Below are 144,179 nucleotides of genomic sequence, written 5' to 3'. Positions count from 1 at the left end.
TTTTTACTGTTGAATGCATAAAAATCAAAATGGGTAACGAAGCTCCCCGGGTTCAGCCTGTAAAAAATATAAACTTGAATTTAGGTTGTGTATGTTACATGCCTTTTAATTTAAAGATTTAAAGGTCCCCTAATGTGGCAATATTGATGCCTTACAATTAAAAAAAAAATTAAAATAAAAATTGATGTCAACATGCCCAACTCCATAAATGTTAAATATACTCCTGTAAGTCTTATATATCATATATGTCCGTACAAATATTATATTTTCCCAAAAATGCGATGAAGAGAGGAAGTGGATACCAAAAATATTTATTGCCCCTCCTCTTTCGTAAACACAATACTACCCACAACAAATATAACAATTTCCAATACTCGAGCATCATTTGCTGGCACACAATCGCATTATTTTTGTTTTTAATTTGAAGAAAAATAATCATTGAATGTTGAAATTTTTGGTACTCCTCAGCATCGTTTTATTCATTCACAAGAAAATCATTGGTCTTCGTGTTGTTGTTGATGTTGTTTTTTTTTTCTCATTTGTTTACCAAAATAAAAAATAAAAATTAAAACGTTTATATTCGGTTTTCATTTTGTGTTAATTAAATGCTTGCGTTGATAACACTGGTGGACAAAAATATGGGATAAAATAATGATTTAAAAAAAATTTCAAGGCTGCAATTTTAAGACCAACATATTTGACAAGAACTCTTGCAAATGTATGCAACCTGAAATCATTTTGGAAACAACCGGAATGTAATATGAAGCTCACAAATCAACCATCTGCAGACTAGTGTACAATGCTATTATTTGGCGTTACGTCCAGCCATTTCAGAGCAATTCGCTAAAGCTCCAATGAAAAGTGCAGATACATAAAAAGCATAAAAAAGCCAAAAGCCATAGACACAAACAATGTGGGTGGTCCGAGCGAGCTGTTGGGTGGTGATGATATCGGTGAAGATTTCAGACATTCCGAGGTAGTAAAACTCAGTTTGTTGTTTTTGTTGCTATTGTTGTGTTTCCTTCTATTATTCTTCATTGTGAGGGAAACCACCACCTCAAATGGATGAATGATGTGGATGTGTCTTTAAAAACAGATACTTGCACAACAAATAAAAACAGGCTACACCACAGCGAGTATCATTATTCTAATAAACACAGGCACACATGGTCATCAGACGTGTAATGGCTTTAATTATAATGATAACGTTAAGGAGGGGGGAGGTATGGAAGGGGTGGGGACAACATGTACATCAATGGATAAATGATGTATTTCTCAAAATGGAACAAATAGAATTTCCTTGAATGTAGTTCTTTTTCTATATTTTTTTTGTTGTTTTTATCCTTTCCCTGTATCCGACCCTCGTTTCTCTATTTGATTAATCCATAAACTAACAACAAAAACAATAGCATGCACTAAATATTCGTTTCATCGATCCATTGGCATAGTCGAGTTATAAAAACTTGTCTTAAACAAATAAATATTACCGAAAATCTCCGGGCAAACATTTCAAAATTTTTTAGTACCGAAGATTTGTTGTTTTAAGTCCACAATAACCACACCTCATTACGGGAAATTGAACAAAACAGACTGTCGAACATACAGACAGACGTATACAGACGGACGGACGAACCGCCGGACATTGGAATGAGGCAAATTCATTCAAAGTTGTTCAATTGACATTTTGTGTGGTCTTCGTTTGTTACCAAATTCAGTGGCGACAATTAGGTCATTTTGAAGGACCTGCTGCCCTATGTCCCCTGGCCACAATTGCTTTCAAAACAAACATACCACTTAATGGACTGTGTCGTACGCATGTCAAGTGGATCTGTGGCCAGGACCACCAATACGAAGTGTCTAGACCACTGTCCACTTGTGGGCGTTGGCAAGGTGCCAATGTTTTCATAATTACAAAACACAACAGATTTCGGTGTTAGATTTCAGTCGACAATAATTGGATGGAGTGGGGGGAAATCTCATCGACCTTATATTTTACTTCAAATTCATTCATAACCGTTATTGTGATTTGTCGATGATTTTTGATAAATGGTTGCAAATTTTACAGTAACTAACATTAAGTTCATCAAATTGGCATTCGCTGTATTGTCGTATTTTTCAATGGTGAAACATGTAAAAGAGTAAACTTTCAAAATCGCTTTGTGATAAGTACGCTATGGGGATGCAATAGTTTAAATACCAACATTCGGTGACAATTTTTTTAAATCTACGAAAAAAAAAGCGAAGTCATAGTGTATATATCTTCTGGACCACTATGAAATTCCAAATTGATTTATGGATTTATGTCTAAATCGAGATAGAGTCCACATTTTTGGCATTGGTCCATATTTTCATCAGTACATATCACATATAATTGTATATCCGGATTTTTGGAAGTTTACAGTCTGAGTTTTCAACCAAGTCAGCTGCAATTTGACATTTTGGTCTCTAGACTAGGTAGACTTTATTCCCTAAGAAAATTGTTTTTTTGCTATGTCCTTATAAAATGGTACCTCTTGCTTTTTGGTATTTTTAAGGTATATAATATATACCTATAATATAATTTTAAAAATTTTAAAATATTAGGTAATGGTCCACCAACAGTATCAGCAGTAATATCATGCTCCCTTATATAGAGTTTTAGTTCTGCCGAGGACAAGTATTTCTTATACAGGGTTGCCCATATTCGACGGACCTTTGGGCCCTTTGGGCCCATTCCAATCGACGAGGCTTGTCCGCAGGCAACATTCTTTGCGTCAATTGAATTTTGTACGGGAACAAATGCAAATCAATGCGAATAATCCGTTGTAAAGTGGACCGAGCCATATCCAACTGCTGAGAACGGCGTTTTTGGGATGTTCTTGGGGACCTCTCAACACTGGCTCGTACGGCAGCGATATTCTCGGCCGATCGCCTTGGTCGACTTTTATATGGTCTCGTCGGATTAGAAAGAGCCTTAACAGTCGAAAAATTTTCGTATAAACGCTTAATGGTGTTCTTAGAAGGCGCACTTCTCACATTTTTTAATGTTCTAAAAGCACGTTGAGTTTTCACAATTGACTTCTTCTGTTGAATGTCAATTTCAACTATTTCGCGTGGCGTGTATTGGTTCATGGTAAAAATCTGCTTGGACTGACGCTTCAAACGCGGTATGTCATTAAGCGATGTGACATCTCTGTCAAAAGTTATGGCGTTGCCAGATGGGTCCGTCCAATATGGACAACCCTGTAGTACCATATAATGATGACTGGTGGTACCTTAAACTTTTGTGCCTTAAATGGGTTCCTTAAATATCACAAATTGTATGAATTTTGAGAAAACTTGTTCCACAATAATTTTGGCTTTGGAGGGCACAAAAAGGTGCGTCGGAAAATTGTTAATTTTTTATGAATTTCTTAGGATATTATAAACACGCGTTGATATCCTCTGGAATTTCGATTTTTTTAGTTGTGGCGAATATCGTTTGTTTGCATTTTATGAGTTTGCCTCTCATGTAAAGCTTCATGATGTTAAATTTACAACCCAATCGACTCGTCTGATCAAAGGTTTCGATCAAGTCATTTCTTTACTTTTCGAACCATTTCTGCTGATGTTGCTGTTTTCTTCCACCCAATTCTTTGACGTCGGGCAACGCTACCAGTATCACGGTAACGAGGTACAAGACACAAAAGATTTATTCACATTTAAATGCTGGAGTGCTCTAGCGATAGCCACTTGTGGTTTTCCAGCCAAATATAAAGAAATCACACTATCACGCTTAAATTCCATCACGAATAACTTTTTTTTTCTGGAAAATTCTTACCAAAATGCTTTTGTACGCTTGTAAACCATATAATGAGCTGTCACAATTTTAAAAGCCGTCGGACGAATGGCTTAGCAATAACAGCAGTCTGAAGTAGGTTGCAGTATTTTTCATCTCATCCTGTATTCGTGGTTTTGGAATGTTTTTACTCAAACATTGTGGTCAATCCTCTATCCTCTAAATATTATTCGATGACCATCTATGTTGGTTGGCCCCATTTTGTGTCTACCCAACAAGTGTAAAATATTGAGTAATAATGAACCTTCTTAAATCAGTGTCCCATGTTCTTAAAATGTAAAACTTTCTTATATTTTTGACTATATACGATAAGGGGACAATTTAATTAATCGTTCCACACATTCCAGCAAAGGCTAACACAAAAAATTGACTGCGAATAACTATCTCTCATAAAATGTGAAATCAGGGTCTGATTTTCTTTAAATATCGTACATCCCTTCCAGACAAAGTTAGATGAGCGCATGATCTTTCCGACAAAGGTTTATAATTTTTAATAAAAATAATGCTCATAAAATACGGAATTATTCATAAGTGTACTTCAAATTTGGCACATTGCAGGGCCAATTTTTATGGTACGTCCTCCAAAAACGTATGCCGAATAAATGTTCAGATGTTTTCTAACATGTTTTTATATCCTCCATTATATTCATATTAGTATTTGTACTGTTACCGACAGATTTAATGGTTTTGGTTGTTTGTCACAATTTTAATATTTTTTTGCTGTAAATTGGCTGTATGTGTTCCAATGATGTAAGAAACCTCGTTGCGGAGAACAGTCTAGGTCTAAGTTTTGGAAAAGCCCTTATATATTCGTTATTTTGATGACACTTTTCATCGACAATGTTACAAATTTGGAATTACATCCTATGACAGAAAGTTGCTCAAATAGATCCACGTCTTTTTATAGCCTCCATATAACGATACCTCCCGATATTCGATATTTTGATGATTTTGGAGACATTATCCACAGGAATTGTTTGAAATTTCGTATTTTAAGTTCGTAATTGGTGCTAAAGCCTGTGACCGAAAATTACCACTTCTTCCCCACTCACTATTCGGTTTTTTAGCCGATTTTATTTAGTTGCACACGGTTTTCGAGTCAAATATTGTAATTTGTTGTAAATTTCGGTATGTGACATTGCAATTAAAACAGTATGACATCCATACTGGCCACCCAAAATCAAACAACCACAACATACATGTTAAATTTCGTTTGGTGGAAGTTGAAACTGCGTTGTCTGCAACACAACCAACCAGACCATGCAACACATACCGCAACAATCACTTCAACGCACTATGTGGTGACGACATTGTCGAGTGGCCACGTCTCTGTCTGTCTGTCGGTCTGTACGAAGTTGAATGTTTAGAAATCAATTTACGGAAAAGGACATTAATGGCAAGGATGGTGACAATTTTAACACACCGTCCTTGCAGGGCTAAAGATAGTGCAGCCAGGGGCATTTGTTTGTTTATAAAATAAACAGACACATCCACATAAACAAACTGCCCCCTTTCGAAACGGTAGTTTGGAATTACATGCAAATTGTCAACTAGGAGCCATTGGCAGTAGTCGGACAGGACAATTACAAGAGCAGCGAGTTATTTCAAGTTGTCTGCTTGGAGAGTTTTTCTTCAGGTTACAGTGGCAAAACGGTGGACCTCCCAAATGTAAACAAACTCGCGGGGTAGAAATGTAAGAATTTTGTTGGGTTACAATTACATCCCCATTCAGTGGCTGTAATTGGATCACTTGGAGATGAAACTGTTTTTATTTTTATTTCGCTTAAGCTGCCCGATGGCAGAATAAGATGACGACGAAGAAGAAACCAAAGGAATTTGTTTTTCGGCTGCAAATGTCAATCGTCAAAGAATCGGTTTATTTTTTCAAAGTGTCAATGGGTTATAGAGTAAACATTTTTGTCCGCTACACATCTGAATAAATAATATTTATGTGGAATGGTACAGGTAGTACTCGGAGGACTATATTTAAAATTTGAAATCTGAAGTGTTATTCTATGTTTTTACTGGGTATTTCAAATTATTTTCGATTTTTCCATTTGGTGAATATATCCCGCTATCATGGAGACTTACCTGTAGATACTGATTATTGGTAGAAGTTCTTGTTTTTTTGCGCCAGACAAATAGATAAACAGCTACAATTGCCATTTATGTTTAGCACGACGCGTGTTTGGCACGCCAGCAGACGAAGGCAACATTTTCACTTAGAACCAGCATCTGTTTACATGTAAACGTTCTGTAGTGTTTGTTTTATTAGTGTATCTGCGCTCCGCGGGCTATGGAAATTAGAAAATTGTTCGAATTTTTTGTGGCGCTTGCTACAAAAATCTTTGGAATTTGACAAATTTGGGGCGCTTAGAAAACAATTGACATTTAAAATGATTTAAATAAACACACCCCCGGTCTAAAAACACTCCCATCCAAATTTTCCATTGTTTTTGAATACTTTTGTTTTTCAAATGGCTTTTACTTGGATTTTAGGTGGTTTTACTAAAAGAAAACAAAACACAGACAACATTTAAAATCGATTTTAGCTAAGTAAACAATGTTCTAATTATTTTCTTTGATGGCTGGCTGGATGGATGGTTCTCGTGTCACAAAATCTTCCAGCTCCTCATGCCAAGGGTTAAATTTGGAAGAGTGAAAATAGAAAACGCACTCCCCGGTGATTCCAGGCTCATTTACTGCCGTGACTTCTTAAATAGAGTCGTAAAATTGCCATAAACTAAAACATAACAAAAGCAGGACGACACATGTGTGAAGCCCTTGTTGGTAGCGTAGCGGTGCATCAAATCCTTTTTTCCTCTTCTTCTCTCCTGAATGTTTATCTCTGATTTGCATTTTCATTGTTTATCCACACAGACAAGTAAGTCTTGGAGAAGGGGTAGGGATGTGTTTGTTGGGCTAATGAGCGGAGGACTTTTTTATTTGTTTTCGATTACACTTTGATGCGGCAATGTTGGGCGGCACTTTTGGTGTTGCCAGCTCGCTCCCCTTTGCCTGTGGGAGATGCTCTAGAATTTGTTTTTATAATTTTAAAATTAGTTGGCAGACCTTTTGTCCAACCCATGTGTTCGCTTAGTATCGAATTACAACGAAGATTTGGGATCATCAGTTTTTTGGTTTTTTTTTTTTAGGAAAAGAGTTAAGCATATTAATAACACAAATCAAATTGGGTGGCCTAGATGTAAGGTATTTTGGGAAACATCTGTATAGAAGTTATGACTTTCTTTATGGTGACATAATATTGCAGAGGAATCTTTGACTCCTCATTACTTAATGCCTCTAATTATTTCAACATAATTAGTCTAAATTTGAAAACCTAATTGAGTATAAATGGATTCCAATGAAATAGTTGAAATATATGTTTTCATACCCTTCACCATCATCGAAATATAAATATTAGACCCCCATCGATTTTGTGATGGCTTTCCATCCGTCTGTCCGTCTGTCTAAATCACTCTAGCTTCCGGACGAAATGAAGTAGGTTGATAATATTTTAATCAGAAGTGTTTTAGGTCTGCGGGACTTTTGGTATTGAAAATAGTCCATATAGGTCCACGTTTGGTATAGCCCCCATATTACAGTATCGAAGGTTTTAATGTTTTTTAGGTGTTTTAGTCTCAATTTTTACCGGAATTTGCTGTATATTGACCGCATGTGTTCCCATTATGTAAGAAACATTCTAGCATAGAACTGTTAATATAAGTCTAAATTTTGGTATAGTCCCCATATAACTGTACCTCAGGATACTCGTTATTTTGATGATTTGTGTCACACTTTTCATCGGAAATGTTTCAAATTTGGAATTTGAAGTTCCTACTGTTTACTACTTCCTATGACAGAAAGTTACATATGCAGGTCCACGTTTTCGTATAAGCCCCTTTGTGTTTAGCGGCATTATTCACCGGAATTGTATTAAATTTCGTATTTGAATATAGTAATGGCTTTTGACAATACATTGCATATACATGTCCACACCCTCGTATAGGCCCTAATACAACGTTACCTCCCTATATTCCTTCCAATTGGGGAAGGGTATTGAAAGTTCGACCGACCGAACTTAATTTTTTTTTTAACATCTTCGGATACTCTATAGATATGCATATTAAGCAGTTATATTACGTGATAAATATACTTTTACATTAGGACCTATATCAGAAATTGAAAATGCAATAATCACACTCGGAGACCTTTCGGTCGATTGTGATCATTCAGCTTGAACAAGAAAAAGAGGAAGGAATATCGTTGGGAAAGATGAAAGGTGATAGATCTTTGTAGAGAAAAATAAGGATGGAGAAAACGCCACGGCGCAAAAGCTAACAAAGCCTTTTTGCGAAATTATGAATGACAGGGATCCATGTCTGAATGCTTACCGAGATCATGAGTCGAATTTTCCTCCATAGCTCGTAGTCTTTCCACTTCCGCCTCAGCCAGCCCGCAGTATTCGAGGTTAGAGTTATTCCCTTTTTGACGTTCTGCATCGGATGTTGTAGTGGCCTGTTTATTTATATATGTTTGTTAATATTCGTAACATTGCCTTCACACGAGAAGACATTCAGCCAGATTTGTTTCGATACCTTGTACCACCACACTTTTGCTTTCTTCCTCCGTTAAAACTTCTTTGCTATGTAAAAATGAAAAAGGTCTTAAAGGACTTAAATGTCTATTGACTTTGCCAATTCACCAACCTGGACAGGTACCCGAAAAACCCGGATAGTACTGTGCAGATTTCTCAGAGTGGTTCTACACCTCAGTACTGCATCGGAATTAATCGTAGAAGATTCAATGGTTTAAAGTGACACTTGACTATCTAAATAAATAGCCACCGGTTAAGTTATTTCATTCTTCGTTGTTTTAATCAATTCTGCCGTTTTTACGATCGCAAAGATCTCCACTTGAAAAACACTGAACTTTATATCCAACTTGTAGAAACAGGCCATTCGTAGTAGCTCACAGAAGACTACGACCCCTTGCCTTCTTCCATCATTGATCCGTTCCCTGTCGTGTAGTACGCAGCACATTCTGCGCAGATAGAGTTATCGCACTTAATGCAGGCTGATTATACCCTCAGCCATGTGGCTACAGAGGTTATATATCATTTGATACGGCCAAAACACGTCTGCTTCATCAAATTAATGGTACTAGGTCTCGTTGGACGAAATCCATTTCACGACATTTGGAGTCGACCTAGGGGTGTCCGTCAAAATTTTCAATGAAAATAATAGAGAGAGAGCAACATTTGATTTTGCGCAAATTTAGCAAATTCCAATATTTTTGTCATTGCTAGGTAAGGTGCCAAAATGGACAATATCGGCCCACTCCTCCCGGTACCTTCCCACAACTTTCGGCAACGTTTTAATTCCATCTAAGTTCATAATTGTGTCAGATATGTAAAAAAATATGCCAGATATGTTCAAAATTGTGCAAGATATTTGGCTCTGAAACGAGCTATATAAGCTCCGATACAATGGAGAGTATTTTCACCGTGATTAACCAGTGTTCCTATGGTTACTGATTTAATAATGGATACCCTACTAATGCTTGAATTAATGATTCCGCTATTAAGCATGGCATCAATCCAGCTTATTAGCGTGTCAGAACATTTAGGCTGGCTAAGGCATTATGTATGGGTTTGAGTCCGGCGTAGTTGAAAAACTCCCTCTATGTCAAGAAAAGACGCCAGTGTACATTTCTTCTCCTCCATGGTTTTTTAATATATCGGGCCAACTGATGAAGCCTGGTTTCAACTGAATTTCCTTTTATATAGGAGTGTTGTTATTTGCTCCATATTCAGGTCTATCAGTCTTTCAAGGGTTTTTAAAAGAAAGGATGATGGGCTAATGAGTCGAAAGTCTTTGATTTATAAGGCTGAAAGATACCAATCACCCACTTGAGTTTGTTTCTGTTAATTAGCCTATCTCTAAGATTGCCACCATGAAGAAGATTATCTAATAGAACCCTTTGGTTACACAGTTGAGGGTTAAGTTTTTCCCAATAATATTTCTAAAGACACTCACAACTCAACTCGAATATTTTCTAAAAATTAAAAATGACCAGAACTTCCACGCCCTGTAATTTTGTCATAAATTGAATTATGTCGCATAGTGAAATTATCGATATCCTCGAAACCTGTCACATTATAATAATTCTAGCAAGCCTAGATCAGCAGCCTGTATACTCTATCTGGCCAAAGAAGGTTAAGATATTGTAAAAAAATAAAAAATGAGTTAAGAGGGATCAATCGGCTTTTCCGACGGATATTTTGACTTGCGTTATGATTACTCAAAATGTTGATATTGTGCATTGACCCATTACATAGAGGCAGATTTTAAATATTACAAAAAAGCAGATTCGATCGATTGACTACTTCCTTCGCTTTATAGAGATGTGTGTTAAAATTAAAAAAAAATGTTGATATGTGCGTGAGATTTATGATATAGTGGACCGAAGTATTCCACCTCATCTAATACTGAGAAAAATATTGGAATGTGCAAATTTAAGCATTGAAAATTGTGACCTTTATTTTCCGTGAAAATTCTGACCTTTTGTGGCGAGGTGCCAATACGGTATTGCTCATCTCCCACTCGATATTAGTTTAATAATAATGGAGTTATCCTGGTGCACATAAGCCAGACAGGCAAACGGACGGACAACTCTAGATCGACTCTAAATTTCCTGAGTTCGTTTAAAGGGGCTTAGGGTCTAAAGCTGTCATAAAAACTAAGGTTAAATCATGTGTTGAGGTTGGGTATCGGTCGGCAAAAAAACTGATACTTGATAAATTATTTAATCTTGTCTTGTCTTAATCGATCGATCTGAGGCCAAGTGTTTACCAAGATTGCTAGCCAAGAGACTAAAGTATTTACAATTTTCAGTTGTTAAGAATATACATAAATACAGGACATGTCTTTTATATAACCGGTATACACATACACTCATATGGGAGCTTATGTACGTTATAATCTGACAATGAGTTCCCATATTTAAATTAGAATTGGAATTTTGACACGAAACTCATTTTTATGTCACAGAAATATAGAAATGCTTCGCCAATTGTCAGATCAAATAGCATAGCTCTGTTACCTATCTTTTGAATTAAATTGTCATTGTTGTTTTATTAAAGTTTTAAACATTTTCGATCTATTTTTCTACAGGACTTTCTACACATTATATATTAATATTCATAGAAGCTCATTAATTCATTCTATTTTCTTCGCATCTATTAGAATTTCAAATGATGATCGAAAAACACCATAAATATATTAAATCCCATTAGTAGTATAATTAGAGCAAATATATTCTTCATTCTCCTCTCATAAGTCACTCAGCACACCACTCAGGGGAACAACCACCATTTCTCAAATAAAAAACACACTCATATGAGTTACTTGAGTTTCTACTCATGCCTAATGAGTGAGAGAGCATTTTTGCCACATGTGTCCTTAAACGGGCGGCATTCATTCACGACATAACAAGGAGTAAACATGGGCCACAAATAATTGGTTTAGTAAACAATTCTGTCAATGAAATATCTCTGTGTGTACGAAAATGTGTACGACCATGGATAAATGTATGTCGTATGTCTTGTTGTTGTTGTTGGTTTCTTTGGAACTTAATTATGCTGCGCAATATTTGATGTTTAATTTGTTGTCGATGCTATGCTTTTTTTACGATCGAATCCCGTCAATGCTAAAGTCATTGAAAATACGGAACACCAAGTAGACGCAGATTCCATCAGGTGTCTGTGGTTTGCCATTATTTATGGATGTACGGTGAGGCGAGTACGTCTGCGATTAATTTATGTTCTTGCCATGATGACTGCCCCCCGACATATGGGGCTTATGGGTGATGAACTTTGTTTTTCTTTTCTGTGTCATGTGGGTGGTCCTCACATCATCCGTGTGTAATAATCCCATCCGCAACCCCAATATTTGTTTAATTTGATGTCTTCTTCTTTTATTGTTCTTCAAACATCGTCACACATACAGACATGCCTGCATACATGTATGAAGAGTGTATGTGTGTGTCTGAAACTGGGAACTGTGGCAAAGTAAATGAATTTAAATGGGATTCCATTGTGGAAATGTCGGAGGGCAGAAAAAAAAGAACTTTATTGCTGTTTTGTGGTTTGTTTGAATGTAAGCGATTATTGCAGAAGCAGAAGCAGCAGCAACAACAAAAACAAATAAAAGTTCGAAAGATTTAGAGTTGTTAGCAAAGATTATGTTGTGCAGCTGTCATACGCTGTAATTTGTAAAGCTAATTGGTAGCTGTTCTTTGTCATTCAAGTGTCAATAATTCATTGACAATAAAATGGAGGCTAAGTTGCTGGAAATGAAAAGTTTTGCACATATCACGTGTTCGTCACATAGGCATTTCAAAATAAATTATTCGGAAAAAAACATAAATTAAGCTTCATTTTAATTGTCAAATGTTAGACTGTCCACCATAGTATGGAGGGTATATTAAGTTTCTCATTCCGTTTGTAACACCTCGAAATATACATATATTCGTGATCAGCATTATGATCGTCTGCCTGTTTGTCCCTCTTTGTAAATCACTCTAGTTTCCGAACGAAATTAAGTAGGTTGATAAAATTTTCTCAGATGTATGTTTGTTCTGCAGGACATTTGGTATTGAAATGGGCTTATATCACGTTTTGGTATATCCGCCATATAACAGTACCTCCCTATTTTCGGTATTTTGATGATTTTAGCGACATTATTCCACGGATTTTTTTTCCATGTCTCATATATCTATTTTGTAGTTTTATTATATATGAATCTTCCTATATCGGAGCACAATTTTGCGTGAAGTTAGAGTTTCAGATAGGGAAGTAGCCTATAGGGTGGAGGGTGAAATGGGCTATAATTTGCATTCAACCGCAAATGTTTTCAATACTGAAAGACCCTCCACTACGAAATACCTAGTACATAAATGTGGCACGTTTGACCTTCAATTTTAATACCGGATTTTATGTGAATGATTGTTAATCAAAATGTTAACTTTCATTGGGGAAGGTACCAAAAGAAGTGAGACGACAAATTTCATGTTCATATTAGGCCTCTGGTTTGAGAAAAATATTTTAGAGGTTCGTACTAGATGGGTACTAGAAGGGGTTTGTCGATATGTATCATACCCACATCAGATCAGATTGTAAAAATATTGGGATATCTGATGTTTAAAGAGAGTCGGATGTTTATTTTGATTTTTTTGCGTTTAGCTAATACAAATTTTGACCCTTTGTGGGGGAGGTACCAGAAGAAGTAAAGCTATATATCTCATTTTCACACCTGATATTGTCTTAGTAAAAATATATAGAAATGTGAGAAATTTGATGATCATCTAATGTTTATTTTGTGTTTTATGAGAGCTAAAATTTTTCATAATTCATTTGCCTGTTGTGGGAGATTTACCAGAAGGAGTGGACCGATATATTCCGCCTTCTTACAGTATCTTGCGTTGTGATGTACCGAGTTTGAAAGGAATCGGTTGCTCATTTTGCGTTTTACGAGCTTCATGGCTATTCAAAATTTGTGGTGTCAGAAGAAGTGGACCGATGTTGCCAATTTCTGGACTCGATCTGAGTTTGACAATAATATTACGATGCACAAAGATAGAGACAGACGGACGGACTACCTTAGATCGACTCCAAATGTCATGGAACTGATTAGGTTCAAAGAGACCTAGGGTTATCCGTCCGTTAACCGTTATTTTAAGGAGGCGCGATTTGGCCGTATAAAATGACACATATCCTCTCTAGTCATATGGCTGAGTTTAGAATAAGCTATTTTGATATTTTTTTTAGGTAAAACTAAGTTGCATTTTATGTTGGGAACTATGAACCTAATATCAATGCGTATTAGTAGTCACAATTTGGGAAAAATATCCAACTCTGTACCGATTTTCAACAAATTTGACCGAGACTTTTGTACCTTTAGTACCAAATGACATTGTTGTACAGGGTGAGATAAAAAAACTTCAACAAAGTCAAACACCATAATTTTTACATTTTTTTTATGTTATTTAATGAAAGCAAAATGTCGGAAATAGCATCATTTTAGAATAAGTTTATATTTGTTCGAATTAGTCATCTTTGGCACTAATTATGGCCTTCACACGCTGCTCGAATGTTGCTCTATGGTTTTTTGGTGCATTCGCGGCGAAGCGCTTGCTTGAGGTGATCGACACTTTGGTATTTCTTTAGTGCCAACCTTGCTTTCCAAAACACGCACTCATTGTGCGCTAGAAATAAAGCGAGGAACCTCATTTTGTAACCATTTTTGGGTGGCGCGTGCTGAGTGACATGGTGCTGAGTCCTGTTGGAAGGTCCAAGGTCTGCGTCCAAAATGTTTGCGTGCCCAAGGCCTTAATACATCCTCCTGAAAAATTTCGCGATAATATTCGGCATTTATTCCGATACCAAGGTCGAAGAGCGACCCTCAATATCACCATAACCGACGTTTGAGTTCTGGTGGCCAACTGAAGGTGCACTTTTTCAGCTGACCTCTTTGGCAAGTTAACACGATTACTCTATTTGTTTACAAACTGCTGGACAACGAATATTTTCTCATCGGAGAAAACCAAATTCGGCAGCTCACCACTTTCGGCCAAGCGAAGCTACTCTTTAGATCTTTTGAGTCTATTTTCCTTCTCATTTTTCATTATTTGCCGAATGGAATATTGCGATATGTTCAGCTCACGAGCCATTTTTCGGCCACAAATATAATCACGCTTGACTTCCATCATGTATAACTTTTTTTCTAGATAATTCTCACCAATACGTTTTTGTCCGCTTGTGCACAATATAATGAGCTACCATTGGGATAATTTGAATACCCTCCACCATTTGGAACGAATTTGGCAATTCTCATTTCTCAATAAAATCCGTTAAAATAAATAATAAACAATAAAATCTGTTAAAATCTTTAAAATACCGAATGTAGCTTTTATTTTAGGGTCTATGCGACGACATGGACCTGCATAGGTAACTATTGCCACAAGCCATTACAATATTCAAATGCGAAACTTTAGAAAAAAAATCAGTGAATAATGTAGCTAAAATAATCCAAATACCGAATATCGGGAGGTACCGTTATAGGGGGGGCTATACGACGACAGGGACCTGCACAGACAACTTTCTGTCTTAGGCTGTTGTATCCATTTCTAACTTAAATACCAAATTTAAAACAATTCCGATGAATATTGTCGCTAAAATCATCAAAATAACGAATATTGGGAGGTACCGTTATAGGGGGCCTATACCAAAACATGGACCTACACGGCCCATTTTCAATACCCTGCATACATAAAATACATTTGAGTAAAATTTTATCAATCTACTTCAATTCGTTCGGAAGCTAGGGTCATTTCCACAGACGGACAGACGGACGGACATCTACGTAGAATTTTATGCTGATCAAGAATATATGTATACTTTGTGGGGTCTAAAATGTATATTTCGAGGTGTTACAAACGGAATGACACACTTAATATACCCTCCATACTATGGTGGAGGGTATAAAAATATTTATTAAAGCAATAGATATACCGGACCGAGTTTATCAAATGGAGAAAATTCGGCTGGATATGAAAAAATCTATTCGATTTTGGCTATCCAAGTTTGAGCATCTCCAAAATACATATGCCAAAGATTGAACTGTTTGTATTTACCTTTTATGAGTACATTTCTTTGTATTCGCATTTTTTTTTTAAATCTCTCACTCTGAGTTTAAAAAAATTTCCAATCCCATTTTCAACATTTTCTTTTGCTGTTTTTAATTTTGTTATGTCCTAAACCAGTATAAATACTATGCCTATAGTTTATGTATATTCCTATTTTTTTTCTTACTCCAAAAACCCAGACTGTCTAAGGAGTTCTCTGCAAGTGCACACAGCATTTAATATGTTAGAGCGTTCTCATTACATTCTATTTGATTTGGCAAATGCATTTGTATATTTTCTTAAGAAATATTTGAGCAAAACAAAACAATGATTATTTTCCCCAAAAACACAAACCCATCAACAGTTCATCATCGTCATCACCATCAACATCCCAATCATAACCACTGGCCATTGGAGAAATCATTTAACAGATTACCACGAATCGGAATAGACCAACGATTTATTTTCTTCGCTCGCAAAAGGAAACAAAGTTTTCGACATATTTACAAAATCAAAACAAATTCAAATCAAATCGAAACCAATCAAAATCATAACGAAACAATTATTTGTTCAAGTCAAATGTGTCGTTTTTTTGGAAAGAGAAGGGGGGAAATACGTGGTGATCAAGGAAACTGAAATGAACAATTTCTAATGAAATTCTAATCGAAATATCTGAAATTCTGGAAATATTCCCATGGCATGTGTGTGCGAGCGGGTAAATTTCATGTTAAAGGTCATTGTTCGCTCCACTTTGTGGCGCAGAATTGCCCTTGCCACACAACATTGGGAATAACCTCTGTTTCGTTCCCTTAAGACAATGCTTAAGTTGACGTTGAAAAGTGTTAATGGAGCTTCTTGAGTAACAATTCGCTGCCATTGCCACTTGACTTTTGGATCATTATCATGGTGTCAGTTCAAAAGATTTCGTCGGCTATGCCTTTCTCGAAATAATGACACAATTAAGAAGTAATTATGATTTAAAATTATCTGAAATGCATAATTTCCTGTAAAAAAAGGGAGGGAGGAGAATTGGGGAAACAAGTACTTTTTAATTGTTCCTAATAAATGAACGGATTTTTCTAAAATCTGTATAAATTATTTAAGTTCATATTTTGGTTTTCTCACGTAGTCACTTTTTCACCACCCCATTAATTATATAAATTGAAATTTTACCCACAAATAATTGGAATTGCATCTGTGTAGAATATGTTTGGAATAATAATGTTTTTTTTTACGTTTTATTTATTTTTTCTTTTTTTTTTGGAAAATTCTAAAGTTGAAACAGAAATAATGGCACGAAAAATAACGATATTTATATAGAATTTGATATAGTTCCCATATATATTTTCGGCCAATTTCGAGTATTTGCTTGACCAAACACGATGTGTATGTCCAATTCCAAAGAAATTCGGAATGAGAAATGGATTTTGGTACAAAAAAACAATTGCCAAGTTATATTGAAATCGGTTCAGATTTGGATATAGCTCCCATATTCATTTTTGATATATATTACGATATTTACATAGAATTTGATATATTTGACTGACCAAACACGATGTGTATGTCTGATTCCAAAGAAATTCGGAATGAGTAAAGGACAAAGGTACAAAAAAAAAAAAAAAAGAAAAGAAAAACAAATTATATTGAACTAGGTACAGATTTGGATATAGCTCCCATATACATTTTTGGCCGATTTCGTGTTTCCGGTGCACAATACGCACTATGAATCACCAATTTCAATAAAATTTGGAACATGTGAGGAAATTCGGTACACAAATACATTCGTAAATTTCTATTGCATTTTGTTGAGGTTTAGATATAGCTCCCTCATATATATTTTAGTCCGATTTCACATATCAGATGCCCCAAAAACACCATATACAGGGTGAGATGAAAAAACTGCAATCAACGTCAGACTGCTGTCATTTATAAGCCACTTGTCCGACAGCTGTTAAAATTATTCAATTGACAGCTCATTGCATTGTTGACAAGCGTACAAAAGCATTTTGGTGAGAATTGTCCGGAAAAAAAGTTATTCGTGATGTAATTCAAACGTGATAATGTGATTTATTTGCATTTGGCTGGAAAACCACAAGTGACTATCGTTAGAGCGCTCCAGCATTTAAATGTGAATAAATCTTTTGTGTATCTTACCATCGCTCGTTACCGTGATACTGGTAGCGTAGCCCGACGTCAAGAAAGTGGACGGAAGAAAACAGCAACATCAGCAGAAACTGTTCGAAAGATCAAATAAGAGCTGAACATATCGCATTCCATTCCATTCGGCAAGTATTGAAAAATGAGCTCGGGGTAAAGTCATTGAAATTCCAAAAAGTGCAACAACTTACACCGCAACTGAAAGAAAATAGACTCAAGAGAGCTAAAGAGTTGCTTCACTTGGCCGAAAGTGATGAACTGCCGAATTTGGTTTTCTCGTTGTCCAGCAGTTTGTAAACAAACAAAATGATCGTGTTTACTTGCCAAAGAGGTCAAAAGAATATGTGCACCTTCGGTTGGCCATCAGAACTCAAGCGCCGGCCATGGTGAGGGTGTGGGCCGCCAAAACAGCCGATGGTCGTTCTCCGCTCCGACCGTGGCACCAGAATAAATGCCAAATATTATCGCGAAAATATTGTGAAGGGTGTATTATAGCCTTGGGCACGGAAAAATTTTGGCCGCAGACCTTGGACATTCCAACAGGACTCAGCACCATCGCACTCAGCTCTACCCAAGAATGGTTACAAAATGAGGTTCCTCGCTTCATTTCCAGCGCCCGATGGCCACCGAAATCTCCGGATACCAATCCGTTGGACTATTGATTCTGGAGTATTTTGGTAAGCAATGTTGGCGCTAAAAAATACCAAAGTGCCGATCACCTCAAAGAAGCGCTTCGCCGGGATTGGGCCAAAAAACCGCAGAGCAACATTCGGGCAGCGTACGACGGTTTCATTGGCCGTTTGATTATAATAAAAATTCATGCCAATGGTGACCAATTCGAACAAATCTAAACTTACGTCAGGTTGCTTATGAAAATATGGGTCAAATTTTTTGGTACCCTCTTTTTTCTTGTCAAAATTTGTCACAGGAGTTGTTTTTAAATAATGCTAGTATCAAAAATATCGCCGGACAAAAACCAAGAGAACTGTCGAGGGTTGGTGTTTCTTTTCGAAACCAAGAACCTCCCTGCCTTGATCCTTGGTATAGTTTGCAAATTTTCATCACTGAAAAATAAACGTTGACAATTTGAAATTAACAGTCGATTTTCTGTTTATAAAATCTGAAATAAGCATCAGGTCCTTTTTATGTTTCACATATCCCATTATTTCCACTAACAAAAGATCTGTTGAAGAATATATCGGTCCATTAAAAAAGGGTCACAATTTTTAATACTTTCATCTGCCATAATGAAACAAATCAGCGATTCTTTACAAATTGAATTATCTAAATATATCTCTATTTGGCAAAAACTTGATATGAATATGGAATTTATGATTTTCCATAAATTGGATATAAATGTTCGATTTTCTTGGAATATTGCCCATACCAATGTTTTATATGTATTAGATGAAGCATTTAAATTGAATACTTAGTTCGACTATATCTGGCACCTCACTCACATTTAACATTTACTAAAAATTAGCACATATGTCATGTAAAGAGAAGGAAGTTTCCAATATTATTCAAACCTGGCACGTCGCAATATTTATATCATATTTATTTAGGTCCGATACAAAATGGCCAATAATATGGCCCATTTCTTCGGAACCTACCGTACATTGACTGAGGGTATACATCTGTCGACAAAACGGACAGATACTTTTTAACTTGTTTTTGTGTCAATCCAGCCACATCGTTGAATTTTCGTCTCTTTATCGTAGGGAGCTCGCGAAATGAATCATAATTTACATTGAAATGAATCATAATCATCATTACATTTGTGTGACCCACTGTCATGTGTAGACATGTGTTACAAGTTATGGAGCTCCATCTACTAAATTCATGGAAAAATAAAAGATTGTTAATTTTTCGGATAATGCACAATAACACCACAACCTTTGCCACAACTAAATGGAGTTGTGTGTCTTTGCTGTAGGATAGTACACGACTTTTGGAGAAATAGCTAATACATTAACCATTTGCATTTGTTATATGCATTTCTTAATAGATGTCGCCGTGTACCTGTAATAGTTTCAATTGTTTCCGCTTGGGATTCATATAGTCATGATTTGCTATAATTCAACGGTTACCCGCGTAGGATTTACATTTTGAATATTCTAAATTATATTCGGAAATAAAAAAACAAAAAGTACAAGTAAAAAATTAGAGCAACACATAAACCGTAATTAGGGCATGTATCTATAAATGTTTGACTTAAATCTTTTTCAGCTTAGAAATGGAATACATTTTCTATTATCAATGGAAATGTAATAGTAGAAGTTATGAAAGGTTCGATTGGGACAAAAATGTCAGACTTTAATCTTGATGGGATTTTATCTTATGATCCAAACTCAACCTTATCAGACAAAAATGTCATGTTGGTGTATCATTTTCAAAACAAATTGGGGGTAATATATATGCGAGTTATATATAAATCTGATCCGATATCGTCCAAATTCGTCAAAAGTATTTCTAAGCTGTATATGATACTTTGTACCAAATATCATGGTTATAGAGTACATATTACGACTCTGTGGGGCTTCAATCTCAAATCGGATAAAAATTATATGTGCGAGCTATATCTATATTCTTTCCGATTCGAAACAACTGATGGTGTTCTCCTCATAGCAAGCATCTCAAAACTAACTTTGAGAGGTCTACCTCGTCCCCGTGATTTTTTGCCTCAGAAACATGTCATTAGATCCATAGTGCACTGTATGTTAAACATTGAAACAGGTTTCTACAGTCAGATTATGGACCGACTTGGACTGAAAAAAATATTTTAATGTAGCATCTAATATGCCTGGTGAGCCGTTTAACCGATGGCGAAATTCTTCGCTTACTGGTTGGTGCGTGGGACTTCGCTAGATTCTAATTTGTAATTCCATCACCTAGAAAATTATCAAAAATGCGAGATGTGAAGATTTTTGCCAGGTTATATACAACGATGACATCTGTGTCTGAATGCACTCTTAGATCATGAGAAGAGCGTTCACCTATATTCTCCCCTTTTGATGAGGCAAGACAGTGACTTAACAGGTTTCTCTGTCATACTCATCCTTACACATTCTGCACAATTGGAAATTACTTGTTTATATTCTTAGGCTTCTCCCCGCTCTAGTTATGTGGCGTCAACGACCTCAAGGTCAAATGTCAGCGAGTCCTTTCTTGCCAATTCATCAGCTTTCTCATTTCATTCAATGTTACTATAACAAAGTCAGAACTACTGTACGGATCCAATCTACTGTTCAGGGCCTCAATTCTTGTTCTTTGAAAACCTTTATAAAGGAAATATTCCTCATTTCATATTTTCAGAGAAAAATAATCCAGTCCCAGAACTAAATTAGATTCGATTTATAAGCTTCAATAACATTAAAACCTAACTTGACTATCCACATAGAAAGTCACTGGTTTATAGCATATTCTTGAGTTTTATTCTAATCTGCTGCCTTCATGATATCTGCTCCCATTCAAAGATATCGTATAGCCCCCATACAACGGTACTCCCCGATATTCGGGGTTTTAAATGATTTTAGGGACATTATTTACCGGAATTGTTTCAAATTTCACATTTGAAGTTCGTTATGGGCACAACAATATATCACAGAAAATTGTCTATGTAGGTCCAGGTCTTCGTATAGCCCCCATATATCGGTCCCTCCTTATAATCGTCTTTTTGACGACTTTAGGTACAATATTCACCGGAATTTTTTTCAAATTTCGTATTTGTGTGACTGTGACATGAAATTGTCTATGCAGGTATAGGTCTTCGTATAGCCCCCATATAGCAGTACATCCCTATATTTCGTTTGATTTTAACTACATTATTCACCTGAATTTTTTCAAGTTTCGTATTTGAATATTGTAATGACCTTTGACAAAAGTTGTCTGTGCAAGCCTACGTCTTCGTATAGATCCCAATATGACGGCGACTTCTTATTCCTATTAAAATTCTCATATAAGGTCAAATCACTTACTTTTAAGGGATGGATACGCACAGTTGTTGAGCATAGGTCATTAACCTACCGATTCTGTGATTTCATTAGGTGCCTAATGTTTAATGCATTATTCGACTTAAACAAATCATACATATTTATTGAAAATTCATTGCTTCCAAGTCGAAGGTACTAAATCTTCAAACTGTGCTAAAAATAAAAACACGATTTTCATATATATTGAATATACATATAGTACATATATTTTATTATCAATTTTCGTTTTGTTAAATGTGATGTAATTTTAATAACTAATGATAAATAATCGATCACGGTTTGTATTAATTTTCAAGCTTTAGATTTTACAACATTTTGCGGTAGTTCATTGTAAATAAAATATTAATGTAGATTCATTACTTTTTATTAATCAACGTTTATTTGAAGACTATTATATTAATAAAATAATTAAACGAAGTTTTTATGATGAACTAAAATGTCATCAAAGAGTTAGGATGTCCATATTTTAATTTTAAAAAATATTTTCCTATAGAAAAGAAATAATTGTTCACCAAAGAATTGGTCTTTTAACAATTAACAAGGAATTTTGTGTTTTTCTTTTGAATAAAAAAAGTTGTTTAAATCGTTTAGCACGTGTTTGACAATATTAATTCCTTAATGAGTTCAGTACTACATACATATATTCATTACATTTTCATAAATCATTAAGCTTATATTTTACTGATAATGAAGAATAATAAAACGAAGAAATATTACATAATTTGAATAATACATGTCTTGGATAATATGTAATGCTATGGTAATTTGATTTGAACACAGTAATTTAATATAACTCATCATTAGGAACACAATTTATATTCATCAGACGTAATATCATAATACATATGTACATTAAAATATACTCATAAATGTAGAACATATATGGACACAAATATTGGCATGTGTTCATCATCGACATAAGCAATTAAGGATAATTAGGGAGTCAAGGTTAAGCAGTATTAGGGGAAGAAAAATTTAGTTTTTGTTTTGTATTTACATTGTGATGTGGGCAAAAGAAAAACAAATAATTAGAACTTCGTATAATACATCTAGGTCATTCCTTAAGAATTGAATTTCGAAGTTTTATTAAGTTTATTTTTATTTTCTCCAGACAACTTTTTTTGGTGTTTTTTAATCTATACAGGAGTAGGAGAATATATTTTTTAAGTCATTTCCGCTCACATGGACAATTGGAACCCTTCATAATAAGCCTCAATAAACCTGAGTTTCTTGATGTGCGCAAACATATTTATGTCGTCGGTACTCCTTTTTATGGCGATATTAAGGTGATAAGCGAAATGTGGGATGAAAATTATAAAATTCCTATTCCAAAACTATAACGTATTTTTTCGCAATCTGTCGGAACTATCCTAGTCGTACGCCCTTTTCATTCTTTTCGAATTCAAATTGTCCTTCTAGCTATAATTAATTCTCTCTCATAGTAGAATTAATAAATTGTCTTTTGAAATAAAAGTCTGTGGCATATCTGGCATGTCCTCGCCATACATATCTGGTAAAGAGAAGTATCGATTTATCGTCAGATGTATGTACTCCCGCTTATGACCATATTTTGTACAACTCTAAAATTGGTCAAAACACCATTAAATTAATTCTAAAATTCCAGATTTCAAACGATTTTTATTTTTCGAAATTCATAATTTTTACAACCTCCAGCTTTCTATGGAGGGTATACTAAATTTGTCATTCCATTACTAACTCCTTGAAATACTCATGTAAGGCCCTACAAAGTATATATATTCTGAATTTGCGTAAAATTCTAAGTCGATTTAGCTATGACTGTTTGTCTATCTGTTGCAAAATAAAGTTCGTAAATGGGTAATTTTGGTCCACGTTTTAGTATTGCCAACACATAGGGATACCTACTAATATTCGATATTTTGATAATTATAAATAGATTATACACCGAAATCGTTTCAAAATTCGAATTTCAAGTTCGAAAGTGATACTACAGCATATGATAAAAAATTGTGTATGCAGGTCCAGGTCTTCGTATAGTCCTCAAACTAGGATACGTCATGATATTTGGTATTTTGATGATTTTAGTGACATTTTGAAGTTCATAATGGGTACTTCATCTTATGACGAAAAATTGAGTATGCCGAATATGCTGAGGTCTTCGTATTGCTCCCATATAACGATACCTCCCAATATTCCGTATTTTGACGATTTTAGATACATTATTTACCGGAATTGTTTTTAAATTTCGTATTTGAAGATCTTAATGGGTACTACAGCCCATAACAAAAAAATGACATATGCAGGCAAACTTCTTCGTATAGCCCCCCACATAACGATGCCTCTCACTATTCGGTATTTTAATGATTCTAGAGACATTATACACCGGAATTGTCTAAAATTTTGTATTTGAAGATCTTAATAGGTGCTACAACCTGAGAAGCTTGATAACAAATTACATATGCAGGTCCATGTCTCCGTATAACAGTTTTCATTTAAGGGGTCTTCTATGGATAGGAAACCTTCAACATGTTTTCTATAGATATGAGACCTTCCACAGGTATTCTATGGATTTATGATCTTCCACAAGGCTTCTATGGATAGAAAAACTTGAAAATAATAATAAAATATAAATGAATTAAAAAAAAAACTTGAAAGAAAATAAGTTATCATATGAAAGTATAAAGGATATCTGATTTAATTGAAATTTCGAATATCTTTATATTGTAATCTGAATTAGCTTAAATAAGAAAGAACGAAATTGATTCACTCCTTTTGCTGGTTAACAGACTTAGGTCTGTAGGAAAAATAGTAGGACTCACGGTTTCTCATATCAATATTTTGACCCCTTTGTGGGGGAGGTACCAGAAGCAGTGGCCGATTTATTCCATCTTCACACCAAGTCTTGTCTTATTAGAAATAATGGGATGTGTGAAGATGAATATAATCGACAGCTTATTTAGCAAATTATTTAAAATGTTGAGCCGTTGTGGGGGAGGCAGTGTTTGACATATTTCATCTTCAAACCTGATTATGTGTGGATAGAAATATTGTGATGTGTGAAATTTGAAGGGAATTGGACGCTTATTTCGCGTTTATAGTCGTTTTGGTTATTCAAAATTTTGACTCTTTGTGGGGGAAGTACTAGAAGGAGTGGATCGATATGTTCCATCTTTGCACCTACTTATGTACTAGTAAAAATATTGGGTTGTGTGCAATTTGAAGAGAATCGGGTACTTATTTCGTATTATATAAGAGATTTAATTATTCAAAATTCTGACCCTTTGTGTGGAAGGTACACGATGGTGTGGGTCGATATTGTCCATTTTCATGATCTGTGGATGATCCGTTCTTATTGTATACGGAAAATTATTTTCTGTGAAAATGTCGACCTTATTGGGAGAGGTACTAGATCGGTACCTCTAACAATTTAAAAAAAAAAAATTACGATGCACTAAGTTTGAATCAAATCGGATGCTCCCTTCAAGAGTTATCGTGCGCACCAGTCAGACGTCCGTCTGTCTGGATACCCCTAGATCGACTCCAAATGTCCGGAAACGGATTTGGTTCAAAGAGTCCTGGGATTTAAAATCGTTATTTCTATGAGGCACGTTTTGGCCGTATCAAATGATATATACCCTCTCTAGCCATATGGCTGAGGGTATAATAATCATATATCTCATATAATATGGACGAAGTAGTAGTAGTTATATTAGACATGTGTTAAGTGCTAAGACGATTTAGCCCTGTCCGTCCGTCCGTCTGTCCGTCCGTCTGTTGTAATCACGCTACAGTCTAAACGAATTAAGATAGGAAGCTAAAATTTTGCACAGATCTCTCTTTTGTCTGCAGGCAGGTCAAGTTCGAAGATGGGCTATATCGGTCCACGATATCGTATAGCCTCCATATAACGATACCCCCCCGATATTCGGTATTTTGATGATGTTAGCCACATTTTTTAATAGAACACAAGTAGTTCCTTGTGAATACTTTACCCCCTGAGAGATAATTATCTATATAGGTCCACGATATCGTATACCCCCATATAACGGTACCCCCCGATATTCGGTATTTTAATGACTTTACCCACATTTTTCCAATGGAATTATCAGAATTATCCAACCAAGGAGTTCCTTGTGAGTACTTTACACCCAGACATAGATTTGTCTTTATGGGTCCACAATATCGTATATCCCTCCATATATCGACACCTTCCTATATTAGATATTTTAAAGATTTTATAAGAATTTTTAATGGATGTTATTTTCTTGAACATTTTCTAATTTGTTCTAAATGGTGGAGGGTATTTTGCTTTTTTACTTGTTTTAAATTATGATCGAAACGTCCAAAATAGCGAAAATCATGAAGTACAGTGAAACGATATGTATAATTTTCAATATCAATGTTAATTCATCTTTGGGTACTGACAGTATCTGAGCAAAATTACAAAAGGATAGAATGCTTCCCTGAATTAATGCCAATTTTGAGGATGCCACTCCAACTTTTCTTAAAATCTGTGCCAAAATAGTATTTGCCTTTTAATAACCTCTGCTAAATATTGTCATTCCGTTTGTAATTTTTCCTATAAGGGTGCAGTTTCTAGAATAAATAAGTTAAGGTTAATCCAAAAATCTACCGCAATTTAATATGTAACCACAACTGACAACACCGACTACATTTTATTTATTTCTCTCAAATTTATTTAACTAGGAATGACCTATATTTTTCACAAATATTTTACATATATGGATTTATGTAACTTTACACAATTATTTTCGATTTTAGAACTCATAATGATAATGAACGTACACATGTCTATGTAGAGATATGAGAAAGAGTTTCCATTACAAATCAAGCTAATTTCAAATTTAATACTTTTTTTTGGCAAATGAGAAATCTCCGTTTCTGTTCCATCTACACACCGGGATTCCTTTGCTTCTCCTGGTGGCGATAGTGTAGTAGGGTGCACAATTTCAAAAATTTGATATCCTTCTTAGCCTCGACTGTTGTTGATTTGACTGATGCTGCGTGTTGTTGTTGTTGTTGTTGGTGGTTGATGTGGTGATGATGATTGTCCTGCATTGGCATGACTGCTTTCTTCACTGGCATCGTTAATTGTTGCTGTAACGGGGGTTTGAGGTTCTCGAATTTCATTGCACGTGTTCCGGACTGGGATAATGTGGGGCTGGAGGTGTGGGTGAAGGAGTATTGGCATTGTACTGGGTGACTGTTGCACACTGATGGTAGGTCCTGTTGGCGGCATTGTTGCTGATGTTGCTCCTGTTGATGTACCAGGGTTGCCATGTGTAGCCGCTGCTGCTGTATGCCTGATTTCCGAATGCTGCTGAGAGTGGGGATGCGGCTGGTGATGTCGGCTGACTGGTCGGGTCTTTAAAATACTTAAATCATTAACATTTTCTAAAAAACTTTTATGAGCTGACAATTGTTTCACACTTTCAACATCCTTTTTGAGTTCCTCCATGTCCCGCTTCAGTTTGGCACGTCTATTTTGGAACCATGTAATGACCTGCAATGGCAGCATTGAAGAGCAACGAATACATCCACACGAACCGAAAAAGAAAAACAGAGAAAAACATTGTTACATTAGCGATTGTTTGCATTTCGGGAAGTTTGTCAATCAACTTTTTGGACTAACCTGAGCATTTGAGAGACCCAAACCTGCAGCAATTTCATCACGATCAGCTGGAGATAAATATTTTTGATAGAGAAATCGCTTTTCCAATTCAAATATTTGATGATTTGTAAAGGCTGTGCGACTTTTGCGTTTCTTCTTGGGATTGGGGCGTGTAGCAAAAATACTCAGCGTAGCAGGATCTGAAATGCAAGGAAAATAAATTGGAAAGAATTAGAGAGAAATATAAAAGTATCGGATGTATTTTTGGAATAAAACAATTTTTTTTCCAAAAAAGATATTTGAGTAGCCAGGAAATATGTCTATAGCTTATAAATTATACAAAAGGGGTAAAGAAGAGATTCGTTTTTTACTCACGACATTATTTATAAAAAGAGACCGATTTTATTTTATTTCTCTGCTTAAGGAAATATGAAGAAAGCGCTAATATGACCTTATCATTATTTTATTTTGTAAAAACGAAAAAAAAAATTACAAAAAATTTTTACTTCAATTTACAAAGACTTGTTTGTGAAATGATTGACTTGTACGACGAAATCGTGTCAGCCTGTCATAAATGTGTTGTAATTAATTAAGGTTGAGGTGTGATTTTTTAGCTTGAATTTCTTGTTTCCATTCTTCGTCTTCATCGTCTTTAGATTTTGATGCTTACGCTTGTCTTGTTTTGATCAGCCCACAGATCACCGCAATTAAATCGTGCCAAAGAGGCTGGCAAACAGTTCGTGTTTTTTTCTTCTATTTTTCCAGATTAATTAAATATTCATCGTTTTATTGATGGATTTAATACTGATTGACGTAAACAAATTGCTGATGAGGGCACTGTTTCGTTAGCATTTTGTTGAGCCAGATGTTGTTCGTTAAGTTATCGTGATTTGATTTCACAAGAAATTAAATCGATATCAAATCATGTGATGTAAATTATTGAAAGATGTTAAAAAAATATTGGCAGAAAAATAGGAAATGAGTAGTTAAATGATGTAGATCCATTTCGGCTTACAAATGTCTTGTTAAAGTTTAAGAAAAATATATCATGGTCAATAGATTCTTCTGAAAATTCTTCATCATCAATGGCAAAATGTATACTGGCCCATACTTTGTTATTCATGGTCAAGATCCTCGAAATATTTAAGATCAGGAGGCATCTTAATATGCACGCTATTTCGGAACATTGACCTACATTGAACATTTTATGTGAGAACATTTTTTACCTTCTTAGAAACCAAGATGACAAATAAGGGTCAAATGAAGAAGTAAAAAAACAAGTTGAAAAGTATCAGTCAGCTCACAGATGTGCACCTTCAGCCAATCTTCGATTATTTAAATATATATTTACTTCTGTTATGATTATTCAAATTGTTGACCCTGTATGGAGTAGGTTCCGAAGGAATGGGCCAATATTGTCCATTTCGTATGGGCCCTAAATAAATACAGGATGCGATAAAAAACTGGAACAAAGCCATAACTTTTACATTTTTTTTATTAAATGAAAGTAAAAAATGTCGGAAATAGCATAAAATCCTACAATAAGTTTAGATTTGTTCGAATTGGTCACCTTTGGACGAATTATGGCTTTCAAACGGCCAATGAAACCGTCACACGCTGCCCGAATGTTGCTCTGCGGTATTTTGGCCCATTCCCGGCGAAGCGCTTGCTTGAGGTGATCGATACTTTGGTATTTTGTAATGCCAACCTTCCTTTCCAAAATACTTCTGACACAATAGTCAAACGGATTGGTAACCGGAGATTTTGTTGGCCATTGTGCGCTGGAAATGAAGCGAGGAACCTAATTTTTTACCATTCCTGGGTGGCGCGTGCTGAGTGCGATAGTGCTGAGTGCTGTTGGAATTTCCAAGGTGTGCGGACAAAATGTTTGGGTATTTAATACACCCTCTTTAATATACCCTCCAAAATATTTTCGCGATAATATTCAGCATTTATTCTGATGTCACGGTCGACTAATACGAGCGGAGAGCGACCATCGGCTGTTATGGCGGCCCATACCATCACCATGGTGGCCAACCGGAGGTGCACATTTTCAACTGACCTCTTTGGCAAGTAAATACGATCATTTTCTTTGTTTACCCAAATTCGACAGTTCACCACTTTCGGCTAAGCGAAGCAACTTTTTAGCTCCTTTGAGTCTAGTTTTTCACTTTTTGTAATTTCAGTGGGTTTACCCCGAGCTCATTTTTCAATATTTGCCGAATGGAATATTGTCATATGTTCAGCTCACGAGCCATTTTTCGGCCACTGCGACGCGGGTTTCGATCAAGTCGCTTCTTTACTTTTTGAACCATTTCTGCTGATGTTGCTGTTTTCTTCCGTCCACTTCCTTGACGTCGGGCTACTCTACCAGTATCACGGTAACGAGCGATGGTAAGAGACACAAAAGATTTATTCACATTTAAATGCTGGAGTGCTCTAACGATAGCGACTTGTGGTTTTCCAACCGAATATAAAGAAATCACACTATCCCGCTTGAATCCCATCACGAATAACTTTTTTCTGGAAAATTCTCACCAAAATCCTTTTGTATGCTTGTAAACAATATAATGGCTGTCACTGGAATAATTTTAGCATCTGTCGGACGAGTGGCTTAGAAATGACAGCAGTCGGACGTAGGTTGCAGTTTTTTCATCTCACCATGTATATCCAATTTTATGCGAAATCATAAATTCCGATAAATTCCATATTCACATCAGGTTTCTGGTTGAGAGAAATATTTAGATATTGCAAGTTGTACAGAACCGCTACCATGTTTCGCAAGTTACGATACGATATATGTATCGAAAATTGAGACCCTTTGTGGGTGAGGTACTGGCAGGTGTTGGCAGGTATATATTATTTTCACAACAATTCTTGCGTTAGCTAAAATGTTTGGATGTGTGATAGTTGAAGAGAGTTGGATGCTTATTTCGCTTTCTTTGAGCTATGTGGGGGAGGTAGCAGAAGAAAGGGTCCGATCTCTACCATCTTTATAACAGATCTTGTATTAATGAAAATATTGAGATGTACCAAGTGTGAATGGAATCAGATGGTAATTTCGTGTTTTGTGATCTTCATGGATATTCAAAATGTTGAACCTTTGTGGGTGAGGTATCAGAAGGAGTGGACCGATATATCCCATCTTCACAACAGATCTTGTGTTAGTAGAAATAATGGGCTGTGTGAAATACGAAGAAAACCGGATGCTTATTTCGGATTTTTTTAAACTTTGGCCTTTGTGCGGGATGTACCAGAAGGAATGGTCCAATCTCTACCATCTTTATAACAGATGCAAGTATAAATGGAATCGGATGTTAATTTCGTGTTTTATGAGCATCATGGGGTTGCGGGGTACACAAATGTCTTCCTTCCGAAATTGTCGTCGTGTTTACTTGTTAATATTTTAGCCAAAAGTTCAACACAATCAAATCGAATCTAACGCCATATTTCTTATGATTTCTTTGCATGCACAAATTAGTATTTCCCTTTTAGAAACTCACTCTGAATAGGTCAAATTAAAAGTCATTGTCCCAATCCATTCTAGCTCGGGAAAACCAAGAAATCAATTTTACTTTCCATTCACACGAATGTGTTATGTTTCCCAAGAAATGGACACTAGCGGTAGCAGAAATCATTTGAAAGGCAATTAGAGGCATTGATTACACCTAAAACACACTCACACACGCATTCGCACACACACATACTCCTATGCAATCACATAGAGACGCTGTTCGTCCGTCCGTTCATTGGCTCACATGTCAGTTCTCAATTTTATTGTGGGGGTTAAATAAGCGTTTAACTCGCTAGAAACAATTTATAGATTAGTTTGGCTATTCGTTTGATGAAATTAAGTCAAAATCTAATCGAGAAATTAAATAGAAACACACACACACATACACATACACGAGCCACAACGAGTTGCGGGCATGAAGCACCAAATGTCGGAATGCCAAACAATTTTTATGGCTTTTCATTATAATCCATATCGGTTGATCTTTGCCGATTACCAGAGAGCATTGGAGAGCAAATAAAAAGTGGAATCTATCAGTGAGGTGTGTTCGTTTTGGGGGAGATTTTGTTGAAATATTTGTTTTTGGCATGTTTAGAGGTGATTTTATTAGCTTCGGAATTTTTTGTTTCTGAGTAAAGTAAGCTCATCCCGAATTAATAACTGGAAATAAAAATTTAATTTGAAACAATTCACAAAGAATATCAAATACGAAAAGAGGGGAACAGACAACAACCATCATAGAACTGAACGGAAATGGTTTAATTATCCAATTGACGCTTGGCGATTAGCTAAATAGATTTCATTCATTTCCAGAACAAAAGTGGATTAAATTAGCAGGTATTGTGAGATGATGGTGTGATTGAGATCAACAACAATTGAATGGTGTTACAGGTGAGTGGCGATCAAAACTGCTTCTTGGGTATCTAGAAACCCGTATCAAATATATCGCATTCAGATATGGCATTACTAGAATATTGAAATTTTTAACATAAGTAAGCTCAGAAAGTTGAATCCGGATTCTAGACCTCTTTCGTGGTCAAAATTCTCTATCTTTGGAATGGTTTTGAGATAATATTATAAATATCTGTGCGATTGATTTAATTTAACTTCTGCCATTTCCATTAACGTCAACATTTTAATTTTTGGATTTTCATATTCATTTCTGGCCTAAATGAGATCTCAAAACATTTAACTAATTGCCTTTACTGAAAGACTAACACATCACCCAGGTCATATCATCAAATCTGAATCAAGATAACACACATTCATGTCCACCCGGTTAAGAGCACAAAGGTGAAGAGACCGACACACCTTTTGCGGCAAAAAAGGGGCTAAGTCATGCCTTAAGTTAATACATTAAACCAAAAAAGAGAGGAGAACAAACTCTAGGTCTTAATTAGTAATGGCCTCTCCAGATACTCAAAGGACGTTAGGGGAAACAAATAAAATTGTTGTTGTGGTCAAAATGACATAATGGATTTTTTTTTTGGACAACAAATAAAAGTATTCCGGCACTTAAGTGCGAAAAAAAAAACATAAAAGACAATGGAGAGAATTTTCGCTCAACAAGATTCTCATTAACCATAAACTAGGTGTACTCTAGAGTCTAGAGAAATGGAATTCCAGCAGAAAAGTGTGGCACAAGTTTTGTCATTGTTGTGCTAAAAAATATACGTTCTTGTCCTTAGATAGGGCACGCGGGTGTTTCCCAGCAGTGGCCCCTGATTATGATTAGCCATGCTGATGATGATGACATTATTTTCATTTCCATTTGCTTGGTTTTCCAAAAGCGCATAAAGTGTGACACATACAACAAAGATCTATTGTTCCTCCAACCAACCAACCATCCATCCTAGTTCATGTCGACCACCATTGTTTGCCATAGACATTGCGTGCCGCTATTGTCCTGCTCTGCTAGTGTGAAGAATTTGTTAAGCAGATGACATTTAAATTATGACCATTAGTTATGGCCGGCCGGCCGACCAACCGACTCATCCATGCAGGGGCATTGGCAGGGAGTAATGCCCGTTCGTAAAGTGTCATTATCTGAGAATAATGGGTAATTAAATACAACAGAAGTCCGAATAACATAAAAGTTTCCACAAAAAATGAAGACAAATAAAAATGTTTTACTGTCACTCGCGTGGCTACAATTTAATGAGGAGAGAAATGTTACCTACAGTTATGAGCAAAATTTTCAGTTGGAGTGATGAAAAAGACCACATTTTAATATGCTCTCTTGAACGTTTTCATAGAGAACGGGAGTCTTGAACTAAAATGAGTTAACATTTTCATTTTCAAACATTTCAAAGGCAGGAGAGACTCAATACATCCACAAATATATATAGAATTCAGGTGCTACTTACCGAAGGAATAAATAGTTCGTACAATAATGAGTAGTTGCGAATTGATTATCACATTTCACGTTCCGGTGTCAGAACAGGTCCACGTTTTACTTAGCATACATATAACGGTACCTTCGGTTTTTCAGTATTTTGACGATTTAAGTCACATTTTCTAATATTCATTGTGAAATTTGGTATTTATACTTCATAATGGGTTCTAAAACCGGTGTCAAAACATTGTCCATTGGGACAACGGTTTCCATACCACGGTTCGGTATTTAGATTAAAATCGTTGTAGTATAAAAGTGTCTATATAGGCTCCCGTTTGAGTATGGCCCTAATCTTATAATGTTTTTTTGAAAACTAACTGCATTCTCCTACCGATATTACTGGAGTTTGTAGTTCAAAGTGGAACACGTTTTGAATCCAGATACTTTTGTATAAAAGTTGTCTCTTTACCTAATGGTGGAGGGTATAAGAAATTCGACACCGTCAAACCTTTTTAGAGCAATCAGTTGGAGGTATAACTTTGAAATTAGGAATACGGTTCGAGGTGAGTCGAAATTTTTCAAAATTTGTACCTAAAGGGCACAGTTTCCAACAGTGGTTTAGGGATGCGCAGCTTCACGGGATTTTTTAACTGCCGGAATTTTCGGAACCTTACATATTGTTATTGTAATGTCGATAAGAGCTCTTGGGTAAGATAATGCAGAATTTTCTTATATACCTGCTCAAAAGCCATAATAGGTATTCAAAGGAGTTTCATAGCTGGTATGATCTACTTCACATAAATTCCCAATATAAACGTTTATTTGTTACGGGAAGCTCCGCTAAATATATATAGTGGTGTAGGGTATTATATAGTTGATCCCACTCGACTTTTCACATTTCTTTACTAGTTATACCGTCAGCCATATAGCTATCGTGGGTATCTATCATTTGATACGGCCAAAACGTGCCTCTTGAAAATAACGCATAGGGTCTGACCCTATGTCTCTTTGGACCAAATCCGTTTCCAGACATTTGTAGTTGATCTAGAGTTATCCATCTGTCTGTCTGTCTGTCTGGCTGTTGCTCACGATAACTCTCCAAGGGAATATCCAATTTGCTCCAAACTTGGTACATTGTAATATTATTGTCAAATTTAGATCGAGTTCGGAGATGGGCAATATCGGTACACTCTTTCTGGTAACTTCCCCTCAAAAGGTCAACATTTTCAAAGACAATATTTTACTACACAAAAAGAGAAAAGATGATCCGAAGGTCAGATGCGAAAATGGGCAATATCGGTCCACTCCCTAAAGTACCTCTCCCAAGAAGGGTCCAAAATTTTGAATAATTATATCTCTCATAATTTTGATGTAAGAGTCGGATTATCTTGACATTTCACGCATTTTTATTAATCCGTGGTATGGTGTGAAGATGGAACATACCGGTCCACTCCTTCTGCACCTCCCCTACAAAGGGACATTTCAATCCATGAAGCGAAATTAATATTCGATTAAATTGAAATTTGCTTCGGTTTTAAAGATGGTAGAGATCGGACCTTCCTCCTGGTACCGCCCCTAGTTCCAAATTTTGAATAACCAAAACGTGCATAAAATGTTAAATAAGCATTCGGTTCTCTTCAAATTTCACACATCCCATTATTTCTACTAACACAAGATTTCCTCCTTCTCGTACCTTCCCATCATCCATGGAGCTCATAAATTAGAAATTAGAATTCCATTCCATTCAAACTTGATACATCTAAATATTTCTATCAAAACAAGATCTGTTATAAAGATGGTATAGATCGCATCATTTCTTTTGGTACCTCCCCCACAAAGGGTCAAAGTTTTGAATAATAAAACACTCAAAGAAAGCGAAATAAGCATCCAACTTTCTTTAAATTTCTTTAAATTTGTGGAAATGATATATATCAGAGAACCCCTTCTGGTACCTCACACACAATATTTTATACTATTATCTGCCATAACTTGCGAAACAGGTTATCGATTCTTTACAACTTGCTATACCTAAATATTTCTCTCAACCATTAACCTGAGATGAGTAGGGAATTTATGGTTTCGTATAAATAATAAAGGTTCGATTTTCTTAGCATGAAAAGAAAATACTTCGGTCGACTATATCTGGTAAATTACGCACATTTTAACATTTTCTAAAAATGATCACATATGTCATATCAAGTGCACGAAGTTACCAATAAAGTCCAAACCTAGCACATCGCAATATTTATATCACATTTATATAGGTCCGATACGAAATGGACAATATTGGTATATGTTTATGAAATCTACTCCACAGAGGGTCAACAATTTGAATATTCATAAAAGAATACAAAATATATTTAAATAATGGAACATTGACTGAAAGTTTACATCTATCGGCAAAACCGGCTGACACCTTTTAACTTGTTTTGGAATCACAAGTTTGATTTCCGCCAAACTTAAGGGAAAATGTTAAAGATAACTGTATTTCTATATATATTGTGTTCAAAATAATAATGTCCACAATGTCATTTTTAGTAAAAAACTGTCTCTTTTTTGACATTTTCGCTATTAAAATGTTGAAGGGGCACAAACTTAGGAGTGTTTAATCGAAAACATTAATTATTCGCATTTATAATTTTGGGCCAAATATTACAACGTCAAATTAGCGTCGTCGTGCGTACGCGAGCAGGTTGATGTAAGACCGGTCGTCATTCTTTGGTGCCCATAAATTACAATGCGATTGTCAATTAGGAAAGGTAAACATACTTCATAATAGTAATATGCCCCAATTTGAAATCATGTTTACATTGTAAGTTCATGTAAAAAGTCAGTCCAAATTGTTCCTTCTCTCCCCAATTATGTATGAATGGAAGTATGTACAACCAATCACTTAATTCCCACTAATTATTATTTACTTTTACATGAACATCTTGCATTTGGGTCATATTCATCCTTTTGGGGTATCTAACCTATCTCTGTCTGATACGTCAACGTTTTGAGCGTTGCTTTTTTTTTTTGTTTTCGGCAAAAATGGCTTTTGGTGTAGCTTTTGGCCTTTTTTGGCATTGCTCGCTTGCTCTGCGCGGTGGCAAAGATGCCTTTTGGACAAGAAATAATAATGGCGTATTAGCTGTTGGTTTATTTGTTTTTGCTGCTGCTCCCTCCCTTTTCCTTTTCCGTACACAATTAATTGAAACTCTTTTTTGTGTGTTTTTTCGGTGTTTGTTTTTGTTGGCTTTACATAAACAGCTGCGTAGTTGTATGGCCGCTGGCCAACCGGCATGTTGGTGTTCGGTCTGATTCAATGAATGTCCTTCTCCCTCTTCTTCCCTTACCTTTTGACAACTTGTTTGGTATTTTATTTCGTTGATGTTGTTGCCTGGATCTGGTTATGGTGCTTGTACAAGTAAAAACAAACATTTATTTGTTGTTGTTGCCATTGCTGTACTCCTCTTCATCTTTATTTGTATAAACAACCACATAATAAAACAATTTCTCTACCTCCCTCCCTCTAGTCGTTGGTGTAGTTTTGAGGGTTTTATTTATTTTTGCTCTTAATTTTCGTTGACGAGCATTAATGTAGTTGGTGTTGTTGCTGTTGATAAATTTCGCCCATATTATTGTAATTGTTGTTTTTTTTTTGTATTAATAAAAACGACAAAAAAGACCGGAATGACCATACCCTGTTGTGTGTGGCCCTTGGCTTTGATACAAACATTCTTGACATTCTGCTGCGTTAGCTCCGAAGGAGTGTTCCTCCGAAAAGGGAAAGTCACAACAAATGCTAAGAGCGCCGGTAAACGATTAGTCTGAGCGGCACAAGTCGTAATGAATGGTTGTAAGACAACATAACTGGAAGGTTTTTAATTGACACATATTTCTGGGGTGTTTGAAATAACAATTAAGCTTTGATGTTGGAGTTTGAAGTAGACATTGGAAAAGTAAATGTTAACTGTTAGGGACAGATGAATTGGGAATTCGTTTAAGAAATTTTTTGGGTACAACTGTGCAAATCGAAAAAACGTAGGGTATAGGAGACATGCGAAATCGTGTTGATATATAAGGCCTGATATAAAAAAAAAATAATAAACCTACCCTCAGAATATGATTGTCTTGAAGAAATGAAAGTTTAATCTGAGTTTCCTATTTTTGGAAATAGAAAAAGAGAAAAAGGATTTGTAGCAAAAAAAGGATTAGCAAATTTTTTATATAAAATATAAATAAAAGTTTACAACATTAGTATATTTCGGTAGGCATTAGCGACTACTTTGATGTTTTCGCTAACTTGCCGACAACTTTCCCTAATTACTGAAATTAGAAGCATTTGAATTGTCGGTAACTCAAAATATGACTTAGAAAAATAACGTGAACCTTTATAAATAATTTGCTGATATAGGGGTTACTAGCTACAGCGAGTTTCGAATTCCAGATTTTAAACGAATCCATTTAAAAATTGTGCTAAATTTCTCAAACTACCAAATATTCGAAGGCACCTTTCTATAAGAGCTAAAGGAAAACATGGACTTATATCTATATTAATAAAAGAGTAAAGTAATTGACTGACTTACGATTCATTAAAGCCCAGACGAAACGGCTGAGGCTAAAATCTTGAAATTTAGCGTGACGGTCACTCTTGGTCCGAAGGTTTCAGATAAGACTGGGTATTTGGAAATTCGTATTAGAACGGTACGAAAAGTACTAAAAAGGTAATAAATAGGATACTCTTAAATTTGGAATAAGAGCACTAATGGAGTGAGTGATGGATGTACCAATTTTTTTTGCGATTTTGGAAATTCGCATTATAAGTGTACGAACAGTTCTAAAATGTACTAAATTTTGGAACGATTTCGATTTATGTGAAACGTTAGATCTAAAAACGTGAAATTTGGAATGGGAAGGCAGATTTAGGAGTAGGGTCGATGTAAGAAGGTAGTTTCGGAAGTGTGTACTTATTAATACGAAAAGTACTATACGGTGGTGCAATTTGAATTTGGAGGAACGGATGAAAGTGGAGTCCTTAAATTTGAAATTGACATTACTGGCGTAGTAGGATTGGGGTATGGAGGTAATTTTCAAAATTTGTACTTATGTGCAGTAACGGTACTAAATTTGGTACAATTTGGATTTGGGTGAATCGATGGAGCCGATTTCGATTTATGTGAAGGGTTAGATCCAAAAACTAGACATTTGGAATGGAAATTAAGGTTGAGGAGTAGGGTCGATATAAGGAGCTAGTTTTGGAAGTGTGTACTTATTAATACGAAGGGTACTTAACGGTACTAAATTTGGTACAATTTGGATTTGGGCGAACCGATAGCGCTGGCATCCTTTAATTTGGAAATGAGATTACTTCGCATTGTAGAAATGTGGTATGATGTGGGTAGTTTTGGAAATTTGTGCTTATGTGTACTAAATGGTACTAAATTTTGTACAATGTCGATTTTGGTGAAACGGTAGAGCTGTTTTTGAATTCCGAAATTTGGAAATTAAATTTCTATGTGATTGTATGATTGACGTATGGAGGCAGCTTTGAAGTGTGGGATTTGGGTATGTATAAAATTTTTGAAATTCGTACTTATGTGTACTAAATTTGGTACAATTGGGATTTGTGTGCACCGATAGAGCTAAAATCTGAAATATTATAATAAGGTTGGTATCTGAGGTTGAAATATAGATATTGTTTTAAAAATGCCTGCTCTAATTTGAGGTTGAAATCGGGATATTGTTTTAAAAAGTGTCTGCTGTAATTTTTCGAAAAGTACTAAATGCTCATAATTTTGGTATTGGGTGAAAGAATAGAGCTATACCGAATATCAGAAGGTAGCATTATGTGAGAGCTATCCACATCTTGGATCAATATGGACATTTCCATGTGGGAATGTGTTTAACCCGTTGGGAAGACAAACAAAGAATTCGGAATATATACACTTTCCATTGCTTACAATGATTATTTCGAGGAGTTATAAACGGAATGACAAACTCAGTATAACCTCAATAGTATGGTGGAGGGTAAAAATCGCATTTCTTGAGTTATGTCACACTTTAAGTATTTATTCTCTTCATTTCCATATTTATTATCTTCACAGCTTTTTGTATATTTCTTTTTCGTTTTGAAAAATCACTTTCCCATAATTTGGGTAATATAACTATATACTGTATTTTATTTTTGCTTAATTTCAGTGCTATAAATCGTATCCCTAGTTTGTATTTGAAATAAATGCGGTTATCCACAGGAAATACATTTTTTATGAAAGGTAAGTGAAGTTTTATTTAAAAATATCTATAGAGTTGTATCATGGTGCGATTATTACGTCATTTTAAGTCAGGTAATCCAGCTGTGTAGTTTCTGTAAAATATCCTGTCAAATTGAAATATATCGAAAAAATTCACATTTCCGATTCGTGTATGTAAAATGGAATTTTGATACATGCTGATATTGTAAATTCTACCATGAATTTTATGTTGAATTGATAAATTGTGGATGGTCGCACCATTCAATATTTCCGTTATAGATTTTATCACAACCTGAACGTGTAATTTTCTGACTGTATCGAAAAACATCATTATTTCTTGGCTTACTGGTTACGCTGATGACACATTACCTTTTTGGTCCAGAGGCATAATTGGGCCGATTGATAAAAATATTCAGTAGTATAGTATAGTAGTATTCAACCATATTCGACTTTAAACTACAAATACCAGTAAGACCGTTTGGATAATGCAGCAAAACTAAAAAAAACATAATAATAAAAAATAATTAAAATATCGAAAATCGGGAGGTAAAATTATATAGGGACAATACGAAAAAGTGGACCAAACCAATACAAACAATATTCCGCCACTGGAGCTAACACCTATTATGACTTACATATACCAATTTTTAGGTAAGCCCGTGAATGAATGTGTCAAAAACAGTCACAATACCGAATATCGGGAGGTATTGCGGCCATACGAAAACGTGGACCTATACATGAAATGTTCCGCCAGTGAATCTATAAACTATTATGACCTACATATACCAATTTTTTGAAAAATCCGTTTAAAAATATGGTTAAAATAAACGAAATACCGAATATCGATTGGTATCGTTATATACCGTGGAGGGTATAAAAAATATGTTATGTGACAGACCCTGTATATTGCCAACAATTAGGTACAGAGGTTTTAGGGTGCTACATGATTTTCGGAATTCCTCGCATTTCCTTAATGCTTTAAAAAATGAAGTTCGAATCAAATCAGTGTTGGTCTCAGACTGAGAGACATTCAAGTTCATCACATGTTCATTTTGTGTTTAAAATTCTACTATAAAAATCGTTGTATGCATATATTTTATATATTATATAAATATTCATAAATTTCAGTTAATTATAGCACATTTCAAAACATTTATTTTCTTATTAACGTTACACGCAAAATTGTATTACACATTTAATATGAGCCGGTTAACATCAAATTTTCTGCCAAACACTATGTGTGTATGTATTCCATCCTAATATATATATTGTGTGTGTGTGTTAAAATTAATAAGACGACGGCATTTTTATATAATTAAAAAGCACCGAGATCATGATTATATAGTTAACACCAACTCAACTCAACCTGAACCTGACGAAACGTAAAAAAAGTGCGGTAGCAGCAGCAACTCTTTTTGAAGAATATTTATTCGAGATGTGTAAACGCCCCAAATGAGAAACTCCGATTGGACGCGTCGGATGTAAAATTACTAATTCGAATTGAATAGCAAACAAATGATAATTCATAACAACGTTAAACCACAACAACAATTCAAGCCCAAGGCATTTAATGGAATTTATGATAATTCAAAGAAATAACACCAAACTATTTAATTAATACAAATTAATTGAATTTAGACACGCACACACAGCCCCATAAACCCATTCGGTAAAGTGATGGCCGGCGACCAACAGCATAAACTAGTTAAACGCATGGCGAGCAAAGTAATGGATTGTAATACACATGAATAAAATATTTCGAAATAATTCCAAGTGTAAATTAATGAAACGCAGTGGGTTCGAAATCTCTTGAGAAATATTTGTAATGACAAAAGGGCTGAAGCTATTTTTATGAAATATTGTATAAGTAAAATACATAGGTCTTTTCATAAACATTCTAAAAGCTAATGGCAACATATTTTTTGAATCAAATAATTTCTTGATTTGGTTAATTAATACATCAGAAAAAATTCAATGTTGCTGTCAATTTGCGATTCTGCAATTAATTACTGGAGGACAAAATCGTTTTTAATTTAAAGTTTTTTGCTTATATCTGAAACTGTCAGGGGAGTCAATAACAAATTTAAAACAAAATCAATCAAAATCTATTAACGATCTCAGCGTAAGTGAAGAATAAATAATTTTAGCACTTGTTATACGTGTCTCGGATACGAGTTCAAAATCAAAGAATTCATAGACGGAAATAGAGAAATATAATAAAAAGACAATAACGTTTGGAAGTTTAAAAGTTTTTGCAAATATATCAAAGAAGTTTCCGTAATTGTAAAATGAAGGTGGTGGCTCACAGAACGTTCAAAAAATTAGTTCCACTTTGCCCATTTCTAGTCTATGGCGTGGGATGTATGTACCCAAAGATTTATCGGTAATTTGTAGGTGATAATAAACATAAATACGAGGTTCAATATTAGAAAGCAAGGAGTATCGAGTTTGGAATTCAGTATGGTACAGAAAATTGCACGTTCATCAGAAAAACCTAGGTTCAGCCCATTATATCTGTCTAAATGTAAAGAATTAATGATATGCACGATAGATAGATGGCATAAGATTTAAACCTTAGACAGTGATAAAAACATATCACAAATTCGGAAATATGGACAGACTACAATATATCCAGGATATAGATCTGATATAATGCCTATATAACGTTCTCAAGTCTCTTTTACCTTCCGCCCTCGCAATTTAAGTAGCGCTAATGAATTTTCGTTTTTCCTGAACAGACTCGGTTTGACTCGCGAGTGAAAAATACGCATGAGTAAGAGTACTTGAATATTACGAGTTTTGCAAGAAGCTCTCTCACTCTCTTTTTTAGAAGGGAGCGTCAGGAGTACTCCTGTTAAAGAAATAAGAATGGGAGTCTATTCACGAATCCTGGACATATCAATATGTCAGAATATACTAGGTAAAAGTAATAGAATTAGTGATTAGATGTCACCTTTTTTCGATTTCAACTATATTGACATTAAGATATCTGATAGGGACACCTGGGCTGGTGGCGAACCACCTCTGGACGGTCTGTGTATATACAGACGGCTCAAAGATGGATAAAGGCACAATGATTGAATACTCATATACGCTTATTGACAATTGCAGCGTTTTGCAGGCGGATATTTTTGCAATCAAGAAGGCAGCTGAAATGGTAAGAGACTCTGCAATCACATGGCAGGACTAGTGACTATATATGTCGGTAGTCAAGTGGCCCTAAAAGCTATCAAGTAAAGTGACAAAGAGTCATTCTAGACTGCGAGAAGAGCCTCCTTAATATACATGGATTCATAAGGGTTTGTTGAGTGGGGCATGAAGTGGGTGATCAATTAGTTTGAGGATGTTCCAATCTATTTAATGGTTGATGAGACTGTTAAATCACAAAAAAGGTTTTATGTCAGCGGTTTAAAAAAAATATTTTAACGAAGAAGCTGGAAGAGACCGGTTGCAGGGTATCTTAGGCCACCTGGCCCCATATCTCGGAAAGAAAAAGCCACCTTCTATCATTTATAAGATCTGAGATTTGTGGTTGGCATATTGACTGGCCACTGCAGTATCAGATATTTGACCTCAAGTCAATGTTCCTGACTACTGTAGACTATTTGACGATGACGAAGAGGTAGAGGTAGAGACGATTAAACACCTACTATGTCCCATATTATCCAACAAGCGACATAGACTAGGTCTAAAGTTTTTTTTTTTTTTTTCAAATTTAGATCCCATTATTATTTACAAGTTTGCCAAGGGCATTCCTTGGTTAAGCAGACTATCCTACTACCTTTACTTTACTCTTCTTCTATCACCATATCAATTTTATTCTTCCTAGGATGAACAAAATTTGCCAAAGTTTTCCGAATGAGGCAGTTGTCTACTCTCTTGTAACTGTGCATCTTTTTACCACCATTTCGAAGGAATTTCCAGATTTTCAAAAAAGTCCGCTGAAAAATGCTGCTAAATTCATAAAACACTGAATATGAATATGAACCTTTATATGCAATTTTGGCTTAAGCCAGTAAGATGATGAAATGCGAAACTTGAAACAATTCCGGTTAATAATGTCGCTAAAATCATCAAAATATCGAATATAGGAAGGTACAGTTATATGGGGCTATACCAAATTTTAGACCTACAGTAACGGTTCAGGGCAAAGATGTTTCCTACATAATGGGAAGGTATGCTGCAAGTTAACAGGAAATTCGGTTTAAAATTGTGACTAAAACATCCAGAAATTCTCAAATCACGCACATCTGAGTAACATTTTATCAATCTTCCAGAAATTGTCAAATTCGTCGGTGCTGTAGCAAAATGTGCACCTATGTAGCCCATTTTCAATACCAAAAGTCCTGCAGGCCTAACACACATCCGAGTAAAATTTTATCAATCTTCTTCATTTCGTTCGGGAGCTAAATCGCTAAACGGGTTATGTGAGTTATAATTATTCAAAATTCTTACCTTGTACGATTATGAGTGCCCCCTTTGTGGGAGAGGTACCAGAAGGAGTGGTCCTTTCTATCCCATCTCCCTAACAAATATTACGCTGGTAGAAATTTTAGGATGTGTGGTGTTTTAAGACAATAGAACTCCTATTTCCCATGATGTTGACCTTTGTGGTGGACGTGCTAGAAGGGGTTGGCTGATACTTTGAGAGGACTGATGTTTGAGAAAAAAAAATCAGATGATCCTTTCTCTTTCTATGAAAAGAATTAAATTCTTTGAAAATTTTGACCCTTTATGTGGAAGGAGTGGGCCGATACTGCCCATTCGATCCATGTTTGATTATGATATTACGATGTACCAAGTTTGGATACTCCAAACGGGAGAATTAGACAGACCTGAATCGGATTTTGTCTGAAGAGACCTAATAGAGGATTTTGTCTGAAGAGACCTAATAGAGGATATATTAGGTCTCTTCGGACAATCGCCATATGGCTGGCGGTAAAGCGAGTCTCTCGTTCGATTTTTTTAGTATTCTTATATCAAAACTTGGATACATTGTGAAAATGTTCTTTAATTAGGTGTCTATAGTATAAATTTCCCACTGAAAATAAATTCTTTCTACATTGGGTTGTTAGCAGTTACGATTGCCAGCGATTTATTAGGGAACCCATTTTTTGGCAATGGATTTTTTGCTGGGTCTTATTCTATTATGTAAAAAATCTTATTTCCGGAATTTTCGTCTGGTCAAATATAATAATTTGACCATAACTTAAAAAAAATCCCTTGAATAAATGAATTAGAAGTGGAATATCCCAATAAATATAATAAAAGAACAACTAATGGCATTTTAATTTTTTTACCACACATCACTCGAAACCCGTCTCTGCTTGACTTAACTCAAAAAGGAAGCGTCAAAACACAAATCAAAGAATAACAAGAAATTGGATATTTTTGTTGGTTATGGCCGTTGCTGATGACAGCTTGGCCATCAGGCGCGATTATAATCGTCGCATTGAATCAAACAAAACACTTGGATGTTGGATTCATCCGATCAATATTAAATGGATCCCCTTTGTAATTGTTCGGTTCCCCCCGGTGGTGCTGCGGTGGCTACCTCGCCGTCGGTAGTCCCTAAATCGATAGAACATTAAAAGCAAATTTGTTACCAATCACCGAAATGAGCAGCGTTTTCAAAAGACTTCTGAATACCATAAATCTGTTGATCTTTAAGATAAAAATCTTTCACACGCACTCCTTGCTACACACAACCAATAACAGCAACAACAACAACATCAATCCACTTCTATGGCCTCTACATTTTATGATTCTCTTCAACAAGATCATCTCTTTATGCCGCCTGGAAGCCGAAACAAATTTATTTATGGTTGGACAGCTACGACGACGACGAAGACGAAAAGAGGTTAGCCATTGTTGTTGATTACGTTTTTATTGCCTTTATCGTTGTTGGCTTTGTTAGGAAATTGATTTTTATGAGGATTGAGTTGAAAACGCTTTGTTGGAATTTTAAGTAGTTTGAAAGGAATTTATGGAACTTTGTTTCCAAATTCTTTACAAAAGAATATGGATGCTTGAAATTCTTGATGATTTGTGGTGTCGCAGACGACTCAGAAAGACTCTCTTGTATATACGATCCATGCTCTGGAAAAAATATATGAGTTTTTTATTTTAAATATGTTTATTCTGTCGGCAAATAAATATGTTTTCAATTGTGGCCCAAGCTTAACGCGTCAAAATGAAATTCCAAACCTATATTTATTGATCCTGATGACAGAATGAATCATACTTGAATCAAAATTTCGGAAATGCACAAAAATAATGTCCTTTACCAAAATCTTGGAAACTTCTGAAGAAAAATTGGAAATTTTGTTCACTGAGCGGAACGATTTTTCTCGTTCCTGTCTCATAAGGATTACTTCGTTCACCTAACTCCTTAGTCCATTTGAGTTCACTCGTACCTAGCAAAGTGATTCCCGACCATATAATTTTGGGTGGAAGAAGTCATAATGTAAGAAGAAAATACAGAACTTAAATATTTCGACTTCGAGTGTAGACGAACGAAAAAACGTCTTCTCCCAATGTTTTTACTAAAAATGTAAGGCCACAAAAGATAACATTTTTGTTATCAATTTTTAAATCGAATGTAACTCATTTGAATTTTGAGAAGATTTTTTCAGAGGAGCTTTATGAAGTTTAATAGTTGAAAGGGTATGATTCGTATACCCCCTAACATAAAATTAAGGCTTTAAAAGAGCCCATGTCATAAAACTCACGACCCAAGTATTGATCGTCCTTAGAACAATTTATGTTTTCTGTCTAGTGATTGATGGGCTTTCTAAAAATACATATTTATAGGTCTATTCTATAATTTGAAGTCTGAAGAAGAAAGGTTTGGAAAAAGTGCACATTTCTAAGTCTATGGATGTCCAAATTTAATAAATTTAGGTTTCTAAGCTTGAATATGAACGGATTTTATAAAATCCACTTTCTGAATGGCAGGCTGAATGGTCTTTAGACCAGTCATCGTTTAGAGATCTAAGTATAAAACAATCCATTATTATGATCTAGTGATATAATGATCAATAGTGCAGGTTTAAGGATGGATGGACTTTAAAAACTCGACATTCAAAGATTTGGACTATTAGACTACTTCCTTCACTTTATATGAGATATTTGTGAGATATCAAATATTGCACTAAAATATTCCACTTCATTTTATATTGATAAAAATATGTAGATATGCGATATTCAAAAAAAAAAAAAAAAAAAAAACATCAGACATCTAACCTATTTTAACAATTTTTTTTTTTGGAAATAATTGTTAACCATGATTTTAACCATTTTGGGGGAGGTACGTCAAGGAGGAGGAGTGAACTATTCATATCAGATCGTTGATTGAGAACAATATATACCAAGTTTTACAAGAATTGCTGAATTGTTTCGCAATTTTGAGAGATATATATATTGAAAATTGTGAACCTTTCTTTTAAGGGGTTCGCAGGTATCTATAATTCTAACACCAGAACTAGCGCTAGTAAACAAATTGGGTATATGAAACTTGAAGAGAATCGGATGCTTATTTCGCATTTTATGAGAGATATAATTAATCAAAAATTTGACCCGTTGTACGGAATGTAATGGAAGTAGTGAACCGATATATTGCATTTTAATATCTGATCTTGTGTTGATAAAAATATTGAGATGTGCCGATTTTGAAAGAAATCGGATGCTTATTTCACGTTGTACGAATTTCGTGGCTACTCAAATGTTTGATCCTTTGTGGGGGAAGTACCAGAAATAGTGGACCTATATATCCCACTTTCACCTCAGATCTTGTGTAAATGAAAATATTGGGAAGTGTGTAATTTGAAGACATTCGGCCTCTTATTTTTCATTTATAAAATTTATAATTATTCCAAATTGATAAAAAATATTGGGATTTGCAAAGTTTGCATAAAATCGAATAATCCGGAAAGACGACACCCCCAGATCGACTATAAATGTCCCGAAACGGATTTGATCCTGTATAATTCATATAATTCACTCTACTCAAGAAGATATTTCAATATTCTGTGGAATGAGAGCTTCAGATATTCTGGAAACCAAGAATTTCAAGTCTGTCAAAAGATGGAAGGCTTTTGGGCACCTAAGACTATTTTTTGGTGAAATATTCTTTTGGATTATCCGTAAACATGGGATATTCTATAAGGAGAGGTTCTGGTAATTTAGCTTTCTGTGGGAAAGAGACAGCGCTCTCCAAAAAATAAAAAATGGCTTTTATACACAACTGATATAACGCCCTCTACAGACCTTCTCGAACTCGTTCACTGTCTCTAGATTTCTATACTGGAATGCGTTCATTTTTGGTTCTTTGTTGGAAAAATTATCACGGATTCTATGGAAGAAGAATATTTTTTCTTCTATGGAATCCGCCTTGGACATAGTTTCCTGGAGTTGGTTAAAGCAGCATTCGTTCAAATAGTTTTAAAAAATTTTGAGCTTTAAAAAAGTTTTTCTTTTGAGTTTCATTTTCCGACATAAAGAAATTAATAAAAAAAATAATATGGTTCCTGCATTTCCTTTCGCGGAAGAGTTCCTTTGGTCAGGTTCGTTTCGGAACGACTCAACTCTAAATGAAAGGAATGAGATAAGACAAAAACTGCGCTGGATTTTGAAACTAGTGAATTCAAGGTACTATGTGAATTACAGGAACTGGATATAGTTTCGATGTTTCCTTCTCAATATATAGATCCTTTCAACTTGTTCATTCTGGAACGACACATCTCTATTCTCAAAATTACAATCAGGCATTAACAATAATGCATTCATTTAGTATAGATAGAAATTTCCCATGATCAAGATTTGTCGGAATGTACAAAAGTTTCTCCAAACGACCTTCATCACTCTACCTTTCTTAGCTGGATTTTGTGGGTTAAACGATTAAAGCCATTGCCGACGGCTAAATGGGGGTTCGGGTAATAAAATTTGCTAAAAGGTTTAATTACTTGGACACAAATAAAAATAACACAGATTCAGGATGCCGCTTGCGAATATTTTCACATTCATAATTGAGAGGAGCGACCAGTCATAACTGCAGAAGAATGAGACGAGACCCCGCCGCACCAAAACTTCAATGAACCGCACCGGCATCAAATCATAAATGCCGACATTTGAATGTAGTCATATTTCATACATAAAAATATTTTCATACCCTTTGCCCCGCTGACTGGTGGAATCACCAGCCGGCCATTGTTTGCGGCCTTTTGTTTTTGGGCAAGCAACAACAACAAAAGTGGCGGCAACCATTATAAGCAAATTGCGTTTTCCAGAAGCTCGAAAGCATAATCAAAAACTAATTTTAATCCTGATGTGCCTCCGTTGTTGGTGTTGCTGAGACGGCAAGGCTTTTGTTGTGGTCGCAACTCCTGACCATCCAAACCCCCCTCACCATCCAATGTTTCTCAGTTTGCTCCTTTCATGTTTCGATGATGATGATGACGATATGGAATCTCAGATTAAAATTTTGAATATTCCAACGAGACTCACTGAGCCCATACCCAAATTGATGCAGTCACTTCGACTCAGCCGTGCGACGTCAAAGCCACTTAACAAATTGAAGAACGCCAAATTTTACCACCAGCAACGTTTTCCCACTTTGTGGTCATAATCGAATCGCAACGCAACGAAAGGAATGGAAACAACAATGGTTTGTAGCCAAAATTCGTATGGAGTTCGTTGTTAGTTGGTGGGTAGTATGCGAACAAAAAGGGTAATAAAAACAACAAAATATCTGACCGCAACAAAGTTTTTTTCGGTTTTTTGATATTCGGCCGTTTTGAAAACGCTCATCTGTTCATGATTAAATCCTTCACTTTTGGTATTCATTGCAAACGGATAACGTAATTTATTCCATATTAACTTCAGAAGAGAATTTTATTATTTTTTTGAATGTGGTTCTGAAGATGAATCAGACTGACAACAATTTAGTGAAAATACTTGGGATTGAATGCCAATATAAAAATTTCAATCAAGTGTATAAAAATGTGTACATTTCCCCTAAAATCCAGCGAAAACGCTTATAACAAATCAGGTTACCAATCCATTATTGTTACCCATGTCACAGGAGTTATTTTTTGCCCCCATTAAAGACCTTATGATATTTTTTTATAGGTGGAAGGATATTGTAGCTCTTCTTTAAGTAGTCGACCCTAAGAAATTTGAACCTCTCTGGGTTTTCGATATAATGAATAATATTTTTGTAAGTGTTTCCTTATTAGAAGTCATTTATAAAATTAATCGTTTAAGCATTTCTAAAAATACAGATATTCTTTCAGTATTTTATTGCTAGAAAACCTGTACAAGGTCTTCTAATGGAAGACTTTTCTTTGGCCTCTATTGAAGACTCTTTATTTGCCTTTTCATATGTCTAGTGCCTCATCGAAATAATGGTTTTAGATAACGTCAATAACGGTTTGAACCAAATCCGTTTCAGTGCATTTGGAGTCGTTCTAGCAATTCGACTCTATGTCTGTCTGACTGGCTGGGGCCCAAAAAGTGCAAGAACATACACCGCATCAGAAAGAAAATAGACTCAAAAGAGCTAAAGAGTTGATTCGCTTGGCCGAAAATGGTGAACTGTCGAATTTGGTTTTCTCCGATAAAAAAAAACATTCGTTGTCCAGCAGTTTGTAAACAACCAAAATGATCGTGTTTACTTGCCCAAGAGGTCAGCTGAAAATGTACACCTTCAGTTGGCCACCAGAACTCAAGCGCCGACCATGCTGATGGTGTGGGCCGCCATAACAGCCGATGGTCGCTCTCCGCTTTTATTAATCGACCGTGACTTCAGATTAAATGTCGAATATTATCTCGAAAATATTCTGGAGGGCATTCCGCAGACCTTGGGCATTTCAACAAGACTCAGCACGAGTGCGATGCACTCAGCACGTGCCACCCAAACATGGTTACAAAATGAGGTTCCTCGCTTCATTTCCAGCTCACAATGACCACGGAATTCTCCGGATACCAATCCGTTGGACTATTGTGTCAAGAGTATTTTGGAAAGCAAGGTTGGCACTAAAAAATACCAAAGTCTCGATCACCTCAAGCAAGCGCTTCGCCGGGAATGTGCCAAAATACCGCAGAGCAAAATTTGAGCAGCGTGTGACGGTTTCATTGGCCGAAGGCCATAATTCGTGCCAAAGGTGACCAATTCGAACAAATCTGAACTTGCTCTAAAAATTGATGCTATTTCCGACATTTTTTGCTTTCATTCAATAAAATTTTTAAAAAAGTATTTAAAAATGATGGCGTTTGACTTTGTTGCAGTTTTTTTAATCTAACCCTGTAGGGTTTTTAGATTTTAAAACAATTGAGAAAATCCCTTTTCTGGGTTTAAATGTTTTCCGCTGTTCTTTTGATTAGAACAAATTTTCTGGACAGCTCTAGGGACTTCCCTTGCTCTTCAATAGAGGAAAGAAGACATGAAAAAGAAACTTCCTTGTTTTTTTACTGAGAGGAGGTTTTCGATATCTGCAGTAGGCCTTTTATAAGTAAATGACTCTTAATGGACCCTCATTAATAAGAGGTTTTTCAGTAATCATAGAGTCTTAATTTTATTTAAATCTTACTATAGTACCTCTAGACATTCATCAAATATTCAATATATTTTTTACCGACTTTTACTACCCTAGACTTAAACCAATTTTAAACACTTGTGAATTTTTTCTGTAGATGGATTTTCATTATCTTCTCTTGGGCATACATCCCCAAAATATTTGTTCCCTTTTCTGTTATATGCCAAAAACAAGATACCACATATCAATAAACAAATGAGGTAAAAATTTAAAGCTTCTTTTTCGCTGCTCTTTCCTAAGCCCATCAAAGACTTTGTTGGCAGCTTTTTGGCGGGAGACTGTCGTTACCGCTTAAGATTTTGTCGCAACACTCACACAAAGCGCAGAACTTTAATTAGAGAGTTATAAATTTGGGTATTTGGGCGTATGGCCGGCCAGTGAGTGGACCACCAAGCAACACTTCTGTTGACTTCTGGTTTTCTTTTGTTAGCGCTGGTTGCTGAATATCACTTTGGCATGTTTGTCGCATCACTGCACGTCCCATGCCTGAGTAATCGCAAAATAATCACATTTCAAACTAATTTATTGGCAATAAATATTTTGTTTTACAGGAATATCCTTGCGTGCAGTTGATGCCTAAATAACCAAAATAAATTGTTAATATTCCCTGGCTGGGGGCTTGAACGAAATGGAATATTCCGCACTTGGACATAATGTTTACATCTTGTAAACATTTATTGCAGCCATTAATTTAAATATTGTACAGCGATCACTCAAAGGTGTTACTTGAGCAACTCCTTTTTGATGTAATTCGCTAGCGTTTTCAGATGGCGTATCACCCCCAATTCTCAAAAAGGGGAGTGGAGGACACTTTTTGTCTATCCATCCATCCAACAAAACGAAGAACAATTCATTATTCTTAGTCACATTTCATTCAATATTCTTCGTTGTTGTTGTTGTTGGCCTCTGAGATGCATTCATGGTGTTTTTTGTTTTCATTTTCATAAATGTTATTTGTGCTAGTCCTTCCTCGTGTATGTACGATTGTGTGTGTGTCATTTTCTCTGTTCTCCCGCCCCATTACACCGACTTCATTACTCAACTAATTTAATGTCTTTTGTATCAGCCTCTTAATTGTTATGTGTTTCTTTGACACTTCGTTACTTGCCGTTTTCCCCCGTCCGCTGATCATACCTGGCTGATTGCGGCCGTTACTTTTATTACAGTTGCACTTCTGCAAAAGATTAAAACTCAAATTTCCGATGATGTTTAACAAGCGATGACCAACACCTGATAACCTTCGCCGGCTGCAAGAGCTGTTGTCCACTGTAAGAAAAGATACTGTATCACGTTTTTATTGTTTCTGGCGATCCTGATCAAAATAAACTTATAAACTTATTTAGAGATGTCCGTCTGCTTTGAAATTTGGCATATGCAGGCTGATTGGTATTGAAAAGGTATTGAAAATAGACCACGTTTATTTTGAAGGTCTCTACCACAATTTCTAACCAAATCAGCTAAAACTTTACATTTGCTGGAACTTTTCAAATTCCCGCTCCTCCACACTTTTGGACATTTTCGGATTAATATTCTTAGGAATCTGTACATTTTAGATCTATAGTGTCTTCACTGCATATCAAAAATATTTTTTTTATTTCGCAATATTTCGGATAGAGCTTTGAAATTTAGTAGAAATCTTTGGATTACATCCAGAATCATTTCGGTCCACTTTTCGGAATAGTCCTCTTGTGAAGGCAACTCCAATCTCAAGTTTTATACCCTCCACCATATATAGTATGGAGGGCATATTAAGTTCGTCAATACGTTTGCAACTCATCGAAACAATAATTTTAGACCCAACAAAGTATATCTTGATCAGCGTAAAATTCTAAGACTATTTAGCCCTTTCCGTCCGTCTGTTGTAATCACGCTACAGTCGAAACGAATAAAGGTAGGAAGCTAAAATTTTGCACAGATCTGTCTTTGGTCTGCATGCAGGTCAAGTTCGAAGTTGGACTATATCGGTCCACGATATCGTATAGCTCCCATAAAGCGGTACCCCTCGATATTCGGTATATTGATGATTTTAGCCACATATTTCAACGGAATTGTCTGAAATTCTACACAAGGACTACCTTGTGAGCACTTTACCCCCTGAATGAGAATTGTCTATATAGGTCCATGATATCGTATAGCCCCCATATAACGGTACCCCCCCGATATTTGACATTTTGGTGATTTTACCCACATTTTTCAACGGAATTGTCTAAAATTCCACACAAGGTGTTCCTTGTGGGTATTTTACCGCCTGCAAGAAATTGTCTATATAGGTCCACGATATCGTATAGCCCCCATATAACGGTACCCCCTATATTCGGTATTTTGATGTATGTGTATATTCTCATTTTATGTATGTGTATATTCTCAAATAGCTGCAGCAAAAAAAAAATCAAACACGTTGAAAATTATTGGGGCTAATCTTGTTCACGAGCACTCCCGTGAGAAAACGAGCAAATTTTTGTATGAAATCATGTAAAATATGACAACAGAACTTCGATTTTAGTCGCTAGCAGGAGCAGTCTCCACTCTCTTGTTTTACGTGGGGTGCTATCGAATTCTTCTTTTTGAAAAATAAGAGTGGGAGTCAACTTTTCCGATATAGAGATATCCAGAGTGAAATCGCTTGAATAAATATGTCGTGTATGTACAATAGCCAGACCTCCAAAATACTCTCTCGAATTCAAGGGTGTAGAAAAAACAAATCGAGCATACGCTATTCTTAGATGTCAATCGAAAAAGAGAGAGTCTGCTTTGCTCGTTTAAGAGTGGGATCGAAATTCTCTCGATGTCGCTCTTTATTGAGTAGGAGTAAAATTCACTCGAATTCGAGCAAAGTTTAATCTCGCCAAGCAGTTTTCCGGTTTAGCTTCAAACGGAACAAAACCAAAAACATTGAAGAGAATGTCGCCAATCTCTACCAAAAAAAAAAAGAAAATCAGTAACAGTTCTTTTGCATTCAAACAAGTTAAAAAGATGTAAGTTCGGCCGGGCCGAACTTTGAATACCCTCCATCATTTGGTACAAATTTAACAATTTTCAAAAAAATAAAATCCGTTAAAAATTCTTTTAAAATCTTGAAAATACCTAATGTAGCCGTATATTAGAGTCTATACGACGACGTGGACGTCGTTGCATAGACAACTTTTGTCACAAGCTATTACAATATTCAAATGCGAAACTTGAAAAAAATCTGTTTCAAATGTAGCTAAAATCATCAAAATACCGAATATAGGGAGGTACCATGGTGATTATAAAACGTGGATCTGCAAAGACAATTTTCTGTCATAGGCTGTAATATGCATTACGAACTTCAAATGCGAAATTTGAAATAATTCCGGTAAATAATGTCGCTAAAATCATCAAAATACCGTTATATGGGGGCTATACGAAGACGTGGACCTACATGGTTCATTTTCTGTCTTAAGCTGTAGCATCTATTACGAACTTTAAATATTAATTTTGAAACAATTCCGGTAAAAAATGTCGTTAGAATCAGCAAAATACCGCATATCGGGAGGTACCGTTATATGGGGGCTATACGAAGACGTGGACCTACATGGCCCATTTTCAACACCATAGTACACATTTGAGTAAAATTTTATCAACCTACTTTATTTCGTTCGGAAGCTAGAGTGATTTCCACAGACTTACAGACGGATAGACGGACGAACATTGGTAAATCGACATAGAATTGTATGCTGATCAAGAATATATATACTTTGTGGGGTCTAAAATGTATATTTCGTGGTGTTACAAACGGAAAGACAAACTTAATATACCCTCCATACTATGGTGGAGGGTATAAAAATGTATGCTGCCATACTTAATACTTGACCTATTTTCTTGAATAATTTCTCTCAGTGCATTACTACATGGGCAACAATTTGCTGATGCTAATAAAAATTTAATTGATATTCAAAGTGACAGATAACAAGACAACTACAAACCACAAAACATGAAATATAACGGCCAAATTAAGCAAGTTGCTGCGTGTAAATGTTGTTATGATCCCCACTCGCTGGAGTGCTCAAACATTCAACGAAGGATACAAAACTCAATGATGACGTAAGGGGTGTTATCAATGAGAAATCAAGAAGTGAGAAACATTTATGGCTTGCAACGTTGATGTGATGACCAACTTTATGGTCATATGCAAAAAATTAACTTACCTCTCGGTGCCCATAAATGTCAAGTGGGGCAGAAATATCAAAGGAAAGGAAACAGAACACCAGAAACCTAAGGGACAAGAATGGAAATGAATGTTGTCATTTCGACTGCCGGCGAGCAGGTTCTTACCGGACCGGCGGAAAGTAATTGAATGAACGCATAAGCACGCACGCTCGGTTGCTAGCTCGCACGCGCACTCGTCGCAAGAGTTGATGTTGTGACGGCGCTTGGAGCGTTACAACTACAAATTTTAAATTGCAACGTTCAGTGGTGTATAATCAAGGCGAATTTTTAATCAAACGTTAATAAAAAAATGATACGAAATGAAATGAAATTTTGAGCCTTAAGGGCAATTTAATGAGACTCCCAAAAAGCAAAAAAAGAACAGTTGAAGGTTGGACAAAGCTCACAAAGCAATAAATGTTCAGTTTTGTTTGCTATAATTGTAGGAATGCACGTCCAGTTGGACATTTCTCCGCCAGTTGTTGGTTTAAACAAAAGGGCAAGGAAATGGTGTGTCCCATATCCCAAACTGGAAGCTCCCCCCTCTCTCTCTATCTCTCTAGTCCGCTTGATGTATGTTTTGTTTGTTCTTTTAACAAAAATGTAATTAAGTTAATTTTATGATGTTTTTAAATCAATTGCCTCCAGTTGTATGCGAGCGAAGCGGTTAGACATTTGCTGCAGGATGACGATGATGATGCCTTGGTCTCCGTGGCGGAGGCATGGAGATATGGAAGTGTTTACTAAATGAGATGATGGAATGTCTTAAGTCACGACACGATCAATGCTGATTGAATTGAATCAGCTTCACTGCAAACAAACAAATTACAAACAACATCACATTACGGCTGCCGCCCGTAATTTCTCTGGCCAAGGCAAACATTGTTTTCTGGTCGCACTTGGTTGGTTGGGGGGAGAAAGAGAAAGGGGAGCAGTAGAATGAATAACTCTCATCATTGTGTTGGCCAGGTCTATTCATAAGTTTAACATCCGTGGACGATGCTTTGCCCAAAATAACAACAACAACAACGACAGTAATAAAGGCAAGAACAAATTAATGAATACATTCATGCCTCCTTCTTGGTTGATCTTCTTTCATATTTACGCGCTTGCGCAACAGGAACAACTAAAGTGGTCTCCTTTGCAAGGAGAAGAGGTGAACGGTATGGCGAACGATGATGATGGATGGATGGATGGAGGGACAGACAGACAGACAAAGCCATAGACAGGCTGAAGAACTCATTCACACTTAACCTTAGCACTCAGTGTTACTACTGCTTGAGATGAGTTTAAGGCTTCATCATTAACCATACCGTGGGACACGGTGGGAAATAAGGATATATAAAGCCAAATGTTTTATGACCAACTAAGAGGAGGAAAACAGAATTATGATTTTATGGTATTGGACTTTATTTTTCCTATCGAGTGTAAAAATGTGCCGACGGGATCGAAAATTAACTTTCAGAGCTTCATCACACAAGTTAGGGATCTTACAGATCTTACCCTCGATGTCAAAGAAGCACAATGAAGACAAGGTGCTGATACACTCGAGATCTGCAGCACTGGGCCGGAAAGTACTGGATAATCTATTTACAGAAAGGACATGAGACGGATGCCAACGTCGTCTACATGAAAGAATCAGTTTCTAAGCGGTGCCAATGCTATGTCTCCTAACAGCTTTTAGAGCACTCGGAGGTGGTATCTTCACAAATGGGCTACATTTCCAATACGTACTCCTTCGAATATAAGGAGAAAATACATCATACTAGTTTTTTTCTGAGCCACTCGAATAAAAGTGAGTTTTTGAGAGTATTGAGTTTCTACGTGATCACCTCAGGTTTACAGCAACATCTAAAACTGTTCGCTTCTACATACGCACAAAAAATCAGGAAAATAGTAATTAATTACTCCACTCGAGTTCACTTTTAAAGTAAACTCTTACTCTTCTTCGAAGTCCTTTTGGCTCCCGCTCTTATTTTCGAAACTGGAGTAATCACGAGCTCTGCCAAATACAACAAATGAAAAGAATGCTCTCTCGTAAAACCCATACTCTTTAAGTAGTCCCACTTAAGTGTATTTTGGACAGGCTGGTAAAATCGACCAAATCTACACAACTTATGTAGTAAATGACAAATGTGATAGGTTTTGCAGCTCAAAATTTAGGTTCTACGGTGTGGTCAAATATTCAAGGCTGCTTGGGGAACTAAAAACCAACTCGAGGTGTTCTTGCCTGGGTTAGAGTCCTGTTGGAATTAAGACCCCGTAATTCCAATTTAGTAAAAACTGTCAGTTTTTTTTTTTAATTTTTAAGAGGTAGGTATTTCCATCCTAAAGTTATTTTTCTCTTGGGGGACGGACCCGGATATTTGACCCGAAAGTCCCGGTTTAGACCCGGATATATAGACAATATAGAATACAAAGCTACAGAAAATACCTAACCAACAATGATGAAAACAATTCGTGAGTTATGTCGAAAGTAACCCCACATAAGTCGAAACAGGTCCCATTTTTGTGCTGGACATACCCAGTGGAGAAAATCTAAAGCCCCTGCCTAAGGCCGGCTACTTAAAAAAAAATCAAATTTAGAAAAACTTCACTTAGAGTAGCCGGCATCTTAAAAGAATTATCAAATATTCAAATATTTTAGTTTGCGTAGCCGTTGTTGAACATGTACAGAGGAGAAAATCTCAAGACTAGGCCAAAGGTCAGCTAACTAAAACAGAATCAAATGTAGAAAAATCTTGATTCGATGTACGGAAGAATCGGGTGGTCCGGATTCAAATACCCATATCTTTGAGTCCAGGGAATATGAAAGGAAAGCATATATTGTAGTATGTTGGAAAGGTTGGAGTGTTATATGATCGCCATAATGGTCCCTTCTTCAATTTTTTACGGGTTTTATAATAAATCCGTTTTAAAAATCGACCATTTCGATATAGCTCCCGAATCCTTTCCAATAACTCTTTTATGATACCATTTGTTGGATATGCATTTTAATTGGCTTTCATATAATCTATATTGCCCACATTGGTTTTGTAGTCCCGGGAGTTGGACCTCAAATATTCGGGTATACAGGTAGGTCCCCCAAGAAAATACACTTTGACGAAATTAGAGTACAAATACCTACATCTGGAAAAAAAACGATAGTTTTTACTTAACTAGATACGTTCGGAAAGAGCTAGAGAGGCCTATAATACCTATCTCGCCTAACCCAACAAACATTTTGCTGTCATATGATCCACCTTCAAAATAAGCGGGTTTGGAAACTGTTTTCCTTGCAATTTCTGTTGCTCCAGTCTCTTAGTAAGCTAAACTTTTTTAGAAATCTTCCGTAGCTTAGCACGCTCAATGCTCCCTAATCTAATAATTTCGAGTCGACATAAATACGAATGCTTCTTAGCCTATCCCAACTCAACCTGCTAACTCTGGGTCTCCAATAGGCCGAAAATCTACCTAATTTGAGAAGAGATTGCACGCAGTTTATCCGAGTATGCCGGAAGCCTCAACTCATGTGGTAACTTGTGAACACCCAACAATTAGGACAATTGCAAGACGACGGCGCCGCGTATAGTTTCGTGTCAATAATAATTCTAACGGAGAAACCTTCAAATGATTTCGAAATCATATTTTTGGTCACATTTTTCATTTCCATTTAATGCAACACGTCTTGGCTTTCTTTGTTACCTCTTTTCACCACTGTTTCCTCGGCATGGTCTTTAATTTATTGAGATGGTAGGAAAAAAGACCTGGGTTGGCAACATTAAAGCTAATGCAGCCGTAAAGGCGGCCAAAGAACAAAGTGGCGGCATTCTTTGATCATCGCATATAAAATACTATGGCCACGCCCTTTAAAAGGCAGATTAAACGAGATGGCGCTCTGCAAACGTATATTTAAAACTTGAGAGCTGGCTTTTGTGGTGGCTGGATGCGATGCTTGCCGGCCTGGCCTGGATGCATGGACTTTTTGGCGGCTGCGGCACATACACGAAGGAGCCAACAAACATTCTTGGCAGTTGCCTGCCAGACAAGGCTCTCTTTGTGGCCAACCAATAGAATGTATGTCCATATATCCGCCCGATTGTCTGTCTTTCTGTCGGCCGGTGTCTGTCCATGCCATTGAGGGCAATACAATACAAGTAATTCATTGCAACAATCATCCAGGATGGAGTAATATTTGTGTGCGAGTGTGTGTTACGTTAATACTTTTTCGCATATTTTCCCCCCAAAACGAAGTGGCCGAAATCTGTGGGGTGGCCCATGGGGACAGACAGGCAGCCAGCCAACATTTGCAGACACCGAATATTGTGTATGGTAATGCATTTTGAATGCAGTTAGTTAAAGCGCGTTAAATATGCTTAACAATGGGAAGCCAAGCGCTCAACGACTGGTGCCGGTGATGATTGTGTTGGGTACACTGCACTGCAGCCATAAGCTTTACAAAGCGTTGCAATTTTTTATCTCCAGCCATCCACAAAATATGGGTCTTCTTCGTTGCTTGTTATGTTGGTACTTTGTAGTGGCAGTGAATATTATTTTATTTTTTTTTGCTCAGTACAGTGGTACAAAAAAAATTGGCGATTAATGAGGGGGAAAACTTGCTTTTTCAAGGGAAATTGGGTTAGGGTAGCAATTCAATGTCAATAAAAATTCGTTGTTTCTCAAAATTTTGAAAAAAATTAAGTTCAAAGTTTTAAAATTTGAATTTTTCCCAAAATTTACCCACTGTTTTCTCTGTTGTCTGCACACTAAGCTTAGTGAATATGAATATGGTTTATCATTTGCCCGCTTTGCGTAGACATTATTTTGTTTAGCGAAGGGGAGTTTTAGATAACTCTAATATGTGTTTATACGTGTGGCTTTATTATATCATCTCCGAATTGTAAGAGCTAAGAGCGGCGTTATGCCAGCTATGTAAACATTCGGTCATTATCATTAAAAAGTGATCAATGTGCCAACAGGGCTTTTTAACACAACGATGGAGAGGTTAAACTAAACTATTCTATGGCCACAAAAACGGCATTTTCTAAATTGGAAAATTTGTTCGGTTAGGTAGAAAATGCATATTTATTAAAAGTAAAAAAGCTGTAAGTTCGACCGGACCAAACTTTGAATGCCCTCCACAATTTGGAACGAATTTGGCAATTTTCAAAAACAATAAAATCCGTTAAAAAATCTGTTTAAATCTTAAAAATGCCGAATATAGCTGTTACATTAGGGTCTATACGACGACATGGACCTGCATAGGTAACTTTTGTCATAAGCCATTACAATATTTAAATGCGAAACTTAGAAAAAAATCGGTGAATAATGTAGCTAAAGTCATCAAAATACCGAATATCAGGCGGTACCGTTATATGGGAGCTATACGGAAACGTGGACCTGCCTTTTCTGTCATAGGCTGTAATATTCACTCCGAACTTCAAATATCGAATTTAAAAAAAATCCGATAAATAATATCGCTAAAATCATCAAAATACCGAATATCGAGGGGGTACCGTTATATGAGGGCTAACGAAGACGAGGACCTGCACAGACAATTTTCTGTCATAGCCTGTAGTATTCATTACGAACTTCAAATACCAAATTTAAAAAAAAAAAAACGATAAATAATATCGCTAAAATCATCAAAATACCGAATATCGGGGGGTACCGTTATATGGGGGCTATACGAAGACGTAGATCTGCACAGACGATTTTCTGTCATAGGCTGTAGTATTCACTTCAAACTTCAAATACCAAATTTGAAAGAATTCCGGTGAATAATGTCGCTAAAATCAACAAAGAACCGAATATCCGGAGGTACCGTTATATGGGGACTATACGAAGACGTGGACCTGCACAGACAATTTTCTGTCTTAGACTGTAGCATCCATTTCGAACTTCAACTTCGATTTCCACAGACAGGCGGACATCGCTAAATCTTTGTATATTTCGAGGTGTAACAAAGGGAATGACCAACTTAATATACCCTCCATACTATGGTGGAGGGTATAATAAAAATAGAGTTAAATTAGCCCGGACCATAGGGATTTGGAATGTTTAAAATATAACTCTCAAAATACCCAATATCGGACCTTAATCTTACATCTTCTAAATGGGTACGTTGTGGTAAATTGTACAGTATCTAAGCTCCGGAAACGATTTCATAAATAAATACATTAAGTAATTATTTCCACTGCATAATTTGGTTTCATTAGGAATCTATACTAGACTATTTTCGTACTTATAGGTAAAGAAGTTTACAATTCTCTTGAATATCGAAAAAACGTCTTTCAGAGTTTCGTAATAAAAATACTGCCAAATATCTGACAAATTTATTAATTATAAACAATTAACGACGAGCTCTGTCATTTGCCTCTGTTGTCGCCTTCATAAATTGTATCGATAATAAAGAAATAATTTTTATGTAAATTTGACAAAGCCTTAATTAGGGGACATGTGGAGTTAATGCATTAAAAATTGCCAAATATGGAATGCAAATTTGGTTGGTTGTAAATTATTTTTATTAATTGCAATTCGATTAATGGGCTTGCCAAAATTGCAGCAAATAAAATTTGAAATTTATGAGATAAGTTATTAAAGACGTCGTTTGTAAAGTGAAATAATATTTTTCAGTTAGGAAAGGAGGAAAATATAAGGCAATTAAAATTTATAAGTTTTTAAGTGTTTCAAATATATATAGTATATATAAATATATTTATCGATTTTTAATTTTTTGTAAAATTATACAAATGGCTTTCACAAAATGTCAATCACTTCTGATGTATATATATTTATTTTAATTTTTTAAACTTCAGCATTCCACCTCCAATTCTGAGTCCTAGCTCTCTTTGATAACAACAAACACACAAATTATTTTTCTTGGTAAAATATATAAAAATACGTTCAGAATATTAACTATTTCGGAGAGTTCCGGGTTTCAGCGTGCCTAATTATGCCTATGACTAGAATCAAACTCAAAAAAATTCACTTTTATAAATTCCGAACTCTGTCTTTCATATAAAGTCTATTGAAACTAGTATCATATCTATCCATGCCTCCAACATCAAGGACATAATAATCTATATATATATATAACCTAAACTTTTCTTCTGCACTTTTGAAGTTCATTTAGAACTTTTCGTACACTAATTAGACTATTTGGATCGGGAAATATAACCTGAAAATATGTATGCCAAATTTGATCGAAATCGGTTCAGATATAGCTATAGCTCCCATATATATTGTTCATCCGATTTGTTATTTTTGTCCACCGCCGCCGTAATATGCACTCTGCAACAACAATATTTAGGGAAATATATCAAATACAGCTCAGAAATACATTTGCAAAATTTTATCGAGATCGGTTCAGATTTGGATATAGCTCCCATATATAACTTCGTCCGATTTACCTTTTATTGTGCACCAAACGTCTAATATTTGTCCAAATGGGATGGAATTTGGCACATACGACCGAATTGAGTCTAGAAACTAGTATGTCAAATTTGGTGAAGATCGGTTCAGATATAGCTATAGCCTCCACATATATTATTCATCCGATTTGTTATATTTGTTACCCACACCGTAACAACGATATTCAGGGAAATATATCAAATACAGCTCAGAAATATCTTTGCCAAATTTTATCGAGATCGGTTCAGATTTGGATATAGCTCCCATATATATATTTATCCGATTTCAAATTAATTGTGCACCAAATGGTCAATACAAGTCCGAATTTAAAAGATACAAATGCTTCGGCATGTTTAGTTCTTTGAACTTTAAATTATAATTATGATCATAGCGTGTATGATTGAATTCTCCCATAAAAACTTTAAATTGTTATGTGGAGCTCTGCTAAATTAGCAAAGTGGTGTAGGGTATCATAAAGTCGGCCCCGCCCGACTTTAAGACTTTCTTTACTGGTTTTGTAACCATTCTTCGGTGGCGAGTGCTGAGTGCGATGGTGCTGAGTCCTGTTGGAATGTCCAAGGTCTGCGGCCAAAATGTTTGCGTGCCCAAGGCTTAATACACCCTCCAGAATATTTTCGCGTTAATATTCGGCATTTATTCTGATGCCACGGTCTATTAATACGAGCGGAGAGCGACCATAGGCTGTTATGGCGGCCCACACCATTACCATGGCCGGCGCTTGAGTTCTGGTGGCCAACCGAAGGTGCGCATTTTCAAGTGACCTCTTTGGCAAGTAAACATGCTCATTTCGTTTGTTTACAAACTGCTGGACAACGAAAGTTTTCTCATCGGAGAAAACCAAATTCGGCAATTCACCACTTTCGGCCAAGCGAAACAACTATTTAGCTCTTTTGAGTCTATTTTCTTTCAGTTGCGGTGTAAGTTTTTGCACATTTTGAAATTTCAATTGCTCTAACCACGAGCTCATTTTTCAATATTTGCCGAATGGAATATTGCGATGTGTTCAGCTCACGATACATTTGTCGGCCACTGCGACGCGGGTTTCGATCAAGTCGCTTCTTTATTTTCGAACCATTCCTACTGATGTTGCAGTTTTCTTCCGTCCACTTCCTTGACGCCAGGCTTCTCTACCAGCGTTACAGTAACGAGCGATGGTTCAAGACACAAAAAATTTATTCACATTTAAATGCTGGAGTTCTCTCACGACAGCCACTTGTGGTTTTCCTGCCAATAAATCCCACTATCACGCTTGAATTCCATCAGCAATATAATGAGCTGTCACTGTCGGACGAGTGGCTTATAAATGACAGCAGTCTAAAGTTGGTTGTAGTTTTTTCATCTCACTCTGTATAGCTCGAATCTCACCCTCATTCCAAATGTCAGAATTAGTTTTCCTGATACAATGCTTTTACTTTTGAGTACATTTTAGTGCGCTCATATTTCGAATTTCCGTAATCCCAGCCTTATCTCACCCTACCCACAAATAATGGGCCATATGCAAAAATCAAGATTCTAGCTTTAGCCATTTCACCTGGGCGTTACTCACTCACCAAATTATTTTTAAAATACATGTTTCGCAACTAATGTTCTGTTCACAATAATAGCTGTAACTCATGAAACAATACAGACAACATTTATACGTAAAACACTTGGTACGAACGACACCTTGCGCATGAACTTTACAGAAACAAAATCGATCCCTGCTTTGCAGAGAACACCATTACAACCTATGCCTAAAAAAATTTGTATGTAGGTCCACGTCGTCGAATAGCCCATATATAACGTTACCTCCGGAATTCGGTATTTTGTTGATTTTGGCGACATTATTTGCCGGAATTGTTTCAAATGTCGTATTTAAAGATCTTAATGGGTACTATAGCCTTTGACGAAAAAAATACTTATGCAGATGCACGTCTTCGTATTTCCTCCGTAAAAAGGTATAAAGGAATTTTTAATTTTTTGATCATGTTCAAATTTCTTCCAAATTATGGAGGGTATTTAAAGTTCGGCCCGGCCGAACTTAGCTTCTTTTTACTTGTTTTTTTTTTTTTTTTTCAAATAGTCCCTATCCATTTCTCCCACTTTTATTAATAAGCTAGACTTATTAAATACATAAAAGCTTATTTCTGGCAATTTGAAGAGCGAAATTAAAATTACCGCCCACATTATATCCCAACAATGCTTACTCTCTTTCAAACATCTAATGCACTCAGGTGTAGGAAATGCATTCTGTCTGACTGTCCATTAATTTCATCAAACAACAACAGGGCCTAAAGTTCATTTATTTCTCACTCTCCACATCTTCGTCTCCTAACGACACCGTGTTTGACTTAAATTAGAGAGTTCGGCAAAATGCCTTTGATCATTTTGCGTGTTTGTTACGTTTTAAGCATCATCGCATTAATAATGTCTATAAATGAAATCAAATCTAATTAAATGCTTTCAAATGATTCACTCGGCTACTCACACACATTGAACGATAAACACACGGAACTATAGAGTGTATGGTATGTGATACGCCATGTACGTGTATGACTAACTACCTTTCCAACTGATTAGTGTTTAGGCACACAAACACACACACACTCGGCCATTGATTCAACATCGAATCCGTCAAACCTCTGTGGGCATTTTTGTCCATTTGACCACTACCAATCTTATCAACGCCTATGATATTATAAAAATGTGTGTTGGTACTGATTATAGCCATGACCAAACAACTTGCCGGTCACTTCATATTTGGGGTACGCGATGGAGGTGATACCGGGCGGATGGAAAGAAAACCAGTGGCGTTAACTTTTTTGTGACAACCGATCAAAGAATTTCTTTGAGTTTGGATTCCCCACTACCCCACTGTGACAGCATTTGTTTTTTCCGTTTTCTTTTGTTGTGGACTTTTGCCCCACTCTTTGCTTCTTTGGTTTCTCTTCGCTCCCCTTAGTTGCTTTTGTGGTTTTGTGCAGTCAAGCTCAGGCTTAATTTCTATGATTAGTTCGGCATTTTTGTCTTTGATCTTTGGTATTCTGAGGTGTAAACGAAGTTAAGTCAATGTGGTGGCAAAGAATGATCGGAATGGGCCAGCCATCCATCGTGTGCTTGTTGTTGTTATTTTTTTTCTAAGAGAAGAGAAGATTGTTTTTTCGTTGTATGATTTGTTGTTGCTCTTAAATCTTTGTTCTGCCCCGATGTGGTGGCAAATGAAGTCACTGCCGATATCGTTATGGTGTTAACAGGTAGTGTTTTCCTTGGCACACTGGGATATTTCGTATTCAAAACCACAATGAAGGAAACATGATAACTCAGCTTTTTATGAGATGCGTGTAGATTTTAAAACTTATGCTAGAATTTTGAAAATAATGAGGTTTAATTATACGTTATAAGATTATATTTTCCACACCGATAAAACGGAAGGAAAACCAGTTAAAAAGTATCAGTCGATTTTGCCAACAGATGTATACCCTCAGCCAATTTTCGATTATTTAAAAGTATTTTGACTTCTATTATGATGTTCGAATTGTTGACCCTTCTTGGAGTAGGTTCCGAAGGAGTGGGCCAATATTCTACATTTCGTATCGGACCCAATTAAATATGATAAAAATATTGCGACCTGCCAGGTTTGGATTAAATAGGTTATTTCCTTCACTTTATACGAGATATATGATAACTTTTAAAAAATGTTCAAATGGGCGTGAGGTGCCTGATATAGTCGACCGAAGTATTTCATTTTCATAATCCATCTAATACAAATAAACTATTGAGCGTTTTGTTTTTGAAAATCTTGAACCTTATGTAGGGAAGGTACCAGAATAAATGGTGCAATCTTTTGCTGATGGAAATATTGAGATGTGCCAAGTCTAAATCGGATGTTAATTTTGTGTTTTATGAGCATCATGAATATTCAAAATGTTGATCCTTTGTGGGGGAGGTACAAGGAGGAGTGGACCGATATATTTAATTTTAACATCAGACCTTGGGATAATAAAAATATTGAAGAGAAACTTATTGGTTATTCAAAGCTTTGACTTTTGTCGGGGGAAGTACCAGAAGAAATGGTCCGATCTCTACCAGATTTATAATAGAATTTGCATTGAAGGAAATATTGAGATGTGCCAAGCCTGTATGGAATCGGATATTAATTTCGTGTTTTATGAGCTTCATGAATATTCAAAATTTTGATCCTTTTTGGAGAGGTACCAAAAGGAGTATATATATCCTATTTTTACACGAGATCTTGTGTTGATAGAAATATTGGGTTTTGTGAAATTTGAACAGGGTCGGATGCATATTTCGCATTTTTTGAGAGATATAATTATTCAAAATTTTGACCCGTTGTTGAAGAGGTGCCAGAAGGAGCGGGGCGACATATTCCATTTTCACGCGAGATCATATGTTAGTAGAAATATTGCGATGTACCAAGCCTGAATGGAATCGGATGTTAATTTCGCGTTTTATGAACTTTATGAATATTCCAAATTTTGACCCTTTGTGGGGTAGGTACCAGAAGAAGTGGACCGACATATTTCCTCTTCAAAGCAAATCTTGTGTCAGTAGAAATAATGGGATGTGTGAGATATGAAGAGAACCGGATGCTTATTTTGGATTTTATAATCGTTTTGGTTCTTCAAAACTTTGACCCTTTGTTGGGGGAGGTACCAGAAGGGGTTCGCAGATATATATCATATTCACAATAAATGTTATGTTAGCAAGATAAATAAATCTTATGAAGAGAGTAAGATGCCTATCTTTCCATTCTTTCTTTGAGCGTTTTGTTTTTCCAAATCTTGAACCGTATTTGGGGGAGTACCAGAAGAAAAGGTCCGATCCTTCCCATCTTAAAAACAGGTCTTCATCTAGTAGAAATAATAGGATGGGTGAAATATCAAGATAACCGGATGCTTATTTCGGATTTTATAATCGTTTCGGATTTTCCTAACTTCGACCCTTTGTGGGGGAGATGCCAGAAGAAAAGTTCTGTTATCTTTACAAGTTGATAAAAATTTCGCGATTTATTCAAAACGTTGACCCTTTGTGGGGGAGGTATCAGAATGAGTTGACCGATATATTCAATTTTCACACCAGATTTCGGTCTGCTATGGTCGCTCAGGTAGTAAAAATTTCGTTCTAGTTAGGACACCCTTTATTTATATTCGTATACCAAAATTCACCATTCCAGTCCTATTCCTACTTTTCAATCCTATGAATTTGGGTAATAAGGACACAGAGGGTGTCCTTATTACCCAAATTCATGGACCCACTTCTATATTCACACTTTATACAAAATTTAGTACTTTTCGAAAAGTATGCAGTACGCATTTCCAACAGTGGGTGGAAGGGGGTGTCACTGCGACCCCTACACCAAAACTTATAATTTATGCGATGCTATTACCATTCGGTGTTTTGATGATTTTAGCAACATTATTCACCGGAATCGTTTCAAATTTCGTATCGAAAGATCTTAATGGATACTACAGCCTATGACAAAAAATGTCGTATGCAGGTCCACGTCTCCGTATAGTCCCAATATAACGGTTTTCAATTAAGGGGTAGTTTTCGGAATTTTTTAAAATTTTTCAAGTTCCTTCGAAATGGTGGAGGGATGGTATTAAAAGTTTGACCCGGCCAAACGTAGCTTCCTTTTTTTTTTTTGGTACAACATCATTTCAACAAATTTCTTTCAAATCATAATTATCACAACAAATACATTTCTGCAAACAACATTATTTTAAATACCATAATAATAATAATAGCTGTATGAAATTATTAAATTGAAGAAAGATAGTTGGTGATGTTATTTCTCTTCCCAATGTTGAGGAGCTATAATTTTCGGGCATGATCATTATAATTGTGTCATCATCATCGTTATGTTTACTCGCCGTACTGTGTGTGGTATTTTCGGTGTTTTCTTTTCTTATCCCAACCAATTTGTGGACAGTGTTTTGTTGCTGGCGTAATGTTTCCATTACTTAGTATTTCTTTCAGTTTATTTTTTTGTGATCTGCTTCCTCTTTTCAAAAATATTTACCGCAATGCCATTTTGTATGGGATTTTATTTTGTCTATTATTTCGTTTTTTTTTTGGTTTTTATGTCTCCTCGACTTTGATCCCATTGTCGGCTACTTAGTGAGTGATTACATGTGATTAGAGTAACAATGTTATTTTTATTCAAGCGATGTGTTTTTAATTGTGAGAAATTCAATTATGATTTGTTGCCCTTCATAATGGAGAGGAGGAAATCTTTTCATTATAGGTTGATGAACGAATATTGGCCAGAATGTCTCGCAAATGGGTTTTTTAAATTCGCTGTATATGTAGGTCTATGAAGCAATTTTTGGTCTCAGGAGAGCGAGGAGAGAGAGATTTTGTACTTATTTTTATTCAAAAATTCTTATTCATAGCTTTATTAAATCTAACTTAATACAAAACCAACACGATTTTTCAATATCGATTATTTTCCGAACACTTCATCAGCATCGATCGCTAATGCTCTCCGAAATCTGGGTCGATTCAAGCAATAACAGCCACAGTCATGATTTATATTTCATTTGATAAACATTGTTGTAAAGTAATCGGATTTAAGTCATCAGCGTCAGCACTTCGTACCAAGTTCATTAGAGTTAAGTACCCAATTCATAAATGAATGTCTATCAATTTTATAAATTATAGCCATTGTAAGATCTATAACAGGCTGGCGACTTGCAACATAAGTGGGCTTGTTTGCTTTTAAAAGTTTCAACTTTTACAATTCAATTCAGCGTTCGCGAGCGTACCAGCGTTTAATCACCCAGTTTAATCGTTTTCTGATACATCTACACCAACTACGTGGAGTAGCAGCCACAGGGCGCATGCGTAACTGAAGACTGCATTGGAAACAGCAGCTACGGCAACAAGAATAGCAAACGACTGCAATTCAATTGGACTTAACCAAGTCGCATTACATTTTCAGCTCAATCCGCTCATAAATTGTGAAATTTATGAGAGCTAAAACAAGTCACGGGGCAGGTCTTATGCATTTAATTAAAAAAATTCATATTCCGAATATTCAACAACGAAATGGCGTTTTCGCTTAAGCAAACGAAAAGAAACCAACTGTCGTCGCATTTTCAATTTTGGCCATAAATTATCAATGAAATTGCTTAAGTATTTGCACTATAAACGCCTTTTTTTGCCAAAGCATTCAAGCAGATACATGTGGTAGCGTAACGGCGGAGATTATGAAGAACATTTTTGTGACGGAAGGAGGCGAGATTTTGTTGTTTATCATGAATTATTCGGAATATTGTTTTTGAGAAACTTTGTTGATAATTCATAGCGAAATGAGATGAAACAAAATTATGTTCAAAACTGTTAGTATTATGAATTTAAGATATAAGTATATATATAATTATGTGTTTTAAACACCCATAATATTTTTAGTAGATATACATTTTAATGCTGAAAGAGGAGATTATATCCATAACAATAATTCATATAACAATAATTAATGTGAAAAATAACCCTCAAACTTCAAACAAGGAAAATCTGCATATTAGAAGTAGCCAAGGCAAATGATTAAAATCCAAACTTACCAAGAAAAACTAGAAAATAAACCCACCTAAAATAAATAAAAAATATAGGTTATTAGATTGCTTGAGAATAAAAAAAGTACAAAGACATGAAGTTCAGGCAGACAGAAATTCTAATACTCTCCGCCATTGGGTAAAGAAAACATTTTTATGTAAAAGTATCTGGATTCAAACGTGTTCCACCATAAACTACAGACTCCAGTAAGGTCGGTAGAAGAATGTTTGGAGCCGTTATATGGGGGCATACGAAAACGGGAGCCATTATAAAGAATTGTATGCAACAACGATTGCAATCTATTACGAGTTTTCGTGGGTAAATGTGACTAGGATAACTAGGACCAATATGGACAATGTTTTGACGCCGGTTGTAGAACCCATAATGAGGTACAAATACCAAATTTTACACAGATTTATTAGAAAATGTGGACCATTATATGTACACTATAGGAAAACGTGGACATAGATATTCAATGTTCTGCAATTTGTGGAAAAATGTGGGATCTAGAACCCATTAAAAACTACAAATACTTCTCTTTTAGACATATCCGTTGAAAAATGTTGCAAAGATCATCGAAATACCGAATATCGGGAGGTACCCTTATATGCGTTTATACGAAAAATTTTCGACAGGTAAGGCTCTTTCTAATCCGAAGAGGCCATATAAAAGTCGACCAAGGCGATCGGCCGAGAATATCGCTGCCGTACGAGCCAGTATTGAGAGATCCCCAAGAACATCCCAAAAACACCGTTCTCAGCAGTTGGGCATAGCACGGTCCACTTTACAACGGATTATTCGCATTGATTTGCATTTGTTCCCGTACAAAATTCAATTGACGCAAAGAATGTTGCCTGCGGACAAGCCTCGCCGATTGGAATGGGCCCAAAAAAAAAAAAAAAAAACATGGGTATATGTCGTATTTGAAATTCGTAATTAGTGCTACAGCCAGTTACAGAAAATTGTCTATGCTCTAGCAACATTATACACCGTAGCTTATGACAAACAAAGCCTATGCAGGTTCACGTCGTAGAAACTCCAATATAACGGCTATATTCGGTATTTTTAAGTTTTAAACAGAATTATCAACCGATTTTATTTTTTGAAAATTTCCAAATTCGTTCCAAATGGTGGAGGGTATTCGCTGATTACTGCTTTTTAAATTGTTTATATTGTTCAAGTTTTTCTTCTTCGTCTTCAAAATTTACGAGGAGGATTTTAGTAAAAACAGTGACCTCAAATTTCAAAATTCCCAATAATCTAAATATGAAATTTGAGAATTTTATCTCTATCCCAAAAAACTAAATTTTGTTAAATTTAGTACTTTTCGTGCTATTATAATACAAATTATTAGAGTGATGCATCAATTGACTAGTTTCTCTGGCTGTATGACATTTCTTCAATTCTAGGCAAGGAAAATGTGGTAATCATTTCACTGTTTGCGCTTGACCTGCCTCCAATAATTCCTCTAGCCCAGAAACCACACTACACAATATCAAGTTGAGGATGCATCTGCTTCTTGTGAATTACTCAAGAAATTTTCTCACCCTAAGTTCGATAATTTTGCCTATTGACGAAGCCATCAAGATGGAACTAAGCCTCGTCACTGAAGATGATTTTATCAGCAAAATCAGCATTTTCATGCTTTTTCTCTCTTCATCATAACTTTTCCCTCTTAGAAATGTGGGATCCAAATTCTATGATTCTGTTTTGAATTGTAGTAGCAATAATTATTATATATAGGTTCTCGGATTCAATAAAACACACTACAATGATCAATGGTGAGTTTTGAACACAAACCTATGATTGTATGTAAGATGTGGTGAAATGCCCATTGGGGACGTGTTGTTGCTTTATATACTAATAGATTCTATGAACTGGTTCTATCCTATATAGTTTGGTGACATTACTTTATCTTTTCCCAAGACATACGCTTAATACTATGGGCCTCTAACTCATTCCAAAAAAATTTTTTTTTGCGGAATACACAATGTTTTTTTTTTTTAACCAAAACAAAGTTGATTTTTTTCACATATATCCAATTGAGTAGCCTAGGAACATGAATCCATTTAAATTCCCTATTGCAATTTATTAAAGAATCACAGCAGGTCCAAATAGTCCTCATCATTATGAGTTTTCATGTGACAATTACCCTCAGTCGCTGGCTGCTCATTCTCCTTATCCCTCTCCAGTCGTACAACTTATTTTTTATCATGCTTGTTATATCGATAAACATAAATTACATAACAAATATTGCCAATATTCTTTATATTAATGGCGAACAGTGGTTTCGGCGGGAAATTTAAGGGATTCCTTAAGAAAAATAAATGGGAAGTTTTCTTAGTATTTTTGTGTTGATTGGCTGTAAGACACAAGTTCCAAAATAAAAATAAGTTTTTTTTTTTAACTATTTAATAATTTTCTTTTTCGAGTTGAGCTCTTTAGTTACCTAAGGAGAAGTGCCAACATGAAATTAGAACATTAGAGCCGACAAAAAATCTCCATCTAATTGCTGTTTCTGGTCCGAATTTTTGACACTCATCATCTTCACTATCTGAAAGCCTTTAGAATTGAATTTAGTTGGTCGCCTCTTCCCCTAGTTGTAAAATACTAAACCTTGTCTTCAAAATGTTGTACAATGCCAAAGCTTTCTTTAACCACTGTCCCTCCGGCCTGAGAATGTCCAGACAAATCAATGATGATTGTAAACACGATCATATCTTGTGCTCAACATTTGTAAGAGAGATAACATTTATGAGGATATTGAACAAAACGATACAAATCGATAACGATGCTAATGGCTGCTTGTTCCGTCCATATTGAGATAATCAATGGGATGACTTCAACGACGGCATGGAATTGACTTGTGCTGGCAGATATCAATATCCTGCTGTTGTTTAACTGGTTGCCCCGGCGATTGTGTGAAAGGCGTACGCATTAAAAAGCTCATGTCGGAGAGTGAGCAAAAAAAAAACTACATTTCCTTTTTTTCAACGAAATAAAAACACAGCACCTGACTTCAAACATTAACGGCTACAAATCGTCAGCAATTTAATGGCATCGATGCTCAACTCAATCTCAAGTTGAGAATAAAACGTCATAAACGGTGACACTCGTCTATGGCAAGCCAAAATGTTGCTGAGTGCTGGACATCGGTTGTCTATTGTCGCCCGGGCAGCAGCTTTTCTTTTTTCCCCTCTTTAGATTTGCAACTAGCAGATTTGAGTTGCATGCTAGCTATCCCGTTGTGCCACAAACTACTGGAGATCCGCTTTGACCACTGATGAAAAACTATAAAACTTACGATTTTATAACAAGGCGGGATACGATTACAAATTAAATTGCCTGACTTATGGCCCACAGGCCACATTGGCTTATGGCAACAAGCTGTTTCTAGTCTAGGTTGCTGTGCTATGGAGGGGCACGGTGTGGTGTGGCATGTGAATGTTGCATTTTTCCATCATCATCGTTGCGGTTATGTAGCCTGGCCAACCACTTGAGGTTGCCTGGCTCTTTGCTAAACTTGCTTGGCTGCTGCCCGTAAATTCAATTAAAATGTGATTTTGCTTGTTAGTTTGGTCGGTTGTTGGTCGGAGAGTGGGTTTCCTCGCTGCCAATTCGCATGGGTGGACATGGCGAATGTCTGGCTATGAACTCTATTATATGATTTTATGAGAAATTTATTATTGGGATTATATTCTAATATATGTTTTGTGTGTAGCACGGTATTTGGTTTGCAACGGTATTATTGACATTTGGGTATTAGATGATAATATTTGAAAAAAATATAATTTTATTTTGTGGCAGTTTAAAGGAGAATTACTATTTGAAAATTATACTTGCCACCAGTATTGGACAATCGACAAATTAGTTGTCCAATAAACATTAAGCGTTTATATATACATATATATTATTTTTTTTTGTTTTTAATTTAGAAGCATTTGTAGAGAATATTGTATGAATGTTGTTAGGCTAACGATCCGATTCAAACTAGGTCACAATGGGAATAGAAAAATTAAATAAAACAAGTAAGCAAAGGCTACAGTCGAGCGGGGCCGACAGTTGAATACCCTACAACACTATAATAAACGATACTGTTTATATAGGCGAGATACTCGAAAGAATTCCACAACATATTGTGACAAATAATAAAAGAAAACCATCAGGTTTCGTTCTCTAATTTTCGAGAAATAACAACTTAAACAAATTTGCTCATTTCCAATTTATTGGTAGATGTTGCACTTAAATGGTCTTCCTAGATCTGGAATCAATATTTCCCAATGACCTATAATCTCTCAGAAGTGGCAAAAGATTAACATTTATTATTAGTTTTTGACTGAAACGCATCTATATGAGATACAGACATTTGACTATATTCTTCAACGAAATAGTCAGAAGTGCGTCTTTCCCGTATTTGTGAATTTTCCAAAAAGTCTCTGGAATGGACATTTTCGTATTTTGTCTACAAAAGTTGGCAAACTATTTCACACATTGAATATTTTTGGATGACCATTAGAAACTGCTTGGCTTTTGCAATGTGCGGTAACCCCCATTCAAATGTGCGTGAGGATCGGGCGATAATTACGACCTGCCGACAATTTTGCAGCTTTTTGGTCCATTTCAACCCCTAAATATATGGCGATCATCTCCAAAAAGAGTAGGCTTCTATTCTGACCCTCATCTTATCCCTATGCAAAATTTCGTAAGGATCGGGCCATAAATGCGATCTGTATATGATATCCTGATATCCTAACTACTTAGTTTTGTTAGCTGTAGAAATATTACCAAATGTTTAATTCAAAATGAAAATATGCCAAAAATATGACAAAATTGAAAAAATATGAGAAAATTTTACAAAATCAATATTTTCATATTTAGAGAAATATTTTTATGCGATTTTTTAAACGTTTTTTCTTTCCTGCCAAGGGGCCATTCTGAATTAATGAGAACTGTCGAAATCAGTTCAGCCGTTCTCGACATATAAGATATCTTTCAAGCATATCTTCTTTGGTAGACATATATATCGCACATATTTTGCTATATATCCGATTTGTTGGATGTTAACATCAATGTAAAGGTCAGAAGTAACCTTGTGATGGCTTTGTGATTTCGCCGGGATTTAAAATATTCACGGTTTAATGAAAAATTTTGAATTTTTTCAACACAAAAGATATGGTCTATTTTACCCGCTAAATATTATCCGATGCCCACCCAAATTGGTAGGCTTCTTCCCCTCCCTAAACTCCAGCTATATCCGACATTTTTTCAGTATTTGGTCCATTTCAACCCCTAAACATTTGGCGATCAATAGGGTTCTATTCTGGTCCAAGCCCCACCTACATTCTAAATTTCGTGAAGATCGGACCATAATTGCGACCTGTAGAGTGATTACAAATTTACATGGACAGACGGACGGACGGACATACATAGCTAGATCGACTCAGCTCGGCGAGCTAGGAAGATCCATATATACTTTCCTATATGGGAAATCAATATTTCGAGGTGTTACATAAATTCTGGCCCAATCAAACTTATAATACCCCCAACACATAGTGTTGTAGGGTATAAATATGAATTGTAATATGGAAATAGCATTTCAATTACAGTGCTTGTGTTCCACGTTATTAGAAAGAGATACTGAATTGTGGATTTAAGCCTTATAAATAAGTGGTTTAAAAAATATATATATTAATAATGTTATCGACATTATTTTAAAGTTATCTGTTATTAAAAGTTATTTATTATTAAATTTGTCGCCATTCGAAGTGTCATCATGTACGAGGTTAATAAAAATGGACAATGGACATTGAAGGGAGTTCCTTTATTGGATATTTGGAGAGACAACATGCCGATTTTGTTGATAAAATCATCTTCAATGACGAAGCTCATTTCCATATTGATGGATTCTTCAAGGGGCAGTTTTATCAAATTTAAGGTGAGGAAAATTTCCTTATCGAAATAACCGTTTTAGACCTTAGGTCCCTTTGGACCAAATCCGTTTCAGGACAATTGGAGTCGATGTAGCGATGTCCGTCTGTCTGGCTGCAGTGGACGATAACTCTCGAACGGAGTGTCCGATTTGGTCCAAACTTGGTATATCATAATATTTTTATCAAACTAAGATCGATTTCGGAGTTTGGCAATATCGGTCCACTCCTTCTAGTACCTCCCCCACTGCCCAGAAACCGAAAAGATAATCCGATTTTGTCCCAGATTTGTAAATTCTAATATTTGCATCAGCGTGGTAGGTCAGGTTCGAAAATTGACAATGTCGGCCCACTGATCAAGTACCTCCCCCACCAAGGGTCAAAATATTTAATAATAACGCTTATAGAATGTTATGTAAGAATCAGATTGTCTCCAACTTACACAGAACCAAGGTCAGTCAGTCAGTCAGTTTTTAGACAGTTCCTGTCCCAAAAAGTGGTTTTTCACCATAGGTGTCTTTGGACGAAATGCGTTTCAGGACATTTAGATTCGAACTAGCGGAGTCTTGCTGATGCGCACGACAACTCTCGGAGATTACCAATACTGGTATATTCCTTCTAAATACTACCAACCCAACAAAGGGCTAATATTTTGGATACTCCTTACTCTGAAATGAGAAAAAAAAAGTGACAGATTGCCTTCAAATTTCGAACATCACAATATTTCTTCTTACTTTTGTTCTGGTATGAGGATATGATAGAACAGAACACTTTTTGTGGCCTCTTCTCCACAATATTTTAAAAAAATTTCCAAGTAAAGTAAAAAATGTATATTTAGTGAAAGGAGTAACCGATATAGTTCGAGCTTCGTACGTGGTAGTATATATATAAGACTTAGGACAGTGAACCCCCTCCATAAAAATTGAGTCATTGTCGAAAAATCATAAAGCCTATACTTGGTTCGAAGTACTATTTATATCTGACATGGGTCAGAATGAACACAAAAGAGATTGTCCCCAAGCACCTCGTGTCTCGCAAAAAAGACCAACCTTTTGAATACCAATATCATTCGTAAAATGGAGAAATGTGCAATCATTGTCCGATTTTCATTAATTTTAGCACATCCTAATATTTTTGCCCATGTTACAGAAAAATGGAAAATGAGAAATTCGTTGTATACTTCCCCGGAAGAGTTTACAATTCACAGAAACAATGTTGTCTGTATTTCGCATAAACACGAAGGGGAGTTCCCTGATAGAGTCCAAACTTGGCACAAGTTAGTGTTTAAATAATGACGCGCTGTAGTGGACAACATTAGAGCTAGCGTGAAAATGGAATAAAAAAAACTCTTAGGGACTATAAAACCAATGATACATATATTTCTTATAAAATGAGTAGAGCACCCGATATATATCAAACTTAAATTAGGTGGGAACATGGAAAATATTGACACGCATAAGGGGCATGGAGATATGCTGGTACAATTCTTCTGGTTTCACTTCCAGTATCAACATTTTTAATAATCATATAAGTCATCCAATGCGTGATTATTCCCCAGCTTTTAAGTTATGCTGCACTATAGGGACCTACACAGAAATACATTTCGAAACAATGTCTAGGGTTGGCAAGTAACAAAAAATCTTTTTTATATGTAAAAATGTTGTGTTCATTTCAGAAAAATGCCCGTTTCGGATGGGGCCGAGCCCACCCAGCGTCCATCTGCATGCATTAGTATAAAGATGAAATATGTTGGTCTAATATTCATGTAGCGGCTATAAATTGATATGCACTAATATATAGTCAAATGAAGAGGGTATAGATCAGTCGGCTTGTTTTCTATGGCCATCATTGTTCTTCTTTTAAAAATGAAGAATCTATGATCAGATAAAATAATTGGTCTTACTATACAGTTTCTCAAAGTGTACTTAACATACTCCAACGAATTTTTTTTTTTTTATCTTGTTAGCAATCCTTGTGACCAATCTTTGGCTAGCATATCTGCAAAACTGATTATAAAATACAAAAGAATTATTAACATAATAATCTTTAGTTACCTTTTTTTGCATAACAAGCCATACATCCCACAATGGAAAATAGAACGTGGGCTCAAAAGATGGACTAAACTGCCATTGAATAAAAAGAAAACTGTGGCGTCCAAATCCGACACTTAATCATCCTTAACAAAAGTTGACCACTTTAAGGCAGACGGCTGTTTACAGACTCTTTAAGTATAATTTAATAGGATGGTAGGATATTCAGCCAAGGCGAGGTACTTGTCTACCCGCCACATTCAATTGAGATGAATCAACCATTTTAGCATAACAAAAGGAAGTGATGAAATCATTAGTGATGCTGTAGACAATGTCTCCACGAGGAAGAAAAGGATACACATTATATTTGTGTTAACATATGTTCTAAAGAATATGAGGATGAAAAATATTTTATTTCCGTTATTCCCTTTTCCTTTTTTGTGTGGAGGTTTTAAGTGGTTATTTCGAGGAGACTACTTATGTTTGTTTATTTGTTTGTTTTCTTAACGAAATTTGTTAGATTTCTTGGCTTGCATTTGAACACAATCCTTTAAGAGGTCCCTCTTCATAAATTTGTTTTGGTTTACCCCTACACTTGAGAGAAACAGAGATAAACACTTCTTTCTAATGATCCCTAATGTCATGTATTATTGCTCAATCATTTCATTTTTGAAATATATATGTATGTGTGTACATAAATATTTGTTAATTGCACTCAAAACAATAAATAAATACACTGAGGAAATTGGGAGAGCTCTCTTTTTTTACAGTGACTTAAAATGCATTACATCTCTTTAATATTCAGTGCCAAAGTTTTAAAAATAAATAATACAAAACACATGTTAGATCAAAAAAAAAAAAAAAAAAAAAAAAAACATCATAATATATGAAAAATGCGTGTCTAAACACTGAGAGTAAACGTAAATCAATTAAAAATGTTAATTTTATAAATAAAATACTAATGTACGCATGGAATGATCAGGGAGGTTTCACTAATACGACCAAAACGTTTATAAACCAACTTGGAATGTATTATGTGGGATATTACAATATTTCAGAAGTGTATGATGTTTTATAGTTTTTCTACGTTTTCTACGTTTTATGCAGGTATATGCCATTTTCAAAATTTATAACTTTTCGACAGACGAAAACTAAAAAAAAAAAAACTGTCAAACGGACCATCACTGGTCCCTGGTTATTATTATTAAAAATTTTGACCATTTAAGAGAGAGGTAATAGAAGGAAGACACATTATAATAAGACATCTTATGATATACTGTTGGGATATGTGGAACTTCAAGAAAATCGCACACTTACCACGAATTTTATGACGGTTAACGGTTTTCAAATTTTGACCTTTTGGGGGGATGTACGAGAAGCCATGCACTAATATTTTTGATCAGGTTCTCTTCATATATCCCACCCCATTATTTCTACCAACACAGGATCTGCTGTAAAGATGGTATATATCGGTTCACTCCTTCTGGTATATTCCCCACTAAGGGTTTACATTTTCAAATCCATTAAACTCATAAAACGCGAAATTAAAAGCCGATTTCTTTCAGACTTGATACATTTTAATATTTCCGTCAACACAAGATCTGGTAGAGATCGAACCATTCCTTCTAATACTTCGCCCACATAGGGGTTAAGAATTTAAAAAACAAAACGCTCAAAAAAAGCGAAATAAACATCCAAATATCTTCAAATTTCACACATACAAAATTTTTTGTTATCACAAGATCTGTTTTGAAGATGATATAAATCTGCGAACAACTTCTGGTACCTCACCCAAAAAGGGTCACAATTTTCAATACTTTTACAACTTTCTATATCTAAATATTTCTTTCAACCTGAAAGCTGAGATGAATATGGAAATAACGATTTCGATATATTTAAATAATCTAACAATGGCTGAGGCTATACATCCGACGGCAAAATCGACTGATGCTTTTTAACTTTTTTTCTTTGTTTACATTTCACACCAAAACGTTTTCACAATTTTTACTTTCAAAGTTTACCGAGGATGATTTAAGTAAAACCAATGCACAATAGACTCACATTCAAATGTTCTGTCCAAAACTATTTTAAGGTCTCCAATACAGAATTTCATCTCTACTTTCAGCTAAGACAAAATTTCGTAACATTTAGTTCGCATATCCAAAACAATCTACATCTCCCCATCCTAGGTACCAATGGTGAAAACTTTTCGAACAATTGTAGAACCCATTTGCAAACCACCAGATCTCAACACAAGATACCGACAGTGACTCAATATCAAATTTAAGCATTCCAGTTCTATCCATTCACCCAATTCTAAATTTAGTTCCACCTTGTACTTTTCGAACAATTAAGGTATGCATATCCGAAACCAGTTCCTTATTTTAACTGCAGACATCAAAAATATCAAATTTCAGTATTCCAGCTCTATTCTTTCTCTCAATTCCAAATGAAGAACTATTTAGTACTTTTCGTACAATTGAGTCCAAAACAACCTCCATATCTGAATTCCAGATACCAACAGAGACCTCAATATTAAATTTCGGGATTGCAGCTCTATTCCTTCACCCAATACTCAGTTTAGTACCACTTAGAATATATTTCCAAACCCACCTCCATATCTTAACCACAGGTACCAACAGTGACATCCATATTAAATTTTAGGATTCCAGCTCCATCCCTTTGCCCAATGCTAAATTTAGTACCAATTAGTACTTTTCGTACAAATTTCTAACAAATATATCAATAGTTTTCTAAATATCTAATTTCAGAATTTTATCTCCATTCCTTCACTTAGAATATATTTCCAAACCCACCTCCATATCTTAACCACAGGTACCAACAGTGACATCCATATTAAATTTTAGGATTCCAGCTCCATCCCTTTGCCCAATGCTAAATTTAGTACCAATTAGTACTTTTCGTACAAATTTCTAACAAATATATCAATAGTTTTCTAAATATCTAATTTCAGAATTTTATCTCCATTCCTTCACCCAATACCCAATTTAGTACCATTTTCAAAATCACTTACATATACCCAGGCTACATATGAACAGTGACTCTAAACCAAAATGTTACCAAATATAGTACTACTTAGTACTCTTTGTACAATTTTACAACACATTTTCAAAACCACCAGAACAATCCCAGATTCCAATAGTTATCTAAAAATCTAATTTCAGAATTTTATCTTTATCGCTTCACCCAATACCATCGTACCAATCAGTACTTTTCGTACAATTATAGTACAAATTTCCAAAACCACCTCCATATGTCCAGGCTACACAAAAACAAATTTCAGATTTCCCAATACCAAATTTTAAAAAAAAAGTACTGTTTGGTGGTTTCTAATATTTCACATGTTTGTAAAACAACATTACCAAAGCCTCTATCTGATCGCATAATACCAAATGGTACTATTTTAGGAATTCAGTACCATTTTAGAATTTTTCTTAACTTTAAGGTTCGAATTTCCAAAAATCCTTGCAACATCTATCCTGTACTCTATTAGTGACTATCACTCCAATTTTTTTTTATTCTAGTTCATTCCTTTTTTTTTAAATACAAAATATCCAATTTGTTGGAATGTGTCAGATGGAAAGGTCCGATATTTATAAACTCGATCTTACCTGGGTAAAAATACATATTAAAATGAACCAAGTTGGGACTAAATTGGGTACTTCCTTTGAGAGTTATCGTGTGAACAGACGGGCAGAAATGGCCTCAGTTCAAAGGAACCTGGTCTACAGCTCTATTCGACAAATTACTATTTTTTCAATAATACCAAGAAATACTAGATGAATTATGAAAGTTGAGCTAAAACTACACGATGATGATGACACGAGTATCAGAATTTCGAAAGTTTACATCGCAACTTAACCTAACTAGAAGGCGCAAGATACTACCATCTTCTTCGGCAATATAACTTATAACAGTACTTATAATATTACGCAAATGTTGTACTGTGTTGTTAATTCAAATATTTTTCCCTCAGTGTATTTCGGTCTTTAATTTTCTTTTCTATGTAAAACCAGCAGTGGCAGCGGCAGCCAGTCAGTCATTCAAATTACTTCCTCGATTATATATCGCAAACACTGGGTAAAAGTGATTTGTAACAAACAAATACGAAAACAACACTTGAAATTGGCGTCTATTCCACTGCGGTGGTAGTTGCTGCTGCTGTAGTTGTTTTTGTCGTTGACGCTGCTCATTCACTGCTGGTTGGTTACTTGAGAAGATGAGGAGGAATATCAACCATAATTGGTTTCCGTACTTGACTTATTTGCCTCGTCTTTTTCCAACCTCATCGTTACAAATCTTGAAATCTTTCTGGATGACGAGATCAAGTTGGACTCCATGGCCAATGATTTATGTATGTGTGTGTGTGTGCGGAAAATACACACACACACATGCACATAGCAAATTGAAATGAATGAATTGTAATATAATTGCGGTAATTAGTGGAGACGCAAACTCTCTAAACAAGCTGGCCTATTTTGTATGTCTGTCTGTCTGTCTGTCTGTCCATCAGTTGCTCGATTCGATCATTTTTCAACCGACAATGGTTTATTTATATTCATGCAGTCATAACCACTTGACTAACTGACAGTTTAACTTGATTGTAGCTCTGCGGTGTTGTTGTTGTTGCTACTGATTTCGATGTACACTGCGAATGGTGTCTATTCCCCCTTGCCATTGGTGTACCCTTTCTTTTTCCATTGCAAGAGGAGCTCGCATTTTCCTATCAAGTACTTTATCTTATGGTTTTTGTAGCAGAACATGGTAGTGGCGTTGTTGTTAGTGTTGCTGTGGCATAGTGATAGTGATAGTGGTGCTGCTGGTGGTGGTGGGTAACCACCATTACAATTTTCATTTCCATTGGAGCTATTAAACAATCTGTTATCAAGTATTTATTTAAACATTTATGACATGTCGTTTCTTTCTCTTTGAGCCACAGCAGTGACAAGTAATGGCATAGGCCTATGTGAAAGCACCAGTCTATCCAGCTGCTGAATCTTGACAATAGTAATTACATTGTTGTAATTACTCATTACAGATCTTTAAGAAAATCGTTTTTAATTACAAATTCAGAAGCAATGAAGAGTGGTTTGATCTCCGAAAAGCTGCTGTTTTTTTTAATGATTATGTTTTTATTTATGGACTCGCAGTTCATTCGAATGATTTTTTTGGAAATTGTTTTTTCCGAAGATAAAATGAAATATTTATTTCATTTAATTTTTTCGCTATTCCGTTACATGGTAAGTTATCAGTATTTTAAAGAGATTTCTAATGTCAAATGTTATTTTGATATTCAAGAAAAAAATTAAATTTTTAAAACAAATGGTCGTATGTCAATTTATATTAGTAAAATAATTAATTGACCAGAATTGAAGCCAAACAAAACGGTTGGAGATAGAATCTTGAAATTTTGCACGAGGTTCAGTCTTAATGTGTGGGCGTGTAAATTAAAATTCATAATGAGAGTCACTAAAACAGTGCAGGATAGATATACCAAATTGTTTTTTGAAATTCGAATATTAAGGTTACGAAAGTTTTAAAATGTTACTGAACTTCTAAAATGGAACTATTTGGAATTATGTGAACGGATATACCTAAAAACTTGAAATTTGGTATAAAAATCAAGCATGGAAAGTTAGTTTGATATATGAAGTGTGGTTTTGGAAAATGTACGAAGAGTACTAAATGGTGAAAAATTTGGACTTTGTTTAAGGGATAGAGATAAAATTCTGGAATTTCATATTTAGAGTGTGGCGTTGGAAATGTATACATTAATTGTACGAAAAGTCCCTAAATGGTACTAAACTCCCAAAATGGTACCATTTGGTATTATATGAAAATCAAGGTTGGAAAATAAGTTTGATATAAGAAGGTTTGTTTTGGAAATGTAAATTGTAATTGTACGAGAAGTACTAAATGGTACAGGTTTGGTTTAGAGAGAACGGCTGAAACTGGAATTTTGAAATTTAGTATTAGAGTCCCTGTTGGTAATAGGCTTGTGATAAAGAAAGAGGTGGTTTTGTAAATGTGTACTACAATTGTACGAAAAGTACTAAATAGTACTAAATATGGTACAATTTGGTATTGGGTGTGCAGAAAATGCTTGAAATCTGAAATTTGGTATTAAGGTCGTCATTCGTGAGTATGGAGGTGGTTTCGGAAATGTGTACTATTATTGTATGTTTGGTATTGGGTGAAGCGATAGGGCTGGAATACTCAAACTTAATATTGAGGTGTCTGTTGGTTTCTGGGATTGAGCTATGAGGGTGGTTTTGGAAATGTGTACTATAATTGTACGAAGAGTACTCTATTGAAATATAGTGAAGATAGTGATTAAAATCTGAAATTTGGTTTGAAATTTGTAGCCTGGGCATATGGAGATGGTTTTGGAAATGAGTCCTATAATTGTGCGAAGAGTACTGAATGGTACTATATTCTGGATTACAGATGGTTTGATTGTTCGAAAAGTACTAAGAGGTCTAAATTAAGTATTATGTGAAGGGATAGAGATATGGAGGTGGTTTTTGAATTGTTCGAAAGGTACTAATTGGTACTATATTTGGGACAATTTGATAGTTTGTAAACAGATAGTGCTTGAAATCTTCATTTTGGGATTAGGGACGCTGTTCATGTGTATAGATGTGATTTCGAAAATATGTGCTACAATTGCACGAAAAGTACTGAATGGTACCATATTTTGTAATGGGTGAAGGATAGAAATAAAATACTGAAATTTGGTATTTAACTTACTGATGGTATTTGTGTATCAGATTTGGCGATAGTTTGGAAATACATCCTATATTTGTACGAAAAGTACAAAGTACTTAATTTGGTATTGAGTGAAGGGATAGGGCAGAAATCTTCAAAATGGACATTGAGGTCTCTCTTGGTAACTGTATTTGAGATTTGGGGGTGGTTTTGGAAATATGTACTACAATTTCTCGAAAAGTACTAAGTGGTACTAAATTTGGTATTTTATGAAGGGATAGTGTTAGAATCACGAAATTTGATATGGATGTCACTATTGGTGTCTGTGGTTGAGGATATGCGATAGTACAAATTTTTGCATGGAATGAAGGAATAATGCTGAAATCCTGAAATTTGGTATAAATGTCAATGTGTGCTTAAAATATTGGGGTGATTTCGGAAATGGGTACTATTATTGTACGAAAAGAACTAAATGGTACTAAATTTGGTATTGGGTGAAAGGATAGGGCTGGTATAATTAATTTTTAATATGTGTTCTATAACTGTACGAAAAGTACTAAATAATAATTTGGTATTGGGTGAAGGGAAAGAGTTGGAATCGTGAAATGTTATATTGATTCCACTGTTAGTGTCTCTGGTTGAGAGAAGGAGCTGGTTTTGGATATGTGTATTAAATTGTACTAAGCGGTAGTAAATTTAGCAATGGGCGCTGAAATCTTGAAATTTGATATTAAGATCTCTGTTGGTATCTTATGATTAGATATGAAGATTTCTTTGAAAATGCTAACATTACGAAATGAACTTAATGCTACAAAATTTCGTATTGGGTAAAATAATTAATCTGAAAGGCTGCAATTTGATATTGAGGTGACTACTGGTTTCTAGGGTTTACGTATGGAGACGTTGAAATGGTTTTGGATAGAAAAATTAAATGTGGATCTATTGTGCAATGGTTTTAATAACATCCTCCTCGGTAAACTTTAAAAGGAAATATTGAAGATTTTTTGTTTTAAAAGGTAAACATTTTTCTATTATTCTGTCCGGAAAGGGAACAATTTGAATAATATGTAAAACCTTAAAAGTCTCTAAATTTAGTGCCAACAAGTAAAAAACATTAAAATCATCCGGGCCGAACTTTCATTGTGGCTAAAATGATCAAAATGGCAAATATCGGGAGGTACCGTTATATGAGCGTTATATACATTGGTCTTCCACCCTAGCTAAACCCCATTACGAACTACAAATACAAAATTTTGGACAAATTTGTTGAAAAATGTGGGAGATATACCAGATAACATATCTACTAAGAAACCTAATTGCCAAGGTCTATCTAATATGATTGAATATTGTGGCTAAATCCTACAAAATTCCCAAAATTTTGAGGTGCCTTCAGATGGGGGCTTTACCTAAAAGTGAAACAATATAGCCCATTTTTAATATTAATCAACCTGCATATAATATAAACATTTGTACCAAATTGCTAGATCAAATAATGGGGACTATATCGTGATTTCAACAGACAGACATGCTGAATTTCCATAGTTTTATTCTGATGAACTAAAATGCAATTTTCCAATCGGCCACAAAACAGCTTGTTAAACACAGTTGTTCAAAATTGGCAATTTTTACTGAACTAATTTGATTACTAACTTAATTGTCAAAATTGCTTTCCCTTCTCGATCACTGTTTTTGTATATTAACAACAATATCCAGTAATAATCATTAGCTTCTTAAGCACACCTATTATCGTCTATGTTTTATTTCTCCCAATTTCAGTCTAGTTCCTATTTTTATTTTATTTTCTATGGTATTTACAATCCACTTCCCATTTCGAGAGGAACTTTCATTAAATGAGATATTTTCACTTTAAAAATCTTGCTCGTAATTACAATTGGCAATTAATCTGCGGAAACTACAAATCAAGATACTTGATTTGAAGTAATTAAAAGGCGGATTAACTCTAATTCATGCATTGCTTAAATGCCGTCATTGCTTGAAAATAATTCACACATTTCCTCAACACCTATCTTGGCAAAAACAAAACAATAAAACAATTTCTCATAAAATTTGGTAACTCAATTAAGGCTGTCTCAAAGGCAGTTAATTTAAGTATGCCATAGACCAATTTACGGCGAAGGAGTCATTAAATTAGATAGAGTCGTGGAGTTGGATATTGGTTTTGAAGAAAAATAGTAAACAAGAAGTTAAGTTTGACCACATTGAACCTTAGATGTTGTCAAAAGGTTAAGAAAAACAAGTAAGTAAAGACCACAGACGAGCGGGCGGAACGTGCATAACCCTAAGATACTGTAATTTATAGTAAAGTTCCTCTAGATCTGAGTCCTTTTGCGATACAATCAACAAAATCATTAAAATTGAAATACACGAAATCGGCCGAAAATATACGTGGCAGCTACATCGAACCCTCAACAGATTTCAATTTAATTTGGCAAATTTATTTTTTACCAAATTCCATTACACACTCTAAATTTTATTTAAATCGGGGATAACTAGCGTGTTTGATGCATCTAATTCACGAAATCGGACGAAAATATATATGAAAGTTATATCCAAATCTGAACTGATTTCAATATAATTTGACAAATTTATTTTTGTACCGAATTCCGTTAATCCATCCAAATATCATTGGAATGGGACATAAATATCGTGTTTAGTGCATCATATACACGAAATTGGCCGAATTCCACATTAAATACAATGTTGAATCGGTCGAAATATGTACGAGAGCTATCAAATCTGAACCGATTTCAACCAAATTATGTACCAAATTCCGTTACACGTACCAAAATTGAGGACTGTATCTATAACCAATCAAAAGATCTGTGCATACAAAATCAAAAGTTTTTGAGGTACCTTCTAATTTTTAGGCTATATCTACAGTTACAAGTGGAATTTCAGCAAGTAAAAAGCAGTAAAGTTCGGTCTGGCAGAACTTTTAATACCTTGAAAATTAAAAAAAAATGTCGAAAAATACCGTCTAAATGAAAATCGTTATGTGGAGGCTATACGAAAACGTGGATCTGCATAAGTTATTTTTTTGTCATAGGATGTAGTGTTTGAAAACAATTCCGGTGAATAATTCCGTTAATATCATCAAAATACCGTATATGGGGGATACCAATTCGTTCGAAAGATTACATCGGACAGACAGATAGACGGATATCATCTCATCACCATCCACCCAGTTTCAAACTTTAACGACAACCAAAATAAACCTCTGATCTAAATATATCTATAAATTTATATATAAATTCATTCAATATCGATCTTTGCTATCATTTTCACAACAATAGGCTGACCCTAATCCCAGCTCCATGCTAAATTTTCCGAGAATTGGATCACAATTGCGACCTGCAGCTTGATTACAAATTAACATGAACAGACGGACGGAGGTATATTTTTTGGTAGATATTTGGTAGATAATTTCTGTCTTTTAATATTTAAATCTAATTTGGGGCATATGGCACCCACGATTATTTTGCACAAAGATCATTCTGGAGATAAAAAGTTTCTTCCAATTTTTCAAGTATTTAAGGGCGTATTTCAGCAATAGCAATCAATGTCAATCGTTGCAGGTTTATCCACGTAAACCAATGACTTCAGATATCCCCACAAAAAATTAATCGAGAGGCGTCAAATTACACGAGCGCAGAGGCCAATTCATCGGTCCAATTCTCAAAATAATGTTGTCTTTGAAATGTTCTTTCAATAAGTTCATTAAAATTCCAAAAAAATTCTGTCGGAAAATACCGCTCAAATGCAAACCGTTATATAAGGCTGTAGTAACCGTTCCGAACTTTAAATACGAAATTTGAAACAGTTCCGGTGAATAACGTTGTAAAAATCATCAAACAACAAGGAACTCCTTTTGTGGATTTTCAGACAAATCCATTGAAAAATTTGGAAAAATACCGAATAATGGGGGGGGGGATACCTTCATATGGGGGCTATACGATATCGTGGACCTAAATAGACAATTCTCTTCTAAGGGATAAAGTACCACTCGGAACTTCTTCAGAATTTTCAGACAGTTCCTTTGAAAACTTTGGCTAAAATCATCAAAATACCGAATATCGGGGGTACCGTTATATGGGGGATATATATCGTATACCTATATATACAGTTATCTTCCAGGGTATAAAGTAATCACAAGGAACTCCTTTTGTGGATTTTCGGACAATTTCATTGAAAAAAGAGGCTAAAATCACCAAAATACCGAATATCGGGAGGTACCGTTATGTGGGGGCTATACGATATCGTGGACCGATATAATTTGTTTTGATTGTAGCGTGATTACAACAGACGGGCGGGAAGACAGAGCTAAATCGTCTTAGAATTTTACGCTGATCAAGAATATATATACTTTGTTGGGTCTAAAATTATTATTTCGATGAATTACAAACGGAATGAAGAACTTAATATACTCTCCATACTATGTATGGTGGAGGGTATAAAAATAATAAAAACGCCTTTTACATAGCAATACGACTCAGCTCGGCGAGACCAATTTTTCGACGTGTTACATACTTTTTGTCCCAAACCAAACTTATAATTCCCCAACACATGATGTTGTATTTGACTTGTTGTAGGATTTGTCTCAAAACCTAACGGTAGTTAAGAATAATGGCTCTGAGTCGACATGCCATTATTATTAAACAGATTTCAAATACTTATACGCTTCCAATCATTGATAATGTAGGGGGTAAAATCTATCAATATTAGTTTGACAATCACAATATCTATCTGGGCAATAATTAAATTTTATTCTAAGATCTACACATCAACATCGAAATAGAGTTCCCTGGAAACTTAAAACATTCATTAAATAATTTATTTATTTGGGGCTATAAATTATTTCAACAGTTTCACAGATTGTTTCTTAATGTCTTCTATAATTACAGCTGTAAACACTGAGAGACATATATACACACACACTCATTAATTTACAAAGTCACGTTTGATGATGGCAACAATTCTCAAAGAAATTTCACATAAATGCTTTCTTGTCAACACCATATCACCACCAGCTACACCAACAATTTATACCCACACACACGTATGGATCTTAATGATATTTTCCCTTTGTCCCCAAATGTAAATACACATTTCACCACAGCCATCAAATCGACATCATGTTATCCCCAAATTGCAATAAAATTAAATCCGCCTGTAGCCGGAAAAAAAACATATTTTTGGAAATGGGAAAATGCAAGAGGTGTGAAATGATTTCATGGCAATAACATTGCTGCCAACATTATTAAATAATAGAAGCGTCAGACGGACAACCAATAATGGCCACAGGAAAGCAAGTCCACATCAGACATGTTGGAACACAAAATGATTAAGGGACAATGGGGGATGATGTACAGTGAATTTTGACTTATATGTTTACATAATAAGAATAAAGGGAGACTCTTAGTGGGATGATAGAAACAATAAAAAACGCCGTGAGAGGTTAAACGGAAGTTATTTAAGGAAAGGAAAAAATGTAGCTAATTTTATTTTTAAAATTTTGAATTTTAGAATTTTTTTATACAAAGACATCAAAAATATGTAATATAAATTTTGGCTTTTTTCAGATTTCGGATAATTAATGAACAAGAAAATAGATGTAAGTATTTTGAAATTTCCGATAAAGAAGTAAACAAGTGAAAAATAGGGAGGTACCGTTCTATAGGAGCTGTGCGAAGATCTGGACAAATTTTCTGTCATAGGCTGCAGCTTCCATTACGAACATCAAATACGATATCTCAAACAATTTCGATGGGTATCGTACCTAAAATCGTCAAAATACCGAATATAGGGAGGTACTGATATATGGGGCCTACACGAAGACGTGGACCTGCACTGCGATTTTCTGTCATAGGCTGTGGTATCCATTACGAACTTCAAATACCAAATTTGAAACAATTCCGGGTAATAATGTCGCTAAAATTATCAAAATACCGAATATAGGGAGGTAACGTTATATGGGGGCTATATGAAAACGTGGACCTACATGGGCCATTTTCAATACCAAAAGTCCTGCAGACATAACATACATTTGAGCAAAATTTTATCAACCTACTTCAATTCGTTCGGAAGCTAGAATTTTACCTACCATTTAGAATTTTAACCTACCTTACGTAATATTTTTTATAAATTCACCATATTTTTTATATTCATCACTCCATCAACATCACCCTATGATATTTATATTACAAACAATTAAATCAAACATTTCCCCCACTCCTGTTTCCAACATGACCACAATGTAAATGAATCTGTAGAAAAAACAGCTTCCTGACATTTTGTCTGCTGTCAGACCACGAGGTGGGGGATACATAAAGTCTTTAACTTTTCGACGAACTAACTGACTGACTCCGATTGCTGTGACACCCGTTTTTCCATTGTTTGCCAACACAGCTGGAATGAGGTCGACAGCAAAACAGCCAGACAACAGAAGCATTGTGAGGCGGGTGGCAAAAGTGAAAAAGAGGGGATAAAGAAAACGAAAAACAAGAAAAATGGTTGAAGATTTTCCGAATCACTGACTTTGGCATGTTTACACACAGCGACTGTGTGTTGTGTTAGATTTTCGCGCGGATAAAAGTGAAAATGGATTCGTTACGCTCATTGTTTGTAGGAACTTTAATTTATTCACCACGGAGTGTTTTTTTGCTATGGAAACAAAATATTTTGACTTGTAATGTTATAAGGGTTAGTGATGGTGTTGTTGAATATAATTTTCCCGGGCGCTTAAATGTTTTTTGCCTCAGTTAAATAATTATTTGGCGCAGGAGTTTGTAGTTCGTCGCAGTTTTGTACAAGTATTTTTCAGTATTTTTTTCAGTTTTGTTAGGATCTACATATTTCAACTAAATGCTAGATGTTATATTTAAAGCCCTTATCTTAAAATTTATCGTTTCGAAGGGGTGCCTTCGGTCCAGCCCTGTCTATGGGACCATGTTTTTATGCACGACCTTTGTAGAAAGTTACAAAAAAGAGTAGACCTACACAACCCATTTTCAGATTTGATCTGATACTGGTAAAAAAATTCAAATATCAATTTTTCCCGAGGCCTAACATTGATACAAATAAAAGGAATGGCCTGAGTGAACTTCGGACTTGGAATTCAAATTTTATGATAGTAGTTAATATTCAAAATGTAAAAAGTGCGTTATTCGAAAAGTTTTCAATAATTTTTATTTTCGTCTGATCTTATATAAATATTGCTATGTACCAAATGCCATGGAGTGAAGAAAGTAACTAATATGAAGTGCATATTTTCCCGCAGTAGAATGGATTTAATAAATGACCACTACAGGGTGAGATAAAAAACTGCTACAAAGTCAAACACCATAATTTTTATTTTTCTTTAATTTTATTGAATGAACGCAAAATATTTCGGAAATAGCATCAAATTTTAGAATAAGTTTAGATTTGTTCGAATTTGTCACCTTTGGCACCTTTGGCAAAAACAGGGTATTATTGTACAATTCCGAATTAATTGGCCCGTTAAATTAACTAACATTCTAAATTATTACTGTGACCGCAAATTAACAATTGAACCTTCCATCAATTTTTCGCCATTTGACACTTTCTGTCGAAACAAACTTCGTGATTAGCGACACAGCAGCAGGTAGTTTTATTCAAAACATTTGTCCGATCATACTTCGTAATTAGTTATGACCATTTATTTAATATTTATATTTGGTATTTTTCTATAATTTATTTAAAAAATATTGCAATCGATTTGAAAATAGCTATTAGTGAATACAATGTTATGGATGACTCCGCCGTAACGTGACAAAAATATGAGAGGTAGATATGATAATGATGGTGATGCAATGTGCAAAACGATGGGGCTTTATGAAGATATATGTTTATTCCTCTTTCGAGGCGAGATTAACCCATTTTGTTCCGCGATTTTGAAAAAATACTTATTTAGATTAATGTGGGCCCACTGATGTCAAAATATGACTCAGATAAATTTTCGGATTTTTCGTTTTTCCAGAAACCAGTTTTCGAAATTTCGAACAGCCAAGTGTACACATATACAAAGTTATGCATTTATACCCTCGACCATAGTATGGAGGGTATAATAGGTTTGTCATTCCGTTTGTAACACCTCGAAATAGACATTTTAGACCCCACAAAGTATATATATTTTTGATCAGCATAAAATTCTATGTCGATTTAGCAATGTCCGTCCGTCTATCCGTCTGTCCGCCTGTTGAAACCACTCTAGCTTCCGAACAAAATGCAGTAAGTTGATGAAAATTTACTCAAATGTGTATTATGTCTGCAGGACTTTTGGTATTGGTAAAATGGTCCACGTCTTCGTATAGCCCCCCCATAACGGTAGCTCCCGATATTGGGTGTTTTGATGATTTTAGAGACATTTTTTACCGGAAATGTTTCAAATTTGGTATTTGAAGTTCGTAATCAATATTACAGCCTAAGACAGAAAATTGTCTGTGCATGTCCACGTCTTCGTATAGCCCCCATATAACGGTACCCCCGATATTCGGTATTTTGATGATTATAGCGACATTATTCGCCGGAACCAATTCAAATTTGGTATTTGAAGTTCGTAATGAATACTACAGCCTATGACAGAAAATTGTCGGTGCAGGTCCACGTCTTCGTACAGCCCCCATTTAACGGTACCTCCCGATATTCGGTATTTTGATGATTTTAGCGACTTTATTTACCAGAAATGTTTCAAATTTCGCATTTGAAGTTCGTAATGAATACTACAGCCTAAAACAGAAAATGAGCCATGTAGGTCCAGGTCTTCGTATAGCCCCCATATTCGGTATTTTGATGATTTTAGCGACAATATTTACCGGAAATGTTTCAAATTTGGTATTTGAAGTTCGTAATCAATACTGCAGCCTATGACAGAAAATTGTCTGTGCAGGTCCGCGTTTCATAAACCCCTTTGTACCTCCCTATATTCGGTATTTTGATGATTTTAGCTACATTATAAACAGCTTTTTTTTTTAATTTCGCATTTGAATATTGTAATAGCTTATGACAATGCAGGTCCACGTCGTCGTATAGACCCTAATATACGGCTACTTTCGGTATTTTTAAGATTTAAACAGAATTTTTAACGGATTTTATTTTTTTGAAAATTGACAAATTTGTACGAAATGGTGGAGGTTATTCAAAGTTTGACCCGGCAGAACTTACAGCTTTTTTACTTGTTATATTTAGCGTAACAGCTACATATATTGGCAATAATTCCTTATCATTACGTTTTCCATGTATTATTTTTAAAGGGGGAGTACTTTTAGGTGGGAGGGTGTATTTTTAGCGGAGATTTTTTTAATTACTGACATTAATTGACTCTCACAAACTATACAAAATTTGTTTAAAGTTCTACCCTTTTTATATAAAAATATTTTCATGAAAAAGAGTGTTTTTACCGTTCGGAATAGAGGATCCAAATAGGCTAATAATCTGTAATTTTTGGAGTAGAGAGCCAAGTTAGCTGTTCGGCTAAATACAAGCATCTGTTGATAGGAACCATAAACAATAAACGACTTTAAGAAGACATGTATCTCCTTCTCTAATACAAGCTCCCATGAAATGGCTTCCTCCAAATTTTGACTTCATACACGACATCATATTGGCAACTTCTCTGCCGACATTTTGTGTGTATATTTTTGGCTCTCTGGATATTATCTCTCCACAAGTTGTTTGGTTTTTAGTTCCTTGGTAATGTATGCAAATCCTCAACTTTAATATCCCTTATCAATTTAAGCCTCTATTATTTATGTCGCATACATGTCAAAAGATCAAAGAGTTTCGTAGCAAAGCAAAAAACGGAAAGTAATTATCAAACATCCCTCCTACACACAAAACCCAGCGATGTAGCGTCATCGACGAGTGGGGTTAGTTGGTGCCAAACAAAATCAAACTCTAAACAACCGCTAAGGTTATGACATCCAAAAGTTTAGCGTGGCGAATTTAATTGCCGGTATAGCCAACGAGTTAAATTTAAATTGTATGCTTAAGCGGGCGATAAGTCAACCACTCGTAGTCGTTGTTGGCCCGGCACCACCAGCGTTATAACTCTGCGAAAAGACAGACCACAAATACTAAGTTAACGACTTAGAGTTGGTCGCGGCATATTTTGCTCATTGTGCGGGGTCGAACAGGTTCAAGCCATTGGCGCCTCTTAACAATGTGCGGCGTAGGATTGTTTGTGTGTGTAGATGTGTGCGCCTTGATGTATAAATCACATTCACACCATGAGTCGCTGACTCGCACGTGGGTTTTACGTGTGACCCATATCCATATTTGTAAAGTCTGCTCGCGGATTTTTTGTTGCTGGTGTTTCCTTCTTGTTTGCGTTTAGAACCAAAAAAAAAAAAAAAAAAAAAAAACAATACCACCAATCCAATCACACACATGTGTGTACATTTCTATGTATGTGTGCATTGTGAGCGTCATACATCTGTCTAGAACGGTGGGAGGTCATTGAGTTGCAATTTATGAGTTCCGCACGAGGTATTCGCCAGGCTATCGCTTTGGATATCCTCAAATTCAATGGGCCTGCTTTTTGTTTTGGCACCACAATTTAAGTGCGTTTCCTATTGCGTGTGATTAATGTTGGGGTCAAACGCAATATAGAGTCGAAAAGGCCAACTACGTTTGCCGAATAAAATACAGCAACATTTTTGTGTTCAAAAATACTTTTTTGGCACACGGTATACATTTCTTTTTGCGCTTTCTTTGTAAGGAACGCAAAAGCTGTGTGAATTAGGATTGCAGACCACACAAGTGTTGTCCATATTCTAATGAAGTCATTATCAAATGCGTTTGCTAACGAATGCAATATTTAATACTGCAGCCGAACTTTAAAAGTTTAAAAAAACATATGTCTGAGGCTTTTTAGGTTTATCTTTATGATTTCATTTATTTCATGTTTCCTAATGACTTCGCGCCTTTGGGCAAAACTCACACTTTGCAGAATAAAAATGAAGATCCAAATTAAGAGTGTTACCAAAAAAAAAATGAGGGATGGAAGTTGTTTTGCGATATCAGATAAAATTCTTATGAATTTGAATAACTTTTTACAAAATATTGATCGAAAAAAAGTTCAGTAAATCAGAATGAGTGAAATGTTTGCAAATGTTTGCTGGGATAAATGTCTTCGTAAGAGGTCTATATAAGGTCGTACACACATGTTTATTTTTTCAGTAGGCAGGTTAAGTTCGTAAATGGGCCATTTAGATCCACGTTTTCATATAGCCCATATATAATGATACCTCCCAATATTCGGTATTTTGATGATTTTAGCGACATTATTCTCCGGAATTGTTTCAAATTTGGCATTTGAAATTCGAAATGTATACTACAGCCTAAGACAGAAAATTGTCTGTACAGGTCCACGTCTTCGTATATCCCCCATATAACGGTACCTCCCAATATTGGGTATTTTGATGATTTTAACGTCATTATTCACCGGAATTGTTTCAAATGACGTATTTAGAGTTCGTAATGGGAACTAAAGTCTGTGACAGAAAATTGTCTATGCAGGTCCAGGTCTTCGTATAGGCCCCATATACCAGAACCTCCCTATATTTGGTATTCGGTACAATATATATTCGGTACAATACCCACAAAAATTGCTTGAGATGTCGTATTTGAAGTTCGTAATGGATGCTACAGACTATGACAGAAAATTCTCTCTGCTGGTCCAGGTCTTCGCACAGCTCCGATATAACGGTACCTCCCTATATACGATATTTTGATAATTTATTTCAAGTTTCGAATTTTATTACGGTAATGACTTATGACAAACAATGCCTGTGTAGGTCCACGTCGTATAGATCCCAACACAACGACTATCTTCGGTATTTTTAAAATTTTAACAGAATTTTTCAAGAATTATATTTTTTGAAAATTTCCAAATTCGTCCCAAATGGTGGAGGGTATTCAAAGTTCGGCCCGACCGAACTTACTGCTTTTTAACTTATTCTCTCTTAGTTGAGCACCAGGGCTAAAATGACACTCCCCGTTCGAGCTCAACTTGCCCGGTATTTAAGACGCTCCAACATGCATAAAAAGAAGTGGAACTGGAAAGAATCCTACCACTGCTATCTGGTCATTCTAACCACTGTCATATACTGCATGTTCATCTACCTCCGCTATGCTTTTTCGTCCTTCTACTTAAAAAACATTACTACCGCACGTTCATACAATTGGCTCCTGCTTGCTAACTCTATGTCATCATAAGGGTACAGTCCGACAGAATATGCTTCCAGTTTCCGGTACAAAAATATGATAGGTCACCGACAAAGTCCACCTTAACATTTTAGATTCGTTCAAACAATTTGTTCCGTTTGACAAAAAGTGTTAATCAAAACCAAATACCAAATTTATTAGCATTTAGCACTTTCCGTACAAATATTAGACGAATTTCCAAACCAACGCCAAATGTTAAACACATCATAAACAATCTAAGACTTCAGAATTTTAACTCAATCCCTTTAACCATTACCAAATTTAGTACCATTCAGGACTTTTCATAAAATTATAGTACATATTTCCGAGCCTCCTCCACCTCCATATGTGCAGACTGTACATAAACATATTTCAATCCCTCTAAGTTCGCCCAAAGGCATACTGAACCGAATTAATTCAATTTAGTATTCATCGTACGATTATAGTACACATTTCCAAAACCACCCCCATAGCTCAATTCCAGATACCAGCAATGGCCTCAATATCAAATTTTCGGATTCCAGCTCTATACTTTCTCCCAATGCCTAATGTAGTATCACTTAGTACTTTTCGAACAATTATTGTACACCATTCCATAAACCACCTCGAAATCGCAACCTCAGATGTCAACAGTTATCTTAATATCAAATTTCATAATTTTACCTTTATTCTTTCAACCAGTTTCAAATTTAACACCATTTAGTACTTATCGTACAATTGTGGTACACATTTCCATATGTCAAAGATATACATGAACAGCGACCCTAATACCAAATTTCGGATTTTAAGCACTATCTGTTCACCCAATGCCAAATTTAACTAAATTTAGTACTTTTCGTACACTTATAGTTCATATTTCCAAAACAACTTCTTTATCGCAAACCCTCCCCTAAAAGGGACCCCAATACAAAATTTCAGTTTCATCCTAAACCAAATTTAGTACTATTCCAATTTCCAAATTTAGTACCATTTAGTACAGTTCACATACTTAGTACACATTTCCAAAATCACATCCATATATCAAACTTACTGTTCAACATAGATTCTCATAATACCAAATGGTACCGTTTTAGAAGTTTAGTAACATGTTAGAACTTTTTGTAACCTTGAATTTTGAATTTCAAAAAACCCTTTGGATTCTCTTCTGCACTCCATCAGTAATTCTCATTCCGTATCCCCTTATTTCGACTGGACATGCCATACGGAGTAATTACATACAAAAAATTACACACAGAGCTCAATATTTGGAAAGATAAAAGTAAGTTATTTTGTCATGTATTTTTTTTAATAACTCTTTCTTTAGCTTGCTATTATGTACTTGTCACAATTTTCGGTCTGCTGGTAATAAAAATGGTATAAAGCTGTTAAAATTGTAAATGACATGCATAGTACTACATTTTTGCTGGATAAGAATTCTCCACGAAGACGGCATGTACCATGACTAATACACCAATTAAAAAGGCCTAGATATTCCATATTCAAGCTCGAGACCTCGTTGCATCGACTTTCCAAAAAGCCACGATATTTCAGATTTCATTGGAAACAAAAAGGACACGCATTTCGAAACTTAGAATACCGCCATATTTTGTATAAACTTAGGTTTGAGTTCGGAAATGAGCTATATCGGCACACTCCTTCTGGTACCTCCGCGAAAATAGTTGAACATTTTAGAAAAAATGCAAATTTTTTCAGGGGCGAAAATGAGGAATATTGACATACTCCTTCTTGTTATCCTCCACAAAAGTTCTACATTTGCAATGATAATAGCTCTCTTAAAGTATATTTGTCTATGTTAGAGTAAAGGTGAGAATACATAAAAGAGTTTTTGACTGGCTTAATTCATCGGCTGGCTTCCTCGTAGAGAAACAAAGGAGTTTCAGGTTTACTTTGTTCGATTTTGACCCTTTTTCCTTTTTTTCCGAAGAAGCCAGCCGATGACTTAAGTCAGTCAACAAAAACTTTTATGTATTCTCACCTTAAGTGTGAAAATAGAATATATCTGTCCTGTCTTTCTGGTACTTTCCCAAGCAAACATAATTTTTTTTGGGTTCAAACTTGATCCGTGGTAATATTTATATCAAATATATATAATATTCTATTAGATGTCTTTCAAAGATGGTATGATAAATGCTTTAATGCTAAGGGTATATATCTCTTTATCTTGCTCTTATGGGCTTTCAAAATAAATAATAAAATTTTCTAAGTGTATCTATAGTGCCATAAACACTATAAACACCATACATAATATATTCAGTTGTTCAGTCTTAGTGACTTATTTAGCCATAGAATCTGAATATCTTCTCACTTTATAGACCCAACTACCGTTGATGACGATGGCTACGACAACGACAACAGCATCATCGCCAACGTTGATAATGGAGTCTCTGATGCCGTTGATGATATGGGGGGAAATCATTCACAGCTACACTGGCAGCTGGGCAGGTATGTGCAAGGTGGGCCGTGGAAGAGAGACACTCACTCATTGACTGACTAACCGAATGACTTGTTCTTTTCTTTAGCCATGCTAAGGTTACGACGATCCGTTATTATTACATGCGCGACTATATTTCTTTTCCTTTGCCATTCTGCCTTTTTTGTTCTCTATTCTCTTTGACTCATTTGATGATCGATGTAAATGTGATGATGTGTTTTTTTGTTGTCTTTTGTTTACGGAAACAATCGCATTATGATTAGATGTGATGAGTGGAGTCGAGTCGAGTCAAGCGAAGTGAGATGAAAAGTGATCTGCAATGGCAATGCCAGAACATAAAAGGTGGGCACACCTTGCATTGCATTCGTCTCAGTGTGCAGGTGAAAGTTTTTCCTCTTTTTTTATTAATGTTGACTGTGTCTGAGAATTGGGGCTGGGGACCAAACACTCAAATGTGTGAATTTATTTCAAGGGGGAATAATGGCTAATTTGATTTTATATGCCGTTACAGGACCTGTTTATTATTTTGAAGTCTCGTTTTTTTTTTTGTCTTCTGCGATCAACTAGTGTAGGATGAATGATGTGTAGCTAATCGCTAAAATACATTTATTTTCAGTTCATTATAAATAATGTACATAATTTGTAAGAAATTGTATAATGTCTTTGATTCGAATATGAAAATAGCATTTTCAAAACCAAAAAGAAAAAATATTTTTCTATGAAAAACAGATGATTTTTAAATTACACTGTGCGATAAACATACATTTTTTCAATAATTATGAGAAAATCCAGCAGATCATGAAAACAGAGCCAAAAAATAAGACACGTATATCGGCGTTTTGAAAATAACGTAAATAAAGGTAGCAATTTTCACACTTTTGGAAATTTTCTCGAAATCCGCCTATTTTAGGTATACAGCCCCTTCGAGAATATTGCAGATAACAAGTAAAAAGTATCGACAAATGTATACTCTCAGACAATGTTCGATTATTTAAATATATATTGACTCTTGTTATGATTATTTGAATTGTTGAACCTCTATGAAATACGTTCCGAAGGAATGAACCAATATTTTCCATTTCGTATCAGAACTAAAAAAATATGATATAAATATTACGACGTGCCAGGTTTGGACTTCATTTTCTTAATTTCTTCACTTTAGAAAATGTTAAAATGTGCATGAGGTACCAGATATAGTCGACCGAACATTTATATCCAATTTTATGCGAAGTCATAAATTCCATATTCTGTCATTCTCAGGCTTATGGTTGAGAAAAATATTTAGATATTGCAAGTTGTAAAGAATCGCTGACTTGTTTCTCAAGTTATGACAGATAAAAGTATTGAAAATTGTATGCATTTGTGGGTGAGTTACCAGAAGGAGATTGCAGATATATATTGTCTTCATAACTGACCTTGCGTTACCAAAAATTTTTGTGCGTGTGAAATTTGAAGTAAAGTCGATGCTTATTTCGATTTTTTTCAAGCGCTTTGTTTTTCAAAATCTTGAAGTCTATGTGGGGAAGGTACGAGAGGATATGTTCCAATCTCTACCATTGTTAAAACAGATCTTGTATTAATAGAAATATTGAGATATTCCAAGTGTGAATGGAATAGGATGTTAATTTCGCGTTTTATGAGCTTCATGGATATTCAAAATGTTAACCCTTTGTGAGGGAGGTACCAGAAAAATCTCTACCATATTTATAACAGATTTTGTGTCGATGAAATATTGAGATATGTCAAGTTTGAATGGAAGCGGATGTTAATTTCGCGTGTTATGAGCTTCATGGATATTAAAAATTTTGAGCCTTTGTGGGGGTGATGGTACCAGAAGGATTGGACCGGTATTTTCCATCTTCACAGCAGCTCTTCTATTAATAAAAATAATAAGATGTGGGAAATATGAAGAGAACCGCATGCTTATTTCGCATGCTTATTGGTTATTCAAAGCTTTGATCCTTTGTCGGGGAGGTACCAGAAGGAATGATCTGATCTCTACCATATTTATAACAGATCTTGTGTTGATGGAAATATTGAGATGTGCCAAGTCTTAATGGAATCAGACGTTCATTTCGCGTTTTATGAGCTTCATGGTTACTCAAGACCTTGACCCTTTGTGAAGGAGGTACCAGAAGGAGTGGACCTATATCTTCCATCTTCACAGCAGCTCTTCTGCTAGTAAAAATAATGGGATGTATGAAAAATTAACAGAATCGGATTTTTATTTCGACCCTCGACCCTTTGCGAGGAAGGTACTACAAGGAGTGGACTGATATCTTCCATCTTCACAGCAGCTCTTCTGCTAGTAAAAATTATGGGATGCGTGAATTATGAAGAGTATCGGGTGCGTATTTCGGATTTTATAATCTTTTTGATTAATTAAAACTTTGACCCTCTGTGGGGGAGGTACCAGAAGAAATTTTTCGATCCCTACCATCTTTTAACAAATCATGTGTTAAAAGAAGTATTGCGATGTGCCAAATTTGATGAAGTCGGATATTAAATTCGCGTTTTATGAGCTTAATGGAAATGTTAACCCTTTTGAGGGAGGTACTAGAAGAAGTGAACCGATATATCCCATCTTTATACTAGACCTTGAGTTAATAAAAATATTGTGATGTGAGACACTTACAACACATTTTATAAGAGTTATAATTATGCAAAATGTTGACCCTTTGTGGGGGAGGTACGTGATGTCTGTTTTCGCACCTGTTCTAGAACTTATGTGAATAATAGGAGTTACTAAGTTGGAGCAAAATAAAATTATCATTTCTCTTTCTGTGCAGAAAAATATATTTTTTTTTTAAATTTCGACCTTTTGTGGGTGAGGTACCAGAAGGAGTGGACCGATATTGCTCCGAAGTCGATCTACGTTTGATAATAATATTACGATGTACCAAGTATGGACCAAATCGGATACTCCCTTCGAGAGTTATTGACAGACAGACGTACGGACATCGACAGATCGACTCCAAATGTCCTAAAACGGATTAGGTCCAAAGAGACCTAGGGTCTAAAACCGTTATTTCGATGAAGCGTTTTGGCCGCATCAAATGATAAATACTCTCTCTAGTCATATGGCACAGGGTATCGAGGTTTATATTTTTAGACCTCGTATTTTTATCTGCAATATTGCCGAAGACACTACATACCTAAAATGCATGGAATTCGTGTAATCTTAGTCCGAATATACCCAAAAGTATTGAAGAAGGGAGAACTTACCACCTCCCCCCCCTACTTAAATTAGAACGCCGATACATCCGTCTTCTTCTTTTAGTTCTTCTTTCATAATCTGCTAAAAAAACCTAAAATGCATGCATTCCGAAAATCTTCATCCGAAAATTTCGAAAAGTGTTGAATAGGGGGGAATTTGCCCAACAATTTAGATTACTTTGCGTTGTAAATTTTGAAAACGCCGATGCACGTGTCTTCTTTTTTAGCTCTTCTTTCATAATCTGCTGGATTTTCCCCGTAATTATTTTTGGTGTTACACTGTTTTATGACTGGAAATGGCGTTTTATTTCTTCAAGTCTTATGTTCAAATTGGTTCATACACATATAGATGCAGATCCCATATAAACAAATGTGTTCCCAGGGATCCGGTCCCCCAATTTTAAAAAGTTTTAGGCATTTTTTTTCACATTTTATATAAAGAAATCCCATTTTGCCATCCATTCATTAAAGGATCCACTGGCACTTGTCATAATTTGATCTAAATTGATAACTGGCCCAAATTGAACAATATTTCACAATGATGTTATAATGGATGTGGCCTGTAATTAAACTCCCCTCAATTGGTTGTAGAGCCATAATTATTTAGCATGTTAAATATTCCGATTATATCGATAATCGTTCGACATGGAGCTTAGCCAAGTTTAGACGGATAATGGCATTCCATTGTAACTATGGATGGGCAGTTATTGACGTTGTCGCCTTTAATGGTAATTAGAACAACAAGACCAGAAACCAACAACAACGACATTTACTCGAATTCTGATTATAAAATGGAAGTTTCTTGTTATTCTCAACTGATAATATTTTCCCCGATATCCGATAGTAATTAGTCACGCTATATTTACCTTTGCAACGAATAAAATACAAACATCGTTAGTTACGAGCCAAATAAAAACCACACACATACACACACACACACACACATTCGCCATGTTGTTCATATTTATGTAAAATTGGAGTTTTTATTTATTTTATTTTTTTCGGAGGCCATTTAACGATATTTACCCCACCGCCACCACCTCCCGCACACGAAGCACTTATTTCACTTGTAGTTTTGTGCCAATGATAATCAGACATGCCATGAACTCTCCTCCACAAAATAAAAAAAAAGAACACGAGAAAAACGAAACATGAATATGTTCCAATTTGAATAATCCCTTAAATCATATTAAATATGGACGAACCACGAACCAACCGACAGACTTCCAAGTGACTGACTGGTTAATCATGTTTTTGTTTTTTGTTCTGTTTGTTGTGGTGGTCGCCTATACTCGATGATAAATGGCCAAAGCTATTACATGACGTGACGTGATGCGATGCGAGTTGAACTGAAGTGAGGTAACATGACATGGCTTATTCATTAGGAACGAAGCGAAAATTGTGCTCAATGTTTACACGAAATTATGACAGAAATTTAAAACTAATTAGCCAATGGATACATGTTTATAATTTAGAATAGGTAAACCTTTTATGTAAGGAGCTTATTCTGCTGAGTTGATTTAAAGATGGGTAGTATTTTTTGAAAAAGGTTAATTTTTAAACTCCTCCACCATACGAAGTATGGAGGGTCATTCCGTTTCTAATTTAGACCTTACAAAGTATTGTATGTAAATATATATGAACAGCCTTAAAATCGATTCAAAGACGATTAAGCCCTGTATTATGCCAGTCTGTTGTAATCACGCCAGAGTCAAAACGAATTGAAATGGAAAGTTTACATATTGGACAGATCAGTCTTTTGTCTACTCATCGGTCCACTCCCATCGGTTCACGATATCGTATAGCCCCCCTATATAACGGTACCCCCGATATTCTGTATTTTTATATATTAATTGTAATTTTATCCCGATTATTTAAAATTTATCATTTGGGGTTTCTAATAAATAAACATTCTATAATTTTAGTACGTCACCTATTAAGATATAAATCCAAAAAATATCGCAATCTTCGTAGGACCTATGTGTGCTATCTAATATGAAGAAATACAAATAATTGGATAACAAAATATGTTCAGATTTTTAGTATTTGTTGAACTTATTCTCTTCAAAAGCGTGAGTAAAACATTCAAAGTTCCGAAAATAAAACGATAAGTTGCATAAGGGCTATATTTGAACTTCTGGGGCTATATTCTAGGTGTATGAAATATGAAAAGAATATAAAAGTGCTGTGATATTATTTTTTTTTTTTAAAGATCAAGGCTCTTCTCGATCCAAATATTATATCCTCCACCATAGTATATTAAGTTTGTCGTTTCATTTTAATACCTCGAAATATACATTTTAGAGCCCACAAAGCATATATATGTTTTTGATCAGCCTCTCCGTCTGTGAAAATCATTCTAGATGTGTTTTTGGGCTGTAGGACCTTTGGTATTAAAAATGGGCTATACAAGTCCACGTTAGTTAGTTAGTTTAGTTACAAACCCGAATTAGCTGTAAATTGGCAGTTTGTGTTCCCAGTATGTAGAAAACATCCTTACATAGAACTGTTCACATAGATCCAAGTGTTTGGTATAACTCCCATACACCTGTACCTCCAAATGTTCGATATTTTTATGATTTGTTTCCCACTTTTACCGGAATTGTTCCAAATATGGAAGAATATCTAAAAATTAAAAAAATCGATATGCCATTTTGAACCTTTGTTGAAATGGTTATTTACGAACTCGAAGTCAGTTTCGTGAAAGTATTACGGCGTACTAGGTTTGGAACAAATCGGGTACTCTTTTCGGTAATTATTATGCAAACCAACCGGCCATACAAACATACGGACGGACATGGTGAGATCGGCATCAAATGAAACGGGTTTCTTCCAAAGAGACGTAGGATCTAAATCCGTTTTTTCGATAAGGCACATTTTGGCCATAAAGCTGAGTTTATAGAAACGCACATGCCTGGGTTCCCATTGAAAACCTAATTTCACCGATGTTTTTGCCTTCAAATAAAATTGATCTATATATATAGTCTAACCCGTTAAAACTCGATTTTCGATTTGACTTTTCAAAACAATGTCGACTAAAATCGATTTCGATTTTATAATGTGTAGTTTTGCCAAAACAGATTTTAAGATCTATTGTTTGACTTTTTGTTGACTTTATTTAAAAATAGCAGATTGAAACTAGAGGCACATTAATCGTGGCATATTATTTGACTCGTATGAAAATGAAATGTGGACCCTAGATCTATGATTCAACATTGAAAATCTACATTTCCATTTTTCAACACCAAACGTCGATTAATCGGCCTTGGAACTAACGATATATGTATTTTTCTTCTTTTGTATAATTTAAATTTTAGGTCTATCTGGTTACTCAGATTTATACAATTTTTTGATAATTGTTACCCGAAGTTAACACAAAAGATCTGCAAAAGAGAGCTATTCCAGAGAAATGTTCTCAGAGTTTTTCAAATAAATGAGGTCATTTAATTTGAATATAATTTAATTTGAAAATCGTATTTTTTTAGAAAAAAATTGAAATTTTAAATCTTCTTTATTTTTCTAATTTTCTCCTCTTATTTTTAATTGTTTTCTTTTTATGACAGAACAATTTCTTTGATTTTGCTGTCGGTTCACTGATTTCTTTCAGAAGGAAGACATATTTTGTCACATTTTATCTTGACAGATTTGTCATTGAATATCAAAAATTTGTGGTGGTGGTACCCTTTCGAATAATTGAATTATTTGGCCTATTTCTAAGAAGTTGTGGTTGCCAAAAAAAATTATTGCAACTACTTTATTTGAAAATAAGTATTGTAGCAAGGACTTATCATATGAAAATATTATTTAAATTTTTATACCCTACAACACTATTTGTTGGGGGTATTATAAGTTTGATTGGGCCAGAATTTATGTAACACCTCGAAATATTGGTTTCCCATATAGGAAAGTATATATGGATCTTCCTAGCTCGCCGAGCTGAGTCGATCTAGCTATGTATGTCCGTCCGTCCGTCTGTCCATGTTAATTTGTAATCACTCTACAGGTCGCAATTATGGCCCGATCTTCACGAAATTTAAAATGTAGGTGGGGTTAATGTCAGAATAGAACCCTATTTCTTTTGGAGATGATCGCCAAATGTTTAGGGGTTGAAATGGACCAAATACTGAAAAAATGTCTGATTTTGCAGTAGCTATACAGGTCGCAATTATAGACCAATCGACGCGGAATTTCGCATGTAGCTAGAGTTTAGGGCGGGGAAGCAGCCTACCAATTTGGGTGGTCATAATATTTAGCGGGTAAAATAGACCATATCTTTTGGGTTGAAAAAATTCAAAATTTTTCATTAAACCGCGAATACTTTAAATCCCGGCGAAATCACAAAGCCATGACAAGGTTACTTCTGATCTTTACATTGATGTTAAGATCCAACAAATCGAATATATAGCAAAATATTTGCGATATATATGTCTATCAAAGAAGATATGCTTGAAAGATCTCATATATGTCGAGAACGGCTGAACTGATTTCGACAGGTCTCATTAATTCAGAATGGCCTCTTGGCAGGAAAGAAAAAACGTTTAAAAAATCGCATAAAAATATCTCTCTAAAGATGAAAATATTGATTTTGTAATATTTTCTCATATTTTTTCAATTTTTTCATATTTTTGGCATATTTCCATTTTGAATTAAACATTTGGTAATATTTCTACAGCTAACAAAACTAAGTAGTTAGGATATCAGGATATCATATACAGATCGCATTTATAGCCCGATCCTTACGAAATTTTGCATGGAGATAAGATGAGGGTCAGAATAGAAGCCTACTCTTTTTGGAGATGATCGCCCTATATTTAGGGGTTGAAATGGACCAAAAAACTGCAAAATTGTCAGCAGGTCGTAATTATCGCCCGATCCTCACCCACATTTGAATGGGGATTACCGGACATTGCAAAAGCTAAGCAGTTTTGGATGGCCATCCAAAAATATTCAATGTGTGAAGGAGTTTGCCAACTTTTGTAGACAAAATACGAAAATGTCCATTCCAGTAACTTTTTGGAGAATTCACAAATACAGGAAAGACGCACTTCTGACTATTTCATTAACGCTGATTTCGTTGAAGAATATGGTCAAATGTCTGTATCTCATATAGATGCGTTTCAGTCAAAAACCAATAATAAATGTTAATCTTTTGCCACTTCTGAGAGATTATAGGTCTTTGGGAAATATTGGTTCCAGATCTAGGAAGACCATTTCAGTGCAACATCTACCAATAAATTGGAAATGAGCAAATTAGTTAAAGTTGCTATTATTCGAAAATTAGAGAACGAAACCTGATGGTTTTCTTTTATTATTTGTCACAATATGTTGTGGAATTCTTTCGAGTATCTCGCCTATATAATCGTTTATTGTAGTGTTGTAGGGTATTTAACGGTCGGTCCCGCTCGACTGTAGCCTTTGCTTACTTGTATATTCTACTTTTGATAATGCATTTACCAATAATAATTAGTTTTTTTTACTGTCCAGTTTATTTAAGAACTTGTTCAACAGAACAAACTACATTTGTCCAATACACACAGCGAACTGTCTCCCCATGGACATGCATTCCTATAATGCCTTTTTTTGTCAAAATCTCAAATACCCACCAAACACGAATGAAATGGACTTTTCAAATTTAATTATGTTGAATTGCATGGTGGCGGCGGTTTGCAGTACCGGTGTTGTTGTTTTTGTTATCTCGTTACTGAATTATCGTTCATAATGCTTGCTTTTAGCCATAACATTATGGGTCAAATTTCGAAAAACTTAATAATATGTTTTTACCTACTGTAAATGAGCTCAAAAAACTAGCTGAGCAGATAGGAAAATGGCACGCAAAACTAGCTAAAAATCAAACAACGGAAAGCATTTGTGTTTTGGTTAGGAGTAATGAGAGGAGAAGGAGAATGGAAAACAATTGAGGAGATTGGGACAGTGGGATTTATGAAAAAAAAAAAAAAAACTGAAACTTAGGTATTCCATGCCTCATCCCCTGGCAACCATTGCCATCGTTCTCCACTAAAAAACAAACGCTGTTTTTATAAAAACGACAATAGTGAGATTAAGCCTAACTATTTTGAAACAACAAAATACTACGGTATCCCGAACAATCATGTCAACATTGCTCTATTAACATGATTGTATTAAAAACGTATCACGTAGAGCGCCAAAATTTAGCAGAGCTATTTGTATTGTGTCTAGGATGTGTATAGTGGTCCACGTTCTGGTATAGTCCCCATATAACGGTACCTCCCGATATTCGGTATTTTGATGATTTTTGCCACATTTTTTCACGGATTTGTCTAAAAATTGGTATTTGTAGTCATAATGGGTTCTAGCTCCGTTGGCGAAACATTGTATGTATAGGTCCATGATTTGATATAGCCCCCATATAACGGTACCTCCCGATATTCGGTATTTTGATGGTCTTTGCCACATTTCTTCTAATGTTTCCTTTATCCTATGGTGGAAGGTATTAAAAGTTTGGCCCGGCCGAACTTAATGTTTTTTACTTGTTTTTTTATTTATTTTATTATATTTACCAGTTACCAGAAGGGTTTGACAGCTATATAACATCTTCAGACAGATCTTGTGTTAGGAAAAATGTTTGTATGTGAGAAATTCGAGGAGATGGATGGATCGATTTGGATGCTTATTTCGCTTTCTTAGAGCGTTTTGTTTGTCAAAATCTTGAACCATATGTAGGAGAGGTACCAGAGAAATTGTCCGATCTGTACCATCTTTATAACAGATCTTGTGTTAATGGAAATATTGAGATGTACCAAGTCTGAATGGACTCGGATGTGAATTTCGTGTTTTATGAGCTTCATGGAAACTCAAAATTTTGACACTTTGTGGTGGAGATACTTGATGGAGTGGACCGATATATCCCATCTTTACGGCAGATCTTGCGTTAGAATAAATAATGGGATGTGTGAAATATGAATAGAACCAGATGCTTATTTCGAATTTTATGATCGTTTTAGTTATTCAAAACGTTGTAGGGAGGTACCAGAAGGTATGGTCCGATCTTTATAACAGGTCTTGTATTGATGGAAATATTGAGATGTGCCAAGTCTGAATGGAATCGAATGTTAATTTAGTGTTTTATGAGCTTCATAGATATTCAAAATGTTGAAGCTTTTGCGGGGGGAGTTATAACAAGAAGTGGACCGCTATATTCTATCTTCACACCAGACCTTGGGTTAATAAAAATATTGTTATGTGTAAAATTGTAAGTCTATCGGACTCGTATATCACCTTTTATATAAGAGTTAACATTATTCGAAATGTTGATCCTTTGTGGGGAAGTTACTGGATGGAGTGGACCGATATTGTCCACTTTCGCACCTAGCCTTCCTCTGATGCAAATATTAGAATAGACAAAGTTGGAGCAAAATCGGAATATCCTTTCTCTTCCTGCGTAGTAAAATATTTTCTTTAAAAATGTTGACATTTTGTGGGGAAGGTACCAGAAGCAGTGAACCGATATTGCCCATCTCCGAACTCGATCTAAGTTTGATAATGATATTACGATGTACCAAGTTTGGATCAGCGAAAACTGCCTTCGAAAGTTATCGTGCGCACCAGCCAGTCAGACAGACGGACCGACGGACGGACATCGTTAGATCGACTCCAAATGTCCCGAAACGGATTTTGTTCAAAGAGACATAGTGTCTAAAACCGTTATTTCGATAAGGCACGTTTTGGCCGCATCAAATGATATATAACCTATATAGCCATATGGCTGAGGGTATAACTATTCATATAAGTGATGGTATAATGGAAAAATACGATCTTCTCTGAAGTCCAGAAACCCAAAATACTCTCGTACCAAAACGAATAATTTCCCTGCTGCACTGTTTTTCAAAGCATTCCAAACTATGGCATTGCATGTGAGCTTATTTGGTGATTACTGGGAGGCCTTATCCACTCATATACTCTTGTCTGTACAGTCGTCGTAGCCGAACTAATTGGGTCTATTTAACAGAAAAACACCAACAAAAGAGACTCCAGTTGTTCAAAAAGAGATTTCCAGGCGATACCATGGCAATGCCATATTCTAAACGATTGACAGACTTATTGTGAGCGAGTGAATGAGTATGTCTGCCAAAACGATTTCCATTTGTCTGCCGTACTTTTTTGCAGATTTAATTTCACCTTTTTTCCAGTCACAAAAGCGAATAAATCTAAAAGCAGCTAATTCAGATAAAACAACTAACTACTCTCCATTTGTGTGGATGGATGGTTGGCTGGTTGGTTGGTTGGTAGACTGAGTGGATGAATGAAAATTTCCCCCTTTCCCCGCAATCGAAGAGATGTACAAAGTTTGTCTGTTGTTTTTATATTTCAACGTAATTAAATTGTAATTAGGGATGCATCCGCATTTTTTGTTTAGTTTTTTTTTTTTTGCTTGTTTCATTCCATTTGTATGGCTCGGCTAACACTTGTAGGGCCCCCTATCTAGATTTCCATCTGTGCCAGTGGTGTTTTCAAGTCAATCTCTTTCTGTTATTAGTTGTGACTTTATTTATCTGCTATTTGTTCGTTCGTTTGCTCATTCGTTCGCTCGCTCATTCATTCATTCACCTGTATTTGGGTTTTCCATTTCCCCAAGTGAGAAATGCGACTGTGTTGTAAATTTTGTTGATACGACGAGACGAAAACAACTTTTATAACGTTTAATTAGGTTTAAATAGCTGGCGAATTGTAGACTAACCGCCAAGCGACATGGTGGAAAAAAAAAACGAAAAACAAAAGAAACCGCCATTTCGAGTGCAAAAAAATGAAAAGAAAAAAAAAATGAAAAATGTGTTACCATTTTTAATGTTGAGACGAAATTTATGTTTTCTGTAAGATTTCGTGCACAGAAAAAGCGTTTAAATCTTTGCAGATTATGATTCTGTTACTTTTTTCTTGGGTTTATCATAACTGTGTTCATAGGCCTATGAGTTTAAATTGTCATTAACAATGGAAAGGTTAATGGCTTGCTATGGCAAGCGATTGTGGGTCATCTAAGAAGACACTTTTACAGATCTATTTGTTATTCTTAAAAAAATCAAAAAGAAATGTTCTGCAGTAACGATTTTCTAATTTTGAATAATTTGATAAGTTACAAAAATAACACTGGAAGTATGAAATTCAATCCTAAAAAGTCGAAAACAAATTCACCACGCTTTGAGCCCAGAGCTCTTTAAAATTATGCTTAAGTATTCATAGCAACAGCCATAAAATCGGCTAATTGCAATCACCAAGTCAACATATCAAGCCACTGGTCTTTAGTGACCATCGATTCTTAATTCAAACAATCAAACCAAATTAAAAAAGCAGAAAATATATTTGTTTTTTACGATTTCAAAACAAAATGCCAACATCTGTCCACAAACAATTTCAATTAGAGAATTTTTTTAAAAATCAAATGAATATTCAAAAAATCACAATCAGTTTTCGACTTTTCAACAATTCTATCTTCACTAATTGGGTTCTATTTAAATCAATACGACAGCAAAGAAGAATTTGCTAAAATCGTAAAAATATATTTATTTTTGTTTATTCCGGCAAATTGCCGTTAATGACAACGACTTCGTAGAAACGCAGAAATCAATTGCTAATTAGTTGACATATTTATTAATATCATCCAGCTTGCGAATGCAAATTATGTGGCGTCCATATGCTTGTTTTTAGGTTTTGTCATTAATTTGAAGAAATCAAAATTGAAATGCTTCATATTAAAACAAGTAAAGCAGCTGTAAGTTCGGCCGGGCCGGACTTTGAATACCCTCCATCATTTGGAACGAATTTGGCACTTCTCAAAAACAATAAAATCCGTTAAAAATTCGGGTAAAATCTTAAAAATACCGGATGTAGCTGTTATATTAGGGTCAATACGACGACATGCACCTGCATAGGTAACTTTTGTCATAAGCTATTGCAATATTCAAATGCTAAAAAAAATCAATGGATAATGTAGCTAAAATCATAAAAATACCGAATATCGGGAGGTACCGTTGTATGGGGGCAATACGAAGCCGTGGACCTGCACAGACAATTCTCTGTCATAGACTGTAGTATCCATTACGAACTTCAAATACCAAATTAGAAACAATTCCGGTGAATAATGTCGCTAAAATCAGCAAAATACCGAATATCGGGAGGTACCGTTATATGGGGGTATACCAAAACGTGGACCTACATGGTCCATTTTCAATACCAAAAGTCCTGCAGACATAATATACATTTGGGTAAAACTTTATCAATCGACTTCAATTCGTTTGGAAGCAAGAGTGTTTTCCACAGACACCGCTAAATTGATATAGAATTTTATGCTGATCAAGGATATATATACTTTGTGGGGTCTAAAATATATATTTCGAGGTGTTACAAACGGAATGACAAACTTAATATAATAATAATATAATATGGTGGAGGGTATAAAAATTATGTTTTTATCGAAGACAGTACTGTCTGTCTGTTTTTAAACCTTAGTCATATGGGGATATAAATACGGCCAAAACGTGTCCCATCGAAATAATGGGTTTAGACCCTAGGTTTCATTGGACCAAATCGCTTTCAAGACCCTTGGAGTCGATCTAGATCTGCACAAAAAGGAGAAATGATAATCCAATTTTTCTCCAACTTTGCAAGTCCTAGTATTTGCATCAGTGCTAGGTCAGGTGCGAAAATGGACAATATAGGCCTACTCCATCAAGTAACTCCCACACAAAGGGTCTAAGTTTTCAATAACCAAAACGATTATAATATTCATATTTCACACATCTCATTATATCAACCAAAACAAGATCGGCTAATCCTTCTGGTACCTTAAAAAAAAAAATTATAGAAAATGGGATTTCCTCAGGAATACATTATTTAAAAAATTGGTAATTTCGGTCTACATTTTGGACTACGACCCCGTCCATTTAGTATTATATTCCGATTTTCAAGGGCTTTTAAGGTTTTAGCCAAATTTTCCAACTAATTTTTGAAAATTTGAGTATTTTCAGTTCTTTTTATATAAATACGCTGCCTCCATTATCAATATAGGTTAACGTCTTGATACAGTACTTATAGAAAGGTACTCCTGATTTTAGTTATTACTAGGTTAATGTATTCTATCGAGAGGTTTTTACCCTCAAAGACACCAAAATATAAATTTAAGATCGATCGATTAGAAAATACGGTCGAGCCCCCTATAACTAATATAACTAATATAAGGCCCTGTTTCTTTTGTTCATTTAGAGAAAACTTATTCTGAAACATTTTCCACTATTTAATATGTGTCCTTTAATTAAATTCCACTTTCAGATGTCAAATCGACCCCCCCCCATCCAAATCACCATTACGATTTTCCCATGATGCCAATCTCTCCGAGCGCATAACTACAATTTCATGTTATTAACAATAAGTGGTGGTGATGGTGGTGGCCAGTAATGATTTCCTTTTCCCACTACGTTGGCGATCGAAAGCGCCTCATTTGAAATGAGGTGTGCTCTCTATCCACTGAAACACCTAAAGTTTTTTATATCGCCGCAGTGTATTGTTCACATCGACAGATCATTCAGTCAGTCAGTCATTCATCCATTCATTTGCAGCAAAAGCAACCAACGAACATGCAACTATAACTTATGGACATTGGAGTAACCACAACAAAAACAGCAACAACATCAACAACAACACCAGTCCACGACCATCGCTCATAATGAGAATAATCGCAATAAAAGTGAATAAGTCTAATTTGCAACTTGTTTTGTGGTTAATTAACAATTGATCAAAGAGCAAATGCCGCCATCGGACGGAACTGACCAAGCGAAAATGTTTATCATAAGGTAGGCAAGCTACCAAGCAGCATTAATGTAAGTAAATAATATTGTGTATACACACACATGTAGTTATTTGTGTTTTTGGTATCCTTTATTGTTGCAATGAATGGGACTCCATGAATGAATGAAATAATGGACATGGATAAATGTCACAAAACAATGCCTGTCCGCAACTTAAATGGTAGCCAAATTGCCTTAAAATATTTTATTAAAAGTATCAAATATTTGCAAAACCAAGGTATTCCATGGTCAAAAGTCACTGCATAAAACCTTCATCATAATCTGAAATTGAAATGTGAGTAATACTGTTTGTAGATAAAATTGGTTGACATATTTAAGTGAAGGTAGGCGTACAGGTATCAATTGCTTGCTTTTTTCACATTATTTGTCAATTTTGCATTAAAAGATTATTTTTGGGATGGTTTCGAACTGCATTTCTGGTATCGATATGTGAAAAATATATCGGTTTTGTCATTCCGTTAACAATACCACCAAACAGAGACGTACACAGAAATACCTAACGAAACAATTTCAGGGGTCCTACAAACACAAAGACTAAATAGTCCATCTTAGAACTGCCACTGCCTACCGAAAAAAAATTAATTACAGATAAAAACTCGGTAGATAAAACTATGCGTCAAAATTCATTTTATAAACCCTCCAACATAATATGGAGGGTATATTACGTTTGTGATTTCGTTTGTAACGCCTCAAAATATATATTTTAAACCCCACCAGAATAAATACATTCTTGATCAACATAAAATTCTATGTCGATTTTAGAACGACCGTCCGTCCCTTTGTCTATCCGTGGAAATCACCTTAAGTTCCGAAAAAAATGAATTAGCTTGATAAAATTTTACTCAAATGTGTGTTTGGTACGCTGACTTTTGACATTGAAAATGGGTTATATAGGTTTAGGTATGGTCCCCATATAACGGTACCTCCCCATATTCGGTATTTTATGATTTTGGCCACATTATTCATCGGAATTCTTTCAAATTTCGTATTTAAAGTTCCTTATGGGTACTGCAATCTATGAAAGAAAATTGTCGATGCAGGCCCAATATCGGTACCTCCCTATATTTGATATTTTGACGATTTTAGCGTCATTGCTCACTCCCACGTCTTCGTATATCCCACATATAACGGTACATTCCGATATTCGGTATTTTGGTGATTTCAGCGGTATTATTCTCCAGTGTTATTTCAACCTTTGTATTTGAAGTTTCTAATGTGTACTACAGCCTATGACAGAAAATCGCATATTCAGGTCCATGTCATCGTATGGACCCCAAAATTATGGTAACTCCCTATATTCGGTATTTTTAAGATTTTAACTGAAATTTTGAATAAATTCATTTTTTTTATTTATTTATTTATTTTATTTTTTTGTTTTGTTTTGTTTTGAACAAATGGTGAAGGGTACCACTCGTGGTGTCTACGGGTGGGATGAAAAACCAGCAACCATTTTGGTGAGAAAGCATTTTGGTGAGAATTTTCCAGAAAAAAAGTTATGTGATTTCTTTATATTTGGCTGAAAAACTACAAGTGACTATCATTAGAGCACTCCAGCATTTAAATGTGAATATATTAAGGAACGTCAAGGAATTTGCGGAAGAAAACAGCAACATCAACAGTAATGGTTCGAAAAGTAAAGAAGCGACTTGATCGAAACCCACGTCGCAGTAGCCGGAAAATCGCTCGTGAGCTGAAGATATCGCACTATTCCATTCGGAAAATATTGAAAAATGAGCTCGGGGTAAAGCCATTGAAATTCCAAAAAGTGCAAGAACTTACAACGCAACAGAACGAAAATAGACTCAAAAGAGCTCAAATAAAAAATAATAAAAATATTCTGGAGAGTGTAATAAAGCCTTGGGTACGCAAACATTCCAACAGGACTCAGCACTATCGCACTCATCATGGCTTTTGACTTTGTTGCAGTTTTTTATCTCACCTATAGAATGGAGAGATGTAGATTCTTCTATCCGAAGAACAAGAAAAAAAAAATAAAAAATATATAAAGCCTTGAATATTCGAAAATCTTGATTAAAAAGGTTCGTCAAACTGAACAAATTGTGTATTTTGATTTTTGAAAACGCGAACTGTTGCAACAAATCTAAAATTTTAATGTGGACTTTTCGCTGACAAAGTAGGTGGCCTTGTTAGGATTTTATATTGAACTTTGGATTGATTTAAAAATCATTGAATTAACAAATGAGACATTTCCGTGAACCTTTTAGTATAGCTATGACATAGTCTTTGCACCGATTACCGATTTTTGAAGTCCTGGTCGCATTTTCTAACCATAGTGAATATCAAGGAGTAGAAAATCTCTTGGCAACAATTCTAAAGATTCTTATCACATATAAGGACATTTTTTCCGCTAGGATATATATCGAAGATCAAAAAATATCGTCCATTTTTCGGGAAAGCATTAACAATGCACTAATTATTGGGTATAAACATCAAAACATAACTCAAGATATTTTTAATCTTCTGTTTTGATGGTACTCAATTGTGAATATGTATCTGTACATTCCAATTATTTTACCCTCCACCATACTACGGAGGGTATATTAACTTTGTCAATCTGTTTGTAACTCCTCGAAATACTCATGTCAGACCCAACAAATTATATATATTCTTGATCAGCGTAAAATTCTAAGTCGATTTAGCCATGTCCGTCTGTCTGTCTGTTGTAATCACGCTATCTTTCGAACGAATTGAGATAGAAGGCTAAATTGTATTTTTCCAGTAGGCAGGTTACATTTGTAAATGGGTCATGTAGGTCCACGTTTTCATATAGCCCCCATATAATTACCTCCCGATATTCGGTATTTTGTTCATTTTAGCGACATTATTCACCGGAATTGTTTCAACTTTGGTATTTGAAGTTCGAAATGGATACTACAGCCTATGACAGAAAATTATTTGTGAAGGTCCACGTCTTCGTATAGCCCCCATACAAGGGTACCTCCCGATATTCGGTATTTTGATGATTTTAGCGACATTATTCATCGGAATTGTTTCAAATTTGGTATTTGAAGTTCGAAATGGAAACTACAGTCTGTGACAGAAAAACGTATAGGCCCTGTAGGAATCGGCATTTGATTTTGCGTCAATAAATTTTTAGTAGAAGGCAAAGTCGAATAGCTAGAAATTGACATTTGTATATCTTCGACTACCTCCTAGTCTCAATAAGCCACACTGCATTTCATAACAGAGACTATAAAGAAATAAGAGAGACTATAAAGAAATGCAACCACATCGCTCCTCACCTTCATTTTTTTTAGTTTTTTTGGAAGGCATTAACCCATTTCGTTCCAAGATTTAATTTTTATTTTTGTTTTTGAAAAAAAAAAAATGTTTAGGGTAATGTTTCGATTTTTCATTTTTGCAGAAACCAGTGTTCGAAATTTTGTAGTCAAGTTTATGTAAAGTCAAACTTGTGCATGTAAATCATGCTTTTTTAATTTAGAGTCACGGTTACATATATTGGCAATAATTTTACATCATTACTTTCTCCATTTATAATTTTTTTTTTGTAATTTTTTCAAATTATTTTTAAAAGTTTTAATTGAAAAAGTATACAAATATATGGGTTCCACAAATGCACCCCTACATTCGATGAAGAGGGGAGTATTTTAAAGTGGGTTGGGGGCTAATAACTGACAGATGACTCTTACTACCTACACATGTTACCCTTTTCGTATATAAACATTTTTTAATAAAAGGTGATTTTACTGTTCGGAAAATCGAAGAGAGGAGCGAAATGGGTTAATTTGTTTAGTATGCTCCTTTTTTTGAGAAACTCAATTTTGCATGAGTGACAATTGAACATCGTTTCCCCTTCAAACTTTTACAAAGAATGATCCAAACTTCAACTTTCTCGCAAAAGAAATTCCATGGAGAATTCAAAAGTCGTAGAGATTCAGTTCTTTTGCTTTGAATAATTTAGCGAAATCCAGTAGCAATTTCAAAATCATCTTCTACTTGTCTTTATGAAATGATGCGGTTGCAGTGGTCATGCCTGACTACTGCAGTCGTTGATCAAACTGATGTCTTTTTTAATGCCGCACACGTTCGCTTTACTCATTATGGGGCATTAACATAAACTGCAAAACAACAACCACTCCAGCCAAAGCAATTCAATTTCAAATCAATTTTCATTTTTACCCCCTTTTTTTGGTTGCTCTGCTGCAACACTGGAACCTTGAAGTATGCCTCGTTGCTACTGTTGTACACATAGCGGCGTTTCCAACCGATTTACACGTACGTGCAGCCGACAAATTCAATTTATCCAGAATATGCAGTGATTCGCTGGCAATCAATAGCCGCATAATCACAAATGAAATAAGCGCAGAATAGCTTGCACCATCGAAATGACGAAAAAGAAGAAGAAGAAGAACCGGGCGAAACAGTAGCTAAATAGGTAAAATTATGTGATCGTGGTTGCAACGTCGCAGGGATCAATTGAAAGGTCTCGAAACACAAGCATCGTCAAAACTTAACAAGACAAAGCTCACAAAAGCTCAACTCAACAATCACAATACCGAACGATGCCTCATCTTTGAATTGTTCCTATTGTCGCTGAGTGTCTCAATTCACGCTCACGTCCGTATTGTTGCATGATTATGAAAAGAAACCGTTTCCCTAGTTTTGCATAGCCGTTGTCGGATTTGCGCCGCAGACTGCATTCGTCGTCGCTGTCGTCCGTCACATACTTAGTTCAATTTCTGGGGTGATTATGTCGCAATTCCCGACCAGATGCACGCAGTCAGTCCGTCAGTCATCTGAAATTCATACATTGAGAAATCATTTCGACTGACACACTAAACAAAACGCATTTCGGTACAGTTACAATTTGAAAATAAGTATATTTAGTTCATAAGGAGGTTTGTTGGGCAAAGAGGCATAAAAATTGGGGGAAACGTTTTTTAAAGAGACATTTTCTAATTATCCAGACTCGATTAATATTCGTATGTCTCTTGGCACACAAATAGCCTTAAACATATTCCAAAATATATGAATAGTGTAGGGTATTACTGAAGTCTTCATATATCATCGATTCCGTTAAGAAATCAATTTGTAATATCCACATCACAAAGTGGCGCACATGATATGAATGTCCTCAACACTTTCAGCTCGCGATGGCACGTTGTGAGATGTTATCTGATCGACAAAATGACCCAACTAACACCGACTGCTGCTTCTTCTGTTACGCTTTAAATCGAAACTCATCAAAATATCGAGTTCAATCAATGATTTGTGTGGACTTCTTGTATATTGGCAGTTTTACCGACAAGCAGATTGTGTTCGAAGACCAAAAAAAATAAATGCAAACGACAATAACAACAATGAACACTCGTATCGTATGCCTGCCACATGTTGCCACCATCGAACGCTGATGATTTTGCAATCATTGTCCGAGTGTTCAACCAGATATCTGTTTGCATTGCGGCCAAGACTGGGCCATGATAAATCATTTTAATCTGTAAATATTTATGTCTTGTGAAATTGATTTTTTGGGGAACTCTTAAAAACATTGTTGCAAGAATTGGTTTTTAAATATTTTTCATTCTTTTGAAATGTTGGTTATTTTACTGTTATGTGTCCTTTGCACGACGTGTTGGGTCTTAGGATTTTCTTATCACTAAAATATTTTTTAGACAAAAAAATATTTTTTTCCTGTAAGCTTCACCAAACTTTGCCCAGACCACTAAAAAGAGTCCAACTAAAACTCCCTATACCCTCCACCATTAAATTTGTCATTCCTTTAATATTCCTCGTAGACCCCATAAAGTATATATATTTTTGATCAACATAAAATTCTAAGTCGATTTAAGGATTTTAGTCTAACCGTCTATCTAGAAATCACAATACAGCCCACATTATTTTAGGTAAACATTTGATACAGTAGTTTGTATTGTGTCTAGGATGGAAACTGAGATAAATCGGCCCACGTTTTCCTATAGCTCTCACATAAAGGTATCTTCTGATGTTCGGTATCTTAGCCACAATTTTTCACGAAAATATATTGAATATGAAATTTAGAGTTTGTTGTAATGGGATCCATCTTCTGTGGCATAACATTGTCTAAATAGGTCCACACTTTCATATAGCCCCATATAACGGTACCTTCAGATATCCTATGATTTAGGCCACATTTTATGCTGTCCTATAACTGGTGTCAAAACATTATCCATAATTGTCCACGGTTTCCAATTATACCCGCCGATTTTCGGTATTTTGAGGATGTTTTAAATTTTCTATTAAAGACTCGCTAAGCATAATACCTTACTTTTTTCAATAAAAAAAAGGAAATTACCCAATAATTAAAACCAGTAATGAAAGTCTTGAAGTCGGGCGGGGCCGACTTTATGATACCCTACACCACTTTGCAAATTTAGTAGAGCTCCGCAAAACAATTAAAAATTTTTATGGAATAATTCAATCATACACGTTATGATTATAATTATAATTTGAAGTTCAAAGCACTAAATATGCCGAAGCATTTGCATCTTTTAAATTCGGACTTGTATTGCCCATTTGCTGCACAATTAATTTGAAATCGGATAAATATATATATCCAAATCGGAACCGATCTCGATAAAATTTGGCGTTGTTACGGAGTGCATATTACGGCTGTGGGTAACAAATATAACAAATCGGATGAACAGTATATATGGGAGCTATAGCTATATCTCAACCGATCTTCACCAAATTTGACATATTAGCTTCTAGACTCAATTCTAGACCCTGACTACCTTGTGGTGTAGGGTATAATGAGTACAATTAAGGACCTATATTCCGTTTTTTTTTTTTTTTTTTTTTTTTTTTGAGGTTAATCAATAATTGACAAAATATATAGAGATATGAGTTTTTCTTTCGGATTCATTACAAATATTATGATTTCTTCTTTTTTATTTTTAAGAAAATGTTATGTTGTTTACCCCCACAAACAAACAAAGAGAAATTAGACTGGTGATCGAGGTCTTGTTTTTGAGCAGCGCTAATAAAGTTTATTATTCCTTTGGTAACTCCTCGAAATACTCATAATGTCGGGTCAAGCATTTCAGTCCGTTTGTCTTTCCGTCTGTGCAAATCACACTAGCTTCTGAATTGAATTTTGTGGGGGTTTAGTCATATTTTTAAAACTTTTTTGCGGTTAATCGGTAGTTTGTGTTCCCAGCTGACATAAAACATTCTTGCCAAGAATTGTCCGTATAGGTGCAAGTTGTTACAGGGAGTACACATACATATTTTGATAGGGCCAAAAAGTGTATCATCACAATAAAGGTGTTACATCCTAAGTCTCTTTGAACCAAATCCGTTTCAGGACATTCGGAGTTGATCTAGGGCTTCCGGTCTCTCTGTTTGAATGCCTGGTGTGCCCTTTAATTCTCGAAAGGAGTATGCAATTTGGTTCACACTTGGTACATCGTAATATTATTGTCAAACTTAGACCGAGTTCAAAGATGAGTAATATCGGTCCACTACTTCTGATACCAGAAGGAGAAATCAACATTTTCAAAGAAAATAAACTATAATTTGATTTGGTGCAAATCCCAACATCATATCAGGTGCGAAAACGGACTCTATAGGCCTACTACATCGAGTAGCTTTCCCACAAAGGGTCAAAATTCGGAATAATTATAACTCTTATAAAACGTGAAATAAGATTCCGATTTTCTTAAAATTTTGCACATCTCATTTTCTATATCAACAATAGATTTGGTATGAAGAACGGTGAGAAGTGATCACTCCCTCCAGTACCTTCTGCACCAACATTTAACCAAACGCTTATAAAATGCAAAATATGTTCCCAATTTTTTTTCCAAATTTTACACATTTTAATACTGTTTTGAAAATAGGATATATTGGTCCACTTCTTCTGATACCTCCTCAAAATTTTGAATAATCAAAACGTTCATAAATACATTTTAATACTTCTACTACTAGATCAATTCTTCTGGAGCCTCCCCCACAGCGGATCAAAATTTTGAATATTTATAACTGTTTTAAAATGCGAAATATTAATTCTCCCCATTATTTTTGTAAAATATGACCAGTGGCATATACGTAAAAATTTCGGAGATAATAATTTTTATTTGAAAAATGCCATGGTTGAGTACTTCAGACAAGGGTTGTCATATTCGGTTTTACGAATGATTCTATTTTTTGGCAATTGTTAATACCCTTCAAGCTCTGAAAAGCTAACACTAATGACTAAAATAATGTTAAAATAGTTTGAAAAAGCGAATTAATTTTTCAACGATTTGTCCACCTTTAAGTATAGTACCTCTTAATTCTCGGTACTCTAAATGTTTCAATAAATAAAAATGCTTTTGGTAAAAAAAATAATTTAAAAAATGTTGGAATCTGAAAAGGGCAGGCACCCCGGTTTTTACCCTCAAAAAATTTTCCAGTTGTATGATTTGGATACATTTCGGTACATAACAGAACACACGTCTAAGTCGACTTTTTTGGAGAGCAGATAATGACCATTGACCAGTAATGACCATTATTACGAAACTTTGTTTTGAAAATATTTCTTTCAGTTCTAGATTTTCTTCACAAAATATTTTCTATTTTTTTTTATCAAAATTAGGATTACCCTAATCTAAACAATTATAGAATCCAAATTCGCTTAGTGCCGGACATTATTTGTTCTGTATATCTGTCTTACCTTGATCTTCATCGAAATTCTTGGTGGACAACTGGAATAACGCATCCAATGGAGTGTCGCTTGGAACTTTTGAAGTTTTCTCTGATGCTCCTTTATTACTTCCCTCCGTCGTGGTCTGTGATAAACGTTCTTGGAGTTGAGATTGCCGTTTACCCCTGTCCTCACTGTTATTATCATCATCGTCGGCCTCCTCGTCACTACTCGCCACATTAACTTCAGGTGAACAACAACGACTGCCTCCTGAACTAGAATCCCGAGAACCACCACGTTCCGAACCATCTTCAGAGGGTATAATATTGGGATCTAAACTCATTTGTCGCAGCAATTGAGCCTGGGCATGGAAATGTTCCTGTAGCTGACGCTGATAGTCCCAGGCTAAACGTTGTTCGTAGTGGAGAAGCGCGGGTGGAAAGAAGGGGGCTAGGGATGGTATATGGGTCGAGGTTACATTTGGTGGCAGGCGTGTGGGATCAGTCCATGGAGGTGGTAGGACTTTTGGTAATTCCAACATTATCAGAGAATTTGCAGCAGGCACAACCGGAGCCATAGAAATTGGCAAACCATTGGCAATTACAGGTCCAGATATATTTGGATTTACACTAATTTGTGGTGGAGTTGTTGATTTTCTTTCACCTGATTTGGTGTCTTCTTCTTTTTTACCCAAAATATCAGCTATGGAAAAACTCTTGACGCGCTCATTACTAGATTTACGTCGCTGAGGCAAGGGCGCCACAAATTCCCCATTTTGTGAAGTTTCCAGCGTATTTTTAATTCTCTTCAAACCATTTTGCAGGGAATGAAGTTTGGAGTTACTGCTTAGTATATATGATCGGTGCATGGGTGGTGGACTGGGGGATCCCACAGAAATCTCTGACATGGCGGGACTGCTGGAACGTATCATGGTTGTGGGCGGCAATGGTAACTCTTTCAATAAACCACACATAAAGTTGTACACAGGATAAACACGTTTTAATTTTAAAAAAAATAGATTTTTGAAAATAGATAGCTACATAAATTGTTTCACTTCATTTTGTGTCAATTAACACTTTTAATTAATTGATTTCGAAAAAATCGATTTCATATGGGCGTTTAGTCACTTTGATTGTTTTTGTTTATTGTATTTAGGCGACACATTTACAAAACAACAACACCAACAATGACACATTGATATCACGTGTGTTCGTTTTAACCAGTTTTGCTGGTTGGCATTACAGAATTGCGTCGGCAAAACGTGCGTTTTGTGGCAAAGCAAAAATGGCTCGTGGCGCCCGTGAAACTAACGTGAGAGCAACTGCTGGCAAAAAGGCAAGCCGCAATAACACGGTTCTGTCGAGCACAAAAACAACAACGCCAATAAGAGCACAACGAAAACTGGTTTCTGCTCTGCTCCCATAAAATAAACAAAACAACACCAACAACGAGAAGGATGATGATTGCTGCGGCGTCACACGGCAGAGCAGCGAAAAATAAACTCACCCATACCAACTCAGCCATAATTCACAAGAGTTCAACTCATGCTCTCACTACATTGTTTTCTTTGATGCTCTCCCCATTTTTGATTGGGGTAAACACGGTGTGTTTGATGTATTCATCATATGTTAAACAGAGACAGCTATAGTGTTGTATACACCAAAGATTGCATTGTTGGAAATGCACCAATCACAGGGCATACACGTTACCGTACAAGGGGGAGATATTCTCTCCTTTGTTTGTTTGGTTTTGTTTCAATAAATTTAGCCAAAAATTGCTGTTTTGGTATTTTGTTGATTTCGCTTTGTTGTTGTGTGTTTTATAGCTGTCATCGTAAACGTCATCAATTTTTAGCAATTTGACGTTATGTGTTTTTTCTTTGTTCTTGTTTTTCTTTTCTTTCGTATGAATTGGTATGTGTTACATACAGCGTTCACAGTGGGTCTGAGAGTATAAAAATTATTTGGTGGGCCAGTTTTTAACCTTTTTTTCTATCTGAAAGAGATATGAAAACAAAATGTTATTAGATAGGCTTTTTTGCGGAAAATTATTTAAGGTAATAGACATCCGAAGATTTAGACGTTTCTACACGTGCACTTTGTAAATACAAATTTTACGATTTAACTATGTCCGTGTATGTGGCTATGTGTCTTTTTGTCTGTCTTAACGCTATATTTCGAAAGAATTGTGATATATGGCTAAAATTTTAGACACATGTGTATTTTGTTATTTTTTGTTATTTTCACATATATCCCGTATTTTGACGATTCTATCAGAATGGCTTAACATTTGTAACGGGTGCTAGCTCCGTCACAGGAGCTAGTGTCTACATAAGTACATGTTTTCTTATGGACCTCATGCAACGGGACGTACCGATATTCGGTACTTTAGGACTTTAAGCCACATTTTTAAACGGAATTGTTTTAAAGGGTACAAGGGTACCTCCAAATATTTGTATTTTGGTGATTTTAATCACATTTTAAAACATATTTAACGGTAATTTATAGGACTTATTTCTTCTATTCACTTAGCTAAGAGCCATGTAAATTTTAATTAAGTAAAATAATGATTTGTACCCGAAGTCGGGACCACTTTCCAAATGTCAGCATGACATGTTCTCCCACGACTTTTCGAATATTGGTATAAATTGCGTTTGAATAAGGCGATGAATTTGGCAATGTTTACCATAAAGTGTACGAAAATCACTTTATGGTACTAAATATGGAATAGAGGTTAGGAAAGAACAGGAATTATGAGTTTTATGTACCTATGATTGTGGTTGTGTAGGATGTAGACATGCGGGGTTTTTGGAAATATATACCTTACAGAGAGTAGTGGTATAAAAAACTGTGTTTATTTATGGATCTAGATATGGGAGTAGAATTTAATGTAGCTTGAATTTTAAAGTAGGATATATTCTTTGGGTATTGAGTGTATAGGAAGAGCTAGAATTGTAGAAAAAGCTATGCCGAGCAATGTTGGATGGATGGTACTTCATATTGAGATAACGAGAATGTTTGAAAAGTGCTTAAAATATTCTTATTTAGGTTCTAACAAATGTTATGGTGGTTTTTATATGCGTTCCGGGAGTATTAAAAGCAAATACTTCAAAATAAAAAGAATCTCTCTCTCTATTTTTTTATACCCTCTACCATAGTATGGAGGGTATATTAAGTATGTCATTCCGTTTGTAACACCTCGAAATATACATTTTAGACCGCTCAAAGTATACATATTCTTTATCAGCATAAAATTCTATGTCGATTTAGCGATGTCTGTCCGTCTGTCTGTCCGTGCGTCCGTTGAAATCACTCTAGCTTCCGAACGAATTGAAGTAGATTGATAAAATTTTACTCTCATGTGCGTATGGCCCGCAGGACTTTTGGTATTGAAAATGGGCTATATAGGTCCACGTCTAGGTATAGCCCCCATATAACGGTATCTCTCCCTATATTCGGTATTTTGATGATTTTATCGACATTTTTCTCTGGAATTGTTTGTAATGGGTGCTACAGCCGGTGACATAAAATTGGCTATGCTCGTCTTAGTATAACCCCATATAACGGTACCTCTCTATATTCGGTATTTTGATGATTTTAGCGACATTATTCACCGGAATTGTTTCATATTTCGTGTTTGAATTTCCTAATAGGTACTCCAGTGTATGTCAGAAAATTTTCTATTCAGGTCTAGGTCTAAGTTAGCCTCCCTAATATCTGTACCTCCCGATATTCGGTATTTTGATGATTATTGCGACTTTTTTACGAGAATTATGTCAAATTTCGTATTTGAATTTCCTAATGGAAACTACAGCCTGTGACAGAAAATTGTGTTAGCACGCCTTCATATAGCCCCTAAATATCGGTACCTTTCTATATTCGGTATTTTGATGATTTTAGCTAAATTAATCGCCGAAATTGTTAACATTTCGTATTTGCACTTCGTAATGGGCATGTGACAGAAAATTGTAGTTCCACGTCGTAACGGTAACTCTCTATATGCGGAATTTTTAAGACTTTAACAGTATTCATAACGAATTTTATTTTTTATTTATTTATTTTTATTTATTTACCAAAATTACTGATTTTTCACTTGTTTGGCATAGATTGTAGTACTGATTACGAACGTAAAATACGAAATTTTAAACAATTCCGCTGAATAATGTCTCTAAATAAAAATGTATCTAATAAAATATGGGGGCTATACGAAAACGTGGACCGACATAACCCATTTACAAAGTGTCTCTGCCTACTGGCAAAATACACATGCGTGTAAAACTTTAGCTAAAGATAGCGTAATTATAACGGACATCGCTAAATCGACTTAAAATTTTACGCTGATCAAGAATATACATACTTCGTAGGAAATGTCATGAGTATATCGATGAGTTGCAAACGGAATGATAAATTTAATATACCCTCCACAGAATGGATGGTAATGATCAACGGCAACACGGGATAAAATAGTAGATGTAATCAAATAAGCAAAATGGATAATTTCTGTTTTCCCTCAATGCCACTGTCATTCGATTAAACTGCTTCATGGCAAATACCTTCAAGCCTCCTCTGTAAAATATGTGCGTGTATAATACATGTAGAATGTCCACCATTTACCCTCATGTTGGAATTTGTAGCCATTGTTGTTTTTGTTATAGGTACGTGTGTATGCATGTATGTATGCATGTAGCTATTGCTGGTATTTTGGCGTCTTGAGATATATTAAGTTTTGTTCCACTCGGCTGCCTCCGTTAATTGTCGTAATTGTGCCGCCGTCGCTTACATGCTTCTTTGACTTTGGTTTTGTTTTGTTTCCTTTCGATTTGGCTGCCCCCCATCTCTCTTTTATTGTACTCTTTGTTCTATCTTGGTGCTCCTCTTGCAAAAGGCAGTGGTCGCATAATTCTCTCTTTGTCTGGCAAATCTTGAACAAACAAATGCAATGAATTGTTGTGGAGGGGTGACGTGTGGGGGAGCAGGAGTCCTTTTAGTCTTGCCTGCAATTGTCACTAATAACGAGTGTCTAGTTTTCCGATTTCTTGCTTAGCGCGCCTGTCATTTTTGTTGTTGTTGTAGTTGGTGTGTTTGCCGTTTGCCTTTGTCGGCTATTTGTGTCTTGATGTATTTGCTGACTGCTGCAATTTGCAAGAGTCTTTAATTCTTCGATATGTACACACACACGCACAGAGACATACATACATCACGCATCGAACACAAAAGGTGTTGTTTACCATCCCCTTCCCTCCCTCCCTCATTGTTGCCCACTTGGCATGGTGCCTTCTATATATGGACAACCCCCACTCCCCCATTGGATGGTAGATACCCCTCTTTTAATGGCTTTGTAGATATTTATGCTGTTATTCTTGGCATTGTTTGTATTGTTCTTGTTGTTGTTCTTTTTTCTGCTCGCTTTCTTGGGCTTTGTAGCTGGTTTTGTTGTAAATTTTTAAATTGATTGCAGTAAATCACATTTGTTTAAATAATCTTTTTTGAAGTCAACCGTTCACAAGTCGTTTTTCATGTTTAATACAATTTGTAAGTTATACATTGCTCTTGTCGGCGCGCACACACACTTGCAAACTTACATCGATCGTCTGGATATTTGTAGGTATTGACTAAAGTAATAGTGTTCTTGTCGTTGTATTGTTGCAACATTAGCCGCAGTAGGCAACACTCCCTCTTGTTTTGCTGGCATATCAGTGTCGTTCTGCCGCCTGTTTGAAGTCCTGTTTGTCTTTTCAAAAAGTTTGAGCGGTTTCTTTTTATCCCTGCCGATTGTCGAAGTTAATCACACGACAGTGGTGGAGTTAAGAGAAAAAGTTAACGGTATTAATAGATTGTTGATGTTATTAAACTTACTTTTTATTCTAAATGGAATATTTGTTGTTATAGGGCCTTAATTTCCGGCACATTTTTGTTCATCTTCAAAATTCTACTTTTCAGTTTTGAAGTATGTCTGGAGGATAGAAAGCATAAAATCTTGTTATTTGTTAATTTATAATATTCTTAAATATTTCTTTAAGAGTTTTCCTAATTTCAGCTGGGTATAATTTTATATAAATATAAATGTACTTATTTCGGGTGAGTTCTGCGGCTTCCACGAGAACACAAAAAATGAACCGAACAAACAAAGACTTCTCGTGTCCCAAGGTACACAATGGGGTCACTTGTATAAGATTTGTAGATCCCAGAAATTGGTTCATGTTTCTGGCATTATAGTAGATGAGAGAGTCCATACCTCGTGTGACGGTCCTGATATATTTTTTTTTTTTTTCATGAATTTACCAGTGGTTGACTGCTCTACAGGTGGGGAATTTCAACATAAGGAAGAAATTAAAACCATCATGCTGTAACTATGATTCGCTGCAGGAAATCACCGGGGTTTGACCGGAGAGATGTGTAAAAGCATATTAAACGCCCTTCCAGATTACCTGAAGACTTTTCTGTCAAATCGTGTTTGCTTAGGGATATTTACCGAGGCCATGGATGGCTGCAAGGTCATCGTTCTTCTGAAGCCTCACCTCGTTTTTTGTTTTTGGCCTTCACTTGGAGTACTTGTTGCACCTCATTGGACCTTCTGGTCCTTAAATTAATGTTTGTATAGAAACAAGTGAAAAACAGCAAGATCGGCAGGGCCGAACTTTGAATACCCTCCCCATTTGGAACGAATTTGGCAATTCTGATAAATGCCGAATGTAGCTGTTATATTAGGGTCTATAGGACGACATGAACCTGCGTAGGTAACATTTGTCATAAGCCATTATAATATTCAAATGCGAAAATTAAAAAATCGATTATAATATCAATAAAATCAAAATCCCGAATCTCGGGAGGTACCGTTATAATGGGGCTATACGAAGACATGGACCTGCACAGATAATTTTCTGTCGTAGGCAGTAGTATCCATTACGAAATTCAAATATCAAATTTGAAACAATTCTGGTGAAGAATGTCCCTAAAATCATTAAAATACCGAATATCGGGAGGTACCGTCATATTGGGGCTCTACAAAGACTTGGACCTGCACAGACAATTTTCTGTCTTAGGCTGCAGTATCTATTACGAACTTCAAATACCAAATTTAAAACTATTCCGGTGAATAATGATGCAAAAATCATCAACATAACAAATATCGGGAGGTACCATTATATGGGGGCTATACCAAAGCCTGGACCTACATGGCCCATTTTCAATACCAATTATTAATCTACTTCAATTCGTTCGGAAGCTATAGCGATTTCCATAGACGGACAGACGGACATGGCTAAATCGACATAGAATTTTATGCTGATTAAACTTTCTGGGGTCTAAAATGTGTATTTCGAGGTGTTACAAACGGAATGACAAACCTAATATACCCTCCATACTATGGTGGAGGGTATAAAAACATATCTTGCACAGAAGCATGTAGGTGTGGTGTGGAGGATTGGATAAATGTCTTGTTCTCATGTCCTTTTTGCGACGACTGCCGGAATCTAGATTCCATGGGCCAATGTGTTGTTAGTCATTTTCTCTTCACTAGCTTTACGCAAGGCTAGCTTTTGGAGTTTGCTAGTCGCTAGCCTGACTATGGAAAGATCCCTGTTTTGGGTGCCTGTGGTTCACACCCAAACCGTGGGTAGATCGTCGGCTCGATGTTGAGTTGCTTCCCAATGTTGAGGAAATAATCCACAAGCAGCTAGTGATTAGGAATTCCTAATCGAAAACAAAAATCGATTTAAAGGTTTTACGATTTTTGTGTTCAACACAAAAGTATGATTTATGGGATTTAATTTTTTAAACAAAAGCAACACCTCTGCGTTTTTATAGGCCGAAGTCGACTTAAAAGTTAGACTTTTCTATGCTATCATTAAGGCACACGACGACTCTCGTAGTTCTTATTTGTGGCTCGGTCAGCGTCAACGTTGCCATCTCGGTTATCACACAAATAATATAGAGATATCAATGGACTACTTTAACTTCATTGATTTGCCCCTACCCCCAACTACCCCACTGTGTTCAAAATGAAAAAAATCCAATGAAAAAATTCGAAAGTTCTTAGCATGAAAATAGTCGAAAAACGTTTGCGTTTGCGTGCAAATGTGAGGTGCAGTACCTGCTCAACATGCAAATGTCATTCGAATTTTTGTGAAGTAGTGTTCCGACAAAGCCTAATGATGCACGCCCCTCCATGTTCTCCATACCCAACATGTCTTCGGGCATATTGTTTTAGCAAATTGGGCACGCAGTCTGTTTTGCCGCCATATTTCGCGAAGACTAACTGTCGGTTCTTAAAAGAAATTATGTAATGGTACGTATAAAAAAGGGAGTATGCGAAGCAAGGATTTTATAAATATTGTTACACAAATACAAAAAATTAACTTAAATCTATGTATTTTAAAAAAATTCCATTTAGGGCAAATTTTGGGGAATTAAAAAAAAAAATTAAAATATTTACTTTAATTTTTTTCGATCAATAAAATATCCACTGTCATTGGAAAATATCGTTAAGATTTTTTTTTATTTCAAATCAAACAGCTAAAATCACAATTTTAATTGTTGTTTACCTGGAATAAAACAATAATTTATAGTTTTTTCTTCTTTTCAGCCTTTTAGACATGACTGCTTAAGCTTGTCGCACAACATGAAGAGCTACTTAGCAGCGGCTAAAACGTTGTCTATGAATGTAAGTATTTGTATGTACATATGTGTTCGTATGTCTGTAAGGTTACAATATTTACATAAATATTTACTTACGCCCGTGTGCATTTAGCCAATATTTAAACAGTGAACGGCTGATAATGAATGAATGAATGAACGTCGCGTTCATTGTCGTGTGTGTGTGTGGAATGGAAGGTTATTTAAGTTGCGTTGGTATGAGACCCTTTTAGTCAGATGTCCCTCATAGAAAAACATTATTGAAACGACACTTTAATTGGCAGTAGCAAAGCAATGCATCCTCATAAAATTACAACAATTGATGTTAAATAAATATTTGATAATTTCCATTTGATGACATGAAAGGTAGCTGGCAGTTAGAAACAGTGTGGAAATGTGGAACAGAAATTCGAAAATTAAATAATAGTCGATTAGAAAACTATACTTTTGTGCGGGACACTCCCTTGGGTTATTAGCTAAAAGCTAAACCCATTAATTGTGTTGTGAAGGTATATTAAATTACTTTTCGTTTTTTACCGTAAATTTCGTTAGATTTTCAACTTATATTATTGCCATAGAGTGAAAGATTTCAAAACCCACGTCAGTTTAAAAGACATTCTCAGTCACTTGGAAATATTTAAGAATACATTATATCTTCTCGAAGTTTGTCAGTCCTGGACATTGGATTAGATCAAAGTTTTATAAACTACATCCAGTTTTTGCGAAAAAATGTGACCATGGTTTTTGGAAAATTTCAAAAATCGTCATAAGTTTTCTTTGGAGAGAATTTTCCTGAAAAAAGTTATTCGTGATGGAATTCAAGCGTGACAGTGTGATTTCTTCATATTTGGTTGAAAAGCCATAAGTGGCTATCGTTAGAGCACTCCAACATTTAAATGTGAATAAATCTTTTGTGTCTCGTACCATCACTCGTTACCGTGATACTCGTAGCGTAGCCCGACGTCAAGGAAGTGGACGGAAAAAAACAGCAACATCAGTAGAAATGGTTCGAAAAGTAAAGAGGCGACTTGATCGAAACATGCGTCGCAGTGGCCGAAAAATGGCTCGTGAGCTGAATATATCACAATATTACATTCGGCAAATATTGAAAGATGGGCTCGGGGTAAAGCCATTGAAACTCCAAAAAGTGCAAGAACTTACACCGCAATAGAGAGAGAGAGAGAGAGAATAGACTCAAAAGAGCTGAAGAGTTGCTTCGCTTCGCCGAAAGTAGTGAACTGCCGAATTTGGTTTTCTTCGATAAGAAAATATTTGTTGTCCGCCATAACAGCCGAGGTCGCTCTCCGTTCGTATTAATCGACCGTGGCATCAGAATAAATGCAGAATATTATCGTGAAAATATTCTGGAGGGTATATTAAAGCCTTGGGCACATTTAAGGCGCAGATCTGGATATTCCAACAGGACACTCAGCTTGCAACACCCAAGAATGGTTACAAAATGAGGTTCCTCGCGTCATTTCCAGTGCATAATGTCCACCAAAATCTTAAGATACCAATCCGTTGGAATATTGTGTCTGCAGTGTTTGGAAAGCAAGGTTGACACTAAAAAATACCAAAGTGTCGATCACCTCAAGCAAGCGCTTCACCGGGAATGGGCCAAAATACCGCAGAGCAACATTCGGGCAGCGTGCGACGGTTTCATTGGCCGTTTGAAGACCATAATTCGTGCCAAAGGTGACCAATTCGATCAAATCTAAACTTATTCTAAAATTTGATGATATTTCCGATAGCTTTGGCTTTCATTCAATAAAATTAAAAAAATGTAAAAATTATGGTGTTTGACTTTGTGCCAGTTTTTTTTATCTAACTCTGTATAGACCAAAATATTTGAGCTCTAAAAAGAAAGTTTGGTCTGGGCCTTCTGGGATTTGCCTCCACTTGGAATTTTCCACCCCCGGACCATGGCTAGAAAATTGTTACACAGTGTAATTCATAATACAAACACTTATGCAGGGTGAGACTCTTTCTGGTGCTTTCCTCACAAAATTGAACTTTTTTGAAAAACATTTCTGTTAAAAACTGTAAATTTTAAGTTTAGGATGAAAATGAACAATATCTGGCAAATCTTTCACTTATCTCACATTTCGAGTTGAAACATATTTTATCAAATCAGGAATTTATGGCAGAGTCCAGAAAGAAGTTCAAGTTTGGACCTCCAAATATTTCTATCACTATAGCCATGTGAGAAGATTATGTGAGGAAATTATTGTCGTAAAAGTTACATGAAAATCATGGTATGGTCCCGTTTTATATTTTCCTTGCGGCAAAACAATATGACATTTGCTCTAAGGATGTGTGGTGCATAATTTAATATGTGTGATCAAATGACCAGTGTCTGCAGGACGATGCGAAAAAAAATAAAAAAAAAATATTATGGTTAGTTGGATAGTAATTTTTATACCCTCCACCATGGTATGGAGGGTATATTATGTTTGTAACACCTCGAAATATACATTTAAGACCCCACAAAATATATATACTCTTGATCAGCATAAAATTCTATGTCGATTTAGCGATGTCCGTCCGTCTGTGGAAATCACTCTAGCTTCCGAACGAAGTGAAGTAGGTTGATAAAATTTTACTCAAATGTATATTATGTCTGCAGGACTTTTGGTATTGAAAATGGGTCATGTAGGACCAAGTTTTGGTGTAGTCCCCATATAATGGTATTTTGATGATTTAAGCGACATTATTCACCGGAAATATTTCAAATTTGGTATTTGAAGATCGTAACGTATACTACAGCCTATGACAGAAAATTGTCTGTGCACGTCTTCATATAGCCCCCATATAATGGTACCTCCAGATATTGAGTATTTTGATGATTTTAACTTCATTATTCACCGATTTTTTTATATAAGGTTCGCATTTGAGTATTGTAATGGGTTATGGCAAAAGTTGCCTATTTTTTTGAAAATTGCCAAAATCGTTCCAAATGGTGGGGGGTATTCAAAGGTCGGCCCGACCGAACTTACAGTTTTTTACTTGTTTAAATTAAATGACAATTTTAAAAGCAAACAACGAATGGGTTTTTTCCAGCTCACTTTCGAATTTTCTTTCAAAGATGGGTTGATTGAATTTTAAAGGCAAGCTCTGATACTTAAGAGCGGAAACGTAATATATTCGCATTTCAAAGTATTCAAATATATTACGCTTCCCAAATTATTTCTCTGAAGTTCTCCTTCTAATATTTCCAAAATTCTAATTTTCAAAATAAAAGCCTCCACTGTGACAACTGTGCCAGTACACACTACGTACATATTTATTTATTTGCAAATAATGGTGTTTTCATGTTGGTTAAAATAATTGCTGGAAGTGTTTTTTTTAGATTTTAAATATGGTCATGTTCGGTGCCATGATATATCCTATAATTAACAGTTTTTATTAATAGACTCATTGGTTTTTGGTTGTAGGAAAAATAACGATAAACAAGCTATTTCAATATTTGTTGACAATAACGCCATAATGGCACTTAGTTTGTTTGAGAACAATTCATTTGATAGACATTGAAAAAAAAATGACTGGTCACGAAACTGCTATTCATTTCTCTGGCCAATAACAAATTAATATATGATGATGTTTAATAATTTTTGATTTATTTTAACAGTTTCTAGATTCTTGGGGAATGTAAAGGCTATATGAGAAAAGCTGTTATTTTGAATAGTTTTTGAGACGATACTTTTGAACTAATCATTATGTGTTTCCTTGCCACCATATGTTCCAACCACTTCTCATTACTATCTCTCCAAGATCCATCACACACATATCCGTTTTCCTCTCTCTCTCTCTCCTTTCCATGTAAACAGAATATTAGCAAAATAAGCCAAATGTCATTGTCAATCTTAATTAGCTTTACTTTTCGACAATTAAAGGAATTAATAAAATCCCGTTTTGAAATTTGTCATGCCCCTGGCCGAAAGTGACAGAATTCTGAATTTTGGCACACCACACCATAGGCAGGCAATGAAATGAATACGGATGGCATGGAAAACCGAAAACAATTAAATTCTCATTCGCATCGAGGGCCTATCAAACAAAAAACCCCCCAGATGAAATTGACTCAAAACAAAACACTTCTGTCTGATGTTGTTGGTATTATTGTCAGCATTAACACCCTAAAACATGCATTGACTGTCAACAATGGATGATGACAAATTCCCAAGAGGAGCGAGACAGAGAGATGAAGACCAAAGGAAAACCCACTTCATTAAATTGTCATAAATTTTGAGATACTGGAAACATTTCAGATACTTCAGCTGCTGCCCGTTCGACATTTTTCACCACACATTCGACTTTCGCCACTCATCGGCGACAACAGCAAACATTTATCGAACGACAAACCGAGAAATCAACCACAGTCTGTCTTTATTCGGTATTGTGGCAATGTGGAAATGTGTTGTCGTTTTGGGTGACAGACGGACGGGGCATGCAACAAATAATGGGGGTTGATCACCACATTCAGGTTTCCTGTTATACACGATTGTCATTAATAAGTTGACACTTCAGATGGCCGCATAGACTTTATTTTTGTTGGTAGCTGTCGTAATTGAGTCACTCGCATACCTTTCCGACTGCTCACTCATCGAAACGCCATTGTATTCTTGTGACATATCGTAGTCAAATTTGTCACGCCCCTTCAATCGCTGTTTATTTCGATTTCCGATCTAAGAATAAAAATATATGGCAATCAAATTCTAGGGGCGCAAAATAGTCACACTTGCCTATTGTCGCGTTCAAATAATTGATGGAGAATTTGAAAGAACATGATCAGAGATAGAGGTAATCCCATAAAATACATACCTTAGAAAAATATATCCTCTTTAAGTGAACCACCACCCAAAACTATGTTCCGGTCATAGTTTGCTTATATTGTGATGTCGAAAGTTTGTCCAAAAACATGGAATCTTCACAGTTTATATGTAATTTACAGGGTGAGATGAAAAAACTACAAGCAACTTCAGAATGCTGTAATTTCTAAGTTAAAATTATTCTGTTAAAATTATTCCAGTGACAGCTTATTATATTGTTTACAAGCGTACAAAAACATTTTGGTGAGAATTTTCCAGAAACAAAGTTATTCGTGATGGAATTCAAGCGTGATAGTGTGCTTTTTTATATTAGGCTGTAAAACCACAAGGGGCTATCGTTGGAGCACTCCAGCATTTAAATGTGAATTTTATATCTCGTACCATCGCCCGTTACCGTGATACTGGTAGCATAGCCCGACTTCAAGGAAGTGGACGGAATAAAACAGCAGTGCCCGAAAAATGGCTCGTGAGCTGAACATATCGCAATATTCTATTCGGCAAATATTGGAAAATCAGCTCAGGGTAAAGCCATTGAAATTCCAAAAATTTGCAAAAACTTGCACCGCAACAGAAAGAAAATAGACTCAAAAGAGCTAAAGAGTTGCTTCGCTTGACCGAATTTGGTGAACTGCCGAATTTAGTTTTCTTTCTTTCTTTCACCTTCGGTTGGCCATCTGATCTCAAGCGCCGGCCATGGTGATGGTGTGGGCCGCCATAACAGCCAATGGTCGTTCTTCGCTCATATTAATCGGCCATGGCATCAAAATAAATGACAAATATTATAGCGAAAATATTCTGGAGGGTGTTTTAAAGCCTTGGGCACGCAAACATTTTGGCCGCAGACCTTGGACATTCCAACAGGACTCAGCACCATCGCACTCAGCACGCACCACCCAAGAATTGTTACAAAATGAGGTTCCTCCCTTCATTTCCAGCGCACCATGGCCACAAAAATCTCCGGATACCAATCCGTTGGACTATTGTGTCTGCAGTGTTTTGGAAAGCAAGGTTGGCACTAAAAAATACCAAGGTGTCGATCACCTCAAGAAAGCGCTTCGCCGGGAATGGGCCAAAATACCGCAGAGCAGCATTCGGGCAGAATGTGACGGTTTCATTGGCCGTTTGAAGGCCATAATTCGTGCCAAAGGTGACCAATTCGAACAAATCTAAACTTATTCTAAAATTTGATGCTATTTCCGACATTTTTTTTTACTTTGTTGCAGATTTTTGTTGCAGGATGAGATACCCTGTATATTAATAAAACAGTAAAATAATTGACTGACTGACTTAACTATTCATCAACGCCCAGGCGAAAAGGCTTAATATTTAGAGCCTTCAAATATTGGGTGATGGTATCTCTTAGACCGAAAGTGTCAGATAAAACTGGGTTTTTTGGAAATTGGTACGTAAAGTATTAAGAGTCACTAAATATTGTACCATATATATTTACGAACGAGTAGAACTAGAACTCATACCATAGGTTTTTTGAAATTCGCAATATAAGTGTACGAAAAAGTAGTAAAATGTACTACATTTTTTGCCATTTCGTATTATGTGTAAGAGCTAGAAACTTGAAATAGGAATCTATTTTGAGATGTAAGGGGGCTTTTTTGGAAGTGTGTAGTCAAGTACAGGAAAAGTACTAAACGGTACTATATTTGATACTTAGGACTAAAAACGTTATTCGACATCGATCGGATCCCAATTTTGTTCTTCTCCCAAATCAAAGCCAAAAACTTAAAAGTGTCCTATGAGAAGTAAGTTTCACATCATTATCGAATCTTTGAAAAATTACAAGTGCCGCATGTTTTCAATTTCCAATATGGATGGCCAATGAAAAGTGAATAAGATCCTTAAACGACAGGTCCAAAGAAAGATGTGTTAACATTATTTCAGCGTCATCCCAAAGTCATAGAATCCGGATTTAATCGTAGAATCTGCTTCGGGCTTAAAATATCCATAGCTAGAACGAAGAAAATTATGAGAATGGCTCCAAAAAGACTTCCAGTGCTTAAAAAAACATAATCCAAATCCGGATTTAATCGTTGAATCAGCTTTGGGCTTAAAATATCCATAGCTTGAACGAAGCTCGTACAGCTCCCATAAAATGAAACCACCCTCCCACTTTTTCGTCTAGTTATTATTTTAGTAGTTGAGGTACATTTTTAGACGGCAATGTTTCAGACTTGATATCGAATGTTCGCTGTAAATACAAGCCACTAAAGCATACAATTAGGTCCTCGATTTCCTTTAACCCTCAGCCTCCATATTTTCCGATATTCTAATGATTTTCCTGTGTTGATAGAAATATTCAAAATTTCGACCTTTTGTGTGTGAGGTACCATCTTAACACCAGATCTTGGGTTTATGAAGATATTTGTGTGAAATTTTAAGACAATCGGATTCTTACATAACATTTTATGAGAGATGTTATTTTTAAAAAATTTTGACCCTTTGTGGGGAGGTAATTGATGGAGTGGACCGATATTGTCCATTTTCACACCTGACCTAGCACTGATGCAAATATTAGCATTTGCAAAGTTGGATCAAAATCGGATTATCGTTTCTCATTCTGTGCAAAAAAAAAATATTTTTTTTTGAAATTTTCGCCAGAAGCAGTGGACGTTGAAGTATTCCATCTTAACACCAGACCTTGCATTAATATAAATATTGGGATGTCTGAAATTTGAAGACCATCGGACTCTTACATCATATTTTATGAGAGTTGTAATTATTCAAAATTTTGACCATTTGATGGAGTGGACCGATATTGTCCATTTTCACACCTGACCTAGCACTGACGCAAATATTAGGATTTGAAATTTGAGCAAAATCGGATTATCTTTTCTCTTTCGGTGCAAAAAAAAATTTATATTTTGAGAAATTCGAAATTTTGTGTGGGAGGTACCAGAAGAAGAGGACTGATATTGTCCATCTCCGAACTCGATCTAAGTATGACATAAATATTACGATGTACCAAGTTTGGACCAAATCGGATACTCCCTTCGAGAGTTATCGGGCGCACCAGCCAGACAGACGGATGGACTGACGGACGGACATCGCTAGATGGACTCCAAATGTTCTGAAACGGATTTGGTCCACAGAGACCTAGGGCCTAAAACCGTTATTTCGAATAGGCACGTGTTGACCGTTTCAAATGATATATACCCTTTGTAGCCATATGGCTGAGCGTATAACAAGATATGGATCTTATAGTTGTAGTGCATGATTATATAATTATGTGAAAATATATACAAAACTTTGTCAAAATTGTGACTGGTAGTCAATGAAAATATAGGATGGGCCTATAATCGATGCTTTGCTAAGTATTAATTGGAATTTCAAATAATCCACGACCTATTCTCAACAAATCCAATGACTCGCTACCTTTGATTTATATAAAACAACTGAGATCCTTAAGCATTTACCAAAATGCATGAATCGGCTTCGAAGTGTCTTCATTGGTTTTTTTGCAAGTTACAAGTCAAATTTACTTAAAAATGATACCCTTTAACAGCCGCACTCAGAATATATAAATACATTCAAGTAGGACCTTAAATGTTTTACCAAATATTCCAATATCGAAATTCTGTCCCGCTTTTTAATGAATTGAATTCTCCTATCCTTTGAAATATCGCTCCACAACATACATAGCTAAATTATTGTTTACCATTACAAATAGGCTCACACACACATCTTGTTCATCATTTTCACTTCAGTTCCGATCGTTTTTGTGAATGCAATTAAGCCTAGCATTGTGATACGGCGATGTGTAACGAAATGTCATAATTGTATTATATTTTAATACCATTTGTATTCGTATCAAACATGCGCAGGAAGAGAACTTCATAACTACTCTCATTCGCATAGACCGCAAGAACACCAATTCAATAGCATTTTTCGAACACAGAATATCCTTCAGCTGGCCTTTATAAGTGTAACGAATTAATTTTGTTCGTTTCATTTTTCATATTCTCTCAGCACATACATACTTGCGGAGGACAAACGAGAGCATGTTTTACAAATTATTCCGTTCAATGATCAAAAAATATGATCCCAATCATTTGCTGTGTCTCTTTTTTTCCATTCTTGAGCACACCCCGTCCGACGACCACAACAGTCAATTTGTAAGCCCAGCTATGATGGTGATAATGATGATCTTGATCGTGTTCACTAATCCATTTGATGGATTGTTAAGTGATCTTCAAATGGCTTGTCTGAGTGTGTGTGTGTGTATGTGTTTGGCTTGTCGTAATTTCCTTTTGACTTGATGTGGTGTTAAGTGTTACGATCTAAATATTAACAGTGCAAAAGATAAAGCGATTTTACGGCTAACACGCACCTGTAACGAACGACAGAGTGGATGGGATAACTGAATGTAAATGCGGAAAACCATTAACATTTTCACACACACACGCACATAGACGTATGTTTTCGAAATACCCACATGTCTGGTTAAATTCACTTGAGGTGCTAAAAATATTCAGTTTATAAATGAAAAAGGAATATTTGGAAAAATGGGTGAAGAAATTTACATGTGGTTTCAATGAATAATTTCCAAGTTTATGAGAATTATTGTCTCAGGCTTAAGTTAAAGAGGTTTTGTGCAATCAAAAATGTTACAATTAACAGTTTATCGATTAATTCAGATAAATTAGAGTAAATAGTCTGTCAGCTGTATTAAAATGGGCAGGTAGACTCTCCAGTCTCGGAAATGAAAAATTATTCTTTGTTGGTAAGGATGTTAAAGGACCATCAAGCTCTGTGTTTACTTTAGCTCCCATAACCAACCTCTTTTTCCTAAAATCCAGAGGATCTCCACACCAGTTACCTTATGTGGAAGATCCAAACTAGTTTTATTGTAATTCGAGTTTTTGTGTGGACTACTGACCACTCCTTTTTAACTCGCCCAACATTCGATGACTTCAAGAACATAAAACTTCATTATTAATGTTACGTAGAAAAAATATTGCTGGTGAGCACATATTCCCTAACAAAGGAGGATCCAATATCAGGGTTTCCTTAACTATCTCATAGAAGTGACATCTAATGTTTGATATTGCTGGTAATTTTTTTTGTTATACCATCAGCCATATGGCTAGAGAGGGGGTATATATCATTTGATAGGTCAAAACTTGCCTCATCGAAATAACGGTTTAGACCCAAGGTCTCTTTGGACCAAATCCATTTCAGAACATTTGGAGTCGATCCAGCGATGTCCGTCCATTCATCTGTCTGGCTGGTGCACACGATAACTCTCGAAGTGAGTATCCAATTTGGTCCAAACTTGGAACATCGTAATATTATTGTCAAAGCTAGATCAAGTTCGGAGATGAAGAATAATGGTCTACTTCTTCTGGCATATCCACCACAAAAATGTCAATATTAAAAAAATTTAAAAATTAAATTTATTTAAAAAAAAAAAATAAATTACCTCAAAAAAGATTCAATTTTGTGCAAACTTTGCAAATGCCAATAGTTTTATCAGTGCTAGGCCAGGTGCGAAAATATACTACATCGGCTCACACTACAAATACCTCCCCTATAATTTGGAATAATTATAACACTTATAAAAGGATAATTAAGAGTCCGATTGTTTCCATATTTCATATATTCCAATACTTTTATTAACACAAAATCTGGTGTGAAGATGGAAATATCTCAGACGACTCCTTCGGTTCAAAATGTTAAATAGCCATGAATTTCCTTTCAAACTCGGCACACCGCAATATTTCTATTAACACAAGACTAGGTATGAAGATGGAATATGTCAGACCACCCCTTCAGGTACCTCCCACACAACGGGTTACAATTTTGAAAGATTATATATCTTTTAACGATCGAAATTAGCATCAGATTCTCCTCAAATTCAACACATATCCCAATATTTTTTTACTAACGCAAGTTCCGGTGTTAAATTGTTAGATATCAGCCTCCCCGCGACTCTTTTCAAACTTGGTATATTTACATATTTTTCTCAATCAAAGTTGTGATGCGAATATGGAATTTATAGGGTCACTCCTTCGCGTAAAAATTATCATTAACACTTATACTCTAGAAATTGATTATAGATGTCTGATTTTCGTATATTTTTGCAAATTCATATATTTTTATCAGTATTAGATGAAATGGAATGCTTTGGTCAAATATATCTAGTACCTCACGCACATTTCAACATTTTCCAAAAATTAGTAGTGATAATTGTTGTAATATTTATATCAGACTTAGGCCAGATACGAAATTTATGCCCATAAACGGTCACATGTTTGAATAATCAAGATGCAACTTAAAATATAATTAAATAAATTAACAATAGCTAACTTTTTTTATACCGTCACATTTGACCATGTTTCTAGGCTGAAACATGTATTTCAAATTTTCTGAAAATCGGTTCAGATATGACGGCTACCTCCCATGTATATGTTCCATCCGATTTGTTGTTTATGATCCTCATATTCACAATATGCACCCCAAAAAAGTGGTATTGTGTACCAGATACCTCTTCAGCTCAAAAATACCTCTACCAAATTTGACCGAGATCGGTTCAGATTTGTATATATCTTCCGAATATATATTTATCTGATTTCAAGTTCATTGCGCAGCGAATGGTCAATATCAGCCCAAATGGATTTTGGAACATACGACCGAACCCAGCGTTGAAGCAAGTACTTCAAATTTGTTGAAAATCAATTTAGATATGGCTATAGCTCTCATATATATGTTTCAACCGATTTGATGTTTAAGTCCATCACATTCGCAATATGAACTGTAAAATAGCGATGTTTGGTATCAGATATATCATACAGTTGAAATATACTTCTCCAAATTTTATCGAGATCGTTTTAGAGCTTCCATATATATTATCATCCAATTTCACGGTTATTCTTCATCAAATATGTAATATGAGCCGAAATCAGATACGCATTACTCGTCACCGCAAACTTTTGACCTTTCTTTACTGTCTCTTTTTTTTTGGATTTATGGGATATTTGCAGCAAAGTTTTTGCCGGGTTAACCTCCTTTATGAGGATTTATTCGACGTGGAATGGAATTGGCATTTTTAATTAAGTTGGCTTAATATATCCGGTACTACAATATTCTAATAAAGAGGTAGAGTTGTTTTTTTTTTGTCTAAATGAAGGTATGTTAAACATAATGTAATGCCCTCCATTTGTAAATATTGATTGACATATTGATGTCCATTATCTATATGCCAAAAAATGGTAGCCCATATTACTTCGATCTGGGTGTCGTTTTGATTTCTGCCAATAAAAACAGAGACACATTTCCATTTCTCTGACAAATCGAAGTAACTGTCCACTTTTTTTCCCACATTTACTGATGGTAATTAATCATGATTCATATTTAAGTGATCTCTGCGATTCCATGTGATGGTGCTACAATATGGATGCTACGTGATTGAGCTGGTAGCTTGAATGCTAGTGACTACTAACACATTAGAAAAGTCAAGTTGTTGAATACTGTCAACATGTCAGTGCAAATTCTAGATTCCATAAATTATCAACATAAATTACTACCTCCGAGCTGAAGACGAGTAAATCAAAAAAAAAATATTCCG

The 144,179-nt window shown here is 35.5% G+C and overlaps 1 protein-coding gene across 3 annotated transcripts; it reads right to left on the bottom strand.

Annotated features, from left to right (window-relative positions):
- Positions 1 to 26,275: 26,275 nt before the first annotated feature.
- Positions 26,276 to 124,161, bottom strand: LOC101891051 (homeobox protein Nkx-2.3). 3 transcript variants are annotated; one of them, XM_011292972.3, is made up of 4 exons: positions 123,169 to 124,161; positions 27,284 to 27,462; positions 27,069 to 27,154; positions 26,276 to 27,016 (listed from the first exon to the last, which is right to left on the bottom strand). In XM_011292972.3, exons 1-4 carry the CDS (start codon positions 124,109 to 124,111, stop codon positions 26,542 to 26,544), a joined length of 1,683 nt encoding a protein of 560 aa, XP_011291274.1. In that variant the 5' UTR covers positions 124,112 to 124,161; the 3' UTR covers positions 26,276 to 26,541. The 3 variants fall into 3 exon arrangements, with proteins under 3 accessions (XP_011291274.1, XP_058981462.1, XP_011291275.1); XM_011292973.3 differs by having other exon boundaries at positions 26,631 to 27,016; positions 27,082 to 27,154; XM_059125479.1 differs by having other exon boundaries at positions 26,277 to 27,154.
- Between the last annotated feature and the right edge of the window lie 20,018 nt (positions 124,162 to 144,179).

The sequence above is a fragment of the Musca domestica genome, unplaced genomic scaffold (assembly GCF_030504385.1).
Source record: "Musca domestica strain aabys unplaced genomic scaffold, Musca_domestica.polishedcontigs.V.1.1 33, whole genome shotgun sequence".
Classification (NCBI taxonomy): domain Eukaryota; kingdom Metazoa; phylum Arthropoda; class Insecta; order Diptera; family Muscidae; genus Musca; species Musca domestica.
Note: the sequence above shows the minus strand (reverse complement) of the source record. Positions and strands in the feature narration are given on the sequence as shown.

What these genes read in the sequence shown, in the direction of transcription:
- LOC101891051 (XM_011292972.3), bottom strand. Translation starts at nt 124,111, where the DNA reads ATGTGTGGTTTATTGAAAGAGTTACCATTGCCGCCCACAACCATGATA. An exon ending in GAATTTCGATGAAGATCAAG is followed by an intron (nt 27,463 to 123,168) that starts GTAAGACAGATA and finishes CTTGCATTTCAG; the next exon opens with ATCCTGCTACGCTGAGTATT. An exon ending in GTTGAAAGTGTGAAACAATT is followed by an intron (nt 27,017 to 27,068) that starts GTCAGCTCATAA and finishes AGTATTTTAAAG; the next exon opens with ACCCGACCAGTCAGCCGACA.